This window comes from Aulonocara sp. 'chitande type north' Nkhata Bay, linkage group LG4 (genome assembly GCF_057382095.1).
Source record: "Aulonocara sp. 'chitande type north' Nkhata Bay isolate Kocher_YH1m ecotype deep benthic linkage group LG4, A_spYH_male_GT1.1, whole genome shotgun sequence".
Classification (NCBI taxonomy): Eukaryota; Metazoa; Chordata; class Actinopteri; order Cichliformes; family Cichlidae; genus Aulonocara; species Aulonocara sp. 'chitande type north' Nkhata Bay.
In genome coordinates this window covers 19,556,721-19,700,899 of record NC_141347.1, presented here as the reverse complement: position 1 = coordinate 19,700,899, position 144,179 = coordinate 19,556,721, and the positions used below count along the sequence as shown (strand labels likewise).

Below are 144,179 nucleotides of genomic sequence, written 5' to 3'. Positions count from 1 at the left end.
GATCATAGACATACCAAACCTTATTGTTGGAACTATGAGACTGTTAACATGCTGATGCTGATGGTAACGCTTTTAGTTAGAAAGAGTGAATACGACTGCCTTAAGAGGCAGTAGGTGGTGGTGACAAAAGATACATGACTTTTGTGATGAATGCCTTAGTGGCGTGTTTGGCACAAGAAAGGAAGCAAGCAAGCAAGAGACAGTGATCCAAGCAAAGAGCAAAAGTGTGGAACGAGAGAGGAACAATGCAGGGTTTAGTGACAGGTCAAAAGGCAAAAACTAAAAGCAAGAGAAGAGAATATGTAGGTACATAAAAGGGGCAAGTTGTGAAGAATAACAAAGCAAAGAGGGAAAAGGGAAAAGAAGGGGGAGGAGGCTCCTCTGGGGTGTAATTAAGGCCCTGAATCCTGTTTGCCATTGACCAAGAGCTTGCAAGAGATATGGGGAGTGATGTGCATGTGAAGATGCAGTGGGAAAGAAGAGAGCAGGAGGAAAGGGAGTATAAGCTGGGTGAAAATTAAGATGAATATTAAGATGAGGACAAGCGTTGTTGCTATAGGGGGGAAATGAGAAGAAGAAAACTGCAAATTTGTTTCAGCTTTAAAAAAACACAGAAAGAAGATACTTGGTGTCTTGATGGTGCAAGAGCGGTTCTAATAACTGTTTGGCTCCTGTAGTTTTAATTATTTTCTAATAGTCATTAATCCAGAGCTGCTACAGCAAGAGCGTTGTGCTGTTTTCCCCCAAGTAACTTTAAAACCGCAGCAAGTCTTTCATCCATCCCAGGGAGTAAGGGAACGATTCATCTAAATTTTTAACATTGTTGAAGGCAAGATGAATAAAAGGATTTACTAATCTATGTGCAAGCTCACACTTAATTCCTCAGCAATCAACATCACATTTGAACTAAGTTTCATCAAAAAGAAAGACAAAAAAATCAGAGAACATATACACAAGAGCTTCAAGCAGATTCACCTGTTTCATACAAACCAGTGTCAAAACCTCAGTGTGGATGGAGCTTATTAAAATATAGCAGAGTGGAAATGAGATTTGCAAAATGACATGCATGCCTTTGAAAGTGACATGCCTTTGACACAACTTCTCTCGGGATTTTCTCCCACAGGACAGAAAAGCAAAGCCTGAAAAGCATTTACGCTCTAACATGCAATACTGATCCTATTACATTTGACTTGCGCTGTGCACACAAGTAATGGGACAGGCCTAACAAACGCTGTTAATTGTTAAATATTTGCCCACAGAGCGACGTGCATGAGGTTACAGATTACTAATACAAACAGCGCTGAAGCTGAGGTGTCGGTGTAAAACGACGATTCTGATAGTATGTGCGCTTGTGATTTTACTCGGATCTCTGAAAACGTAACGGATGATGGCAATTCACCGCCAGTTCAACAAGATGACTTGAAGCGTGAAGATGATTTGAAAAAAGTCAACGTAATTGACGCTGACAGTCGTAGGAGGACTGTGTGTTGGGTGCTGTTTCCTATCCGAAAGGAGGTTTGGTGCTGCGAGCGGCTGGCTACATTGGGTCGCTGCTGATGCCGATCTCCCCCGGGTGCAGTGGTGAGTCAGGTTCCCTGTCGCAATGCATTCTCTACAACACAGACATGCTCTGGGGAGTCCATGACTGATCCCTCTGCCCTTCAGTGCACTGTGTGTGTGTGTGTGTGTGTGTGTGTGTGTGTGTGTGTGTGTGTGACTGTATGTCTTAGAGTGGGATAGGCCAGAGTGTACAAATTGTATATCTCTTTTATAACTAAGAAAGACTTTAGTGCTCCTTTTAGATATGAATCATCTTGACCCAGCAGGCAAACCACAAACACACTTCTTAAATTCAAGATGAGCACAACATGTGCCTTTAGACTGTAACAGTATTGCTTGGACAGTTAGCATATTGCAGCTCTGCAAACTGCAGCAAAAGAAAAGTACCCATTAAGTGTTCTGCTGCTCCTATAAAGTGATATTTGCTGCCTATACATGATCAAATCAGATCAGCCTCCCTCTTATAGGTATGTGATGATTTCTTTTTTTATATGCATTCTGCTCATATGCATAATGGCTTCGTCACATCTATGACAAAGATTGAAGGTGCATGCTGTCCTCCTTCTGCCAAGGACACCACACAGGAGGTGATGGATGTAGCTCTGAATTTCAATCAGCTCACCTGTTTTAGAAAAAAAGAACTGTCAGTGACAAAAGTGACCTCTGCTAACAAACACCCAATATCATTAGTCTATTGTCTTAACAGCCACTGTTAAAACTACAATAACAAAACCAATTCTCCAATCTTACCCACTGAATGGCTTTGGAAAATGTAAAGGGGGCAATAAATTGGCCAAAATGAACGTGGGCTGTATGTGGCCCACAATGTAAAAGGAGTTTTTACAACCCTAGCATAGTCCATAACATAATGTTATAAAATCTTACTATTACCACTCAGAAATAGTAACGTCTTCCTGCTCAGTGATGTCTAACCAGCACTGTGAGAGAGACAGTACTAACCCCTCTATCTTCACGCCTCTGAATTGTTTAGGAATGTACTTGCATTACATTAATTATTTTATCCATTAATGCAACATTTTTTTTATTGATACATTATTTTATCAATGCACAAACTAAATTTAATGTAACATGTATTAGTGTAACAAACATACACATCTAAACTATCATCTGATCATGTGATGCATCACCAGCAAGCATTAGATGATGCATGCTGCAGTGCAATGCTGCCTGATCTTTACCTGCATCTTGTTCTCTGTGTGGTTTAGTGCTTTAACCCTGTGCAGCTTTAATTTGATACAATACTCGATTTCTGTATTGAATACAGACGAGCAATGAAAAAAAGATTAACTGCTTAAAGCTGTATTCAAATGCTTTTTCTCTTCCATGGGTTGGTGTAATATAATTATCACCACAGTATCTGAGTGATATTAAACTCATTCAAATGGTCCATGTCAGCATTTTTATTGCATGACTCTTTGCAGATGAAGATTGTAATTGGACTGTTACCTCAGGTTATAAGAAGTCCCACATGCATGAAATTTCACAGTGATTTAATTTGTGAATGGGACAGTCCTTGTGGCCATTTACTTTGTTATGGTAGATTTAACATGAGCATATTTGTTCAGGCAATATTTTATAGTAAAATCCAACTGAGGTTTGTTGTATTCAAATTAAATATTAATCATTAAGTAAAATGTGCTTGGTATAAACTCAGAGTATAACAATAAAGTAAATTTCATTTGACCAAATCTCATTAAATGTAGCATGTTTACATTTTGTACCTAAACAAAATTACATGTAAAATTGTTAAAGTCAGGTTGTTAAAGTTTTTCATCATTATTTGTTTAGGTCATCATTTGGATTAACCAGTCTCAGAATTATTGACAAAGGGCATTTCCTGTTGCAAATATGCAGTAGATTACAAATAGATATCCTTAGAATGAGGACAGGCTCACTGACCAGTGGCGAAACCTTGCTAAAAAAACACAAAAAATGCAATGGCTCAGGAATACAGTTTGTTGCGCCATCCACACATGCGAGTTAAAACCATGTTCTTCTCTGGGCCACAACTCATTTAAAATGGGCTGAGCCAAAATAGGAAGTTGTTCTGTGTTCTGTGTTGGCAACTTCGACATGTGGACAGAGACTATCAATAAGTACTCTCATCTGCAGACGAGACATTGGAGGGGTTATGAGAAGTTATCATTCAAAAGATCTGAATGACCATGACAAGTTTAACATGAGTGTCCATGTGTGCTTAACTCTCCTTAATATCTCATTTCAGTTACCTCAACAATTGTTTCTGCTCAAAGGCAACCCTGGCCTTATCATAATTTTTATAATGATCACTATCGGTCATCTCTGTCAGAATTCGTACTACTACATATTAAATATTAGTATCATTTGGCTGTTTACATTCTATGTCTTTTAGCAGTTAAATTGACAGTTTGATAAATAAAACAGCGAGAAAAAGGGAGCATTGAATATTTGTGTGTCAGTGCCTATTTGTGCATCTATCTCAGATCCTCTTAGGCTTCCATCTAATTACAGTGAAAAGGAGTTGAAACCTTTACAATGCCCCTTGAATAGTTGGAGTCATCATAATCATGTCAGGCTTCTTTCTTCCCTCCGTTATGCTCGCTCTTTCCTCCACTCCACTCCCCTTCCCTCTCTTTTTCGACTGGTGTTTTTGCAGCAGTAAGGTAATCACAGTCTGCGTACACACACGCTAGAGGTCTCTCATGGAGAAATAGAGCACATTCAACATTTATGAGGGCACTCTGAGAGGTTATTCCTCCTTGAAATTTTAATGTTTTTTCCCTGGTAGCACCCTGAGAACATATATACATATCTCACTTCAACCTGAGGGCAGGTGAAAGGTGCTTTGAGAATATGCTTTGCGACACGCTGTCCCTTAATCTGATGCTGGGACTCGAGAGCCCAAACCACTGCAGATTGACAAAACATGCAAATACATAAAACACAAGCAAATTTGGAAAACATCCTCAATTTGACAACACAGTATACAGGTGCTGCGCTTTGGGAAAGAAAGCTCTGAAGGCAGAAACAACGTAAAAAAAGCACTAGAATAAAAACAACAGTCCAGGGGATAGTTCTATAGTAAAATGGTTGCTGAATCAAAAAGTTACAGAAATCTGTCAGTCAGATTTTCCAAAATATCAATGTTTTCTGTGTTTGCCACATTTTGTTTTCTCAATTTCCATCAGATTTGGACATTTTTTTGCTTGATTTTTCATTTAGTTGAGTATTTAGCTTTCAGAGCCACTGTAACCACATATTTCTGGCACTGACTAATCTTTGGTGTCTTTACAGTGATGGACCTCGTGCCCAGATTGGCCAGGTTTAAAGTTTAAAAGATTTCAAATTTCATATCTAACTTGAAGTAGTAGAACTACAAAATTAGCCCAAATCAGAATTGTTGTTGTTTTGTTTTTTTGTTTTTTTAACTTTTAAAATACACAGAATTGACTTTTGGTTTTTGAGTTTGTTTTAGAGAACAGTGTCGAGTGAATATTAAAGTATGATAAGAATACGGATAAAATAATGAAATAAATTCATTCATTCAAACAATAACATAACAATTAAATTCAGTAAGATCTCTGTGAATGCTTCTTTATCCCACTTTGTTATTCCTGATTCATCTTTTATTTATAATACCATGTTTTAGAAAAGAAAATGCATATGAAGGACATTGTTTACAAAAGCTGTCATAAAAATTGTGCTATTTTTTGGTGATTTTGTGGACGTGCAGCAGAACAAATGCCTTTTTAATGAACACCTTCATGTCCCACTAGAGGGCAAAAAGATCTGCAGCCGTGACAGGCTGTCAGTTGGGGTCCGTAGCGTGATGAGCTCCAAGTGGAGCATGACAGGCCTGGCAGTAGGCTGATGGTGCACAGCCTTCTGGGAAGGTCAGTTCTACAGGCAGGGGGAGAGAAGTAAAGGTTAGTCATAATGCAACAGGAAGCATTAGGGTTAGGGAGAGAGGTTTAAGCAGCTCATGGAATGCAAATCTAGAGGACAGTGTAAAAATCCAGCATTGTAGTAAGATTATCCATCCATCCATCCATTCACTTCCGCTTATCCTTTTCAGGGTCGCGGGGGGCGCTGGAGCCTATCCCAGCTGTCATAGGGCGAGAGGCGGGGTACACCCTGGACAGGTCGCCAGTCTGTCGCAAGGCTAACACACAGGGACAAACAACCATTCGCACTCACATTCATTTGCACATTCACACCTAGTGACAATTTGGGTTATCCAATTAACCTATCCCCACAAGCTGCATGTCTTTGGACGGTGGGAGGAAGCCGGAGTACCCGGAGGGAACCCACGGAGACACGGGGAGAACATGCAAACTCCACACAGAAAGACCCCGGCCTGATGTTGGAATTGAACTCAGGACCTTCTTGCTGTGCGGCAACAGTGCTAACCACCGTGCCACCGTGCTGCCCATAGTAGTAGTAGTAGTAAGATTAGTCAAGCCAAAACAGCACGGGTAAACAACACAATAAACTAATGTTACTGTGACAAAATGTGCATATATGAGGCTGCAGGTGTTTATTGTTTATTTATAAGATGTTAAAAGGTCTGGTGTCTGATAAATGGTCACTTTATACTCATTTGAGTGCTCAAAGCTATATCTTCCTACAAATCGTATTCACCCAAACACACAGACGCTCATTCATAAAGTAGATTGAGGGCAACTCTGGCAGACTGGAGGAGTCAGAAATGAATCCACCGACCTTCCAACTGGTAGACACCACAGTCAACCACTTGTACCAGTATGGGTAGTTAGCATCACACTGTAATGTAAAGCATTTCAGATCTGTTTGACTTCCATTAAAGGAGCATTTTTACATACATGTGATAAAAAAATCTTTCTGTACTTGCACACTGCTGAGAATATTCCATCCATCTTCATCCGCTTTGTCCGGGGCCGGGTCGCGGGGGCAGCAGCCTAAGCAAAGAGGCCCAGACCTCCCTCTCCCCAGCCACCTCCTCCAGCTTATCCGGGGGAATACCAAGGCGTTCCCAGGCCAGCCGAGAGATATAATCTCTCCAGCGTGTCCTGGGTCTGCCCCGGGGCCTCCTCCCGGTGGGACATGCCTGGAACACCTCACCCAGGAGGCGCCCAGGGGGCATCCTTGTCAGATGCCCGAACCACCTCAGCTGGCTCCTTTCGATGTGGAGCAGCAGCTGCTCTACTCTGAGCCCCTCCCGGATGGCTGAACTTCTCACCCTATCTCTAAGGGAGAGGCCAGCCACCCTTCGGAGGAAGCTCATTTCTGCCGCTTGTATCCGCCATCTCGTTCTTTCGGTCACTACCCACAGCTCGTGGCCATAGGTGAGGGTAGGGACGTAGATCGACCAGTAAATTGAGAGCTTCGCTTTTACACTCAGCTCCCTCTTCACCACGACGGACCGGTGCAGCGTCCGCATTACTGCAGCTGCAGCCCCAATCCGTCTGTCGATCTCCGGCTCCCTTCTCCCATCACTCGCGAACAAGATACTTGAACTCCTCCACTTGGGGCAGGAACTCATCCCCGACCCGGAGTGGGCACTCCACCCTTTTCCGGCTGAGAACCATGGCCTCAGATTTGGAGGTGCTGATCCTCATTCCCGCTGCTTCACACTCGGCTGCGAACCGTTCCAGTGCGAGCTGGAGGTCCTCACCCGATGAAGCCAACAGAACCACATCATCTGCAAAAATCAGAGATGAGATTCTGAGGCCACCAAAGCGAAAGCCCTCCGCCACTTGGCTGCGCCTAGAAATCCTGTCCATAAAAATTATGAACAGAACCGGAGACAAAGGGCAGCCCTGGCGGAGCCCATCACCCACCAGGAACGAGTCCGACTTATTGCCGGCAATGCGAACCAAGCTCTTGCAACGGTTGTATAGGGATCGAATGGCCCGTAGCAATGGGCCAGACACCCCATATTCCCGCAACACCTCCCACAGGACACGGTCGAATGCCTTCTCCAAGTCCACAAAACACATGTAGACTGGTTGGGCAAACTCCCATGCACCCTCAAGTATCCTGGAGAGGATAAAGAGCTGGTCCAGTGTTCCGCGACCAGGACGAAAACCGCATTGTTCCTCCTGTATCTGAGGTTCGACTAACGGACGAACTCTCCTTTCCAGCACCCTGGCATAGACTTTCCCAGGGAGGCTGAGGAGTGTGATCCCCCTGTAGTTGGAACACACCCTCCGGTCCCCTTTCTTAAAGATGGGGACCACCACCCCGGTCTGCCAGTCCACAGGTACTGCCCCTGATCTCCACGCAACATTGCAGAGGCGTGTCAACCAGGACAGCCCTACAACGTCCAGAGCCTTCAGGAACTCAGGGCGGACCTCATCAACACCAGGGGCTCTGCCACCAAGGAGTTGTTTAACTGCCTCAGTGACCTCGCCCCCGGAAATTGGCGGGTCATTCCCCTCATCCCCAGACTCTGCTTCCTCCTCGGAAGACGTGTCAGTGGGATTAAGGAGGTCCTCGAAGTATTCCTTCCACCGCTCGACAATTTTCTCAGTCCACATCAGCAGCGCTCCGCCAGCACTATACACAGTGCAGGTAGAGCACCGCTTTCCCCTCCTGAGACGTCTGACGGTTTGCCAGAATCTCTTCGAGGCAGTCCGAAAGTCTTTTTCCATGGCCTCTCCGAACTCCTCCCACACCCGAGTTTTTGCTTCAGCCACTGCCCGAGCCGCATTCCGCTTGGCCTGTCGATACCTGTCGGCTGCCTCCGGAGTCCCACAGGCTAACCAAGCCCGATAGGACTCCTTCTTCAGCCTGGTGGCTCCCTTCACCTCTGGTGTCCACCATTTGGTTCGGGGATTACCACCACGGCAGGCACCAACCACCTTGCGGCCGCAGCTCAATGCAGCAGCTTCGGCAATGGAGACGCTGAACATGGTCCATTCGGACTCAATGTCCCCAGTCTCCCTCGGAATGCTGTTGAAGCTCTGCCGGAGGTGTGCGTTGAAGATCTCGCGGACTGGGGCCTCTGCTAGACGTTCCCAGCACACCCTCACTACGCGTTTAGGTGCACCAGGTCTGTCCAGCGTCCTCCCCCGCCACCTGATCCAACTCACCACCAGGTGGTGATCAGTTGACAGCTCAGCCCCTCTCTTTACCCGAGTGTCCAGAACATATGGTCGCAGGTCTGCTGATACGATTACAAAATCGATCATCGACCTACGGCCTAGAGTGTCCTGGTGCCACGTGCACTTATGGGCACTCTTATGTTCGAACAGGGCGTTCGTTATGGCCAAACTGTGATTAGCACAGAAGTCCAATAACAGAGCACCGCTCAGGTTCAGATCAGGGAGGCCGTTCCTCCCAATCACGCCCCTCCAGGTCTCGCTGTCGTTACCCACGTGAGCATTGAAGTCTCCCAGCAGGACAACAGAGTCTCCAGGTGGAGCACCCTCCAGCACCCCCCCCAGGGACTCTAAGAAGGCTGGGTACTCTGAACTGCCACTCGGCGCATAAGCGCAGATGACAGTCAGGACCCGTTCCCCGACCCTAAGGCGCAGGGAACAAACCCTCTCGTCCACCGGGAAAAACCCCAACGTACCGGCAGCAAGCCGAGGGGATATTAGGATACCCACCCCAGCCCGCCGCCTCTCACCAGGGGCAACTCCAGACTGAGACAGAGTCCAGCCCCTCTCCAGGAGACTGGTTCCAGAGCCCAAGCCATGTGTAGAGGTGAGCCCGACTATATCTAGCCGGTACCTCTCAACCTCGCGCACTAACTCAGGCTCCTTCCCCACCTGAGAATATTTTTTTTAATTTTTTTATTTTAAACCAATTTCTGTGTAGAAATGTGACTAAAAATGTAAAACACAGCAAATGGAACAGCATCATTGTAAAAACCAACTTGGCTCCCAATAATATGAAAAGTAAACTGCATAATACAAGACACATACAAGGTCATAAGGGCTTCAGTTGACTGCAACTGGAATTCTTTTTTACGTTCTTAAAGACATTTCATCTCTCATCCAAACTGCGTATTCAAGGTCGGACAGCTGATGGGAAGTCTGTGGTATTGAACCTGTAGTGACATTGTGACCTTGTGCGCAGCCCTGAGATTCTTTCCGATGCTCCCCTTCCCTCAGACATTCCACATTCTGTTCAGTTTAAAGTGAGGACCAGAAATATATGATGCTAGATGCTAAACATGCAGGGTGAGATTTCACACGGAAGCTTTGGCTCTACATACTTCAAATATTTCAAATAAATCAACTGTCCTGTTTAAAAAAAGATTTTAAAAAAGACATACTTCGTTTCAGGGTGATGTTCAGAGCAATTAAACCTTAGTAAATCTAAGTAAATTATGACAGATTGCATGACTCATTTACTCTCCTCCACAAATTCTGTGCTCTGAAAGGGAAACTCCTACAGTCACATCTGCAGTAAGGCCAGCTGCAACATAACTGTGTCACAAAATAGACAGCATCAGCATCAAAAGAGGCTTTTGTTCAGATGTGAACCAATAATAAATCTGACTCTGTGTTTTCCCATTTCCAGTAAATTAAGCAACATTCTGTGAAGTTACTGTTCAACAAAGAAGGAACAAATAACAATCAAACCAGCCTGCTATTTAAGCTCATTGTGACTCAAATCACGACTTATATTAATGATAACTTCATTTTAAATAATGCTGATAAAAGAAAAAAAAATCCTTAACCCTCTCGAGGCAGGCGTTGCTGATTTGCAACAGTTAAAAACTAACAACCTGATTACCCCACATACATATTTTATGAGTTTATTTTGCTCAGAAGTACCACTGCAGGACTTGGTTGTGAATTAGCAACAAAAAGTTCAATTTGAGCCTGAGAGGGTTAAATATTCACAAAGTGATGGCTGGATTTAACTTCTCCATTGATTCTTTCCTGCATTCTCCCCATTAGTTTCCATAAGAGTTGAATCCAGATTATTAGTTAAACTAATTTATTTTGGTGAGTGATTGGTTTACTTCATGAATAGTAATCTGAACTTTCTACTAACTTGGCTCAAATGGGCATTATACCAGGTTTCCAGCAACAAAGCAGTGGGTGGTTCAGTTAATGTTATACTTGTTTATAGTTTTTATGTTTTTATGTGTATCAATGAATTATTTCTGTGTTTTGCCAAATTTAACAAAACCTGTGTTGAACGCTGTGAAAACATTCTGCAAAGAGCAAATGGACTGAAAGACTTTATATAAAAACAAGGTTATTGCTTTTAAATGTATCTGCACGAGTATAGACATAGGCTGTTATCACATCACAAATCAGAAAGTGGGCACAATTTAAGTCTGTGACTGTGAGATGCAAACACACATTTCTCAGGAAAAGGCAATAAAACTGACTGCTCAAAATAGAATTACCCATGCACAAACACAGTTCTGATACTAGCTACAGACATTAATTCTTCAGTTTTTAAGTACCTCATAGAATTCATCTTTCTGCACAGCCACCATTCAGTATTGGTATACACATTGTTGTGCTGTGACGTACATTTACATTTCACAGCAGCTTGAAATGACACTAGTGGCCTGGAGAATTGAAATTGAGAGTTTACAGCCAATGCTCCCTGCACAGTACATGTCTGTTATGACACTGATTCTAGTGTAATTTGGGTATCAAACTGTGTCTTCATCTGTCTGCCAGACTGTGATGTTGACTGGTTCTGTCAGGGTCCCTGTGCCTACCCGGTCGGCTCAGTACGGCTACATATGTTTTGTATTCCTTTTTTTATTTTTTTCCTGCTCTCTCCTTTCCCCTCTTTCCCTCCTCCCTCTGCCTGGGCGGAGCTCACCTGCGGGCTCCTGCCCTTGGCCCACGCACCTGTGGCTCATCACGAGTGATCCAGCCCCTTTATAAGACGGCAGCCCTGTGTTTCTCGTCGCTGGACCGTTGCCGACCCTCGTCAGTGTAACCCCAGCTCAATGACTTCAGAAGTGTTTCATAGCGATTTACCTAACTACCCATTCGTGTCTCTGTGTACAGATTCCCTGGACCTACCCCTGTGTTACCCGAGTGAGTGGAGTGTGAGGAGGAGTGGACGGAGAGTGTGCGAGTGTGAAGAGGAGTGGACGGAGAGTGTGCGTGTCTTTCCCGTTCGTGTGTGGACCCCCGGAGCCCGGCTTTCCCCTCACTTTTGTAAATAATCACCTGGTGCATCATAATAAAGACTCTTGTGCTTTCAAGACCTAGAGCCTGCGCGTGAGTCCGTTCAGTCCCGTTGTGACAGAACGGTCCAGCCACAATGGACTCAGCAGGCTCGGCGTCACCCGCCCCAGCCCCGGTCTCGTTGGATGAGCTGTTGCAGCGACACGAGCATATGTTGATGCGGCTCAGTGGAGACGTTGCCGCTTTGTCTCTGGCTCTCGCCCAGCGGACCCCGTTGACTGACTCTCCGCCCCCGCCAGCCTCTCCGGCAGACGAACCCATCCCGGGCGCGAGCGCGGCCCAAACTACACCTGTGGTCGTCGGGCATCAGCCTCCCTCTCCTGAACTGTTTCATGGTGAGTTGGATAAGTGTGCAGGATTTCTCACACAACTCACTTATTTTTTTCGTCAGCAAATTCACTGGTACCCTGGTGATGGAGATAAGATTTCCTTCTTTGTGCAACTGTTACGTGATCGCGCTCTACAGTGGGCCCAGGCAGTGCTACGATCCCACCCCGACATCTCCTACCCCGAGTTTTTGTCTAAGTTTAAGAGCGTTTTTGACAAAGGATCCGAGGCTGCCGCCGCCGCTCAACGCCTGTTAAATCTTAAACAAGGTAGACGCAGGATGTCGGATTATTCTGTCAATTTCTGGGTTTTGGCTGAGCAAACAGGGTGGGGGCAGGAGGCGCTAAAGAGTGCCTTGCTTAATAACATCTGTGATGAATTAAAAGGCGAACTAATAATGCATGACCTGCCTGCCTCTCTTGACTCTCTAATGACTCTGTGCATTAAGTTAGATGATCGCCTTCAGGCTCGCAGAGACCTCCGGGGGTGGGCCTTTCAGGAGCCACGGGCGCTCTTGGGCCCACCAGCGGGGGAATGGAGGGCTAAACCCAGTGCTGCCCACAGTGGCGAGCTAAGCGAGGAAGGCGAGCAGCCCATGCAGCTGGGTCGCTCACGGCTAACACCCGCGGAACGTCAGCAACGCATGGTCTCTGGTGAGTGCCTGTACTGCGGCCGTAAGGGCCACTTCATTGCCACCTGTCCATCTCGACCAAAAGGGGGCGCCCGCCCGTAGTTAAGGGAGTACTGGTGGGCGACCTGTCTAGTAAAAGCTCCCTTCCGCGCTTAATGTTACCGGCCAAGTTAACAGTTCACACAAAAACCCATTCTGTGATGGCGTTAATTGACTCTGGCGCGGAACAGAGCTTTATCGATTCAGCCCTCGCGGAAAAATTAGGGGTTGGGTCTGACCCTCTACCTCATCGTTTACATGTCACCGCCTTATCTGGGCAGCGGCTGCCTGATATAACCCATGTCTCAGAGCCCGTGTCACTCACACTCTCCGGCAACCACACCGAGGTTCTAAGCCTATTCGTGTTTAAAGCTCCTCAAACACCGCTTGTCTTAGGTCACCCCTGGTTGCGACAGCATAACCCTCATATCGACTGGAAATCTGAATGCGTGGTGGGCTGGGGAGTGGATTGTCACATGAATTGCCTCCGGGCTGCAACTCCGCCCTCCGCGTCTCCTCCAAATAACCTGTCTGAGCCTCCGGATCTCACCTCTGTTCCACCTGTGTATCACGACTTGGCTGAAGTTTTTCGTAAAGATCATGCACAATCGTTACCACCTCATCGGCCGTATGACTGCGCCATTGATCTTCTCCCAGGTGCCACACTCCCCACCTGTCGCCTTTATAGTCTCTCCCAACCTGAGAGAGCGTCTATGGAGAAATACATCACGGACTCACTGGCAGCAGGCATAATCCGGCCGTCCTCTTCCCCTGTGGCAGCCGGCTTCTTCTTTGTAGAAAAGAAGGACAAGTCTCTCCGGCCTTGCATTGATTACCGCGGCCTTAATAACATTACGGTTAAGAACAAATACCCCCTACCGCTCCTTTCCTCGGCTTTTGAACTTCTGCACGAGACAACGATCTTCAGTAAATTAGACCTCCGCAATGCCTACCATCTAGTTCGGATCAGGGAAGGCGACGAATGGAAAACAGCTTTTAACACCCATCTGGGGCATTTTGAGTACCTGGTGATGCCCTTTGGGCTGACTAACGCCCCAGCAGTTTTCCAGGCCCTCGTGAATGACGTCCTCCGGGACTTTATCAATCGGTGCGCATTTGTCTACTTGGATGATATCCTTATCTTCTCTAAAACAGTGGCGGAGCACGAGACACACGTCAGACAGATTCTGCAGCGTTTGCTGGAAAACAGACTGTTTGTGAAAAGCGAAAAGTGTGACTTTCACGTGGACTCCATGGCCTTTCTCGGATACATAATAGAGCGGGGTGATCTGAAACCCGACCCGGCGAAGGTCCAAACAGTGCTTACCTGGCCCGAACCCCCAAACCGTCGACAGCTCCAGCGCTTTTTAGGCTTTGCCAACTTCTACCGCCGCTTCATCCGAGATTTCAGTAAACTCGCTCTGCCTTTAACCAGACTCACTTCTCCTAAAGTGTCTTTTCAGTGGGACCAATCCGTGCAGGAGGCCTTCCTACGTCTCAAAGAACGGTTCGCTACAGCACCTATCCTCTGCCAACCCGACCTCCAGCAACAGTTCGTCGTTGAAGTGGACGCATCGGATTCCGGGGTCGGGGCGGTGTTGTCCCAACGGAGGGAGGGTAAGCTCCACCCATGTGCCTTTTTCTCTCACCGTCTCTCCCCAGCAGAGCGCAATTATGATGTTGGAGACCGGGAACTTCTGGCTATCAAGTTAGCACTGGAGGAATGGAGACATTGGCTAGAGGGAGCCACTCAACCATTCATCGTGTGGACAGACCACAGAAACCTTGAGTATCTCCGAGCCGCAAAGCGACTCAATCCCCGGCAAGTGAGGTGGGCTCTCTTTTTCACGAGATTCAACTTTTCAATTACGTACAGGCCCGGGAGCCGCAATGTGAAGCCAGACGCCCTCTCCCGACTGTATGACTCCTCTGAAGCGGAACCCGAGCCAGGTCCGATTCTTCCTGCCTCCTGCTCCATCGGCACGGTGACCTGGGAAATCGAATCTCAGATTAAAGAAGCTCAGAAAACAGAACCAGATCCCGGGACCGGGCCCCCAGGTCAGTTGTTTGTGCCCTCCTCTGTTCGTTCTCAGGTACTGCAATGGGCACACGCCGCCCGGTTCACCTGTCACCCGGGAGTACACCGCACCATACGATTCCTCCAGCGTTACTTCTGGTGGCCCACTTTGGCTCGGGATGCACGGGAATACGTCGCCGCCTGCACGACCTGCGCCCGTAACAAGTCGTCCAACCAACCTCCCTCCGGTTTGCTACAACCGCTGCCCACTCCGGGACGGCCTTGGTCCCACATAGCCTTGGATTTCGTCATTACCGGCTTCAAAAGGTAACACAGTCATTCTAACCGTTGTGGACAGGTTTTCTAAAGCTGTCCATTTCGTTGCCTTGCCCAAGCTGCCTACGGCCCTGGAAACCGCTCACCTCCTCACCACGCATGTATTCCGCCTCCATGGAATTCCGGAGGACATTGTGTCAGACCGTGGCCCCCAGTTCACTTCACAGGTCTGGAGGGAGTTTTGCTCCGCCCTCGGCGCTAAGGTTAGTCTGTCCTCTGGCTTCCACCCTCAGACCAACGGGCAGGCTGAGCGGGCGAACCAAGAACTGGAGGCTGCTCTGCGGTGTGTGGTGTCCACAAATCAAACGACCTGGAGTGACCAGCTGCCATGGATTGAGTACGCCCACAATTGCCTGACTTCCTCAGCCACTGGAGTTTCACCTTTTGAGGAGTCATTAGGATTTCAGCCTCCGCTCTTTCCGGCCGTTGAGGGTGACCTCTCTGTGCCATCCGTCCAACACCACCTGCGTAGATGTCGCCGGGTGTGGAGAGCCACCCGAGCTGCCCTCCTCCGGACGACGGCACGTAACAAACAGCTCGCAGACCGCCATCGGACACCGGCTCCTGAGTATGCGGTCGGACAAAAGGTATGGCTGTCCACCCGCTATGTGCCCCTCCGGGCGGAGTCCAAGAAACTGTCTCCTACTTTTATTGGGCCATTCGAAATCGGTGCGCTTGTGAACCCTGTGTCTGTTCGGTTGAACCTTCCGCGCAACATGCGTGTCCACGACGTTTTCCATGTCTCCCAGATTAAGCCCGTGCTCTCCAGTCCTTTGTGCCCTCCTTCCGGGCCCCCGCCTCCCGCCCGGATCGTTGATGGGCTGCCGGCGTATGGGGTCTCCCGCATTATGGACTCTCGGCGCCGGGGGCGGGGGGTCCAGTATTTGGTCGATTGGGAGGGCTACGGGCCGGAGGAGCGCTCCTGGGTGCCTCGCTCGGCTGTTTTGTGTCGGCGCCTGCTCCGTGACTTCCATCGCCGGCACCCTGGTAAGCCCGGTGGGTCGCCGGGTGGCTCCCGTTGAGGGGGGGGTACTGTCAGGGTCCCTGTGCCTACCCGGTCGGCTCAGTACGGCTACATATGTTTTGTATTCCTTTTTTTATTTTTTTCCTGCTCTCTCCTTTCCCCTCTTTCCCTCCTCCCTCTGCCTGGGCGGAGCTCACCTGCGGGCTCCTGCCCTTGGCCCACGCACCTGTGGCTCATCACGAGTGATCCAGCCCCTTTATAAGACGGCAGCCCTGTGTTTCTCGTCGCTGGACCGTTGCCGACCCTCGTCAGTGTAACCCCAGCTCAATGACTTCAGAAGTGTTTCATAGCGATTTACCTAACTACCCATTCGTGTCTCTGTGTACAGATTCCCTGGACCTACCCCTGTGTTACCCGAGTGAGTGGAGTGTGAGGAGGAGTGGACGGAGAGTGTGCGAGTGTGAAGAGGAGTGGACGGAGAGTGTGCGTGTCTTTCCCGTTCGTGTGTGGACCCCCGGAGCCCGGCTTTCCCCTCACTTTTGTAAATAATCACCTGGTGCATCATAATAAAGACTCTTGTGCTTTCAAGACCTAGAGCCTGCGCGTGAGTCCGTTCAGTCCCGTTGTGACAGGTTCTTGTTCTGAGAGGTTGCTGTGGTCTGCTCTCAGGTCCACCAATGACTTGGTGTTGGTATTGTGTAAGAACTTTTTCTCCCAAATGTTTTTCCAGTATTCTTGAGTCTCAGACTGGGTGGATCTGCCCATACTATTTTTTTTCCTGTAGCTGAGATTACACCTGGAATGTATCTTTGAGGAACAGATCATTTATTCTCCTGGTGTCTGCTTCTCTGGTATATCTCTTCAGCCTAGTGGCCAAAGCGGTGCACCTTTGTTTGGCAGTTTCTAGAGCCTCAGTTATGGACCTGTCACTCATGATGCCTTTCTTCACCTCTTTTGGCCAACTGCCATCCTTCAGGGCTTCCCTCCACACATATCAACCTCTTGGGTTATGCTATGGTGCTCTATCATAGGCCTGGGAGTTTGAGGGTTCTGTGCAGTACCTTAGCTGTTCCATGGACAGCACTCTTCTGGACAGACACCTCGGATGCGGTGTCTGGAATTTGCTGGAGCCACTTTTTTAGTTCCAGGGTTACAGCTCTAGATGCTTCTGTTACCACTGGGACCACTTTATCTTCCATATTTGATTCAGTTTTTCCTTCAGCCCCTATCTATTTTCTTGAGCTCCTCCTTCCTGATAATGTTGTCCACTGAAATTGGTACATCCATTAAAACTACAGTCTTCTGCACCTAGTCAGTCACTACTGTGTCTGCTTGGTTGGTCAGCAGCTGTCTGGAGTCCAAAGTCCCGCAAGACCTTAAACACCAGTGGGACTTGGGAACTTCTACTCTGTATGCAGCACAGAGGTTCCTGGACACTATCCCAACCTCTTGATTGTTTCTTTCAGTGTATGCAGTCCTGGCTTGCATATTATATCCTGTTACTGTGTATTGGCTAGTCTCCTGGGCACCTTTGCACAGTCTGCAACTTGGGTGCTGTCAGCTGTGGTCAGTCCTGCCTTTATGGACTAGTGCTTAGAGCCTGTTCTTGTGCTGCCCAGATCAGAGCCTCTGTGGTGTCCTTTCAGCCAGCCTTCTCTAGCCACTGGTAGGGTTTCTTGATGTCAACCAGTTAGATAGCATATGCAGACACTCCGTGATAGTTCCTTTTCGTTGTGTCATATCACTTTCTTTTTTCAGCTGCACTTCCAAGTTATATCGGAGGCCCATCTCCCGGTGTATTTACGGATTTTCCACATTTCATCCTGGTCTGTTACTCAGTAATCTTCACCTTCCCTGTTTCCATTGCTCATAGAGCTTCAGATTTCTGGACTCTTGGTGGAGACCACCATCCAATGTGATGAGTGTTCATGTCTTAACATCAAATGGTGCCTATGTCTTTTGGCAATGGAAATAATACGAGAGGGCTAAGCATCAGCTCCTGGTTGATAAAGCAGTATACCAGGCAGTATGCAGGTGGATTAATCTGAACACTACAAGAAAGCCTATAACCCAATGCATAGACCTGGAATCTGGAATGCTTGACATGCTCTAAGGCTAATAGTGTACTAATAACATCCATCAGGAACTCTATGGGACTGGGACACTGGAGGCCAAATAGGCTGTCGCACAAGTTACCAAGAGGTGCAGGATATATCAAGGTTATGCACTGTCTGCGCTGCTGTTCTTCATAAACCTCAAATCCCTAAGCCATGTCATCCTTAAGAGCAGATACAGAAAAAGATTCATTAGTGGAGTAACCATCAGCCACCTCCATGGACATAGATGACATCAACCTGTATGTTAGGAGTCCGTAAGACATCACCTGACTGATCCATCTTACCACAATATACAGCAAGGACATTGGGATGTCATTCCAACTGGATAATTGTTGCTGAATGGTTGCAAAGAGGGGGACAGTGATCCAGATTGAAGGGGTTGAGCTACCAGAAGACAGTATAGTGGATATACAGGGCAGCTACAAGTACATGGGTATTCCACAGGCCCGTGGGATCGATGATAAACATGTATGAAGGTCAGCACCAGCCAAATGACATAATGTACAGGGTGGGCCATTTATATGGATACACTGTAATAAAATGGGAATGGTTGGTGATATTAAAGTCCTGTTTGTGGCACATTAGTATATGTGAGGGGGCAAACTCCTCAAGATGGGTGGTGACCAGAGATGGGCAGTAACGCGTTACTTGTATCTTCACACCATAGACAATTGCCTTCAGATGACCCCAAAGATAAAAGTCTAAGGGGATCAGATCGGGAGACCTTGGGGGCCACTCAACTAGCCCACTGCGTTACTTGTAACGCGTTACTGTAATCTGATTACTTTTTTCAGGTAACGAGTAAAGTAAGGGATTACTATTGCAAAAATGGTAATTAGATTACGTTAGGAACGCTGCGTTACTGCGTTACTAAAACCGTGATTTTTTTGCGAGAATGTCTCATGACAGTGACGTAAGCGAGTGTGACGTTTGTGACAACAGCTGTGTGCAGATCAACAATGGATCATATGAGTGCGGGAGACAGTATGAGCGTGCAGCATTTAAAGCGTGGAAGTACTGACCTTACTTTGAGTTTGATTCCATAAAAAGTGACAAAAACATTAGTGTCCGTTGTGCGTGGGAAGAAAACTTCTTTTTACAGCGAAAAAAAACCCCTAAACTTCCAAGCAAGCACCGAGTGCGCTATGACGTAATGGGAAACTCACAGAGAAACTGGCGGATTCTTCCACTGACCGCTGCGGCACACCTGCACCAGGGTAAACCGCCTACGCGACTCCTGCTTTACAGGTGAAAATAGAACAACAGGACCCCTAGTCTTTGATATTATTTATTTCCTGCTGTGTTTTACTTGCATCTATTTGAAAGAGTGAGTGTAAACACACACAAAAAAAATATTTTATGTGCTGGAATGTGCAGAAAATAAGTTTAAATGTAAACAAATTTCTTCCAGTCAGAGAATGTTGCATATAATTAAATTTTTGCTTGATGCATAAAGTTAAAAGGTTAAAACTAATAAAACAAGTTTTAAAAAGAGACTTTTCCATTTGATTACATTTTGTATGATGGATTATGCAGAAAAAGTAGAATTGGGCTGAAAGATCTATCGCTTCATCACCTCTTCAGGTTGTAAATCGTGTTTTTAAAAAGTAAATAAGTAATTAATTACTTTTGAAAATAAGTAATCAGTAAAGTAACGGGATTACTTTTTAAGGGAAGTAATCAGTAATTAGTTACTGATTACTTTTTTCAAGTAACTTGACCAACACTGGTGGTGACCATGGTGGCCATTTAGAAGTCGGCCATCTTGGATACAACTTTTGTTTTTTCAATAGGAAGAGGGCCATGTGACAAATCAAATTTATTGGTAATGTCACAAGAAAAACAATGGTGTACTTGGTTTCAACGTAACATTATTCTTTCATGAGTTACTTACACGTTTCTGACCACTCATAAAATGTGTTCAATGTGCTGCCCATTGTGTTGGATTGTCAATGCAACCCTCTTCTCCCACTCTTCACACACTGATAGCAACACGGCAGGAGAAATGCCAGCACAGACATCCAGTATCCATAATTTCAGGTGCTGCACATCTCGTATCTTCACACCATAGACAATTGCCTTCAGATGACCCCAAAGATAAAGGTCTAAGGGGATCAGATCGGGAGACCTTGCGGGCCACTCAACTAGCCCACGACGACCAATCCACTTTCCAGCAAACTGTTCATCTAGGAATGCTCGGACCTGGCACCCATAATGTGGTGGTGCACCATCTTGCTGGAAAAAGTCAGGGAATGTGCCAGCTTCAGTGCATAAAGAAGGAAACACATCATCATGTAGCAATTTCAAATATCCAGTGGCCTTGAGGTCTCCATTGATGAAGAATGGACCCACTATCGTTGTACCCCATATACCACACCAAACCATCACTTTTGTTGTTCCAACAGTCTTGGAGGGATCCATCCAATGTGAGTTAGTGTCAGACCAATAGCAGTGGTTTTGTTTGTTAACTTCACCATTCACATAAAAGTTGGCCTCATCACTGAACAAAATCTTCTGCGTGAACTGAGGGACCTGTTCCAATTTTTGTTTTGCCCATTCTGCAAATTCTGTGCGCTGATCTGGGTCATCCTCGTTGAGATGCTGCAGTAGCTGGAGTTTGTAAGGGTGCCATTTGTGAGTAGCTAATATCTGCCAAAGGGATGTTCGACTAATGCCACTCTCCAGTGACATGCGGCGAGTGCTACACTGTGGGCTCTTGCTGAATGAAGCTAGGACAGCCACTGATATTTCTTCATTAGTAACAGTTTTCTTGTGTCCACATTTTGGCAAATCCAACACTGAAAGAATAAAGCTACGTTGAAACCAAGCACACCATTGCTTTTCTTGTGACATTACCAATAAGTTTGATGTGTCACATGGCCCTCTTCCTATTGAAAAAACAAAAGTTGTATACAAGATGGCCGACTTCTAAATGGCCACCATGGTCACCACCCATCTTGAGGAGTTTGCCCCCTCACATATACTAATGTGCCACAAACAGGACTTTAATATCACCAACCATTCCCATTTTATTATGGTGTATCCATATAAATGGCCCACTCTGTATTAGTAATTTAAAGTACAAAGATTCTGTCATGATCCTGGGTCCTTTTGACCCAGCATTTTGTGTTTTCTCCTCGATTTTGGTTCTGTTCTTCCTTTGTTTAGTGTTTACTCTGTTCTGCCCGTGTGTTCCTGTTTTATTGTGAAGGTCTGCGTCTTATGTGAGTGTTTTCAGTTTGCCTCCCTAGTCTCGTTATGTTAATCACTCCCAGCTGTGTTTCCCACCTGTGTGTAATCTCCCTGTGTTCTCTGAGTGTATTTAAGTTGTATTTTCTGTCTTAGTAATTGCTGGTTCGTCTGTGTTGTTTCCCCTTGGTCTCCCTGCGTCTTCCCGTATGTATTTCTCCGGACCTCCCTGCATCCTCATTCTGGTTTGTCTTCTTAGTTTACCCAGTTTAGGTCTCCAGTTTCATGTTTTGTCGCCACCGCTGTTTGTACTTACCCACCACTGTAAATAAACACTCACCTGCACCAGAGCTGCTGCCTTTTTGGTCCTTTCCTACAATCCCACACGGCTTGCCTCGGCAATCCGTGACAGTACGAACCAGCCACCATGGACCCTGCAGCAGTAAATCCGTCCGAGGAGCTCCGGGACGACGTTACATATAACGTGGAGATTCTCCTCGGGCTGTGGCTTGAAAACCCTCCAGAGGAGCTTCGCCGCGCCGTGGAAAGTCGGCTACAACGGCTCTTTTCCGGCCTGCCATGGCTTCTAACTTCGCTTCCTCCGACCATGCAGACTTTTTTCCGGCTCACACCGCACCTTCTCTCAGCCACTCCTGCCTCGCTGCCCGACTCGCCGGATGTGGTCTTGCCCGGCCCGTCGGTGCCATCTGTGGGGAAGAAACGCCGATCGCGCCGCGGGCGCGCCACCCCACAGCCGGACGTTCGGACTTCTAATTCGCTGGCTGTGGTGAGTGAGGACTCCGTGTCTTTTCCAGACGTTGTGACTGTTCATTCGGGGGCTGTGTCTTGTGTGGCGGATGTCAACGCGAGCTGCTTATCGCCTGTGCAGCTACCAGCAGCCCAGTTAGCCGCCCCGCAGACACACTCTGCTCAGCCAGCTCGGTTAGCTCCCCCGCAGCTACTCCCAGTTCAGTTAGCTCCCTCGCAGCCACCCTCAGTTCAGTTAGCTCCCTCGCAGCCACCCTCAGTTCAGTTAGCTCCCTCGCAGCCACCCTCAGTTCAGTTAGCTCCCCCGCAGCTACTCCCAGCTCAGTTAGCTCCCCCGCAGCTACTCCCAGCTCAGTTAGCTCCCCCGCAGCTACTCCCAGCTCAGTTAGCTCCCCCGCAGCTACTCCCAGCTCAGTTAGCTCCCCCGCAGTCCTTCACAGCTCAGTTTCCAGCGTCCCCCTCAGCTCAGTTTCCAGCGTCCCCCTCAGTTCAGTTTCCAGTAGCTCCAGTGCCGCCTGTAGCGCAGGCCCCAGTAGCTCCAGTGCCGCCTGTAGCGCAGGCCCCAGTAGCTCCAGTGCCGCCTGTAGCGCAGGCCCCAGTAGCTCCAGTGCCGCCTGTAGCGCAGTCCCCGATAGCAGTACGGTCCGCTGGTCAGCTTAACATTCAGCCAGGAGTCTCAAATCTCTCTGGCTCTGCATCAGCTCCTGCTGGGAGCTCGGATGAGCTCATCCAGGACTCCGCGGCTCCCACGCCGCCATCTACCTCGTCAGCTGGAGGGTCCGAGGGGCCCGTTCAGCCTCCTGTCTCCGCTGGAGGGTCCGAGGGGCCCGTTCAGCCTCCTTCCTCGTCAGCTGGAGGGCCCGAGGAGCCCGTCCAGCCACCTTCTGCTACGCCTGGTCCAGCCTGTGCTTCGTCAGCTGCAGCTCCAGCCTGTGCTTCGTCAGCTGCAGCTCCAGCCTGTGCTTCGTCAGCTGCAGCTCCAGCCTGTGCTTCGTCAGCTGCAGCTCCAGCCTGTGCTTCGTCAGCTGCAGCTCCAGCCTGTGCTTCGTCTGCTGCAGCCTCAGAGCCTTCGTCTGCTGCAGCCTCAGAGCCTTCGTCTGCTGCAGCCTCAGAGCCTTCGTCTGCTGCAGCCTCAGCCTGTGCTTCGCCTGGTCCTGTGCCCACCGGGCCTCGGCCAGTACGCCTGACACTGGAGAGCCGCCGCCGCTGCCTTCCGCGCGGCCGGCCCCCGGACCGCCATCGCCTGAGTGGCCGCCGTTGCCTTCCGCACGGCCGGCCCCCGGACCGCCATCGCCTGAGTGGCCGCCGTTGCCTTCCGCACGGCCGGCCCCCGGACCTTCTTCGCCTGAGTGGCCGCCGTTGCCTTCCGCACGGCCGGCCCCCGGACCGCCATCGCCTGAGTGGCCGCCGTTGCCTTCCGCACGGCCGGCACCCTGAACTGTTTGGACTCCTGTGCTGTCGGCCCCCTGGCCGGCCCCCTGGTCTTTTCTGTTTTGGACTCGGTTTTCCTGTGCTTTGGTGTGCTTTTCTTTTGGTTTTGGACTTGTGTTTTGTTTTTCTTTTTGTCTTCTGGCCTTCTGGTGCTCCTGTTTTGTTTTGCCTCGAGCCCTCCGTCCTGGACCCCCTCCGCCCGCCCTGGTCGGGTTGTTTTCTGGTTTTTTTTTTTTGTTTTGTTTTTGGGCTGTCGGGAGCCAGCCCTTGAGGGGGGGGTTCTGTCATGATCCTGGGTCCTTTTGACCCAGCATTTTGTGTTTTCTCTTCGATTTTGGTTCTGTTCTTCCTTTGTTTAGTGTTTACTCTGTTCTGCCCGTGTGTTCCTGTTTTATTGTGAAGGTCTGCGTCTTATGTGAGTGTTTTCAGTTTGCCTCCCTAGTCTCGTTATGTTAATCACTCCCAGCTGTGTTTCCCACCTGTGTGTAATCTCCCTGTGTTCTCTGAGTGTATTTAAGTTGTATTTTCTGTCTTAGTAATTGCTGGTTCGTCTGTGTTGTTTCCCCTTGGTCTCCCTGCGTCTTCCCGTATGTATTTCTCCGGACCTCCCTACATCCTCATTCTGGTTTGTCTTCTTAGTTTACCCAGTTTAGGTCTCCAGTTTCATGTTTTGTCGCCACCGCTGTTTGTACTTACCCACCACTGTAAATAAACACTCACCTGCACCAGAGCTGCTGCCTTTTTGGTCCTTTCCTACAATCCCACACGGCTTGCCTCGGCAATCCGTGACAGATACAGCTTGGACATAAAGCTTTTGTAAGATAAAAGTAATAGTCAATACAATTTTAACAATAACAGTAATCTTTTAAAAATATAATAAAGTTTGAAACTAAATCAGCAACAGATCAAGAAAATCGGAAGGCACTGGAGAGCTGAAGAGCTTCCCCTCTGAAATAAATAATTTTTTAGTTGGTTTAGACTTGTTACTCAGTGCCTCCTGGGTGGTGTCTGCATGCTGAAAACATGAAAAATGATGAATGGAAAAAGGAGGAAAGCAACAAGGCGTGAAGCCAGAAGAGTTTGAGAAAAAGTTATGTAGATCCCATTGCTGTAGCAGCAGATAATTTGGTCCCACTGCCTCTTCCACAGGCTCAGGTTGGTAAAGAAGAAGGTTCTGTGTATAGCTTGCTAGTCCAGCTCAGTGGTCTAGTTTTGTCACATGGCACATCTTTACATCTGATTATAGTGGGGCTTCAATAACAAAAAAAAAAAAAAAAAAATTTTAAGGTAAGGTTTGATGTGTTTTTAAAAAATTGGTTCTATTTATGTATAAAAGAAATTCAGAAATATGTATTACTGTTTGTATCATTTATCAACATGAGAGAAAGAGCAACTGCAGAGGTGAAGATTAGGATTATGTACATATAAAGAAAAAGAACATATACGTATTTCAGTACCACAGTGTCTCAGATGTATTTTGAAAAACTGAAATATTTTGAAAAATTATTAGGTGTTATCTGATGTCTTGATCATCAGCCCTTCCACTAATCTCTAATAACTAATATGCATTCTGATATGCGGCTTATGTGTGAGCAACCAGGAATCATGGCAGACAAAGAATTGCCATTAAAACCTCAAAGAGAATACATGTGAAGGTTTAGTAACACAGTAACAAACTGTCACGGACCCAGCTCTGGAGGACTCGGGGTCCGTGAGCAGTTTTGACTGTTGATGTTGTTGTTGTTGTTATTATTGTTATTATTATTATTTTGGTGATGTGTGTGTTTTTCTGCACTGTGCTGTGTTAGTCTGTGTCCCACTCATATGTATAGGCTGGGTATGGGTGTGTGTGGCTGGAGGATGGAGCTCAGCCACCTGCAGGCCTGAGGGGTGTGGCCCTGCGGAAGGACTGGCCACACCTGAAGTTCATGCCACACCTGTTGGTGATCAGGGCCCTGTTTCAGGAAGCCGGTTTAGTGGAAAAACTGAGTAAGTATACCCTGAGTTAACGAAAACTCTGGGTTTTCGGTTTCACAAAGCGAGTTCAGCTGAAGCCTGAGTGAGTCACTATGACGACACACGCCGTGAAGCTAACCTGCCCCCTAGCAGGTTTACTACAACTAACCCTGACTGTCTCCGCCCCTTTGTCGGAAACCTGACAGTAGGAAGTGTCGGACATGGCGTGTCCCTTCCTTGAAGAGCCAGTAGATCGTGAAGCCCAAATTCTCCGCAGAGCTCTCCGCCGGGAGAGAGTGATCAGAGCGCGTTTGGACATTTTATCATTTCCTGATGATTTTCTGTGCGAACGTTACCGTTTCTCAGCACAATCTATAAGTTATTTGAATAACATCCTCAGGCCATATATTACGCATGTGACACATCGCGGACATGCTCTCAGTTCTGTACATATTATTTGTATTGCACTTCGTTTTTTTGCAAATGGGAGCTTTCTGTATAATATTGGTGACGCTGAGCACGTTTCCAAGGCTACCGTCTGTCGGGCAGTCAGGAATGTTACAGTTGCACTGAAACATCTCCTGTACTCGTTTGTGGTGTTCCCCGGTCATAGACCCACAAGATTTATCAAAGAGGGATGCCACAAAATTGCAGGTATCAGGATGAACAAAACTTAATTTATGATGTGGTGATACTTGGACTACTACTTAAATTTTACATTTATTTTCAGGGTTCCCAGGCGTGATTGGCTGTATAGATGGCACTCACATTCCAATCATTGCTCCTTCAGTAAATGAAGGAGACTATGTGAACAGGAAGTCTTTCCACAGCATTAATGTACAGGTACATAGTTCCCTGTAGCATTTCAAACTAACAAATTATTTCATTATAGTAATGGATGCTAATTTGTGTTCTCTGCACTGTGAAGATCATATGTGATGCTGCCAACATTATCACAAATGTGGAAGCCAAGTGGCCAGGCTCTGTCCATGACTCACAAATATTCCGTGAATGTACACTGAGCACAAAATTTGGACATGGTGAGTTGAGAATACTTTAAAATATATAAAGACCAATTGCTTCAGAAGTGTATCCTTCTGTCTTAGGAGAGTTCACTGGCTACTTGCTTGGTGATAGGGGGTATCCATGTTTACCCTATTTGCTTACCCCTTACCCTGACCCTGAACCGGGCCCACAGCAGCAATATAATCTGGCTAATTGCAGGACAAGAGCCAGAATTGAAATGACTATCGGAATGCTTAAGGCCCGGTTCCAGTGCCTGCAAAGACTCAGGGTCACCCCAGAAAGGGCATGTGACATTATTGTGGCATGTGTGATTCTTCACAACATTGCCACAATTAGAGGAGAACACTGTCCTTCTGAACCAAACATCAGCAGTGATCCAAACCATGAACATCCTGACCCTCCCACGGACATACAAGATGGAAGTGCAGTCAGAGACACCATATGTCACAATCATTTCTTTTGACCCATCACCTCAACATGTTGAAAGAAGAATAAACAGATTTTTTGTTCAACTGGCTTTATTGGTCGCCTGTATTTCCTGTACACAAAGTATTACAAGATGTAAACCTCATAAAGTGTCTCTGTTGCTTCCTCCTCTGTAACAGCTGTCAATGTTTCTTCATTATTTTCCTGCAGTAAAGAAATAAACAACATTGCTGTTCTACTGTACACTCATATAATCTGTGGAGTATTACTCACAACTGCATGTTGGTCTGGCTCAACAGGAGGCTGCACCAGATGCAGTACACCACCACCATCAACTGATAGAATATGAGGTTTATACAGGTCACTTATAACTTACAAGGGACCAAATGGCAATTAACAAACATACCAATCACCTTACACTTCATTGTCATTATGCTCTCAAAGACAACCAAGACTGAGGGAAGGCAAAATCAGTAGGAAAATAACTTCACTACAAAATAATCCATTATGGTAAAGAGTTTATCAAATGAATGAGTAGCACTGCAAAGGTGACTGTGAAGAAAGGATGTATGCACATCATGTATTATTTTGGATTTACCCCCTATGTAGGCACTTGTGTCTTGCGGGGTTATTGACTCAGAGGATGTCCCCGCAGAGATGCCTTCGGCCACAGGGCGCCCACTGTTCTGGCTGAGGGCCAACTGCTCAGCCTCTGTGAGTGGTGGTGGTGGAGGACCCCCACCTGTTTTTCGGGCCTCCGCTTTTTTTCTGTTGGCTATAACGGGCCACATTTGAGCATACAGAGTAAGCAAATATGTACTTGTAATGTGCTCAGATAATTTCAATAAGTGCTTACAGAAAGAAAATTAATGTAGCCTCTAACTGCAATTGATTTACATGGGACAAACAGACCAAGCACTATGGCTCATAATACAATTACACCTTACCTGTTTGGACTATATTTTTATATTTCATTTTTACTTGCTGCCAGGAACGTTTGGGGCCTGTTGGGTTGCACCTGCGCTCACATCACGTCACAAAATAAAATGTATAAAATAACAAATAAAATAACATATGATAAAATAACGTGTTAAATGGGTGGAAATCCCTAGATCAATGTTTAAATTAACACTCACGCATTGACTCTGTCGGCTATATTTTGCCATGCATGCTCCCTGTCTTTCGCAGCTGTGGCTGTGTTACTTTTTTCCGCGGAATTTGCGTGTTATCGGCATATGCTGCCATCAGAATTTCGGCCTCAAGCGCTGTAAAATACATTGACCACGCCTTCTTTCCCTCCGTCTCCATGGTGACTCGCTTAATCTGTGCTCCGCTTATCAGGGCTTTATGTATCCTCGTCCGCGCGCTTCACTTGGGGTTAAAGCAACTCCGCGTTGATTGAACTAATTGTTATCAGCCTTTCTGAAACGGAATATTCCGAGTTGGACAGTTCGGGGTTACTCAACCCTGAGTATCGTTTTTCACTCTGAGTTTTCTAAACCGGCTTCCTGAAACAGGGCCCAAGGCTCGTCGGGGGAGCTACTTAGGAGAGAGTTGGAGCTCCCACCGGCGCGGGATCATTGAGTTATCTTACCAAGTCAATGTGTGTTAGCTTAGGTCTGTGCTGTGCGTATATGCCCGCCGAGGGTTAGTGTTGACGGCTGCGTCTCTGGTTTCCCTGCAGGAGGAGGAGTGGTCCAGAGAGGCAGCACGCACGGGGGTGCGGAAACACAACAGCGGGGAGCACGAGCACAGATATCGGAGGGAAGCACGCACACGGGGTTCGAGGGAGCAACGGGTAGTTATTGTATTTACAGCCTTTTCACTGTAAATAATGAGCACTGTTTGCATCGCAGAGTCTGCGTTTTGGGTCCTCCTTTCCCCACATCCCCACGGTCTGCCAGCCAGACCGTGACACAAACACTGTATACCAGGGGTCGGCAACCCTAGGCACGGGGTTAACCCAAGGGTTAACTGATGGCACGGCCATAGCTGTGTTTTATTTATTTATTTATTTATTTTTGTAATGGTATAAACAATGAAAGGTGTTGGATTGGCCAGATGCTGGCCGGTGTGTAAAGACAACTCAGTTGTTTGGTGGTGGCATCGCGGAGCTTCCACAGATTCAGTTAAATTAGCAAGTGGTGGAGGCCAGCAGGTGGATGAGGGAGATCGGAGGCAGGACGAGGAGAGACCCGAGGCGGCCGCCGGTCCGAGTGTCAGGTGAACTGAACTTCAGGTAAAACGTTATGACCTGCAGTCTCTCTGGGTCAGATATAAACCAAGTTTAGGTGTAGTTTATTTTCGTTGTCCTGACTTTTTACAGCCAGTTACAATAACTCGTACTGCGTACTAGCTAGCATGATGGAGTTTCTATACAGCTGGGTGGGTGGTTTGATGTTACTGATGTTGAAATTTATTTAATTCATAAGGTTAGTTAGTAGAGTTGCCAACCGTCCCGTAAAAAGACGGAATCCTTCCGCATTCAGAGAAATTATTACGCGTTTCGTGTTGAGCTGAGAGGGGACGCAGTTTGTCCCGGACTTCAGCTAGAATGAAAAAAGACACAAAGGTGGAGTTATGCTTTGTCTTTGCTGCACAGCTGCCTCTTCTTCTCTCATTCTTTCCCCTCCCTCTCCTGTTGCTATTTTAATCATGAAACTAATCAATGATCGGCTTTTCTCTCTTGTTTGTTTATCGCCCACTTTGCGCCAGAAAGAGGAAACCGCCGGATGTCGCGCTAAACAACAGCAGTACATTTAAGCTTGATCAGCTGTTGTTAGAATTTTTTTAATATTACTTTCTATTATCAGCTGATGTTTGCTGGAGCCGCAGCTGTAAAAGCTGTTGGTCATGATATCGGTTTGTATATCTGGTGAGAGGGAAACATGAAGATGAAACCAGGAGATGTCCTTACTGAATCATCAGAGCTGAACAGGTGATGGAGAAACAGGTTTACCCTTTAGGTGACATGAATGAGTTGAAGGGAAGTTATGAAATGTTTCTGAGGGACAAATAACACCAGGATCCTTTTCTAAGTAGCTGACAGCTGGTAACTGTTCAGGGGTGGATCTAGCAAAGTTTTGCCACGGGGGCCAAGTGAGGCATTAACAGGGAGAGGGGGGCACAAAGAAATGCTTTCTTATTTTCATTTAAAATGTCTGGCTGTTATTAAATAATTATCTGAAGCTTACAACCAAAGTTTTTATCTGATGTAAAATGTATAGAAATCATACATATACCAACAAGACTGTACATCACTGTCACAACAGCGTTTGTTTTCATTCAAAGGCTTTATGGCTTTAATACCTGGTGGGCCGGTCTCTAGTCAAAATGCCCGGGCTGTTTTTTTCCCCCCAGTCCAGCCCTGGGCACGACACGCAGTGAATTAATCTGAGAGGGTGCATTAAAAAATAAATGGCCGCGCCAGCGGTGCACATCACAAATCAGCTCGCATAGACACATTAGTTGTGCCTCTTCTTAATAAAAGTATCTTAGCTAACAACCCCAACTAACAGATTCAACTTGTAATTGGATAAAAATAACTTAGCTTGCTGGTGAGAGCGACGTTGTTAGCTTTCCACATTCTGACACTTCAAAAGCTTCAGGAGGTTTCCACTCAGGACAGCATCAGCACCACGGAGATACACGGATACATCCGTAGACTCGAGGCACAATGCGTTTTTGGAACTTCCAGGCGTATGGACCAATGTTTTATTTTCTGATCAAACCAGAAATCTTTAATGAACAGCTGGATTGAGTTAATGCCAGTTAATGCAACATCGAAGCAGCTGGAATCCACAGCTTTGCGTGTTCATGGAGTTTGCATTTTCACCTACTGGACATCACTACCTGACAAGTTTAACTGTCTTCAGAACATTGCAGAGGCCTTATTGACAGTATTTGGCTCTAATATCTGTGTGAGCATATTTTCTCTCACATGAGTCCTCAGGTAGCCGTCTGAATGCTGGACACTCGGAGACCTGTGTCTCTGAGTGGGAGACCAGAGATCACATTAACAGGTGTGTCTCTGTATTAACAGACATGCCATATTGGCTTGGTTTATTTTTCTTATCATTGTTGTGAGGAGACCATAAATAGCATTTGTATTTTCTGTTGTACAGTCCATTTGCTGTTATGGAGTTCTTGTTATGGATAAAAAGTGTCTTCTTTTGTTTCAAAATAGCTGATAACTATTCGCTGATAGCTGCCAACATCTGCGAACAAATATAATTCTATAAAGTGGTTCTATATAGTGTGTAACTGTTCATATAGAGCGTTATTAAATTTATTGCTAATGCAATCATATGGCACACTGACCTCTGAGGAAATTTTAAATGGCACTCGCCATCAGAAAGGTTGCCTACCCCTGCTGTATACACACAGTTATCACACAATGTTAGCCCAAGGAGTTTCTTCAAAACAATAAACCTCTATTTTAATGGTGTGACATACTATAGTCTACCAAATGTGATGAGGAATAAGCATTACTATTCTCTTGTGAGTGAATTAATTTAACATATTACACATTAAAATGTTTCATTAATATGATTTAATGAGTCCTAAGAATATTCATTAAAGGCTAAATAATAAAGTTCCAAAGGAAAAGCTCATGTAGGTATTCTGACTGTCTTTAGCAACAGCATCTTCACCTGTATTTCACTTGTATTATAAACTGGGTGAGGGAATCCCCTCTGTGCTCATTTATTTGGTATCTCTGCTGGAGACAAAGGGTATCTTCTCCATTTAGTGATTTTCAGTACTGCCACTTGAAACAGTCAATAGTGTAAACGGCAATGAACTCAGAAATGGATTTTGTGCTCCTGTGAAACTACAGTTCACACCGTTTGGATGGGATAATCCTTGTCCCTGGAAAAATCTGCATTTTATCCAAGCACATGCTAAATAAAAGAAATATGAAACAGATTCAGAGCAGTAAATGGTCATATTTTACAAAGCCTACACCTTTTTTTGTGTAAAAATATTTCACATCTGAGTTCTCTCAAAGCTTCAATCATCCGTTTTGTTTGTGTAGCTTTTCCTTCCACAGTTTTCCCTACCAATCAACTTTCCATTAATATCCTTTGCTAAAAGCCAGCTCCCTAAGCAAACTTTCTGTGACTTCCTCGCCTCATGGGGTGTGTTATGTCATCTGGGTGTAATCAAGTGAACAGTGTTTCCCCTTTTTGTGGTTGCGTGTAACATACAGTGATGAACAGCCATTTACTTGGACTCAAAATGAAACAATGCTATAATCTGATATTCTATATTTCCCATTCTTCATGCTCTTTGCACCAGAATCATTAAAATTTAAACACAAAAGGCTTGAACTCAACTTTATGAATGAACATAGTGTAGAAAAACAAATTTTAGACTTTTTATTTAAATTACGAAAAAAGTAAAGTTTTTCACTATATTACCACTGAACTTGTACAGTAAAATGCTCTACAAAGTTGCAACTTATTTCAGGATGTTGAACAGGAGTCATTCACTGGGGCTATTTGTTACTTTTCTTCAAAGAACCTTGATATGCTAGGCATCTCTGAAGAAATATGACTCTCACTTTTTGTTGTATTTCAGCTGATGACACAGCTTCTGTAATGGGTGGACATGGAGAATACAGACATGCAGGCACATCCTTACGCAAACCTATCAGGCCTTTATGCTGTAAAACATATTATGGAAGTGAGTCATTTTCAGATGTCTAGACCCTCTGTACTTAGTTCTTCAGAAAGTCCAAAAGTCTGCTGTTCATGTCACTAAATGGAAGAGGGGCCGCTTCCTTTTCTGTGTGAAGATTCGCAAAAATGTGGGAAGGCAAAAAGGGGAGAGAAATCTATCAACTTAATATTTTTTTTAGTCTAAGAAGAAGCTGTCTACTTATAGTTCAGTAGAGCTGAAAGGCTGTTCGGATTCAAACTTATATTATTAAAGTTTATTTATTGGTTTAATTGACTGACTGAATGTTGCAGCTTTGCATATTAATTTCTGATTTTATCCTAAAATTGCAAATCTCTGATGTGATTTCTGCTGAAGCCACTCTCTGAGTTTGGATGTCACTGCCCCAGGTGTTCTGGACCAATGTCGCCTCCACCCTCCTCTCTCAGGCCTTGGTATTTTTAGAGCTTCTCGTGTTTCTTCTTCCTGATTTTCTATCTCTTCATATAGCTACATCTATCACTATGATCTGGGCTCTCCTTTCAGCTGCAGGCAAACCTTTACAGATCCACAATAGAAAACATCCCCTGTCTCCGAATGACAGTTTGGGATAGCAGCTGCACAAAACGAGACAGAAAGGACTTGGGTAGTAAGAACAAGACAGGTGACTGAAGAAATCCTCTCCCAGATGTAGTGGCCATGTCCATAAGAAGGCCAGCTGCATTGCTGCAGACTTCCCTCTCCTGGGTAATAAATTTTTTTTGCCCCTTTGCCTTGCCTGAAGGTATATAGACCCATAAAAACAAGACTAAGGGACCATAAAAACAAGACCATGCACCCGCCTTTAAGCTGAGGACTGCAGCACAGAATTTTGTTATGTATAATGACCATATATAATCTTTGAATACACCGGGGTAAGTGACCTTGGATGTATCTGGTAACTATTTGCTTTTTGGCTGGAAAGTATGAATCTCCAAGGGCAACCATGATCCGCCTCAGCTGCGCTGCTGGGTCTGGACGAGCCACTAATCACAAATGAAAGAACTCCTTTTCCTGTGCTTTGTGGGTTACTGCAGAAGTATCTGCAGGAACTTTTCCACAAAAGTAGCCTCACTTTGCTCAGAGAAGAGCTTGTTTGGTCCCGCATCTGCGTAAAAGTTTAAACAGGTAAACCACTCTGCACTGCTTTGCACATTCATCCTCCAGGCTATAGTGTTCACTCATCTACTCACATACCCTCTTTAATGACGATACTTACTTTCACACATGATGGCTTTTCAAAAATTAGTTTTATGTTAATTTCATGTTTTTCTTTAAAATAGATTGGTACCTTGTGAAAGCTGCTGAGCTTTTCAAGAACATGTAAACACTTGTAAAAAACCTGGGTGTTCACAAGCTTTTTTCTGGTGGTATTTCTTTACCTCCTCACATAATGATATCACAGACTTTAATAACAACATTCAGAGATTTAAATACAACAGGTTCTACTTGTTATTTTATGAGTTGAAGACATGGGTAACTGTCTGTTATTTTATTAAATTTGTTTAAGAATTACTAAAAAAACGTTTTGAGACAGTTTGAGTAATTTTTTGTAGTTCACTGGCATTATTAGCAGAGTCTCATAAATTTCATTGGATGTACTTGCAATTTTTTTTTTCTTTAACAACTATAATGAATAGTGCCAGCTGTAGTATTGGTGCTTTGTTTTCTTTGATACAGCATCAAGGGATACCACCTGTTTGTGAAGGGTCTCATAGGTACATTTATATGCTTGCCTTTGGTAATCGCCTCTGTGTGCAAAGCCGTGACAAGAACACCTGCTCTGCTGGATAAACATACACAAGGATTCAAGCAAAGCTCCAGGTTATGTGCATGTTGGTGATTACTTAGGGGCTGGTGTTCATAAGCTGTGTTTCTGTAGAGGCTTAGCTGAGTTCTAACTTTTGCATACTTGAGTTAAAAACTATGAATCTCTAACACATGTTTGTGTGTTTTTTTATATGTTAATATTCTGTGGCTACAGTAAAATATGTGTTTTGCCACTGCAAAACACATGCCAAATGTCCTTGGGCAAGATACTAACCCCATGTTTGCCTACTGGTGGTGGTCAGAGGGCCCGGTGGCGCCAGTGTCCGGCAGCCTCGCCTCTGTCAGTGCGCCCCAGGGCAGCTGTGGCTACAATGTAGCTTGCCATCGCCAGTGTGTGTGAATGGGTGAATGACTGAATGTAGTGTGAAGCGCTTTGGGGTCCTTAGGAACTAGAAAAGTGCTATACAAATGCAGGCCATTTACCATTACTCATCAGTTCAGTTTAATTCAAACTTTTAATTAAGTTTCACTGATTTTAATGAACGATTAAGTCATCGTTTATCCTTTTATTTCTTTTTTTCAATTCTGTATTTTTTTGTTTTTCAGGGCCATGCTGCTTTGCATTGTCTTGCTTAAGTAAGCAAGGTCTACCCTGAAATACTAATGAGAATGAGTGCCAGAACATGTTGCTCTGAATCATCACCCTCATCCCCACAATCTGTTTTCCCTACAAAAGTTGGGTCAAAAGTTGGGTCAAAAGTCCTTGAAATATTCTTTCCACTGCCCAGCTATATTCTCAGTTACCGCTTTCACCTCCTGAATTGCTTGAAGACGTCTTTCTCACCCGAATGGTTCCTTTAACCTCCAATGTCCACTTTTTGGTTTGGGGATTAGCACTGCAACAGGCACAAACCATTGTTCCTGTTGTGCAGAAACTGACTATTCTACATTTGCCATCAAGGTGCAGAATACGGGCCATTCTGACTCTGCTCCCTTGGAACCCTTCTGAAATTCTGCAGGAGGTCAGAATGCAAGATCTCATGTTTAACAGTAGAGATGCTCTAATCCAGGAGTTACAGTTACAGCCTTCATAAACCCAGTGGTTTATTCTCAGATGAATTAGGAACAATTCCTCATTTATTACAGAACCCTGAATACCTAAATTGTGTTTCAATTTAATACTTTGAAGAAACCGTCAAGATATTGTGGGAATATTGTGGGATAAGTATTGTCAGAATATGGCTTTTTATTATTATTAAGCAATTAAGACTGCTGGCACACTTCCATTTAAAAATCATTTATTGACTCTAGGTAGTATTTAAAAAATATTTTGATTAGTTAGCCTACAGTATTTTACCTGAAAACAAGTACAAAATACAACTCCCCCTGTATAATTTAGAAAAACGGAGTATAGCAAATGTTTGTTTAGACTGACGCAGCTACAACTGGATGTGTCAAGGTTTGAGAAAATCATGTTTGGTGTTAACAAAATGTAAAGAATACACTGATATTTAATGATTATTTGCATATGTGCTCCACTGACCATTGAACAGTTCTGCATATTGGATTTAATGTTTCTAGTGCATCCAATCGAGAAATACTGCAATAAAGTTATTCGACTGGTCTTTAGTTGATCTGCCCAGCTTTGGAATTCAGCTGCTTTGAATAGTCAATGATTTCCAATATCAAAGCAGATTTTAGTAAAATAAAGATCTAATGCTGAAAAAGATTTAGCAGACATATTATATCATCAGGCTGACTACTGAAAAGAAAGCTTTGAATATGTCAAAGAAATTCTATGAAAGTCTTGCTACCAAACGGATAAGGATTACGAATAAGAACACCAGTGCAATAGTTCACACTGTGAATAGCAGTCAGCTCTTGTGGAAATATGAAAATATACACATATACGCACACATTTACACACCTGAAATAATCATCGACGTTATGAACAAATACATCTAAAAAAAACATTCGTTGCATGCCATTCATGTTCAGCCAGAATGAATTAAACATCAGGCAGAATCCTGAATGCTCACTGTACATTAAAAATGCAGAGGATCTTTCTAACAGGTATTAATGAGCCTGATTGGCAGAATGAGCCATGTGAGTGAATGCTCATTTGGGCCATGTTGTTTGGATGCCTCTGCTCTGTGAAGCGCTACCTGGATCGCACAATTAATATCTTTGTAGCATTATTGTCAGCAGAAGCAGGATGATTACCCCCCGAGAATAGACATCTAATTGTCAATATAGTGGATCACCATAAAACTGAAGCTGCTGTTCTCTTTTCTAATTGCAAGACAGAAAAAAATAGCAGGGCAACATGTGGGAGACCCTGGGAAGCGCTTCAGATTTATTCCACTGATGATCACTGGTCATTACTTCAATAATATTTAATCCTTACTAAGCCTCATGGTTGTCTCAGATCACACTTCATCGAGTATGAGGTACGATCAAAAGGTTCTGAGAATAAGTTCATAAAAATTGAAAGCCTTACTTATAAATTTACTAATAAAAGTCAATAAAAATCCACTGCTACGCAGCTAATATTTTTAGATCTCTCCCTGGAAGGCCTGTTTTTACTACTGTGTTCTGCACCACAAACTTGCAGTAAATCTCTCTTTCAAACCGGCTTAAATTTCATATGAAGAGCATCATCACTGTTGATGAGAGATGGGGCTCTGGCTATGGATATGATGAGCAATTTTAACCAGGTTTCAGATGAAGAGTCCACAGTTTCCAAGACCGATGGCTGTGCGTCATGTGAGGAGTAAGTCCAGGAGCATGCGCATCATGTTTTGAATATTCATTGTGTTGTACAGTGTGAACTGGTACCCCAGGTTGAGACTGTCAACACTGTTCTGCTGTAATGTCCTGACAACTTTCTTCTGAATATCAGCGTGTCATCTATTACCAGGTCAGAGCACACTATTAAAGCAGGAATTTTCTGGTCACATCAGTGCAATAATTTCTCACTGCAGGCTCACTCATTAGATTTGCCTCCCCACAACTTCATCCACTTCTGAAAATGAAAATCAATTTGAAGGATCACCATTTTCACACACTGAAGGAGACACAGCAGCCAGGGATCCATAACAGGCCTTCTACACAGAGATTTTAATCTTAGTAGCTGCACTCTCTTTAAAGACAAGAACTTAAATATAAAGGTGGTCACACCATATACTGGCTTTCAAGCTTGTTAGAATGGTAAAATTCTGTCTTATATTCTTATACAGAATAAGATTATATTCTGTATGTGCATGCATTAATGCATGTTTTGACAAACTGAGTTCCTGGCGCAATATAAAGTTGCAGTATGAATGTTTTCATCTAACCTCCATCACTCTGCTTGTTTATGTGCTTGGTTAGGCAACTTGATCTTGTCTGCTCCTGACCTGTGTCCTGCACAGTCCTCTACGTATGTTTCAGTTCACTTATGGAAGAGCTATTTCATTCATATTTCTGTTTCAGAGGAAAAGACTTGATGAGTAAAAGACCATGCCTATGACCATGTAAATATAATATGACGGAATGGCCAATATTTACTAATTAGCAGTATATACTAAAGGCAGTTACTTTCTGGAGCTATTTTTTTTAATGTATTGAATACAGTATATAATGTAAATAAAAAAATAAATGGATACAGCCACTTAAAATTGCCAGCTGCTTGGTGACAGCCTCTATACAGATCTGTGGTAGATCTGTGCTGAATTCCCGCCTGCTCCTTGGCTGTGATGAGATTCTCAGTCACTAATGTTGACACCACAGTCCTGACTAGTAACGGCCCTAAGCAGCATGTAATTATATACAAACAGCATGTTACACTGAACCGCTGTTTTGTCTGCTCATTGCTGTAGTACAATAATAATAATAATAATAATAATAATAATAATAATAATAATAATAATAATAATAATAAAGGGAAAAAAGGAAGGTGAAGAAAATAGGAGAAAATATTATAAAAGAAGCACAAGGAGAGCACAAATAAAAAAGTACGATGTATCACCAACTGCTGCACCTGCACCACCAAAGTCAGATGCCTCAAGTGCCCAAGAATTGTAACCTTGTAGAGCCCCTCCCCCAAAGGAAATAGTCAGCAAGAAAATGACCAATGTGGGAGTGTTTACCTGCTCTTTACTGTGTTGGCACATGGTAATGATGAGCGTATCAGTGGAGGAAATATTCCCTTACATTTAGTTACAGTACTTTTCCAAAGATGACGAGTTTAATGAAACACATTCCCCACTCCTGTGTAATCCATTATTAAATGTAAATGATATTAATAAATAATCAGACAAAAGAGGTTATTTTAGGGGGCACTATTAAATGTCAGAACAAGATCCAGAGTTTGAGTGAAGTGGTGGGTGGACTCAGCCAATTGAGTCTAATAGTAGATTAAATGCCATGTTGAGGCTGTCATTTCCAGTATTTATATGGATGTTAAGATCACCCACAATAATAATTTTATGTGAAATGAATACTAAATCATTTAAAAAGTCTGAGAAATGAGATAGAGACTCTGAATAAGGGCCAGGTGGAGTAAGCAACAGCAAATAAAATAGTTTTTTGAGTTTTCCTGCTAGGGTGGAAAAGGCTAAGAGTCAGGCTTCTAAATGAATGAAAACTCTGTCTGGGTCTATGGTTGATTAATAAGCTGGACTGGAAGATTGCTGCCAGTCATCCTCCTCGGCCTGCACTTTGGGAAATCTGATAGTTTGTATTTACTAACCATCCTGCTGTAACCAGGTTTCTGTAAGGCAGACTAAATCAACATGTTTAAATCAATTATTAAATTATACACTAACAGGGACTTAAAAGAGAGAGACCTAATGTTTAATAAATCACATTTAACTGATTTTTACTCTTTGGTGCAGCTGAGGGTAGCTGCTATATTGTTCTTTATATTTAAATTGTGTTTTTAAATTGGCCCTGCGACAGACTGGCGACCTGTCCAGGGTGTACCCTGCCTCTCGCCCTATGACAGCTGGGATAGGCTCCAGCGCCCCCCGCGACCCTGAAAAGGATAAGCGGAAGCGAATGGATGGATGGATGGATGGATGGATGGATTGTGTTTTTCTGATTTTTGGCTTGGTCTGGGAGAAGACAGTTTCACTGGGGATGGGGTGCTAATAGGAGGAGAGAAGCTGTAGAGAGGCTTACATGCAAAACTGGCTGCATGCAAACCCAGTGAGGGAGCAAGTAATCTATTATTCACCATAATTTCCTGTATGCCTGTGTTTCTTGCTAGAAACATATGGAAATCATAATTCAGATCAAGGACAGACAGATGAAGTAGAATTAATATGTTTTGATTTTGGTGATAAATCTTCCATTAGGCATTGCCTGAAACAGTTTGTAGTATAGTATAGAGCAGATGTGCTGTGGATAACTTTGGATCATGTGGAATTCACCATTTTTAAGACATGACCAATTTGCAGGATTTAATAAAGTTAAACAAAGAAATTTGTTTGTCGCCCATCTGTTTGCAACAGTTTCTGCAAAATCTCAAATTACATTCAGTGATACCTCAGTGACTTATAGACATTATACATATTATATTATATCTCAGTAATGCGACTCTGGCGCTTCACATTACATCTAGACAGACAGACAGACAGACAGACAGACAGATAGATAGATAGATAGATAGATAGATAGATAGATAGATAGATAGATAGATAGATAGATAGATAGATAGATAGATAGATAGATAGATAGATAGATAGATAGATAGATAGATAGATAGATAGATAGATAGATAGATAGATAGATAGATAGATAGATAGATAGATAGATAGATAGATTGATTTACCACAATTACCACTGGGACCACTGTTGCCTTCATCCTCCACATCTTCTCAAGTTCTTATCTGAGCACTTGGTATTTCTTCACCTTCTCGTGTTCCTTCTTACTGATGCTGCTATCACTCGGTATCGCTATGTCTATCACTACGGCTATATTCTTCTGCTTGTTTGTTTCACCACTTTGACTTGGCTTGGTCATTCTCGACCACCCTGTCTCCCATTTTGACCAGACCATACTCGTCACAGATGTTTCTGTATACTATGCTGGCTGAACCCCCCCCCCACTGGGATCATGTCATGTTTTGGCTTTAAATTAGATTTAACACAGATTCAATAAACTGACAGCAGTTTTAAAGCATTTATTAAAAGGCTTGAGTTAAGTGAGAACAGGCGAGTGACTTGGAGAGTGGTCTTGCAATAGGAAGGCTACCGGGAACACTGCCAGAGACGGAGTTAAGCGCAGCCAAGGCGAGTTCAAAAGGATTTTGTAATTGTTGTGATCAGTTTCAATGGCCTCACTTGTTTGTTTCCTGAACAGGAGTTTTGGAGGGGTAACTGGCAGGCAGGCAGAAATCCAAAGCAGCTGGGTGAGTGGCATTGGAGAGTGAGTGGTGATGCAGAGTGAGCTGGCAGGTGAGCTTCTAGTAAATACTTCCTTTTGAATATATGTGGGGGAAAAGCTTGAGACAGAATGTCTGGCCATGATTGCAGAATTCCTAAGGAACACATGGATCCAGGAAAAAGGTTTTATAGTACTGATTTTTGTACAGGCAAATAAGAGGCAGACAGGGAAAAAGAGTTAACAGATGAAGACCACAAAAGCTAGCAGTTATTATGGAGAACCTGATTGCCACAATATGGATATTAATGACTTGACAGAGTTACAGCAGAACCATCCAGATGCAGGAAAGGCAGCCGAGAGGAAGAAACTTTGCCAAAGGACAGGCCAGTCAGGATGTGCCAACCCTCAACACCACCTAAGACTTACAATGAGAGGGACAAAAAGAGACACTAAACGTAAGCCAGGCTGGACCATAACAAACATATGTAATTTTAATTATATTGTGACACTGGGCACAATTCTCACATTGGTCATTTCCATTTGTGAGAGAGTTTAGTGCAACTGGTCAAATTGGTGCTGCACAACCAATCAAAAATGATAATGACTTTGGAATAAAAATAAAAAGGAGGTAAAAAAGGACTGCACTTTGTTTAACTGCTGAATACAAGAAAAGACCATGTAAGGAGCGATAAACTAAAGAGAGATATGAAAGGATTAAGGGATGGGAAGGTTTAAAGAAGTGAAAAGAGGGTGGAAAGGAGGGATGATGAGACATTCAAATGAGGGTTAATAGTTTTATAATCGCACAGGGTGATTCCTGACATGCTTTTAATGTAGGAGCTTGGATGACACACAATATTCAGGGTAATTACATGGTGCCATGGAAGGCTTTTAAATCCTTACCAGCAGAAGCTCGTGCTGTGCTATACTTGTTTGTCAGATAGAAAGAACATCGCAGCCTGATACTGTTCATCAAATCGCTGCCGCAAAGAAGGTGTAGCAAAGATTTTAAGAGCTGCATTACTTCAGACAGATTATTTCCGGCATTAATCAAGATATTTTATTTAAGAGATTAAATTGGCCGCCAGCTTTTCTCAGAAATCTGCCATACAAACTGCGTACAACAAATGAAACAAGTGCATTTGTATGCATTTGTGTCTTATAAATCATTCTAATAATACTCTAGGACTTTAAGTGCACTGAAGAAATTCTAGACAACATAACAAACAAATTCTGTATGTGTTGATTAGTTTCAGAAATGTCCTTCCCACAGTCAGATAAGAGGTGTTGTGTCAGTCATTATCTTACTGTAACGTTGAGAAACTGACAAACTTTCACACCCGTTTAACACTATAATTTGCCAACTGTGTGGAGGTGAGAGAGAAGCCAGGCATTGCATTTGTCATGGACAACACACTGTAACACTATCAGTGTCGCTTTACACACTGATTGTTAAATGGCGAAGCCCCTTCGCCGTCTGTAAGCGAAACACTGGATTTTTCACATAGTCAGAAAAATGTATATCTAAAACTAGGCAAGAAGACAGAAGGGATCACGTTGTGATGTTGATAGCAGAGTTCCTGTCGAAGGTTCAGACATTTGCATCCTCAGCTAGGTTACACCCTTAAGCGGTTACTTTTAACCACCACGTGTCTTTTGAAGTTGCTTGAATTACACTTTTGGGGAAAAGCAGGGGCGATTTTAGGCCATTTTGGGGGGTGCTGAAGGACCCCCAAAATGAATCAAAGCACCCCCAAAGATTTCTTACTTTTTTTGACAATATTTGCTGTTTGTGTGACACACTACTAAAAATATAAAAAACATACAGTACTTGGTTGAGATGGAACATTTTAACAACAAAAGTATAGATACCCCCCCCCCCCCCCCAATGGTTTGTTCCAGCTCACCTCTCCCCTGCTCTGGCTCTAGCACTGTTGCTGCCAGAGCAGTGGTGGCCGAGACGCAGCAGAGCAGAGGTGTAAGTGCCTGGCTTAAAACAGGAAATGTTTACTGCATTTAACCTTCAGTTACTCTTTATGTAGTTAGGTAGGAGTCAGACCATGTTTCTTTTTAGCTGAAAAACATTACACCCAGGTAACCTGCAGTGTTGAAAACGTGTTTTGCGACAATGTTTGCGACCCTACAATCCGTCCTACTGTGTAGTAAAATCAGCAACATTTGACTGTCCTGTTGCTCCCATTGAAATTTATACAGCCTATTTAAAATCTAAAACTTAAAATTGTCCGTAGCCTGGTGTTGTTACCACTGTCCTGTTTGAAATGGAATGAGAGAAGCTGCTTATTTTGTCACATGTGCATGTGCCGATATTGAACCCAGGAGCAACATTCAGGTAAGTGTAAGAACAAATGATCTCAATATTTATATATTTTATTAGATGTTCATGTGGTTTGGTTATTTGCCTTTTGGTTGAAAGTAGACTGAGAGAGGACTTTTTTTATTAGTGATCTTAATAATATGTTTTTTAATGAATGTAATTTTTTCATCCAATTGAATACAATCTATTTGTGTATGATTATCAGTCCAAAGAGGGAGAGAGGAAAGAGGGGAACATGAGGAGAAAGTGCAAGGTCAGGAAGAACCAGGTAAGAAAACAGACAAGGAACAGTGACAGGCAAAACAGAAACCGTTTAACTGCTTGAGAGAGTTGACTACCAAAAGTATTTGCCAACTTCAAGGTGGGGCGACACAGGTTAGAATGAAAGGAATAAATCTGCAGAGCCATAGTACAGGGTGGGCCATTTATATGGATGCACTGTAATAAAATGGGAATGGTTGGTGATATTAAAGTCCTGTTTGTGGTAAATTAATATTTGTGAGGGGGCAAACTCCTTAAGATGGGTGGTGACCATGGTGGCCATTTAGAAGTCGGCCATCTTGGATACAACTTTTGTTTTTTCAATAGGAAGAGGGCCATGTGACACATCAAACTTATTGGTAATGTCACAAGAAAAGCAATGGTGTGCTTGGTTTCGACGTAGCTTTATTCTTTCAGTGTTGGATTTGCCAAAATGTGGACGCAAGAAAACTGTTACTAATGAAGAAATATCAGTGGCTGTCCTAGCTTCATTCAGCAAGAGCCCACAGCGTAGCACTCGCCGCATGTCACTGGAGAGTGGCATTAGTCGAACATCCCTTTGGCAGATATTAGCTACTCACAAATGGCACCCTTACAAACTCAAGCTACTGCAGCATCTCAACGAGGATGACCCAGATCAGCGCACAGAATTTGCAGAATGGGCAAAACAAAAATTGGAACAGGTCCCTCAGTTCACGCAGAAGATTTTGTTCAGTGATGAGGCCAACTTTTATGTGAATGGTGAAGTTAACAAACAAAACCACTGCTATTGGTCTGACACTAACCCACATTGGATGGATCCCTCCAAGACTGCTGGAACAACAAAAGTGATGGTTTGGTGTGGTATATGGGGTACAACGATAGTGGGTCCGTTCTTCATCAATGGAGACCTCAAGGCCACTGGATATTTGAAATTGCTACATGATGATGTGTTTCCTTCTTTATGCACTGAAGCTGGCACGTTCCCTGACTTTTTCCAGCAAGATGGTGCACCACCACATTATGGGTGCCAGGTCCGAGTATTCCTAGATGAACAGTTTGCTGGAAAGTGGATTGGTCGTCGTGGGCCAGTTGAATGCCCCCCAAGGTCTCCCGATCTGATCCCCTTAGACCTTTATCTTTGGGGTCATCTGAAGGCAATTGTCTATGGTGTGAAGATACGAGATGTGCAGCACCTGAAACTACGGATACTGGATGTCTGTGCTGGCATTTCTCCTGCCGTGTTGCTATCAGTGTGTGAAGAGTGGGAGAAGAGGGTTGCATTGACAATCCAACACAATGGGCAGCACATTGAACACATTTTATAAGTGGTCAGAAACTTGTAAATAACTCATGAAAGAATAATGTTACGTTGAAATCAAGCACACCATTGTTTTTCTTGTGACATTACCAATAAGTTTGATGTGTCACATGGCCCTCTTCCTATTGAAAAAACAAAAGTTGTATCCAAGATGGCCGACTTCTAAATGGCCACCATGGTCACCACCCATCTTGAGGAGTTTGCCCCCTCACATATAGTAATTTACCACAAACAGGACTTTAATATCACCAACCATTCCCATTTTATTACAGTGCATCCATATAAATGGCCCACCCTGTAGTATCTGCAGTAAAGATATTTTCATACATTGTACCATAGGCAAAGTTGCCTCCATTTATATATATTTTTTCAATAATGTGTACATTTCAAGGACTCTATTTTTGGAGTGTATTTTCATATATCTGTATTATATTATAAATACACATTAAAAGTGAATCTCTGTCCAAAAAATGCACTCAGTTTACTTCTTACTCACTATGATCACCATTCATCATTTTCCCCCAGTAAAGTAATTAAGGTTAGGATGTGTGTGTGTGTTTTTTAAATTCCAATCCATTCTTCTTTAGCAACATTTAAATAACCTTGATCAGATTTGATGGTTTTGTTACAGACTTTAAAAAAGTGTTTTGCTTTTCTTTCACAGATGTGGGGATTAAATTGTGTTAAAATGTACAAAACAATGATGTCATGTTTTGTGACGAGGACCCAGGCATTTAAGGATGCAGGGACTGACAGAGACAGGGAAGAAGTCTCATCGTGACGAGTAAAGTTTATCTTGCCTGGCTGAGCAGCTCTGGGTGCTCAGCACCCCCAAAGCTCTGATCCTAGAATCACCCCTGGAGAAAAGCCTCTTTTAAGTCCAGGGTTGCTGACATAGACGGTAACCGTGGTTGCAAGGACCCTGCAAGGGTTCCTTAGTTAGCTGTCACCAACCGCAACTGGAAGATTTCTCTGCGCTGGCCATCTCGACTAAAATAACTCTCCTAAAACATGAAGATAGACGTGTGTTGATAAGCAAACCTAATCTGCAGTCTCCTCGTGCTGATTTTAAGCATTTTTCCTTCACATGTTTTATTGCATTGCACCTTTTTTTACTCACACCAGAAAGCAAAATAAATAAATGCATAAATAAATAAATAAATAAAAGATAAAAAGAAAAGAAAATGCTCCTTTCATCTCCTGAGAGAAATCTTTGTTGCAAATTACATATCAAATCTAACTTTGGGACTGGATGTTTGGTAATGGCGCTACACTAAAATAGCCTATCTATATTCAACTTTTTTGAAGGAAGCAACCATTTATGAGTCAAAATACAGGAATGTTCCCAGGGAGAATGGAGATGATTCATTATTAATAGGATGCTTTCCCCTCCTGGCTTTTTTTTTTGCTTGTTTTCTCTGGATACACTTCATGTCTTCTTTACATGTGCAATGCATAAAAGTTTTAATGGCAGTTGAACTGTTTCAGCAGGGGGTCTTTGCACGGTGAGAGCTGGTTTTAGTTCTCAAAGCTCGGACTATCAGATTCTTATGCTTAGTCTTCCTGTAAAAACCAAGCCCGATTCTCACAGGTTTTCATAAATGTGACCTGAATAACTGCTCTTGGTTGCTGTGCTGTTATGCAGTAAATGCAGCTTTCTACTGCTTTGAGCTTCTCAGAATGGCAGCCAATCAATGAACAGCCTTATTCAGTCCAGGCAGGACTGACAAATCAATGCGTTTTGGACTGTGTGATACTAATTATTTGAAGCATTCACGCTTTCTTTTCTGTACTTATTTAAATACAGTAGATGTGGTCACTGTAATTGACCAGGCATTAAATTGGCCTTAAAGAAAACATTTAAGAGATTGTTTATGCTAAGTACAGCCATATTGATCATTTTCTGATAAACTTTGGTTTTTGGGAAAACGGGGTGGACTCCACTGCCCAGATACCTCTGCAGCTGACACAGTCTTTTAAGTTACTCTAGTCAGTTTAGTCTGTTTATGTAATTATCCTTTGATTAATGTTAATGCAATACTGTGCTAAGGTTTTAATCCATCCCTCATTTCTTTATACTTTGCTTCCAGTTAGCCAGATTTTTTTGCTATTGGGCAATTGATTGTCACTTTCTGAAGATCTTTTAAAATTTTCCTTTGGATGTTTGTTATTATGATTTCAGAGGAAATGTTTTTAACTGTTAATCCACTTAACACTGACCTATGAATCATTCAAACTTAAGATAGGGCACCTAAGTGAAGGTGTTGTGTCTAGCAACACCTCAGAATGGTGTGCAGTGCGGTTAGCGTAAATTGGTAAAGTGGAGGACAAAAGAAGAAGCAGTAAGTCTAACAAACTATCTACAGCAGACAACACTAACTAAAACTTATGTACATAAGAAAGAGGGAGAAAAATCCAGCCAAGAATTGACCTCAGAGAAACATCTAAGCCTTCAGCTATAGCTTAATTAGAAAAGCTCTCAGTCAAAAGGACATTCTTAAGCAATGGAAATAGGGAGAAAAGGCTGAGGTTGGCCAAATTACATAAGAGCTGTAAATTACAAGAACCTACGTTTCATAACATTTAGTGCCACCGATCCTTTTTTTTTTCCTGCATGAGGAGGCTTCTCCAGTTTCATGTGTATCCATAGACAGACAGAGAGAGAAAACATGTGAGGTTAAAGGAGATACAGTAACACTTTCATTTTCTCATCACTACAGGCTGCAGAGTTCTCACAAAACTTTGGAGGTTATCTTTGTTCTCTTTTGTGCTGCGTGCTTGGATAATCTGCTTTTTCAGATCTTTACTTACTTTGTGTCTGTCTTCGCAGAATCCCCCTCTACCCCCCACCCCTCCAATCCTGTGGTGATAAAGAGCTTAACATGGATGGTTCAGGGTTATGGATATTTAGAAGTATGAGATACTTTTATGGCTGCAGATTTTGGTTTAAAAAAATCCACAGCAGGGAGGTTGAGGCAACAATGAAGAGGCTGAAGTGTTGGAGTAAGAATGTGAAAAAATGGAAAGGGATGTTGTGGAAGACGGGTAGGAGAACGGTTTTCACTGATAATAGTTAGGTATTGTTAAAATAACTGCATTAAAATCGTAATAATAAATGAATAATTTAACTCTGGTTAAATAGTAAATGTGTCTTCAACCTCCAAAGTGATCTTTAGATTGCTCCAATACATAAATAAATAAATAAATAAATGAACACTTTGAAAACACATCAGATGTCAATGGAAAAAAAAACCTGTTGGCTATATACTAATATGGACTGGGTAATGTGTTAGGGATTAAAGCATGCCACATCATTTGATGGCACTCCCCGAGAATCAAAGTGAAAAAATTATGTGGCAGGCTAGTTCCTCTAGCCCAAGTTTCACTGCAACATGTCAAAATGGAACTCAGTAGTTTGCATTGCAGTCAGGGTGCCGTTCCCTAGTCTGTAGTCTTTGTGTCCCTCTATTGAAATGCCTCTCTAGACCTTCATTTACTCACTTTAAGCTAGTCATGCTGAATGATGTTACAGGCATATCATGTTCTCCACATCTTCTCCAGACCCGTTCGTGTCTGTCACATGTACCCAGGTTGACCTTGGGCACATGTGTGAACACCACAGGGTGCCAGTGATGACAAAAGCCAGTTGGGTCCCACAGTGCCAAGCAGTGAACATAGGGCCTATTAGAAAATGTTGACTAAAAGCTGTTCCCTTAATTTTTTAAGCTGAGTATTATGAATGGTAAAACATTGGTTTTGGCCTTAGTGTGTTGCATTTGCATTGCATTTAAGTGTTCTCCTTGCTCTTGTGTGGGTTTGCATGTTAGTTTAACTGGTCATAGGTATGGATGTGAGAGTGTGTCATTACAAAAAAACAGAAAAAAAAGGAAACAAAGAAAAAAAAAAGAGAGTGTGTCATTGCACCGTAATGGATTGGTGACCTATTCAGCATATGTTGCACCTTTCAAAATATATCAGCTGGAATAGGCCCCACTGAAGTACTCTTCAGTGGTACTCTGATTGTAAATACTCTTGTACTCACTTGCTGCTACACTATCTGAACAATATACATTAAACAACAATATCTATAGACAGTTTTACACGGCTTGTGTTTGCAAAAACTACATCTAATATTATGTTTCACAATAAATAGGTAATGAGGCTAATATTTATCAAACATCCTGCTATAATTCTTGTTGCTGTTAATATTTTTGCTATCCTCCTTCAAATACTGGATCCTATTTAGGCTATAAACTGTGAAGATGAATTTAAAAAAAAATAATTGTGCCACACTGGTAAGTAGTGGGAGGTGGTGCACAAGAACCAGAGGCTGTTTGCAGAAACCAGGCAGTGGCCAGTCAGAAATGGCCTTTCATCACCTCTAAAAGTTTGTTTCAGACAGTGAATGAACCAAGTCTGCATCAATCCCCAGTATAAAAAATGAGGGTTTTATAGTGTGAATCACTATAATTAGTGATTCACACTATATTAAGTAGTTTTCAGGAACAGATTTCTTGAAGGACATTCAAAGCTCCTCTGTGGATCTTTGATGCTTTTTGTTCCTCTGTCTGTTAAGATAATCCCACACTGCTTCAGTAATTTTGAGGTCCAGGCTCTGAAGAGACCAATCCATGACTGATAGTCTCCCCCTGTCCGTTTTTCTATCCAGATGTGCTTCTACTGCAGTGAGCTCGTTGTCATACTGATAAATGAACCCTTTGTCAATTACAGTTTCCAGGTATAATTGACAAATCTAACCGGACTTTTCTGTGTTCATAATTCCATCATTTTTGACAAGATCTTCTAAACCACTGACTGAAATGCCAGAGCCTCCACGTTTTTACAGATGGCTTTAGACACTAAGTGTTGTACCTTTCTCCTGATTTCATACAACTGAATCACTGAACTCAGTGTGATTTGAACCAGAAATGTTACACTTGTATGCCTCACTGTATTCATTCATAAGACCTGTTCACACTGATTTTCATACCAGTTCTTATGTCATTTGGAATACCACAGTCACGAGTGGCAAAGAAAAACTTGGAGGACTATTGCTCAAGATCACTTTGAAAATTTCTTTGAAGTTGTAGCTCTTTGGAAGTAAAATATCACGAAATGAGCGTTGACTCAAGACCTTTTCACAGTACTGCAATCCTTAAGATTAGCACAGAGAATAAATAACTCCTCTGTGTTCCAAACCCAGCATTTTAAATGCTACTAGCAAACTCCCAAATCCCTGTCATTTTCTGCCTTCAGGCTCAGAAACCTCTCTGGCCGTTTTTCTCATTAAATTTGTATCCTCACCTAAGTGTTGACTCACATTGGACTTAAAAATCCAACTCTCAATGGAACAGTGACTGAGGCGGACATTTTTGTTGTTTTCATGAGTCATCAGCTTTCAATTTTTTCAACACTTTGAGTGCTTATGTGTGCCAGTGGGTCCTCTAAACAAAGGACTCCACTTTTAATGGAGAGTACAAGAGGCTACTGGTGTGTATTGGTAGGGGAAATGATTTGTATTTAAAGAAAAAAATATAATAATAAAGCTACAGAAGAATGTTACGCAATCAGTGTAACCATGAGGTAATTCAGCGAATTAAAGAGATCTCTCACAAGTGTTTCTTTTTAAATTACAAATTTATTGCAAATATAGAAATAGATCTTTTGTACAGAAATTGCAAAGGGAAATGTTAATATCAGCAACAAATATTTAAAGAAAGCGGAAAGCCAAGATTTGCTGCCATCAGTCAAAAAAATTCCAACCACAGGAAGTGGATCCTGCTGTGGCCATTTTCAACTCTTCATTTTAGACAAAGACCTCCTGATGCTGTCAGCTAGGCAAGACTCACATTTCGACATAAATTTTACACACATTTCCAAACAGGAACTAAAACCATATGATAATTGTGAGAATTTGCCTTAGACCTTGGCCTTACAGAAATCACACAGATGGTGGTCGCGCCTCAGCTCAGTAATTAAACTACATATTACATAGTTGTGACCACAAATACTGACACTTTTAGGGGGCTTTTCATGCTGCTTTACACTTATTTTCAGCTGGTACAACCTGCAAGAAAGCCAAATGCTTCTAATTTTTCTTTTGAGAGTTTAAAAAAATGAATGAAAAATGCTTCTGTAAAAAACAAAAAATATTTTATATACAGTAAACGAAAATAAAACATCACCATAACAAATGAAAAGCAATGATTTAAGGACTGAAAAATTACTGTACATCAGAAACCTGCACTGTACTTTTCTAAAACATGGCTTTATTGGTCACAGTGTGCATGTGGAATGTGATATTGGTGCTCAGCAGAATTTCAATAATTGATCAGCAATTTTGATATTGCTAGTCGTCTTTTTCAATAGTAATTTCTATATATGGGTTCTTTCTCATTTCTCTCTAACACTAGATGTTTCGAAATTGTGTTTACTTGACGGCAAATATGAACAATTAATGCTTTTGTTGCTGTAAGGCAAGAATGGCACTATTAGCATTTGAACAGTCCACATTTATTTCCTCAGTGATTTGAGGAGGGCCCTTGATTCTGTGGACAACGGGCCATTTTTGCTGTAGAGTTTTCAATCTCTGGCACTGACAAGGCCAATCATTCTGGATTGGGGATTATTATAGCACTGGGCTGTGTGACGCAGCCTCTGCTGTTTGTGAGTACAGAAAACATTTCCACTGATCCTAATCATTGGCTCCAAGTACTGAACAGCATTTGGTCTCACCACATTGCAACCTTTTTTGCAATTTTCACAGCTTTTGGATCAGGGGTTAGAGAAATGGGAGCTCTGAGTTACAGATTACCCTCCAGTACCAATATAGAACTGATCTGATTACAGTGCCATTTCACCCAATTAAAACCAATCTCTATAAATTGGCTACCCAACATAGCCTGGGCCCTTTTGAAAAGCAGAGGACCCAACTTAGTCCTGGGTTAATGCATTCAATGTTCTCTGTGTAATTGACACAAGCAGCCCTCTTAAAGTTTTGGCAAAGACTGGGCCACAAAATGGGCAATGAATATCTCTGCGGGAGGCGCTCAGCGTTATCGCTGCAGAAAGTAAACATGGCTATGATTTATGGCTTGCTGCCATGCACAAACCCTATAGCAATAACTAACATAGCAGGAGAGCCACAGTGAGTGTTACTAACATGTTACAGGATGGGTAAGAAAATAAAATGCACCAGAGTCTTTGTGGTTTTCTTTTCTAAGCGTGCGCTCTGTTTTTTAAGTGCTGCAGAAGAATAAGTACAAGAACCTCAGTTTCAGTTTCAGCTCCTATAATGGCACAGCTATGTCTTTTCTTTGATTCAACTTCAGACCACCTGTTTTGCACATTCAAGAAGTTTTCCAGCAGAAGAACTACTTAATTAAATAGTCTATTATTCAAGGATGATGATAAATGGCTGATTTACAACTGGCCGGATACAGGGTGAATTTAATAAACTAGTTGGATAGAAAGCCAGCAGGCTCTCAGACCAGAGCAGGAGGAATGAAAATCATTCATTTGCCTAACAGCAAGGGGGCTGAGGCTGAGGGAGAAGCTGCTGAGGCTGCATTAATTTGCCAGTGAATGCTAACTGAATGATTGAGATTAGGTTAAGAATATCCACAGTGTGCTTGCGTCACTACAAAAAGAAAAAAGAAAAAAAGGAAAACATTTTTTTTTTTTTTTTGCCATGGCTGACAGACAGAGTATGATCGGGTAACTCTCAAGCTTGAAAGATAACTTTGCATGGAGAAGAAAGAAGAAGAACCGAGAGCAGATGGATGTAAACAACCAGCAGCTTATTATATATTTACCCTCTTTTTATACACCTGTTGCTAAAGATTAGCATATCTGCAGAGGTAACTGTCAGTACACTTTATAATACAACCACCCAAATGAAAACCAGTAGGCAAGAATCAAAAATGTAAGTATAACATCACCATTGTTTTAGAAAAAAAAAACTAAGGCTAAAACCTAGATGTTCAAATCAAAGGTACTTGACAATATTTGAGCCCCTACAGTTTTTGTTTTCGATGTACGTCCACTTATTGTACACAACAATATATTTTGTCTCTCAAAAAATACAGGGAATCATGCAAATATAACAACTTTTTCTTTTATGTAGTACACTATGTTAAGTTTTCTCTGTTCTTAAACCTTTATAACATAAATCATCGCAAGTACTAAAAGTCAGTCTCTTTGTCCCCAATAATTTCCCAATAACCTCCCCCCTACACCAAGAAAAAACAAACAAACAAACAAAAAAGAAACTAAAAAAAGAAAAGAAGACAACTAAACTGAAAAATAGGTACACATAGACATATCAATAGATCAGGCTGAGTTATAAAAAACATCCATAGAAGCATTTTTAACCTTACTATATTTTTTTTCTTTTATCTAGTGTACAAAATTCACAGATATTTCACAGATTCTATTAGTCCTTTGTCCCTCTTTGGAAACTGGGTCCGATCAGCCCATTTGGGCTTACTGTTATAGGATAGAAATAGGATTTTCAAATGCTCTTCTGCTCAGAAACCACATTAGGGGTAACTTGTACATTCAGGTGAAGGATAGTAGTTGTCACTGAATGCTTTCAGCTTACAGATTTTTACAGTTAGATTTTCCAGAGAGCTTGGCAGATGGAAAGGAAGGGCTGGCGGTTCTCAGCCTGTCAGTGCTGTGTGAAGAGTGAGCAAAGCCAGGTTTCGTTTGTTTTTGCCGAATTCCTTTCACCGTTTTACGAAAATACAATTTCACATTAGGCTAACACACACACACACACACACATACACTTCAGCTCTCATCCAGCCTAGTGCCTTATTCTTTCAGGACCGTGTCTATTACCTGCCTTTCAAGAAAATACTCATTTAAGTTTGATCTCACTGTGACCCATCCTGACTCATGTGTTTCCTGGTGAGGGAAGGTAAAAGGAGAAGAAAGGGGAGGCAGAAAATGCTTAATAAACACACATAATAAACAAGTTGAAAAATTCAGTTTGATGATGGTCTTATGACACCATGTATTATTAAACATATAACTGTATTGCTAAACTTACTCAATATTTATCATTCAGTGTTGTGATTAGGTAATGATTGTTATATCTTATACATATAGATATCCTCTATATTATTTTACAGTAGGAATGTATAAATGATGATGATTGCCAATTATGACAACCAATAGAGTGCATCAAGGATTAATTGTCTGGGTATAAAATTCAATTTTATGCAGTTCTCAAACAAAATTATTTATTCATTATTATTATTACCATTGATCATTGAATGAGACTAAGACATAAGGCATCAGAACTGAACCTAATTCAAGCCTGACTTGGAGAAAGTGCAAATCATAAAAGCCAGACTCTAAGAAAAGGTTCAAACATTAATAGTACACTGCATGGTTTTCTCATGTCTGACTTGCCGGTTGCTTTGAGACAAACAACATCGATGGAACTACAAAAACAACCATCCATCTCCAAGTGAGTCACCCTCCAGGGTTTCAGTGAGGACATGGGCAGGGAAGGAAGATTTTTTTGCTTCATGTTTTTTTTTTCCTTACTCTGTGAGACAAACAAAAAAAGTAAAATCTCATTGCTAATGTTCTGAAAAATATTTAAAGTTTTGTCTCAATTTTGAATGAATAACCTAAAGGATTCTTTGACCAAATGGTTAGTCTCTATTGCATTGAATTGAAATCCTATGTATTTTATGGATTGAATTTGATAGACTACCATTCAATGTAGAGATCATGCCACAGTTGTCCTGAATTAACAGTACTGCCAATCACTAAAATCATTTTTTATGTTTCTGCAATGGTTAATCCACTAGTATGCAGAAGCTCTTTAAGTGAAATTATATTTTAATGCTTGTATTTTAGCATTTCGTAATTACAATATTGTTCTTATCCATGAATTTTCAAATGTACTGTTTTACAAAAAAGTAGAAAAAACACTAACAAACATTTTTTATTTTGTTATTGAGACATCAAATTGCTTTACTTTCCTGAAAATGAAAAAAAATAGTTTTAGTGGTTGATGGTGCAGCTGATCAATTCGTAACTTCCCAGAGAAGTCCAGCATGTTGCCTCAAATTTGGACATTTATGATTTGCAAAATAAAGACCAATATATATTTTTAGTTTGAAACAAATTTTGACAGATTTCTAAAATATTTGTTTTCTTGTTTTCTTGACAGGTGGTCTAATCAATTTGTTAAGTATCTAATAAGTTTAAAACACCATCTGGTGCGTTTCAAACAAAAATAGATGGCAGACATTTATTTGAGAGGGCAAAAGTGGTTGCTCACCTTCTTCTGTTCACAATCATGCTCAATATTATCTGTGGCTGTTTTTTTGTGTTTTCTGAAAGCAAGTTTTACTGTCTCACGATTCAAATTTAAATGTTAATTTTAATTATGCGTTTTAACTACATTTTTGGTAAAATGTAGTTTGTATTTTGGCAACAACTTAAAATTAACTGTAATGGTAAAACTCTGCTCAACTATAATAATAACAGTCATTTGAGGTTTAGTGAAGCTACTCAGAAATCATTAGAAATGTTGGCACTTCTCTCAAATGCAGTGAAAACTGAGATCTAAGCAAATGTTTCAAAATTGAGCAGAAGAGCACTTGACAACAGAAAGTTTATCTCCTGAAAATCACTGATGTATTAAAAGTGTTAAATAAAACAGAAAATGTATAGGGGAAAAGTCAGTGACAACATTGATAAAATCAAATTACTTATATAGTTTTCAGTGCCAAGCCACATAAGTTGAATGCTCAGCTGAGGTCTTTTTATACATCTAAATGCAAATAGGATTGGGTTTTGCCATATTGGGCAAGCTATTCAGCTTGCTTGCAAGCCACTTTGCAACCTCACAGACTTTCTATCATTGATGTCTGTACTGTTCTGCCATGTTCTCTGGTCTTGCTGCCACCAGCTTTTCATGAATTCATGTGGAAAGGCACGGAAAACCCAGCACATAGCCCTATCACCAAATACAACTTCCTGCACACAATACTAAGAGCTACAGTGGTCCTTTTCACTGAACAGTAATGTCAAATGTTATTTTGTCAGGTAGATTAACAAAAACGGCAACTGAAATGAAAACCGTCCTGATATTCCTTAACATATGTTGCTTATGCTTAACCTTGCTGTCTATTTCTGTAAACTTATTATGGCAGATGAAGAATGCACCAAGTTCTTTCTGTAGGATTAGATACTCTTAGTACATACAAGTAAACAAACTGGTAAAACTAAGTCAGTTACAGTAACATGTTACTTAGAAAAAAGCAGAAAAGACTTCCAGGACTGTATTATATGTTCATCACACGGTGCTTCATTGTAAAAACAAGGCAGATGAGGTGGTGCATCCCCGATACACTGTTGCTAAAAGATTACAGTGGACCCAGACGCACACAGCTATGCACTGATCCAACGATTATGACCTCTGAATCTGACTCTATCCAAACATCTTGATAAACAAGAAGAAAAGAGAGGAAGAAGGAAATACAAAGATCAGTGTGGAAATACATTATAGTTTGCATATCATTCCTGTTCAACCTGCAGTTTTTTTAATAGAATCAATCCACTACTAAAAAGCAACATCACAAAGAAAAAAGAACAGAAAAGCAGCAGTGTTGGTACACGGTGCACCCCTCCTCCAAGTTCTGCCTGCAACAAACCTCATTTAATGAAACGGAGCAGGTCGTGTTCGGTACCCTGCTCACATCACACCTACTGTGTACATCATTGAACCTGTGGGAGCAGGGAAGGTGGTGGGAGGCGGACCAAGCGAACACTACTTGCAATATACAAGTGAGCGTAAGAAGAAAGAAAATATATACCTGACAGTAAACTTGTCATTAAAACTTACTGAAGGTAGCCGTGAACAAAGATATGGAGCGGTAACCGCTGATTTAGTTTTCACATTTTTAGGGTATTGTGTCTCTGATTGTGTATGTTAGCTGATGATATGAAAATTTAACTGTTACACAGCACTTAAGGTAAGCAGGATGCCTTTTTGAGTCCCACGAAACAAAGGTGTCATTATTACAAGCAAGTCATTTCGGTAGAAAATTCAAGAAAAGGCCCGATAATCCTGTTTATGATTAGAGATTATGGGATGGCTGAGTTAGCAAGGGGAGAAAGATACACTGGACATGTTTGACATCTCTACACTTACACATGCCGTTAATAATCTAGTTCAGACTCAGACAACCAGCCACGGGGCGAAATATTGACGAATATTAATTTTAATTAGTTGGGGAATATACAATATAATCGAACAAGGCATGCCAACACCTGCTTACAATGACCACTGTGTACCACACAGCCACACACACACAATCATGAGGCATAGAGTGCAAGCAGACATGCCTGTAACAAGATTTTTTTGTTTGTTTTTGTGGGTTTTTTTGTTTTTTTAATTATCAGTTATATACAACAGTAACATTAATTCCCAGAAAAGAACAGATACATTGGCAGTAATTAGAAGTGTCCTTTCCCTCTCTGCCTCAATGAGTTTTAATGTAAGAGAAAGGATTTGGAATGTACGGTCGTGCTAACACTAAATGATGAAAATAGATTTCCCCATAACCTGCCTGCTTGTCTACTTACATTCACTGTGGCTGCGGAAAAGGATTTGTAACCTGGGTTGAACCCTTCATTTCTTTTTTTGGCCTCTGCCATATATGGATCACACGTCTTGTGATATGATTAAAGTGATATCTATCGCTTTAATCAACCTATGTGTTACATGGTAAAGTTCCCTCATTGTACACCACATCCTACACCGTCAGGTAAGTAGTATTTAAGGGGATGTTAATGTGTCCTCTGTATTGCTTCAGACAAACACCATAATTCAGATCATTGCTCAGCGAAGTACGATTTAGGTCAGTGAGGATATTTTAGGGAACACGTTCTTTACTCATTAAACAATGCAAGATTGTTACTCGGAAGGATGCGGGTTTTAGATATCACCCTGGGTCAACACACCTGAATCAAATGATTAGTTCATCACCAGGCCTCTGAAGAACTTCAAGACATGTTAAAGCGGTCATTTAACCATTTAAATCAGCTGTGTTGGATCATCTAAAACCTGCAGGACACCGGCCCTTGAGCGTTCCCGCACCCTTGCTTTAGACGCATCCATGGCACTGTTTCCGGCCAATGTCCCAGTCTATCTTTTTCCTATGATTTTCCTAGAACCCACTTCACTATATTTTATCTTCATATGTTCATTTCTTTACAATTATTCCTTTTTTTAGTGTGCCAGATGCTTTTTGAAATGCAAATACCTCGGCCTCAAGAAGGATCTAAGAGAATAAAGTCAGAGCCTGAATTTGACATCTCTGTTCACTAATCTGCATGTTGTCAGTTGTACCACAGCACAGATCACACCCTATCAGATTCACCATTACTTAGAACGTCTAAATAATCCCAGGTGGAATGCTAAAAACGTATGCAGCACCCAATAAAAAAAAACAACTCAAAACATCTTGGATCACACTAAGCAGAAAATGAAGGGAATCAGCATTTACTCTGTGACAACCCACAGATGAAAACATGGCACTGTTAAAGATGGTCCTTTGCATCACAAAATGTGATCAGTCAAATAGAGTACTAAATTACACAGTTGGCATTTGCTCCCTGTACTATAAATGAAACCCACAAACACTGAATAAGAATGAACCATAGAAGTTGCTACAATGATGTGTAAAAAAAAAAATGACTCAGATCCCAGGCACAGTTTTGCAGTCCTTGCTCTTAGCGCAATATTTATACACCTAGCATGCCAAAAGGAGAAAAAAAAACCTAAAGGCAAAATTTTGTCCTACATTTTTCTCCCTATGAAGTAAAACTGATTTCTCTGGCCCAGGGGTGCATCAGTAAAAGCAGTATCTGAACTCTATATCCTCCAGTGGTTAACTCTGGCCCCCAGTCACAGCTTTTGCTGTGCTGACACACCCTTCCAGTAATCAAGAATGTCATGCAGGTCCTCGCCTTTAGCAAACTGCACCTTTTTTCGAAGGGCATTTCCAGCGGTCACATAACAGGACTCATCACGTGGGCCTTTCCTGTAGGGACGAAAACGCTCCCAGATCCGCAGTGAGCTCTCTGAGCAGTACTCGGGGCTGGAGGAGTAGCCTGAGTAACTGGAATGATGGCGGGCAGGCGAAAGCTGGGAGTAAGAAGCTGCGTCCCTGCGGGACCGTGTCAGGGGCTTTAGGAATGAAACTCTTTGGGCTGGGGAACCCTGGTGGGAGCCTTCATAGTAGAGAGCGGGGACAGAGTGGCGGTGCTCCGAGCAGTGGTAGTCCTGCTGCACCTCCAACTGCTGCTGCTGCTGCTTCTGCTGCTGTTGATGTTGTATCTGTTGCTGCTGATGGTAATGGTGGGATTTTTGGTTGTCCTGATGTTGGGCACCAACACCACCACTGTCGCAACCACCACCACTCCCTCCACCACAGCTCCCACTTCCCACTAAAGGGAGTCTCTCCAGGGGCTCCCCACAGCCCACAGGACTGGCCCGGTCTGGGTACTGCTGCTGCTGTTGATTACAGGCATCTGGGCTCCTTGGCTCAGGGACATCCAGGCTGTACACCCTGGCTCCTCCGCGCTCCCTGTCTCGACCCATGGAGCCACAAGATGTGGTACTGCACTGTTTCTTGACAGAATTTACAATAACGACAGCTGCATCTGCACTCATTTGCCGCTGAATGGGACGTACAGCATTGGCCGGAGGAGGGGGCCTGTAGGGGGGAGTGACAACAAATCCCCCACCACTGATTCCAGGGCGCTCAGAGAGAGGGGCATTCAAGGCAGGGAGTGGAGGTGGAGGGGGAACTTTGTTGGGAGCGATGACCTGGCATGTCTCTGTCATCCCTTGAGAGAGTGGGATTAGGCCACGTGTTAGGGAGGACGTGCTGGTGGGCGGTGGGGAGGTGGGATTGGAGGAAGAAGGGTTTGTAGAGGCCCCTGAAGCAGCAACTGCAGCTGCATCCAGTTTCAGGGCATCAATGCAATTGTTAATGATCTGATTAACCTTGTCCACCTCCATGGCAATAGTTGAGATCTCAGATGCAGAACCATGCCCATCATCATCCGAGTCATCGCCAATATCAGTTCCATCATCGTCCCTCAAGTCTTCTCCCCTCATCACTCCATGCATACCATCTCCCATCCGCTCCACCCCTGCCCCTCCAGTTCTGATATCCATATAGTTCCCTTTGTTTGTAGCCATGGCCTCCGAAAAGGCAGTGGCCATCTTTTCCACTTGTGGGATAGAAGAAAGTCTTGAGGAAGTGGTGTTGGCTGAGTGGAGCATTCCCGAGCTTGAGGATGTCGACATGGGAAGTTTCCCTCCATGGTGATGCTGATACTGGTGATGTTCTCTGGACTGTTCCTGGAGTTTGTGGACTGCTGATGGATCATTTGCTACTGCTGCTGCCACCTCTGGTCCATAGCGCATTTCTAGTATAGTTTTCTTGACACAGATAGATTTCCTCTTCTCATCATGCATCCGTTTTTTACGAAGACAATAGTAGACAAGGCCTAAAATGATTAGCATGCCAAAAAGGCAGCCCACAATAGTCATTATATAGTGAGTAGTGGTGGAAGGTGTGGGGAGCATATCATCTTGACTTTGCCCCCGAGTGGAAAACTGGAGGCAGGTGTGGTTGTAACGTTGAGAGTTGCGGATGGATACCACACAGAAGGTGTAATTACTGCGTGGTTTTAGTTTGTTAAGGGTGATCATCTCCTTCTTGTTCTTCAAGTTCATGACATCAGACACAAATGTGTTGTTGTATTGTGTTAGAATATACATTTTACTGAAGGGCTTTGGAATCTTCACAAGGAGAGATGCTGATGACAAAGAGACATGATGGAGCTTTATGCTGGGACTGAAGCTGTCTTCAGTAGACGAGGAAGAGGTTGTAGGCTGGTGGTATGGTCCTATACCACCAAACATCTCTGGTCCGATCCCAGAAGGACCATCTAAATCTGGCGGTAGAGAGGTCATTCCTGGAATCATTACACCGTCTCGGCAGTGATGGTACAAAATGTTTTTAGCATTCCGACCAGAATGTCCAGCTGCAATAGGACTCAGTAAAGGATAGCCAAACATCTCCCGCGGCGTCTCGCATAGGAGGCGGTCATAAGTATGTGAGACATTGTTGAAGAACTCCAACCAGGTTAGAAAACTATAAAGATCGCAGCCACAATGGAATGGATTTGCTGCCAGTTCACAAACCATAAGCCGACTAAGAACTGTGAAAGTGGATGGGTCAATGCGGGCAAGTTTGTTGGATGACAGGTCAATGCTGCTCAGGCTCGGGCACTCCCAGAATGCATTGCTGGCAACAACCTCAATCAGGTTGTGCTGCAGGAACAGGCACTGCATACGGCCGAGCCCTCTCAGCATACCCTCAGTCAAATTTGTCAGTTTGTTGTAACCCAACTGAAGAACCTGAGAAAAACAAGAGCATTTTTAAAATGATGTATTTTTAAGCTGGGGTCCCAAACAAATTACCAAATAACTGTGATGCTGTAGCATATTCTACAATTTGCATAACAATTCTAAAATATGTCTGTAATAACTAAGCCACCAGTATATGCTTTAATAAAAATGATATTTTAAATGTAAACACATTATTATCTTTTTTTGACTAAGATATGAAATTACAGTTATTTACTTGCTTTCCTAAATAGAAAAATTTGTTTCAGCAGTTGAATATTGTTCTTGAATAAGAACGAAGACTAGAGCTCAATTTTGGGCATCAAAACATGAGGTCACTTTGTTATTTGCCTAATAAATACTGTAAGAGTATAATTAGTAATTAATTAGTAGTATAATTTGTAGCTGTAAAAAAATCCTTAAAATCCTTAAAAATTTAGTACTAAATATAGTCTGCTTGAATAAGGTACAACAAACAATTAATACAACCTAAATCCTATGCATGCACTTGTCAATTTGAAAATGTTATGGTCAAATTAAGATCTAATGCACAGGTGTCAAACCTCGAGGGCCAGTGTCCTGAAACTTTTACATGTGTCCCTGCTGCAACACACCTGATAGAATTTAGTAGGTCATTAGCAAGACTATACAGAACTTGCCTGCATGCTGAGGTAGCAATTTAGCCATTTGATTCATGTTACAGAAGCTCAAGAGTGAATGAACATGTTGCAATAAAAGTAGATTTTAGAAGTAGATTTTTTTTAAACTTACACTTTTATTTAAATGTACTTAAGTAGGGTTACGGTTAGGGGTTGACACCTCAGCATGCAGTCAAGTCTTGCTAAAAGACTTGACTGCATGCTGAGGTCCTACAAATTTTATTAGGGTGTGTTGCAGCAGGGACACATGTAAAACTTTCAGAATACAGGACCTCACGGACTGGAGTTCGACACCCGTGATCTAATGCATCGTGTGCATTTAACACCCATCTTCTTGTTACCTGTAAATTGGCCTGTCCTGCAAAGGCTCCATCCTCAATGTAGTTGATTTCATTCTTGGTGAGGTTGAGGTCAGTCAAGTTGGTAAATCGATACATGGAACTGAAGAGCACGGCTTTCAGCTTGTTCTCATTCAATCTCAAGTCATGCACTGTGTTGTTGATGTGCTGGGGGATAGTCTCATATGGAGGCTGATTCTGGCTACATATAGCTAGCCACACATAGCCTTTGTCCCCCTCAATGAGCCAGCAGTCCCCATTAGCCGTGTTAGGGAAATAAGAGAAAAATAGGAGGGAAGGAAGAATAAGAAGGAAAGCGGAGGTGGTAGAAGCACCCTGCATTATTCCAATATAAATCAAAGGGAAAAAATGAAACTATAATCAGGGAAATAGAGGGAAATGGGAAAGAAAGGTGTGTTTACAGGTAAAGGAAAGCAACAAAAGCTGCTGGTAGGGTTTCCAAAGAGGAGATGGGTCTGGGTTGGGAGCGGTAAAAGGGGAGAAGCCTTCACGATACCAGTCTCTGCTTCATGGGGATTAGCAGGGGACCCATGTTATGTCATATTTTGTTGGATAAAAGTTTGAGGTAACACAGTTTGTCTTCAGTTTTAGTTGTGACAGAGCCAAATAGATAAACCTTTGGAATGATCAGTGGGATCTGTAAATGAGAAGAGAAAAAGGAGAAACATTAGAAAAGGAACATTTCTGAATGATAGACATGATGAAAACAAAACTATTTGGTTTTGGTTTATTTTGGCTTTTTTTTTTTTAAACAAATGTTGCTTGGAAGGGTTGTCAAAGAACACATGCTTAACAAAGAATGGAGGCTTTATTTGTGGACTTTAAAAGATTGAACTGAATTCAAACTTCACTAAATTCCTAATGTGGGCATCACAAAATCAGTCTGCTTTCAACTGGGCTTGTTCCAAGTTTTTTTTTCTTGTGCTGGCTTTTCTTTCTTATATATGTATTATATATTCATGCTGCACTCAAATGATGTTCTCTTAGCCAACTGCCTCTGCACTTAGTCATTACCTGCTGCTCCCCTCCCCAATTCATGAGGCTATGAGGTCATCAAGCTTTGGCTGATACCTACACTATGTGAACCTGCCAGTCTTTGTTGAGTCCTGAGAGGGCCTGTTTCAAACATGAAGTACAGCATTAATCATCCAAATGCTGACAGCACATTGTCTTCACAGACATTCCTTGTTATGACACTATCCTGCCAAAACCTAAGCTCTCTAACCCATCTGCATGTCATTTGAATAGCAGTCAAGCGTTTACATAAGGAGAGGATTAGCCGCCTGTTGCATCATGACAGACATTGTCCTCTTGCCGGCTCAGCAGCTGGGAAAAACATACTTACAATTACACATACGTTGCATATGCACACTAAAATGGACACGGAAAAATGTGGATGAGTACATGTGCACCCCGAAGCACATAGATGCCCTCATATAACAGCTCGCATGTATGCACACAGGATATCTAAAGGCAAACAAGTCAGGACAGATTCTGTACAGCGTTGAACGGTACAGTTTGTCTTTGTACTTGCCATTCTCTCTAAAAATCATCTCACATTCCCTCAGTTTTATATTCTCTTGATTCCCATCATCGTTTCATGAAAACAACAAGGAAAATCTCTCCCTGCTCCTCTGAGAAACAGACCAAATTTATTTCTTATGCTCTAAATTCTGCTTCTTTCTAAATCCGGCAAAGAATTGAACTCATTACAATTTATTCTGGTCCATGCTCCCCAGAGGTGTGAGCAGAATCAGGTCCATCTTCTCTTTTAATCTACTTATTACTGCAGAGAATGGTAACCCTGCAGTTCTTTGCATAATACTGCATTATCATGTATCTGATGACCTCGGGTACCTGTTAGGTATCTGGTCTTAAGATTTTATGGAGACACGGCACAAAGAAGACATTAAACATGTACTGGATAATGGATAAGACAAATAGATATGAAGACTAAATGTATGTTGTCTGTTTACAATTAATGCATTTAGTTCTGAATACTCAATTTATCAAATGTATACACAAGATTGTTGGTGAGGAGATTCAAATAAGTGCTTGACTTTCTGGCAAACTACAGAACAGTAAACATAACAAGAATATTACATTATTTTACTTGAACAGTGACTGAATGTGCAACATTTTTATGCCAGACTGGTCCAAAAGTCAGTTGTGAGAAACACCCAGGTATAAATAAATGCTCCTAAACTTAATTGATAATGTAAAATGAATAATCTCTTTTTTTATGTTTGATGATATCATTCCCGATGGCGGTTCAGTGCTTAGCACTGTCACGTCACTGCTCGATGGTACTAGGTTTGAACTGGCTGGGTTCTTGCTGTGTGGATTTTCTCCGTGTAACTGCATGAAGTTCTCTCCAGGTAGTCTGGCTTCCTCTCACAATCCAAAGGCATGCATGTTAAGTTAAATGGTAATTCAAAATTGCATCGGTAACCTGTTCAGAGTGTACCCCACCTCTCACCCTATGACAGCTGGAATAGGCTCAGACCCCCTACGACCCTGAACTGGATAAAAGGAATAAAATGAATGGATGGATAGATGGAACCTTAAATCACTGAATGGGTCCTTTACACTCACACCTACACATAACATTTGTATACCTTATAAGCAATATATTGCAGTCTTCTTTTCATCTCTTTACATTCTGTCTAGTGGCACAAATATATTCTCTGTTGAACTCATGAGCACGCACTGGGACACTCCCTTGCAACTGAGTGTCTTGCTCTTCGTCTGAGGTTTATCCCCTCCACAGGAGACGTGATCTCATTTGGCGCTCCACATACTGAAACCCAGAGGGTTCATACAAGAGAGGCAGGAAACACAGTACGTCTGCATGTGTGTGGTATGGGATATGATTACATAATTAGGAATACGGGACACGCAGAACACCTGTCTCAAAGGGAAAATGCATGACTCATATCATCGATCCATTTGTAACTATAAAAATGTAGGACACGGGATTCAACTTTTTTTTCTGCCAGTATTGCACACTGGTGTTGTACATTGTAAACTTTGCTTCCGCGACAAATATAAGAGCATACTTTTTAGATTTTGGTCTATATTAAGCATGCATTTTATTACAGACCAAATTCAAATGAAGCTCAGCAGAGGGGTTTGTTACTTTGATAAGCTATACACATTACACCGCACAGTATTAATAGCACTGGAAACTGACAGAATCAGTTTCTTGCTTCTTTTCATGAAAGCTATCTTTGACCTGCATATGTGCTCTTAGTAGGTCATGGCATCAGAAAAGTTCAAAGCTAGAAACTAAAAAGTGAACAGGTAGCTGTAAGCTTTTACCTCAAATATGTCTGGAAGCACAAACACCTCAGCCATAAACTGCTTAAATAAAAAAGAATAAAACATTATTTAGGTTTTGCACAATTAAAGCAATCCAAGATTTTAAACAAAGCAAATCTGAGCAATGTGTGAGCTGAAATTAGACACTTTAGATTTAGATTAAAAATGTGGATAAAGTGGCTACCTTAGCTTAAAGAATCCCAACACTATTAAACACAACTAAATGCTGTCTTTACTGAATATTGCATGCTGTGTAATCACATTTACTGGGAGGTATCCTCTTTAAGACAATGTAATTTTCTCTGCATCGTTTCAAGTGAAAAACCTGGATTTAGAAAAGCTCATATTTAATCATAGTCTGAAAACAAAAACAAAAGAAATATTTCAACTTCATAGAATTTCTAAAACCTTAAGGTTATAATGAGCTCGAACCCTTATAATGTTACACACTAAAAGGATAGAGTTCATAGAAAAAAGTGCTTGTATGAATGGGTGAATGAGGCAAATTGTATAAAGTGCTTTGAGTGCTCAGACAGAGTAGAAAAGTGCTATATAGGAACCGTTCCATTTACTATTCCATTACCATTTATCTCAGTGGCAGGTGTCACCAGGACAAAATTTTGCCGTAATGAGACACACACACATGCACACATGAACAACGTTAAGATGCTGTTGCCACACTGCTGCAGCTGGTGATAAATGGAAGGATCGGGGAAGCTTTTATTCTTTTATGCTTTCGTTTAAACCTTTGTGACAGACAAAGTGTCCATAACACAAAACCAGAATCCATCAAACAAACAAAATAGACTCCAACTCCAAACTTTTGGGGAATTTCATATTTAGTTGTTATTGATTGCCTACTTTGTAAATCTTTGTAATATATGTAATATATGTATTTATTATATATAATTCTTCGATCTTGTATGGTGCCTACACATACATACACAAACACACTATCACATTTCACCAGCACCCTTGCTTCTAGAACACATCTGGGTTACTTGGTGCAAAAGCTTATTGTCACGGTCCCCGTGTCTCTCTGGTTGGCCCACGCTGGCTACAGGTTTTGTTGTTGTTGTTTTTTTAGTTTTTTGTCTCTCCTCCTCCTCTCTGCCTGGGTGGAGCTCATTACGGGCTCTCACTCTTGGCCCACGCACCCCTGTGGATGGTGTCCACCTGCAGCTGATCTGGCTGATTTCCCCAGCTGCTATTTAAGGCAGTGGCACAGAGCAGCTCACCGCTGGAACGTCGAACCACCTGAGTTCGTGCTCGTGGCATATTCAAAGAAGAATCGCTTACACGTGTTTTATGTTGTGGAACTAACCTTTGACCTTCTGTCTGTAGATTCTGGACCGAATCACCGGACCTGTCCAAGTGGGGCAGTGTGTGAAGTGTTAGAGCGAGTGCGGCTGAAGAGGAGTGCGTGTGTGCGGAGGAGCGGTGGCGGTGACTGAGTGGAAGAGGAAGCGTGTGTGTGGATTCCCCCCCCCTTCTCTCCCTGGAGCCCTGGACCCCCTCCCAACTCACTGTACATATATTTTGCACTAAGGTGATCCCTATTGTAAATAAATCCCCTTTTGTTTCCTTGAAAGAACTGTCTGCGCGTGGGTCCGTTCAGTAGCCATGACAGAACGTTCCAGCCAGAATATGGACCCAGCAGACCTTGACCCAGTCCAGCGAGCCCTTGCGTCACAGGAGACGGTGCTGGTCCGCCACGAGGCGATGTTCTCACACCTGCTTGGCCAGATTGCGTCCCTCACCCAGGCAGTGGCTCGGCTTACACCGCTGGAAGGAACGCCCTCGGCGGCTCACCCCGCCCCGCAAGGCGCCGAAGCCCAAGCTGTGGAGCCGGCAGCAGCTGAAGTAACAGCCCCCTCTGCTCTGGAGCCAGGCACCGCAGGACTCCGTCTACCTGCCCCTGAGCCCTTCTCTGGTGAGCTGTCAAAGTGTGCAGGATTTTTGACGCAGTGCTCTTTGGTTTTCCGCCAACAGAGACGTTTGTTTGAAGATGATGGAGCAAGAATCGCATTCTTTGTACAGCTGTTACGTGACCGCGCGCTGCTGTGGGCACAGGCAGCGCTTAAAGCCAATCCAGACATAACCTATGCTGTTTTTCTCTCGAAATTTAAAAATGTTTTTGAGAAGGGATCCGGCGCCGAAGCAGCAGCTCATCGGTTGCTGAACCTGAAGCAGGGGAAGCGGAGTATGGCAGACTACTCCATTGACTTCCAGATTCTGGCTGAGGAGACCGGCTGGGGTGAGGATGCATTATGTTGTACCCTGCTAAATAACCTTTGTGAGGAGTTAAAAGATGAATTAGCCATGCGGGAATTGCCCTCCTCGCTAGATGCTTTAATGAGTTTGTGTGTGAAAGTAGACGGCCGCCTGCGTGCACGACGGAGTTCCCGGCTCCACCCCTTTCATGAGCCTTCGGGGCGGCCCAAGACGGTGCCCGGAGGAGCCCAGGCAGAGCTCCGTGAGCTCCGTGAGGAGTTGGACCAGGAGGAACCCATGCAGTTGGGGCACTCCCGGGTTAGCGCCACTGAGCGCCATCGCCGTTTGGTTTCGGGTGAGTGCTTGTTTTGTGGCAAGACAGGCCATTTCGTGGCAACCTGCCCGTTGCGATCAAAAGGGCGCGCCCGCCAGTAAAGGCAGGAATACTGGTGGGCGGGCTCTCTCAAGATTCTCCTCCACGTCTTCTGCTGCCAGCCAAGATAACTAAGCAAACCATGACACACTCTCTCTCCGCTTTAATAGACTCTGGCGCCGAACAAAACTTCATTGACTCACACCTCGCCAAACGCTTAAACTTGGTCTCCGACCCGTTGCCACACCCCCTTCGTGTTTCTGCTTTGTCGGGGCAGCGCCTACCAGACATCACTCATGTTACGGAGCCGGTTACCCTCACGTTATCTGGCAATCATTCTGAGACAATCAGCCTTTTTGTGTTTCAGGCTCCGCACGCCCCCCTGGTTTTGGGCCACCCCTGGTTGCAGCAACACAATCCGCGCACAAATTGGAAGAGGGGGTGCGTGTCTGGGTGGGGGGAGGAGTGTCATATGAATTGTCTTAGATCAGCCCCTCCCCTCGCCTCTACTGTCGAACCGCCCCCGGCTTTGGAACCACCGGACCTCTCCTCTGTGCCGCCAGTTTATCACGACTTGGCCGAGGTGTTTTGCAAAGACAGGGCGAGGTCGTTACCCCCCCACCGGCCGTACGACTGCGCCATTGAATTGCTTCCTGGGGCTCCGTTACCTACGAGCCGCTTGTACAGCATCTCGCGGCCTGAGCGGGAAGCAATGGAGACTTACATCTCAGAATCCTTGGCTGCTGGCATAATATGCCCTTCCTCGTCCCCGGTAGGGGCTGGTTTTTTCTTTGTTGAGAAGAAGGACAAATCGCTACGTCCTTGCATTGATTACCGGGGGCTGAACAAAATTACAGTCAGGAATAAATATCCTCTCCCGCTTCTCTCATCTGCATTCGAACTCCTTCACGGGGCCACCATGTTCAGCAAACTGGACCTCCGAAATGCATATCACCTGGTCAGACTCCGAGACGGCGATGAGTGGAAAACTGCTTTTAACACACACCTCGGTCATTTCGAGTACCTGGTGATGCCTTTCGGGCTAACCAACGCCCCAGCCATCTTCCAAGCGTTGGTTAACGACGTGCTCCGTGATTTCCTAGATCGGTTCGTTTTCGTCTATCTGGACGACATCCTGATTTTCTCTAAGACTGAAACCGAACATGTAACCCATGTAAAACAGGTCCTGCAGCGGCTGCTGGAGAACAGACTCTTTGTAAAGGGGGAGAAATGTGAATTCCACATTCAAACAGTGGCGTTCCTGGGTTACATAATTGACCAGGTTAACCTCAAACCGGATCCGGCCAAGATCAAAGCTGTTGTGGAATGGCCGGAACCAACTGATCGCCGTCAGCTTCAGCAGTTCCTCGGCTTTGCCAACTTTTATCGCCGGTTCATTAGGGACTTCAGTAAAATCGCTCTGCCTTTGACCCGCTTAACCTCTCCTAAGTTCTCTTTTCAGTGGGATCAGGCGGCCCAAAAGGCCTTCACACAGCTCAAGGACCGATTCACCACCGCACCCATCCTGGCTCAGCCTGACTTGCGACTCCAATTCATTGTGGAGGTGGATGCCTCCGACTCGGGGGTCGGCGCGGTGCTCTCACAACAGTGAGAGGGTAAGCTACGGCCCTGTGCCTTCTTCTCTCGCCGCCTCTCCCCAGCCGAACGCAACTATGACGTGGGAGACCGGGAGCTCTTGGCTATAAAACTGGCCTTGGAGGAATGGAGGCACTGGTTGGAGGGCACGGCTCAGCCATTCATTGTATGGACGGACCACAAAAACCTGGCTTACCTGCAAACAGCAAAACGTCTCAACGCTCGACAGGCCAGGTGGGCTCTTTTTTTCACCCGTTTCAACTTTTCAATCTCTTACAGACCGGGCTCGCGGAATGTGAAGCCGGATGCCCTATCACGGCAGTTCTCGGTGCCTGAGGAGAGGCAGGACCCTGAGCCCATCCTGCCAGCGACTTGTGCCGTTGGTACAATAACATGGGAAATCGAGTCGGCCATTCGTGAGGCTCAGCGGGCTGAACCAGATCCAGGAGGAGGACCAGCGGGGCGGCTCTTTGTTCCATCGGCCACTCGGTCTCAGGTACTGCATTGGGCTCACACTGCCCGCTTCACATGTCACCCAGGAATACACAGAATGATCACCTTCCTTCAGCGCTACTTCTGGTGGCCCACATTATCACGAGACGTTCGGGAGTACGTCTCTGCCTGTTCAACCTGCGCCTGCAACAAGCTGGGACATCAACCTCCGGCCGGCTTGCTGCTACCTTTACCCACACCGTCTCGGCCGTGGTCCCATATCGCGGTGGATTTTGTTACCGGCCTCCCACAGTCAGCAGGTAACACCACTATAATGACTATTGTTGACCGCTTTTCAAAGGCTGCGCATTTTGTTGCACTCCCCAAGCTCCCGACGGCCCTGGAGACGGCTCGGCATCTCACGCATCATGTGTTCCGCCTCCATGGCATCCCGGAGGACGTGGTCTCGGATCGTGGGCCGCAATTCACCTCTCGTGTGTGGAAGGAGTTCTGCTCGGCGCTAGGAGCCAAGGTCAGTCTCTCCTCTGGTTACCACCCACAGAGCAACGGACAAACTGAGCGCACTAACCAGGAGCTGGAGACCGCTCTGCGCTGCATAGTTGCTTCCAACCAAACCATCTGGAGCGACCAACTGCCCTGGGTGGAATATGCCCACAACAGCCTGACGTCTTCAGCTACAGGGCAATCTCCGTTTGAGGCCTCCCTGGGGTATCAGCCTCCTCTGTTCCCTGCTCTGGAAGGTGAGCACTTTGTCCCTTCGGTCCAGTTTCACCTTCGTAGGTGTCGCCGGGTTTGGAGGGCCACCCGTGCGGCCTTGCTGCGCACGAAAGAACGCTACAAACGTCTGGCTGACCGCCGCCGCACTCACGCTCCTGAGTACACCATCGGTCAAAAGGTTTGGTTGTCCACACGCTTCGTTCCTGTTCATGCCGAATCGAAGAAGCTCACCTCAACCTTCATCGGGCCTTTTGAAATTGCTGCTTTGATAAACCCTGTTTCTGTTCGCCTTAAGTTGCCGCGCAACATGAAGATACACAATGTCTTCCATGTGTCTCAGATTAAGCCGTGTCTCTCCAGTCCATTGTGCCCTCCTTCCAGGCCCCCTCCGCCCGCTCGGGTCATTGGTGGCCTCCCTGCCTACACGATCTCCCGCATCATGGACTCTCGCCGTCGCGGGAGGGGTCTTCACTATCTGGTGGTCTGGGAGGGTTATGGCCTTGAGGAACGTTGCTGGGTTCCCCGCTCCGCTGTGTTGGATCCCGGGATGGTTGCCGACTTTCATCGCCTTCATCCGGATAAGCCTGGTGGGTCGCCGGGAGGCTCCCGTTAAGGGGGGGGTACTGTCACGGTCCCCGTGTCTCTCTGGTTGGCCCACGCTGGCTACAGGTTTTGTTGTTGTTAGTTTTAGTTTTTTGTCTCTCCTCCTCCTCTCTGCCTGGGTGGAGCTCATTACGGGCTCTCACTCTTGGCCCACGCACCCCTGTGGATGGTGTCCACCTGCGGCTGATCTGGCTGATTTCCCCAGCTGCTATTTAAGGCAGTGGCACAGAGCAGCTCACCGCTGGAACGTCGAACCACCTGAGTTCGTGCTCGCGGCATATTCAAAGAAGAATCGCTTACACGTGTTTTATGTTGTGGAACTAACCTTTGACCTTCTGTCTGTAGATTCTGGACCGAATCACCGGACCTGTCCAAGTGGGGCAGTGTGTGGAGTGTTGGAGCGAGTGCGGCTGAAGAGGAGTGCGTGTGTGCGGAGGAGCGGTGGCGGTGACTGAGTGGAAGAGGAAGCGTATGTGTGGATTCCCCCCCCTTCTTCTCTCCCTGGAGCCCTGGACCCCCTCCCAACTCACTGTACATATATTTTGCACTAAGGTGATCCCTATTGTAAATAAAGTAGCCATGACGCTTATATTGATACTTGTGATTGCCATGGAAACACATTTATGACGGACAGTGGCAATTAAGTTCAATGTTGAGAAAATAAGATGTCGTTGGCATTTGCATCAAATCACTGTGTGTTCTGCCTTGTTAATCATAATGATGTAACTCTCCTGCCTCAATTCTAACAACACCCAGTGAACATTGGCTTTGACAGGTGTTAGACTTGGAGAGGGTCCATGTCTATTCTGCGCTATCACCGACATTACTCGTGGACACAGGTCACCGTCATTCCAAACGTAAATATATTTGCTGGGACTCGTTGTGCTTCTGGCTGCATATGCTGCTGTCATTTTCAATTGTGTCACCTGTGAATTATACGCGCTCATTGAGTTGACGTGTTAAAACAAAGAGACCTTTATTCGTAACAAAGTGCTGGGCAAATCTGAACTCCACATCGTGCTCACCGTCCATGTGTAATTAGCATTTGATTTACGCAGTCAGCTGCTCATTACACAATCAGCAAATGAACCTGTGACCTCTAGTTGCTTTCTGAGAGCTAAGAAGAGCGCTACAGATTTAACTGGGACCAAATATGAAATTGGGGCGATGGTGACTCAGCCTGAGCGGCTATCACTGCGATGTCTTGTCGGGAGGATGATTCAAATAAGGTCTGACACTCATTGGACAAAAATCTGTTGAAGTTGTAGCAGTTGCTAATCTGTGCCAATACACCATGCTCTATTATTTTGGCAGGTACTAAAAATTCAGGCTCCCAGCAGCTTATTTTCTAAGCCTTTCTGACTGACTGTCTTTGGTTTATACAAACTATGATTATCTACACCAAACACAGCTATTCTCACAGTGGTGTTTGATGAGATCACAACACAGTGAAGAACATAAGCAGAATAGATCCTACTACACTGTAAAATGTAATTTTCCGTTACATGTTTGTTTGTTTGTTTTTTAACCTCTATGATGAAAACCTTTTGTGAAGGCATGATGGGCTTGGTAGTTTTAACAAACACCGGTTTGAGTAATACTGCCATGAGTCAGAATACATTAAATAACCATAAACTAAAGTGATGTGATCTGAACTATCAACTCAAGTGGTGCTTTTAAGCAAAGGAAGCCAAAAAGATTTTTAAAAAATTAACTGCACTCAATAGTCATGCAAATCTTTTAGTATGGACAAAGTTATCTACACCAATCTATTCTTATTCCAGTGTTGTAACTGTTATGCAAAGATTGCTCAATAGGTCATTTAGCAGATGACTCAATTCCTTTTTTATATATCAGAAGAAGAATACTGTCAATTAGCTTTATGTAAACCACACACACACATATCCACAAACTTTGACCTTCATTTTCATTGAGTTAATCCCTGTTATTCAGAATCTCTTACAACGACATGATCAAGTAAACTCTTTTTCAGCCCTTCAGGCGCAGATTTAGTGGCAAGTGCCAAAAACTACAGTGCCTCAACTGCTCCCTTGAGTCTGGCTCCAAAAGCATGTTAATTTCTGTTCATCCCCAATGTTAAAATTCCAAACTGTACAGGATTTCATAGCTTATATTCTCTGCAAACTGCACAGTGGTGATCATTTGTATACATCTATTTAAGGTTTAGAGTTTGCATGATAGGGACACTGCAATAAGATGCCTATACTGGCGAAAGTAGATCTGTTGTTGGTGCCTTTTGGCACATCTGCAATGCAATTTTCAAATTTGCTACCAATAATATGACTTGAGGAGTGGCATATGTGCTAATAGATGCTCAGGAAGTTTATGCTACAGTTTTGAGGAGTGAAATATTCAAGCAAGCATTGTCTGTGCAATACATGCAATCAGTGCAGCTTGGTAAACACGCTTCCTAATGTGGTCACACCTAGTTACAAAAAGTTAAGATGGCAATGGAAATTGCTGAAAGTGTGTGTGTGTGTGTTAGTCCCAAACGTCCTACATTTGCAAACTGTTTATCATAATCTACTCTCTAGATTCTTTGTAGTCCTCCTTGCGTTTGTCGTTCTCAGTTTAGTTTTATAGATCCTTTTTAGTTTTCTGTTGCTTCTCTTACTCAGCTTCATTCTGTCTTTCAACTCCTCTAATCCCCTGCAAGCTTTTGTATTTGTTCTTGTCTCACAATTTCCTTCAATTTTTTTTCTGTCCTCGCTTCTCCCTGTATCAGTCTTCTTCTCTGATGCTACGCTTCCCTCTCGTCCAGGCGTGCTCCCTGGAGTACAGTCAGTGCAGTGTAGAAAGGTTGAGGCTGTGAGCAAAACTTTTTCCTCTCCACTTCACACGGGGCTTATGGATGAGACAAACACAACTACAGACGGAGCAGGCTCCTCAGAGAGCTTCCCAGTGTGTATGCGGAACAGATGATTTCTCAGTGGTCATAACAGGAACTTACTAAAAGCAGTATTGCTACTTCGTTAAATACAGTTGAAGCAAAATGTTGCCTGTTCATGGGTTTTAAAGCTGGATGGATTATTGTTTAGATAATCTCCCATGCTTTGAGAAGCTATTTGTTGCTCAAGCAGGACAGAAAAATGTAGAAAGATATAAATAAATTTGAAAGGCAGAAAGAAGAAGAGAGAAAAGACAGCCAAGACAGGACCTATGAGAAGGTGTGTTTGATCTGTGGTTCTTCCACAAACTTCTTATTCACCACCAAAAAGAACAATGACAATGTCGTGGATGTTGAAACACCCCTGATGATCATGATTCAGATACAAAAAACCCAATATTTGAGAGTAAGCAGCACATGCACAAAGAAAGAAATGAAAGTGATAGCGGTGAAGGAGTGTTTCAAACTACCTCTCTCAGGTTTGATCTATAATTCATATTTTATCATTGTGCACTCCTTGAGATCTGTCCAACTTCTCTCTCTTCTTTTTTTAAAGTGCCTCACTCTTCTCTGTCCTTTCTGACCTTCTCTATGTTTTTGTGTCTATATCTGTTTGCCAGTGTGTGATGTTTAGACCGTTGTCATCTGTGGCTTCTCATGCATGACATCATATCCATTTCTTGGATGCCTCAAAGGGAAGAAGAAGTGATGCAGTGGAGCGTGACAGACGGGCCCAAAGGTCTAGGGCTAAATGGAGCAGAGCACCTACGGCCTCCAACTGACCGCTACATCACTACTACTAACATGCTTTCTTTTCTGTGCCCCAAATGACCGGACTGAGGGCCAGGAGACACGGCTCCGTGGAGTAACGTGGGCCTGTAAGGTAATGGAGTGATCAGGGATTTTCTAGTAGTATGATAAGGCTAGATTCCAAACAAGGTCTGGGTTAAATTTAGAGATGAAATTGAAGCATGCTGATGGAAAACATGGAAAGAAGAGCGATTTCACCCTTACATACTATAAGGTCAAATTTGACCCATTTTGCAGTAGCAAATATATTCTAAATATCATTCATTTAGCCCGGAGTTTGATCAGTTTTAATACTAAAGTGAACTAAAATACTTATACTAGGAGGTACAGGTGCTAGAAATGTAAGGTGTTATGGATCAAATTAGATTGTTATCTATTCAGATGAGTTTTAGCTCTGAAATATAAATTAATAATTATTCCTCCATTTCCTAATGTCAGACAAGCTATTCATACTGTTATTTTCACTTTATGGAAATGACTTGCCTAATGTGTGCACAAATGTGGACACGATTATGTATGCTGATGATACGGTAATTTTTACACAAGCCAAAACTGCTGTTGATGCAGCCCATCAGCTTTCATTGGCATCACATGATTTACAAAAATGGCTGAATGACTCATGCCTGTGCCTTAATGTTAAAAAGACTGTATCAATGTTTTTTAGTAAACCTAAAACAACCGTGGCTGCAGTAAAAATTTTCTTGGGTGCACAAGAATTAATTAATGTTGAGGAATTTAAGTATTTGGGAGTGCTACTAGACTCTAAATTATCCTTTAAAAAACACGTTAAAAAAGTAGTGAAAACTTTAAATGTTAATATACAGAACTTTAGACATATCCGCACATCATTAACAGACACAGCAGCCATTACATTCCTGCACTCAATGATACTGGCTCATATTGAATTCTGCATTACAAATTGGTCCTATAGGAGCTTTGCTGCTATTGGGCCAATTGAAGTATGCTACAAAAGAGCATTGAAAGTATTTTTCATGTCACCGTTGTCAAATTTTAGATAAATACAAGTTTCTAAATTTTACTAATTTCAAATTATTTAAATCTGCCTGTCTAATATACAAAGTTATACATGGTCTGGCGCCTCCACCAATGAGTGATTTTATTAAACAAAAGTCTAGCAGTGTTGCCGGGTCACAACTGGCTCGAGCCACTGTTAGAGGTGATTGTGAACTGGCATTCAGGCGGACCACCTGAATGCAGAATGCTTTGTCATATCAGGGAGTGAGCTTCTGGAATAGTCTTCCACTGTCAGTGAGGGAAAGTACAAGTCTCCCCATCTTTAAGAGTCACTTAAAAGGGCGGCTGAGGGACACACAAACATGTGATCATGTTTAATAATCATGATTTATATTGGACGTGAAAAAGAGTTAGTGTATTACAAAAAGGGAAACAGCTATTAGTGTAATGGGTCAGTGTAATATCTGGACATTCAGGGCATGTGCAATACTGGGGTTTGTGCAATATAATTGATGTGTTTCCGTTATTGTTATCTATATTGTCCTCTGTGTCCACTCTTCTTGTCATGGTTATAATCTGGCTTATTTACATTTGTTAAAATGTTCATTAATATGTATTGCCCCTCTTTCTAAATAAAATAAAATAAATAAAATAAAGTAAGCGTAAAATAGCAACAGATAAGTGTAAAAACAACGGAGAAGATCAAATCGCGGAGATAACTCTGTGATTCACTGAAACTTCAGAGATTGCAACCTAAGCAATAACAGTGTACAGGAAACAATAAAAATATTCTCTATCTACGTATGTATGTGTCAGCAAAAGTGGATTATAGTACGTAAAGGTCTATTAAGGGTTCCTGCCAGCTCTCAAGCCTCTTAAATGTTAGGGGAAAAATTGCAAATTGTACAAACAACATTGAAGTGTGTTATTGAGAAACACCCACATGTAGAAAATAAGCATTCCCTAATGGACTAGAGATCCACCGATAACAGAATACATATCATCAGCTACTCCTTCTAGTCCTCCGTTGCCTCAGAGGCTCCATCTGCCTCATGTCTAAAATTAGGGCTGGGTATCGTCACTGATTTCTAGAATCGATTCGATTCCGATTCACAAGGTCCCAAATCGATTTGATCCACAATTCGATTCGGGGAAATTTTGCCTCAGACAGTCAGAAATATTATAATTCAGATCATGCATCAGTACATTTCCATATTTTTATATCTATAAAAAGAAAGCTGACACTTGCGAGACTTTATCAAAGGTGTGAGCGTCACAGCAGATGCCTTTGTGTCAAAGTAATCCGTGTTCCTGCTCTCATTTACTGTTTTAGCTGTTTGGTGGTTGTTGAAATTTAGTGCGGTTTAACCTGAGATTCACGTTTCGGGCAAAATAAATTTATATTAAAAAATCGATTCAGGATTTTAATGAATCGATATCACGTAATCCAAGCTAGAATCGATTTTAATCAATAAATCGATAATCAAAACCCACCCCTATCTAAAATGTTCAGACACGAGCAGCCTGTGAGAAATGTTCTGATATAAGGTCACAGAAATAGTCACAGGATCAAAATAAAACATTCAGTATGTATCTACAGCAACCAAAGCAAAGACACTGTAACCAAAGACACGATTTATTTTAGATATCCAAAAACAGCTCATCTATACTATATGTACCAATCGTTGCAATTTATGCGGTTGAACTGAGTAAACACTCGTATAGATAATTTTAAAAGACAGCTCAAATGACTAATTAACTTATATAGACAATGACCTGACATATTTTTTTCAGAAATTTGGATAAGGACCTAATGAGTAGGAGTCAAAATTTTCTAAAGCACACACACACACACACACACCAAAATCAGCTGCCTGGTAAAGAGGGTGGTACTCAAATTACAGCTCAAGATATCTGATTGTGGCTAATGAAAATGACTAATAAATAAAATAAAACTGCAATTAGAAAGGATTTATTTCACTCAGGAAGCATAGGTAATTTCAATCTTGTCTGTGGTGATGACTAATTTTATTCCGATACAAGTTCAAATTGTGTGTGATTTCCTCTTTCCTGGTATTAATGATGTAAAAAATAAAATCCATCTGTTTTATATTAGTTTGTTGGCTCTCTCATGATTTAAACAAAACATCATCCACTGGTCTGTCACTACTGGTGACAAGAATGGTAATTACTCCTCCCATTGGGTCATCCACAGATGGGGTAAGCTAACATTTCATTATTCAGTTTAACCTCCTAAGACCCAAACTCTTCCATGGCATGTGTTTTTAATTTCTCTTTGATACTTGGGCTGATTGGGACCTGATAAATGTAAAAACAAAGAATTACCAGATTATTTTTTTTACCTGATTTTTGTTTCTAAGAAAAATGATAGCCACATTGAGGATATTCCTTTCAAATTTCGATAGAACAGTGGCAGTATAATGTCCCCGTAAGTGGATATCAGGCCCTTGTAGAGCAAAATTAAGTATTTTGGTCTAAATAACCCAAAATGTGATGTCCACATATGTGGACGTCAGGTCCTAGGAGGTTAAATAAGAGGAGCATGTGTGATACAAGGCCGGGGTTATAGTGAGATTTTGCAGGTGGGGAAACCCTAACATTAGGTGTCAGTGCTGCCTGGGAAAAATAATTACTTAGAAATACGTCACATAATCATTTTATTCTGAGCTCTGGCAGATTTTTCCTCATGTACAAACTGCAATCAGCTGTATTATATTTAATGGATTTAGTCAGCTAAATTCTTTAAGATATAAGATGATGTTACATGAATTATATGGCTGATTTCCAATCACTCGACAAAATGAAACTAGAATAAAAGGTAGACTTCACTGAGTGCCACCCACTGTACTGGTATGCTGAAATGTAGTAGGATAGAAAAAAACAAAAAATTTGTCATCACTGGCATAGTTTTAACACATTGTTTAGCTAGTTGTAGCAGCATGGTAGTTTGAAATTAGCATAGATTAAACAACTCACAAATTTACCTAACAGGCAACTCACATATTCATATAATTCCAATTTCAGCAGTATCAGGACTAATCAAAAATTTGTTTCTAAGTCAGAAATCAGAAATCTTTGTGTAAATATATAAAAGATAGTTTTGCAATTTCACCTGCAAGGTCAGGCTGTCATACATGGAGCTAATTACGGTCTTATTCTTTCTTTTGCCCCATCCAGGATGTAATGTAGAAAAAAAACAACAAAGTTGCAGTTTGAAAGCGAATAAATGTCAAAATGACTGAGTTCTGTAATGTGTTCTGCAGCATCTCAGACATCGGGATCTAACCTGTGATTGATGCAGTGAATGAGGGTCAGGTAATGTCTGTTCTTTTCACATAGGACTGTGGCCCCTGTTTATCAGCCCATAACAACAGCTGCACCATCACTTGCATAGTCAACAAACCGCAAGCGCAATTTCTTCAAAGATAAACTTTCTAACTGTAGGATGTTGCCCACAGCTGCCCTGGTGCATAGATGCAATTTAACAAGTTGAAAGAAAGAGCTGGAGTACTCAGCTTTGTGGCAAATTCTGATGTCAATGATCAGTCAAGTGTTTGGCACACAGTAGGAATATTTCCAGGATTCTTTGTGAAACTCTCCCGATGCTCTGGATCCACTTCATTTCAGTTTTATTTAGTTAATGATGGTTTTTACTCTGAAACAGTGGTGCTTAGAAACTTAATGAAAAGTTAAAATGGAACGGGATCCAGTCATCGTCCCCCGAAGCAGTGTAATCTCTGTTGTCACGCATCGCAAGTGCTGAAATTAAAAGTCAGTTTCTAATTTTATTGTTGTTTGTGCTGTAAACTGTTTCAAGTTGCCGCACTAAAAAGTTGGGAATACATTTTTATATCGCCATTGGGGATGAAAAATAATTAAGGAACATGGAGACCAGGAGAAGGGGGGAAGCTCCCCTCAAGATCTCCTGGCAAATCACATCCTGGTTTAAAAAAACTGTAAAATGAAAGAGAACATAATGTACAAGATTTAAATTTAACCTGCTGATCAATGCTTACCTTTGAAAATAATCCTGCATCCTCCTCTTATGTCTCTTTCTTAAATCTTTTGCCATCTATCAGAACCACACATTAATGTTTTATTCTCTCTCTGGGAAATACAGCAGACACATTTTGTGACAGACTGTAGAGAAACACTTTGTATTTTTCGTAATATTTGTTTGTTCAGAAATTATGTCATAATTTAAAAAATGCTCCTCTTTTCATGCTCGCTCCTGTTCTGCAGCTTGCTCTGTGCTTAAGTGCCCCAACCTCAACTTTACATCAGCACAATGAACGCTTCACAGGGAAGAGCAAGGAAAAAGGAAATGCTGAAGATGTAAGTGGACGGTGGAACATTTTTATTTTCTTATTACTGAGGAAGTATTTCTATATTACTGGAAGCAACTCCAAGCTGTGGCACATGAAAAATTAACTCATTCAACAGTAATATGCATTTACTTGCCCATCAGAATGAATCACAGAGTTCAGGTACCTTCAATTGTTCATTAATTGAAGGTACCTGAACTCTGTTCCCAATTATTCTGATTTACTTTAACCCTGATACAAGGATACCATTCATACAGCAGATTTGATCAGATAATATCCATAACTTACCCTAATGCTGGCAATGATCAAAACTAACTTGAATGTCTTTCCACGGCCACATAATTTTAGTCACTGTGTCTTCGGCCAAAGCAAAGACGATTCTTGTTTGGTGTAAGCAGAAGTACATACTCAGCATCGTGCAGATGACATACCACTAAAGTGCAATTCCAGTGACAAAGACAACAGGCAAAATGGATTTGTGTGAATGGAGTAGACATAGAGCATGCTGTGTGATTTCCATCTAGGCCAAAGAGCTTTGAATTTTTTATACCTCTTGCAATTTGTGGCAGAACAGGCATGAAAAGTGTATTTTTCCCACCAGCGGGTTGACAATAACATGTTTGGTGTTTGCATACAAAACGCAATGGACATGAGGTATGGAGGTATGAAGTCAGCTCTTGTGACTGGATTACCCAAGACAGATCTCAATGCCGGTAAGATCATAGCCTTAGTCTGCTGATTTTGGAGGTCTTTCATTTACAGAGACTTTATAGATTCAGATTTATATGCGTCATCTCAAAAGAAGAAACACCTCAAATTTACTATAAGAAAAACACAAACACACGTGCATGCGTAAACAGCAGGGGATGCGTGAGTTAAATTACAGTTTCTAACTTTCTAACGCTCAAACTGCTAAAGTACATTGGCTTTTTGATCGCAGAGGAGCAAAAGAACTAGCAATACGCCAAGCATGTCAGAGTAGAGGCAGAGAGACAAAGACTCAGATATAGGAGCCAGACAGAAATATATAAAGTTCAAACTCAAAGCCTTTTATTAGAAGAAGATGAGTAATAGAAATGACGAGAATGAAATGGAGACCACAGGAAAGACTTATTTATGTATAGAAAAAAGGGGAATTGATAATAAGCGCTGGGCAACGAGTGGATGGATAGAGATTTACAGGTTATGATGTAACAATCAATAAACTGAATGAATGAATTATGGTGCTACCAGTGAATCAGCAGTAACATGTATACTGTGCTAGGCTGGCTGGATGGATGGATGGAGTGAGGGAGACTAGTTTTCCATAATTCTAGGATTAAAATCTAGGACTCTAGGAAGTGTTATTAAGCCATAAAGTTACACTGCACTGTTTGTACATCAAATTGAGTCGATGGGTATACAGGAAAAATGTTTTACTGGAAATGTTTGACTAGAACACCCCATGAGGATACGCTTGTCATAGGTTTCAAAAGTCTTTTCCCCAACAGTCTACACTATTGGTATGGTTAATGGATCGCAACTCTAACTTGGAATGTTGAGATCTATGTGCATCCCTGTAGGTAAAAACATAATTCTGCAGCTGGCAGATCTAAGTTTTATTTTTTATGAAAAATAAAACTTGCTTTTTAATGACATCTCCTTTCCTAATGTGCCACTTTACGTTATGTGTTGATTTAATAAGGTCTGTCGGCTGAAAATGTCGCACTTACAAATAGAGTTTCGGAAAATTGGATGCCCTTAGCGAGCAATGAAACTGGATGAGTACATACACGAAGTGGCACACTCTGGTGTCTGTTAATGTGATATGTGAGATAAGAGGCACAAACAAATTTTATCCCCAGTGACTCTCTCCGATCACTCTGGCATAGTTTAGTCAGGGACAGGATTATGTGAAGGAACGAAACACAGCCTGCGAATGGTTAAAGTTATAGATAGAGCGGAAAAGGCTTCGGTCTGAAATAATCCATGCAACAACGAGGATTCTGCTGGGAACACTAATCTCCAGGAATAATAAGCACATTAGCTGTGGTAAGCAGAAATCAGACATTGCTGCAAACAGATAACGAATCTTAACAAAATCAACAATATTAGAAAACCATAACACAATAAGGAAGAAGAGGTTGGGCTGATGCAGGTGTCGGTATGAGACAAATGAATGCGAAATGACCCAAAAACCTAACCCAAAATTACTCTAAATTCAATTACAGGTACACGGAAGCATCCTTTAACAGTCATACAGCTTATTATATCCAGTGCTGCTTGGGCAATTACTACTTTATAAATTGTCAAACCACATTTCCTTGCTGCTATGTGAATATTACTGCAAAAACCACGAAGTAAGCAACAGACTACCACAGTATGCTCATTAATGTGTAAACATAAAAGGAGAAGCATGGCTGGTGGAGTTAAAACGCAAACGCTTTCACAATCCTGATCAAAATAGGAAAAGAAAAAGAGCAATGCAAATAAAATAAGAGCGAATAGCCATGTTTTACAGAATAACGGAGCTTGACATTGCTCTACAAAAATATACATGTGTTACTTCTAAGAGCAATAACAAACTGGTGAGATGTTATGAAGCCTCTCTAATGAAGCCTTCATTTTTATGTTTAACTGTTGTTTTAAATAATTTATTTTTCAATACCACAGCAGTTAAATATCTAATGGCACAGTGGAGGGGCAAAACGGCTTTACTGTAAGTCACTGTATGAGTTTTAACCATCTCTAAGGCTGCCTGAGGGACACTGAGAACACAAAGCAGTTACTTTCATCAAATATTGTATTTGACATTGCTGTGAACAGCACTTTGTCTCATTTGTCTCCATTAATGGTAAACTTGACAGGCTCAGTAACAACAAAGTTTTAGCAGTTTTGGTTTTACAGAAAAAAAGAGAAAAAATAATGCCCCATTTTCTCACTTTAATCTCTTGAGGAGCTGGCTTCGTTACTGAGATAAAAGGAGACTAGAGGGATAGCAGTTTCACATCTCTATGGCAAATACAAGGATACTGATTTCAGTGGTTAGCCCATAAAATTCACTTATTAATTAATTACTAGTGAGCAAGAGCCATCATTTGTCCTTCTGGCCCATATGGAAGAATAAAAGGAAGTTTAATATTTGCATCTACAATTTCTAGATACTTCAATAATCTCTTCCATACACTTCAGCACTTTAAGTTTTCCTACAGAAAATTAAAGCAGATAGAAAACATATATAAATAAATGTGTTAAAACGTGTTACAATTGTCTTGTCAGAACCACGGACATGCAGATGAGCATCTCTGATTACCTAACACATTTGACCTTGAAGCAGATGGGCTACAGCAGCAGAAGATTGCACTGGGTGCTGCTCCTGTCAGCTAAGAACATGAAACCAAGGCTACAATTCATCACTTTGGACAATAGAAAATTGGAAAAACATTGTCTGGTCTGATGAGTCTCAATTTCCGCTGTGACATTTGGAAGACAGGGTCAGATTTTGATGCAAACAGCACAAAAGCATGGTTCCATCCTGCTTTTTATCAGCGATTGAAGTTGGTGGTGGCATAATGGCACGGGGGATATTTTGGCACACATTGGGCCCCATTGTACCACTCAGTATTTTTTTTGTAATGTGCTGTTGCTGACTGTGCTCATCCCTTTATAACTTAGAATATCTGTCATCTATAAAACAAATCATTTAGGTGTCCCGTATAAACAATAATAAACCTCCTTGGTCATTTGTGTAACTTGAGGAAAATGTTGTTTTAGAGATTGTTTCACTGGTGTTACTATAAAATGGATAGAAAAATGTTTTGTCAAGAATGGGAATATAATAAAATAATACTAGATGAGGAAACAAATAAGCACATTTCACAAGCTGTCACTGTGTTCCTTCCAGAAGTTCTGAATTTGGTAAATATTAAGAGCGTTACGGGACAGCCCAGTACTTCACTCACACTATTATACATTTCCACTACTCTGGATTCAAAACCAGGAAACAAAAAAACATTCTCTCTAATATGAGCCAAATTTCATTGCTGGTGAGCAAACAAATATTTTGAAACATTTATTTTACTGCTTTAACTTGCCAACCACTACTCTACCGAGTACTAGAGGTGAACAATATATTATTCCCTGTGTATATCGATTCATTTCATCAGCAGTGAGTCAGCAGTGAATCCAGGCAATGAGTCATAGTTAATATTAACGGAGATGGCAATGACTGTCTCGGGGCCCCAGATGGATGGCTTCTCTTACAGCCTGAGGGACAGCATTGTATATACAGACTGCAGCATGGTCACTAAAATCCATGGTTATAACACTGGTTAGAAGAACTGAAGTGCACACACTAACACGTGACTTTATTTCAGATACTCACATTTTTACCAGCCTCAAAAGCATAGTTAGTATGATAGTAAGGTCTTTACCTGATAATATAAAGCGCCTCGAGGCAACTGTTGCTGTGATTTATCGCAATATAAATACAACTGAACTGAGCTTCTGAGTCTGTGTATGCGTGTATACCACAAAGACAGTTTTGAGGACTTTGATCAGCCAAATTGCCACAGACTCAAAACCACACAAGTTACAGCAGCAACAACTTTACAGTAGCGCAGTCGAGATCAAAATTAAGGTTCAGTTCACAAGATTTTTTAAAGCCAAACTGAAGAATACTGAGTAAACAATGCTGGAAGAAAACATTCATCCTGTTCATATTTCTCGGCAAATCTGGCCCCTAAACCCTGACGTCCTGTTCAGTAATAATGTGGTAATAGTGGGATAACAAAATGGAAACAGAAAGGTAATAATATGAAAATTTGCACATTATTACTACTTAGTTACCAAAGTAATACACAAGTAATATAAGTGTAGCAACAATGGTTACAGCTGAGTAATTTTACACTGAAATTCATTTAATTGGACCAAAAACACAGGGTAATAATATGGAAACAAGGCTATGTTAATGAAGAAAACCAGTTATTAATAGTAGTATAATACCTTGACAACAACATGATAAACTGCTAGCAAGAAGAAGATAATGTATGAATTTTCTTTTTTTCTTAACTTGCAAATTTCCATATTAATATCTTTGTTTCCACCTTGTCACCCCATTATTACCACATTATTACCAAGCTGTAATAGAAAGTTGTATGTGTTTGTGCCTCTGCTAACATTCCTACTTCCCAGTTCAGACATTCAGATATGTGGCCTTCCTCCTACATATCATTACTGGAATGCGTGCTGAAGTGTGTACGTGGGTCACGTAGTATAGGAATAAGTGGCAGCGATGATGATTTAGTTGGAGGGCTTGATAAACCTAATGTGAGGGGCTATATTTTACAGAAATAGCGTAATTAATGTATGACAGTGTATAAATAATTAATATATTTAAATGTTCCTGATCCTGTCGTTTCCTTCGTAACAGGGTGCACGTGTGCTTTTCTCAAAGCAAACCGTTATATGCTTCAACAAGATTAAATTGGCAGCATTGCAACCAAAGAGTGTGTATGTATGTGGGGGCGTGTTTACATTGCTTTTATTTTTTTTTCCACATGCAAATGCTTTTATTGTGCGCTTGGATAATTATAGCGTGTTTCCCTCGACTAGGAAGCCACGATTACAGTATATGTGTCCATGTATATATGTGCAATTTTACATGCACAGATTGTGAACGAGCCTGTATTCTCACATGAATCCAAATTGCAATTGTTGTGTTTGGGGGTGATACTAACAAACCTTCTGCACTGCTAAACTAGGCCACTGCCTTGCTGCTGGCAAAAGAGAGAGAGCGCGGCAGAGAAGAAGCAGACAGAATCAGATGGAGGGAAGAAAAATGAGGTAATGAAGAAATTACATAATAGTGTTAAATACCACAGAGGTGCACTTCATGTCACTGTGAACCATAAATTGCTAGTATTATCACATCACGTCAGACAAAAAAAAAGCAGGTAGTTCAGAAACATTCACTGTATAACATTTGGCTTTGCCGAGAAGAAAACAATGACATGAGTGGTACTATCTTTGTGCTTGTAAGCTGCTCAAAGTTAAGACCATCGGCTCAGTGTCTAAGAATCTGAAATGTAATGATCTTAATTCAAAGAGGCCTAAAAGACTATAATGCTCATCCGCGGTATATTGTTTCATCTTAGTAGTGCAGATTGAACTAAAAGTCTTCTTTATCATGTGAACCCAAGTACCAATTAAAAGAATTGTGCTCTGAGACTGTGGACTTACAAGCCCAACAAAAAAAACTCTCACGACATATTCTCATACAAAACTTTTGGTTCCTGCTGCAATGTTAGAGTAGCACAGATGGTACGCAAAAAATGTCCATTATTGGCTTTGATGGGGCTTCAGTCCCTGACAGCGCTTCCTGTCAGCCTTGTTGATAACAAGGACAGCAGAGGGACAACCTAATCCTTAATATTTTAATATTTGCTTTGGTTGCACTCATGAAACACCAAATTTCCTAATGTAGTATTACTAGGTACCACTGTGAGATACCCGGTGGGATGTTAATGACTCATGTTTGTTGGATGGTAGCAGGCTGTTTTCTTTTTCACTGCTGAATGATAAATGGTGGTGGTAGACAAATATGAATCAGCAGTATATAAAAAAAAAGTGACTTACTGTAAAGAAAGTAGGTTAGACATAGATAGATAGATAGATAGATAGATAGATAGATAGATAGATAGATAGATAGATAGATAGATAGATAGATAGATAGATAGATAGATAGATAGAACAAATTGGAACTGGTTGTAAACTAGAACTGGAAAAGCATTCATGATCTCTAGTGTTATTAAGCTGTAGCTCTTAGGGTCAGCACATGCAAACATTTATCCATTTTCTAAATCAGGGAGGAGGGGTTAGACCCTATCGCATGGGGGCAAAAGGTGAGGTACATCCTAGATGACACCAACTTGTAATTTAACAAGCAGGTTAAAGGGTGCCAGAGTACCCAGAGAGAAGACACACAGGCATAATGAGCCAGTAGATTCAAACCCAGAACCTTCATGCTGGGCGGTAAGAGTCCTAGCTGCTGCTCCACCATGCTGTCAAGATGCAATAATAACTTTTCGCAGAAGTATTTACTGATAGGAAAGGAGGCAGAGATGTGACGGATGTTGCAAGACATGCAGAAAGGAAAAAAAAGTGGAGGCATGGGAAAGGGAAGATGCATGAGAGCAGAGGAACAGGGTTGATAGAGAGAACAAAGAGCACCAGATTTAAAATGAACTGAGACACATCACATTATGAAACTCTCCCTGGCCAGTTAAATCTCAGCAACAAGGAATGTGTCACAGAGAAAGAGAGAGGCGAAGAATTACAATGTGTTCAAAAACATGGACAGTGAAAAAGAACCCCCTTTTCTGGGGTCAAGAACATCAAGCAAGAGACTGAGATAATAAAAGAGAAATAGAAAAAAGATCACATTAGAGGAAAAAAAGAAAGATATACAAGCAACAGACACCAGAGTAGAAAGAGTGGTGAGGTTATTACACAATTACGTCAAAAGAAAGAGACATAAGAGGGAGCTCTGGGTTACCCCACTGGATCTTTTTATTTACTTACAAAAAACTCCTCTTTCATAAATTGAATCTTGGTTTACACAAACCGAGGGGGCAAAGGAGACAAGGAAAAAGCTACAGAAAGACAAAGTAATGAAAAACAAATGGTTGAATGGGACGACTCGGCTTGAAAAGATAAAGACATGCCAAAGCACACTCTTGATTCACCATGAAAGCTTCTTTTAACTGGCTTTTGTGTTCACCTAAAGGTGGGAGGATGCAATGTGTGAAATGAGACACAAACAACACTTAGATATAAGGCAGTAGGATAGTTCTAACTACAACGAGTACTGTGGTGTGTTAACACGAACACAAAAAGATTTGAAGACAGTACACACTTCAACACCCTCTGCCAGGTTATTAACTGGCACTTTGTGCTCCAGCAGAGTACAGAAGCACTGCATAACAACTGGTCTATTTGCACACAGCATCACAATTATTTTAGAAAAACCTAAAATTGCCAGCGTTTATATTATTAGCCCCCTGAAAATCTGACCTTTATATTGAACTGCAGCACAAACCACTTCTCTGCAATGACGTGCTTTAATTTTGAAAGCTCAAAGCTTGTAAAATCAAGTTAGAATTGAGGGTTATCTTCTAATTTCAACACAGTGGAGATGGAAATATATAAAGTTATAACAGCACCGTCTCTACAGTGAAACACAGTAGTGGGAGTATCATACTCTGGGGATGCTTTAGTGCATCTGGAACTGGGAATCTTGTCAAGATGGAAGGAACCATGAAGAAAGAAGGATATGTGAAGATTTTGAAAGACAGCAACAGCTTTGTCTCCCAACACAACAACAATCCAAAACATGGTGAAGAACTACTTCCAATGTAGTTTTTGTTTTTTTTGTGAACTACTTGCACTTAGGAAATACATATTTTTTCAAGTGAAATTTTCACGAGGTTCAATAATGAGGGACAGTGATGACAGTAAAAGTCAACCCAGTGTTGATGGGGGTGGTCGAAGGTGCAGATGAAGCACCCTCATGGGATGCAAGTGCTGCAAGAAAAAAAAAATGCTACGCCATATGCTAAAACTGTTATTGAGAGGCAAGCTGTGAAGCTTAATAGTCGCCCATTTCCTCCATTTCTTTTATATCTTCTTCCTTCTTTTTGTGCCACGGGAGTCCATGACAGCTCCTAGAAGTGTAAAGTAAGGAGTCGTGAAACTGACAGAAAGTAGCTGCCTTATTATCGAGTACCTGGGTGCCACTAATGTCTTAAGAGGTGCTTTTATGACACTGACTTTTGAATCATTTGCTTGATTTAAAAAATAACAAAGACATGATTTGGACTTCTTGGATACTCAATAACTTAATACTCATACTTAATAACCCTGCAATACAATATATATTATACAGTTGGTACAATGGGTACCCCTTTGACATGTTACCAATTTCATCTTTCAAGTGAGGAATCTTTTCCAAAACCAGATGCCCCACTTGCTATTTCTCCTGGTGTCCCTGAATCACAACCCCCTACAGTGAAATGCATTATCTCACACTAGGGGTTTTAACTAACTGTGACTCCCTCCAATTAGCTTTTTTTTTTTAACGCTAGAAGATTTGTCAACTACAATTGCAGTGCTGAGAAGACTAGACTGGAAAGAGACCACGATTAAATGTACTTGCGCCTCTGCATGCATCAGTGCTCTTTAAGCACCTGTCGCCCCTCCCTCTCCCAACAAGCAGCACCGCTTCATTTGCTCTTCCATGTTACGAGCTGAACATTTTCATGCATTCAATGTGGACAGCCTTAGCTTCAACCAGACAGTACTTGACAGTTTTAATCATGTCTTTATTCAGCGCATGTCAAGAAAACGCCTGAATTCTTTCGTTCACGCTTAGATTGAGAACACAAAGTGTGTAGCCCTGAGGTGTTTGCCATTTTTCAAAATTGCCTAACACAGATACATCATATGGTCACACCCAGAAACTCTCCCTACTCCCATATTTGGTGTCACTTTTCGCTGCTAAGTTAATTAGAGGTAATTACAATGAACCAATTTTGTATCTTAAATATTAATGCTGAGGAAATTTGATCCCAGGGTAGGAAATGAGTTTAAGATAGATAGATAGATAGATAGATAGATAGATAGATAGATAGATAGATAGATAGATAGATAGATAGATAGATAGATAGATAGATAGATAGATAGATAGATAGATAGATAGATACACAGCCCTTACATGTCTTTCCATGTCTCACAGATATCTTTTACACTTAAATCATACAACTGCTATGCAAAAAAGGGTGTTAAATGAAAACTAAAAAAGATGAAGGGATGTATTTAATTTATAGATGTAACAAGGGTTGATTTACTTAAATTATTATTTTTTAATTATATAAGGCTATAATATTATATAGGTAAATATCCTATTTCCTTGCGACAACACATTTGCAAAGAAGTGTGGATCAACAAAATGAAAAAGCTGATAAAATCATATAGAAAAAAAACTACTTGATGCTATTGATGCTAAAGGTTGTTCTACAAGTTATTAAATCAGTGGTTGTACTTCGTTCTTCACAGGACTCTTTAACTCTAGAATAAAACAAAAAAATATGCACACACATAAACTTAGGTCTAACATTTCAGAGTTCCCTGTTCGTGTTTGCATTTCTTGCTCTAAACCTGTGTTTTACCACAAGTGTCGCAACCAAGCTTAATGGCTGAGACATCGCCAACATTTGTAAATCAACATATTATGAATTCTACTAAGCCAAAACATCCAGTAACCTAACTAGCGATTTTTGAGCCTATTATTTATGCATCAAGTAGGTATTAATTTAGTGATTTACTTAATGAAAAATAGATGCAGAGTTTTGTTTTTTGTGTTTTTTTCAAATGAAGTTGGCGTTTAGTTGCACTCCACACCATGAGTGTCTTGGTTTGACAACCATTAGAGGCTCTGCACCAGCCTTAACACTTAGCTGCAGAGGCAGTAGATATTCCAGCTTGTAGCTTGTAATAAATCAAGCGTTATAGTCAGTAATGGGGGTGGTTAAGCTCTTCACTGCAGCAGTTTTTATTTTTATTTTTTTTCTTTATAAATGCCTTTCTTGAAATGAACAATCGTCCCCATAAAGTAAATGACTTGCTGGATTTGTAGACAATGCTGCCCTGCTGACTGTTTCTTTCGTACCCTGTGCTTAACTCAAATATGAACTATGGCGTGCAGCTTTGCAGAGGAAGAAGAAGGTGGATGCTGTAGCATGTAAGCATGTAAAGCTTGGTTTTGTTTGTTTGCTGTAATTATTGTGATGTCTCTGTTTTCTTGTAAAGAATGTCACAAGACTTGGCTTTAATCAAGTCTAATGTGGTTCTGTAATTACAGCTCAAGCCTGACACATATTTGCGTTACATCAAAATAAATATTTTGTGCACAAAAAAACCCACCTCCTCACTCGCCATGCATGCAGAAATACGTGCACACAGATACAACTGGAATTTAAATAGAAGAGTATGCTTCGGGGCTCAAACAGTAACACCAGATGTGAGTGGATGTGATAATGAACACACGGCTGCTTAGCTGGAAACATTCAGTTCACAAGATCAGATGAGATTCCAAGCTGTCAAAAGAATGTGAGCCAAATATGTTTAAAAAAAAAAAGAAGCATATACATAGCATTAGAAGCAGATTTGATATGAGCGATATGAGCGATGGATGCTTAGCAGATCTGATACATCCAAATTTGACAAATCCATGAAAATGTGGCTGTGCATTCAAAAAAACTGAGGGATTTTCACAGAAACATGAAATGATAATCCATCTTCTCCTGTTTATCCAATTCAGGGTCACAGAGGTGGATGGAGGGGTGCAAGGTTCTTCCTGGAATGTTAGTCAGTCTGTCAGAGAAACACACAACGATTCACATCTACAGCCAATTTAGAATCACCAGTTAAGCTAACATGCATGTCTTTGGACTGTGGAAGAAAACCAGAATACCCAGCATGAACCCACACTGACACAGGAAGAACATGCAAACTCCACATGGAAAAGTCTCAGCTAGGGCTGCTCAATTAATCGAATTTTAATCACGATTACGATCTGGGCTTTCAACGATCATTAAAAATGACTGAGCCGATTATTAGCCCCTCCCTAATTTATCCGCGACACCTTAAAGGCCGGTCCGTGAAAATATTGTCGGGCATAAACCGGTCCGTGGCGCAAAAAAGGTTGGAGACCGCTGATTAAGAGGACCCGAGGGAAGCTCGGAAAGCTAAGCAGAAGTTATTTGGAGAGTGACTGCCGTTGGTTGAAAAGAGAGTTTAAAAAAAAAAACTTCAGTGGTGTTGCACACTATTTTATATTATTTTTTAAAGTCATTGTTAACCCTTTAAAGCCGGTCAGAGCAGCACGCTCCGTTTTGCGTAACTATTTTTAAATCCCTGTAGAACCTGAACCGTGTAAGCTAGCGCAATAATTTGTTTTGCATATGAAACCGGAGGAGTTGTACTTACATCTGATGCCATCAGCTTGTCCTCGGTCACGGTTTCGTTCCACATATAGCTTTGCAAAAATTGCATAAAAAGCGCTTGCAGGAACAAAAACATAATATTCCAGAAACACGCTTTGCCGTTCCTATCAGCTGTTCGTAACACTTCCCACAGTGAAATGATGCACATGCTGTTTTCTTTGCAAATCTGCATCATAGGATTGTTTTTTGTTTTTCCTGCAGTATATAAAAATTGCTGTATCTCCAAAATAAAACTATGAAGACACTCAAAATAAATTTCCTGTGGTGGGAAACTATTTTTTGCAACTTTATTGTATTTAAAGTTTTGAGGGATAAGCCTCTTAAATTTCTCCAAGTAGAAATATATGTAAACAAAACAAAAGCGATTTTCAATTTTTTTTGTAGTTTATTGCACTTTTTTGCAATTTATGTAATTACTATGGACTTAATGCATACATATTATTAAAATATGGGCTATAACAGTTGTATTGATGTATAGCAACTTGAAATGCTCCCACAAATGGCACTACAGCATGTAAAAAAAATAATATAAGCTCTGGTGGACTTGGTTCTATAGTAGGTCTTAAAGGGTTAAATAAATATCGTCAAATAATCGTGATCTCAATTTCAGTGAAAATAATCGTGATTATCATTTTTGCCATAATCGAGCAGCCCTAGTCTCAGCCTGGATTTGAACCAAGAATGTTTCTGCTGCAAAGCAACAATCACCACACTCCCGTGCTGCTTTTCCTCTCATATTCCAGTTTATTTCTTTACATTTGAATTTCTGTAACATCTGTAAAATAAGGCGAACCTAATTTTGGTCAACCAATTATAAGAAAACGTACAATATCTGTTTTGCATGCACCCAGCTTGCAAGTATCAAGTTCTGAGTTAAGTGGTACAGATTCTTTTGATTCTTGATTTCTATCTCTCACTCCATCATGTTTTTACTCACTCCTCCCTTCTAGCTGTCACACGGCTTTGCACTATTTTGCATTCACTTGCTACTGAATTTCTCTTCCATTCCCACCATACTTACAATTTGCCTGTTACTTGCGATTTCTTCTCACAATATCTGTCTTCAATCTTTACTAAAAGGGTGTTTGTAGAATCTTTTAATCACAAGAAAAAAAAATCGCTATAGCAACAACATACATCTAATTATCTAATACCACACATTTGGAGCTTATAAGCTGTTAAATATTTTAAAAGGTACGTTTTTATGATACATACAGGCTTGGACTGCCCATTGGGAGCACTGGCTGTGGCTCTTGTTTTTAGCTTGCTGTGAATAGCCCTACTTGGCAAATAGGGACACTTATGGATCTCTCTGTAAAAAAAACGCTAAGAAGAAAGGCAGGGGAAGCCAGAGGGAGAGACTGAAAAAATAAAAGCTTTATTTTTATTTGTTATGCGTCATTATTTATGAGTCCTTACTAAGATAACATGACAATGCAGTTTAAAAATAATCTTTTTTTCCACAGCAGGTCTTGGATTACTCATTTACACCCTGGCTGAGTCAGGTGGTTGTTGTGTTTGTGTCGCTCCCCACATGTCTTTCAACAGAAAAGTTGCCTTCTGGTGAACAAAGTATGCAACACTGATAGACATAATGATTAACTTTTTTCCTGTTTGTCCTTTAGTTAAAATTTTTTTCATTTACTGGCTGTTATAAATGCTTATATAGATATATTAGAAAATATTTAACATCGGTGAGGCCGATGTGTTGGCTGGGATCCAGCAGAAATTAAGAAATATATATATAAAACATTTATATTATATGCATAATAAATGTATAATATAATACAGCATATAACTAAAGCCCATTAAGGCAGCAAACAGATAATAATTGTAATAAAAATATTATTATATAGCAACGTTGCCTTAAATTTAACTTTCCAAAACTGCCACTGAAAAGATTTAAAGGATTTATATTTCTTTCCAATTGTCTTTTATCTTTCAGAAGACTTATCAGTCTCAGAAAAAAGGAGGAGGGTGAAAGAAAGCACGAGAAGAGATGTAACTGTACCGTATCCAAGTTGTGTACACCCACTCATTTAAAGTGGATGGAAGGCAGTTGAAAACCTGCCGTGTATCAGTAAGGTGATGAGGTCAAAAGTATACCGTAGGTGGGGGAGGAGGCAGAATTGAAGCTCTGAACGAAGTGTTGGATGAAGGGAAAAAAACAACAAGAAGAAGGAAAAAGGAATCGAAAGCAAATAGGGCGAAATAGCTTGTGATACAAAGGGGGGACAACTGCCAGAAGATAGAAAGAATGTGAGAAAGTGATAAAGAGAGGGAGAAACACAGAGGCAACAGGACTGACAGGGAGAGCAAGATGATACAGAAGAATGGTGAGGAAAGTAAACAGCTGTTTTGGGGTTTGTTTTTTTTTTTAGATGACACTCTAAGACAGATAACAAAAACAAGCCTCATTATAACTTCTATTGTCCCTAGGCTGCTTTAGAAATGTTCGAAGCCATCATTATGGGTTTTCGTGCTTTCCCCTGTCTCTGCCAACCTCTCTCTCACCTTTTTGACAGCTCGGTGAGGGTAAGACTATATTCCAATAATTATGCTGGCTTTTTCTTCTTTCTTTCTCTTTTCTAGCTGTCACCCTCCAGTAAGCCCCAGCAGGAGATCAGATTTTTAAAAAGCCCAAGTGGCTCTACCTATCTCTGAGTGGTAATCATGTCCAGCAATGGCTGATGGTGGACTGATTTACACAGTAACGGATGCAAGTAAACACACATCTATATATATTTATAGCTTGTTTTTTGTCCTCGTTCTGTCGTGGGCATCATTATTTCTTTATATGTGTACGTGGGCATATCTTCAACATATGGTGTGTGATCATACAGAAACAGAAGCTGGTTGGAAGAACAATGGCTTTGGTTGTTAGAACAATGGTTTCATAGACTGCTGGCTGCTACACTGCATTCTCACTTTTCTGTAAGCCAAACATGTCTCACTTTCATACACATAAATAGAAGTGAATATCACAACTTTAGCAAAAGTGCACAGTAATGATAAGAAGCTCATTTGGACACATTCATCTTGGTGAATAATTTCATATTTCAGATATATGTGTGCCTATAGGTTTTTCTCAGCGTTCCCTAAACTAGAAGTCATGTAAGTTATGGCATAGCGGGTAAATGAGGCCTAATATAGCATGAAGGTATAATTATCCTGAAGGTGGAGAACTTACTGGCTTGATTGCCACTTGGAAGGGCTGTAATTTCTGTTACAAATCACAACCAACTCCCATTCATTGCCATGCATAGCAGTGAAAACACTAAAAGTCAGTCAGTATGGTTTCAGAGAAGAGGTGGTGTAAATCTGCCATGAATATGACAAACTGAATAATGACTCCAAAATAAACATTCCCAAGGAGGAAAATGAACATTCAGAGCAACATTCAGGTGTGTCAATCAGTAGGGATGGGTATCGAAAACCGGTTCTTGTTGAGAACCAGTTCCCACTGTTTCCATTCCTTGGAATTGTTTGCCATTGTAGCAGGAGACTTTAATAAAGCAAACCTCAGACAACCTCAACTTCTACCAGCATGTCTTGTGTCCGATGAGGGGGGATCAAATTTTGGACCACTGCTACATGCCATACAAGCAGGGCTACAAAGCTGTCTCACACCTGGCTTTTGGGAAGTCTGACCACAACGCCATCTTCCTCATTCCCCAGTATAAACAAAACATATGGAGGGAAGAAGTAACCACAAGGGAGGTGAAACATTGGTCTGCCCAATCAGAAGCTACGGTTCAGGACGCACTCAACGACGTCGACTGGGACATGTTCAGAGCATGCGCAGTTGACATCAACGAGTTTACAGAAGTAGCAATATGCTTCGTCAATATGCTAGTGGAGGAGATTATCCCCACTGCGTGAGTCACCACATTCCCAAACCAGAAACCGTGGGTGGACAGATCGGCTCCAACACCATTGTGAAGTTTGCTGACGACACAGTGGTGTTGGGTGCCATCTCCAACAACGATGAGACGGCCTACATGGATGAAGTGAAGAATCTGGCATCATTGTGCCAGGACAACCATCTCCAGTTGAACGTTGGCAAGACCAAGGAGCTGGTGGTGGACTTCAGAAGGAGTCAGCACAGAGACTACAAGCCCATTATCATCAATGGAGCTCCAGTGGAGAGGATGTAGTCCTTCAAGTATCTCGGTGTCCACATCTCCTCAGACCTGACATGGTCTGCCCATATATAAAAGAAATAGTAAAAACGTATATGTGATTACTCATGAAAGTGGCCACTTTCAGGAGTAAATCATATAAGGATTACATGATTTACTCCTGAAAGTGGCCACTTTCTCATTACTTTCATACATTGTTTTAGTAAGTATCCAAAACATACAACTTTCATTATATAATTTTTCAAGGGATCTTATATGTGTTTTCACTCTTGTATGCTTTTCATACAAGTTTCACACAAGACAGATACAAACTTTATAAGATTTATATATATCTTTTCCATATGGGTGCCCACATTCAGGTCCAGACCAAAAAGGCTAGGCAGCGCCTGTACCACCTACGACAACTGAGGAAGTTCAGGGTCTCTCCAGAGATCCTCAGGATTTTCTATACAGGCGCTGTGGAGAGCATCCTCACACAGAACATCACATCCTGGTTTCAGAACAGCTGTGTTAAAGACTAAAAAGCTCTTCAGAGAGTGATCCGTACAACAGAACGCTGCTGCAGGATTGCTCTCCCCCCGCTTCAGGACACTTACACCAGGAGATGCTGGACTAGAGCAGCGCAGATACTGAAGGACATGTCCCATTGTCTATTCTTATTTAATTCACTAAATGTGCAGAATTCACCTGCTTGCTGCATACATGCCACTACTGCACATTCACCTGCTGGAAGCACCCATCGGAAGAGGATACACTGTGATCATAAAGGGAAGGACATGGTCGGCAACTTAAGCAGGCTGTGGCATTTAAACAATCCTCAGTTGGTACTATATTTATTACATATATATTGGGCCTTAAGTGACAGTGAGCCTATGTGTGAGTTGGATTGTCTTTGAAACAACCTTTACAGCTATTTACCAACTCATTCAGTATCTGCTAGGTGGCTAACAGATCACTCCTATTCTGGGCTACCTAGATAGTATAACCCTGACATGCTTCCCAGGTTTAAAATAACGCGGGGCTAAGTCTCAGACGACATACTGTTCCTCATTTGCTGCTCTAGTTTCATCTTCTTAGCACTGTATGTGTGCGCAGCGATAGGTGTATGTGTGCGTGCATCTTAATTGAGACTTCGCCACACACAAATGATGACCCAGTAAAAACTTCCTGTGACTAAAAATGACGGTATACCCAAATTTTTTTAGTGACACATTTGCTTACTGGAGGAGAAGGCTGCAGCACAGAGTGACATGAGAAACGGCACAGAAAAAAAAGGCTGAATAAAACACACCATTGCTTAGGAGATAAACTCCGACTCACTATGCTGTGTCTTAGTTCAGTTATTCCTGGAAGTTGCTACTTTTTGGGCAGTACTGAGCACATTAGTGCACCACTCCTTCATGAATTATTTGTTATAAAATTTTCATCCAGAGTATGTTAACAAGCTCATACAGTTCTCTTAGTGCAAGCAGGAGACTTGGTTGGTGTTTATTTCTTAAAAAATAACTGGATCAAAACAATAGAGGAAAATCCCAGAATCTACCGGGCCAGATAAAAATAGAATGTGTAGCAATACATCATTTAAGCTTCATATGCATGTCATTCACAGCAACAGTCATCACAAGACCCTATCATATAGGAGAGACTCTCTCAGCAATCAGACAATCCACTTGGCAACAGTGGGGAGGAAGAACCCCTGTTTAATAAGAAGAGATCTCTTGCAGGGAATAAAAAAAGGGACATAAAAGCACCAAGAACAGCAAACAGAATAAAACCCTACAGAAAACTACAGGACTGGATGAGAAGTGATAACTTCATAACATAATGTTCCAGGTCAGCCTGAGACTAGAGCATGGTAACTAATGGCTAACTCATTACTAGCTTTATCACAAAGCAAAGTTTTAAACCTCATCATAAAAGCCGAGATGACTTGTATATCTGTCTGTTCAGTGAGGGCTGATGCAGTACCCAGTACTCACTTTAAAACACATTCTTATTTTAAGATAGAAATAAAGGTTGTAGAGAGGCAACAGAACAAGCTCAATTAGCTTACAAGAACTATGGCTTGTTCACAGTCATCATTATGCAAATTTCAAAGCTACTACAACTGCTATTACTTATCCATGCAATCAGTATCCAGGGGCTCCTCTAATCAGCCACCTAGAAAAAACAGAATAATCCTGAGAAGGAGGCGAAGGCTATTAGAAGAAGATAGCACAGGGCTTCCAGGTGGTCCCATTTAGTAGTATAAGTAAGAAATTGCAGTTACCAGTATAACCGGAGGTCAAGATGAGGTCTTAAAGTCCAAGAAATCTTTCAGAGCAAACTGCTTGCTCTCAAAAACCAATGACGTAAAAAAAGGGAAATCTGTGGACAGCGCTGGGTTCAAGAACCTTGTAAAAGCTGGTCTGAACCATCCCGCAACTGCTCGTGAAAACCTTTTTATCAGTGTTCTGTATGAACGAGGAGTCATAGTGGACATAGTGTATATGGTGATTCACTTATCTCCAAGGGCACACCTACATCCATCCCACCACGTCCCTCTTACGCTGACAGGACTGAACATTAAAGATCGCAAAGACCTTACAATATCAAAGCACTCATAAAACATACATGGTACACAGTAAAAACACAGACACACAAATACAGTACTTTTTTAAGCTGTATCTGCCCATGAAAAAAAATGTAGCCAAAGAAAACCCCAAGCTGGTTACGGATGCATGAAATCTCCACGGCATGGTTCTCTGAATGATGTGAATGATATTTTCTTTGATGATATTTCTCTTTCTTCCTCTGCCTCAAACTCTCATTGTCATTTATCATACCCTTTTTGCTGAACGGCTGTTGTTGCTACTGGATCAAGTTTTTTCAAGCATACTGATCTGATTATAGTTGCTTCAAGATAGGTCAGCTTATGCAACATGTATGGCTCACTGCATATGGAGGATGTCTCTTCTACATTTTCTCCTACTGTGTCTTCCCACTCTCTAGGTTTGGTGGTCATACCTCTGGGAAATCATAAGCCTAAACTATGTTTGTTATTTTGCAGGCATTATTTTATAGAACAATACTTTATACATCCATCCATCCATTCTGAATTCTCTTTTCCCTCTTCCACCTATTTTGTAAATATTAATAATCATCTGTTTGGTGTCTGTGCTCAACTGTTAGACACTAAATTAATCTTGCTTGGTTATGAGAAACAGCAACCCCCTGCAGAGGTTACTGCAGGGGTTGCATAATTACTAGGAGTTCTTAGAAGAGCATCCATTAAATTGTGCATGCAAAAAAAAAAGAAAAAAAAGATTACACAATAATATACAATAGTATACAACCAAAAGCCATTTTTCTCGTATCCTGCAGAGATTAGGAACATTTCTCCTCGTCTGGTGGAGTGCACCACCATAATGTGAATGTCAGCATAGATTAGCATAAATGAAATAAGGCTCATGTAAACTCATTCTCTCCTTCTAGATAAATACTCAAAGCCTTGCCCTTGCTTTCTCAAATTTAAACGTTCTCCATTTCGATGCAACAGAAAAAAATATACTATAAGCCATAATGTCTATTTAAGGTTTGTCTTCTCCCATAATCTGTATGTCTCCTATTAGATCGGCTTCATTTAAAGATTGGCCCATCCATCAAAATGTCTCATGTCTTCTCTTCTTCTAATGGAGAGGATGCCTCAAGAAATATGTGAGCATATGCAACTGATACATGGGCCATTTTTGCAATGGCAGAGTTTACCTCATATGTTGTCAGAGAACACAAAGTACAGTTTTACGCGTGCACGTGCCTGTGTTTTCAGTGATGGATGCGCTGTAACACTACAGATTGTTGGCATGGCTATTGCTAGCGCTAGAGCTAGTGCTAGGTTCAGACAACACATCTATCGACACAAAAGCTGAAGACAGTCAGTATGAACATTTGCAGGAGTTTTAGGAACCAATTAGTAAAGATTCTCAGAAGGTCACTCATGTCGGCAGCTAATTAAAAAGTCAAAGTATATTTATTTTGTCAGTCTAAGCACCTACATGTATCTATAAACTGATGATAACAAGGAATTATTACCAAAAGAGCAAGACAATGAACCAGCAAAAGTCATTGCAAAGGTGTATTACATTAGTTTATAAAACACAACTCAATTTCCATAGGAAACGTATGGCTCAAAAAGAAATGTGCTGATCTATTGGTGCATTCCTACTGAAAATGATTACTAGAAACACTTCACTGATTTAACAGTTATTGCAAGTAAAAAGAAAATAGTGTATAAATAAATACATGTAAAAAGACTATCACTGTATAAAACTCTCACAACTTATTGAATGTCAGTTTATACTAGACAGACAGACAGACAGACAGATAGACAGATAGACAGATAGATAGATAGATGACAAAAATAAAACATTTCTTCACAATCGACTGTCTCCCGCACAGATGCAAAAAATGTTCAAAACTAAAATTGCATTTACAGCAATAATTGCAATTTCTACTCAGTTCTTTTTCTGTCACTGGCACTCTTACAAGCACAAGGTACTGATAATTACTTCAAGGCTTCAGCTTCATTAGCCAGCAGACCTGGCACCCAGATTAACACTTCAAAGAGCTGAGCTGAGAGAAAGAATGAAGGATGTTGGCAGCTATAAAAATATGAGGTACTGTTAAAAAGTTTTTCCTTTGCAAGAGAGAGATAGGACGAGTGAGAGAAGAACTTACATCGGGACGAGTCATGACTTGATATGTGAATTTTCTTTCCTTTTTTCACTTTATCAGGTTTGATCCCTCTCTTTAATTTGTTGTGGACTAGATTCTGTGTTGCTAGGCACATGTGTGCAACACACCTGTGTTAACTGCCTGTTCTGTTTTTGAGTGCACTGATGCAGGCATAAATGAGTTACATGAGGGAATGAAACAACACAGAAATATCTATGCATGCACAGGCAAAGCAAGGCAAACAGCTCATGAGCAATGCTGATCATCATTTAGCCTTTTTTCTGCGTGCCATACAGTGGGGCAAAAAAGTATTTAGTCAGCCACCGATTGTGCAAGTTCCCCCACTTAAAATGATGACAGAGGTCAGTAATTTGCACCAGAGGTACACTTCAACTGTGAGAGACAGAATGTGAAAAAAAAATCCATGAATTCACATGGTAGGATTTGTAAAGAATTTATTCGTAAATCAGGGTGGAAAATAAGTATTTGGTCACCTCAAACATGGAAAATCTCTGGCTCTCACAGACCTGTAACGTCTCCTGTAAGAAGCTTTTCTGTCCCCCACTCGTTACCTGTATGAATGGCACCTGTTTGAACTCATCATCTGTATAAAAGACACCTGTCCACAGCCTCAAACAGTCAGACTCCAAACTCCGCCATGGCCAAGACCAAAGAGCTTTCGAAGGACACCAGGAAAAGTATTGTAGACCTGCACCAGACTGGGAAGAGTGAATCTACAATAGGCAAGCAGCTTGGTGTGAAAAAATCAACTGTGGGAGCAATCATCAGAAAATGGAAGACATACAAGACCACTGATAATCTCCCTCGATCTGGGGCTCCACGCAAGATCTCATCCCGTGGGGTCAAAATGAACATGAGAACTGTGAGCAAAGATCCCAGAACCACACGGGGGGACCTGGTGAATGACCTGCAGAGAGCTGGGACCAAAGTAACAAAGGTCACCATCAGTAACACACTACAACGGCAGGGAATCAAATCCCGCAGTGCCAGACGTGTTCCGCTGCTGAAGCCAGTGCATGTCCAGGCCCGTCTGAAGTTTGCCAGAGAGCACATGGATGATACAGCAGAGGATTGGGAGAATGTCATGTGGTCAGATGAAACCAAAGTAGAACTTTTTGGTATAAACTCAACTCGTCGTGTTTGGAGGAAGAAGAATACTGAGTTGCATCCCAAGAACACCATACCTACTGTGAAGCATGGGGGTGGAAACATCATGCTATGGGGCTGTTTTTCTGCCAAGGGGACAGGACGACTGATCCGTGTTAAGGACAGAATGAATGGGGCCATGTATCGTGAGATTTTGAGCCAAAACCTCCTTCCATCAGTGAGAACTTTGAAGATGAAACGAGGCTGGGTCTTCCAACATGACAATGATCCAAAACACACCGCCCGGGCAACAAAGGAGTGGCTCCGTAAGAAGCATTTGAAAGTCCTGGAGTGGCCTAGCCAGTCTCCAGACCTCAACCCCATAGAAAATCTGTGGCGGGAGTTGAAAGTCCGTGTTGCTCGGCGACAGCCCCAAAACATCACTGCTCTCGAGAAGATCTGCATGGAGGAATGGGCCAAAATACCAGCTACTGTGTGTGCAAACCTGGTAAAGACCTATAGTAAACGTTTGACCTCTGTTATTGCCAACAAAGGTTATGTTACAAAGTATTGAGTTGTATTTTTGTTATTGACCAAATACTTATTTTCCACCCTGATTTACAGATAAATTCTTTACAAATCCTACCATGTGAATTCATGGATTTTTTTTTCACATTCTGTCTCTCACAGTTGAAGTGTACCTCTGGTGCAAATTACTGACCTCTGTCATCATTTTAGGTGGGGGAACTTGCACAATCGGTGGCTGACTAAATACTTTTTTGCCCCACTGTATATATTAAAAATATACAGGAAGCTGCACCAATGATGCAACCTAAAGAGAGCAGTATTATTGAATGGTAGATGCAGTACACTGAGAGTATACTGTCTACTACACTACTACGCAAGAAAAGAGTAGAAGAGGCCAGGACACAGTGAAAGGACTATAACTCCTACCAACTTATTTCATTTCTTTGTTTTATGTTATATGTAAATTTGGCAGGTTATATTAAACACAGCCAGTGTTTCAAATAATTTGGAACTTGGAAACTAAACTATGTTCTGCTTTCTAAGTATATATCAAAGTTCTCACATTACAGTCTATTTAAGCTGTATTTTAATCATACAAATAACCAAAGGTGCAGAAAGGAGAGACACTATAACATAATTTGGTGGCAGCAGAATAACATTTACATAATTACATTTCCTGACAGCAGATGTTTTCCACTTGCGTCACCTTATTAACACATTTTCCACACGTACCACTATGCAATTTCCATGTAAATACAGCGAAAAGTCTGTGCACCGTTACATCACACAATAAACAGAAGTGTGATATTTACTAAAAAGAGAGTCCTGTAATAATATTTATTGGGCCGTATGTTTGCTCTATCCATTCTCATGTACTGGATTAGAATCTGGATTGAGAATGTGCAGATGGATGGACAGAAGAAGAAGCTACTAATCAAAAAATATTAAATATGCTTCCTTGTCAGTTTACAATGTGCTTTTCGAACACACAACACAAGCAAAGGCGTATCTCCTCACTGGTGCTACACATCTGCTAGTTGTTATATCAAGTAAAAACAACCAGGCCGGTCAATAAAAACAACATTCACATTTCTCAGTACGAAATGATATAATTAATATTTACGCTGTTGTATAATTCACATAGCCCACTGTTATACTGCATAGACTGATGCCTGCTTAACCCGAATTAGTCAGCATAGCAATTACTAATAACAATTACATGCTTCTGGTTATTGCATGCACAAACTGTGCACCACTCCACTGTTAAAAGGTGATGCACAGACTATTGAGGCATATGCAGGCAGCTTTTCAGCTGCAGTGATTTTAATTTAATCCATCATTTCTGTAAATACTTTTGGCAAACGTAGCTAAATGTTAGCAACATTTTCTAGCTTCACAAGCTGTCTTTAAAAAAAACTGCTTGTGCCTTTATAAGAACAAGGTTGAGGTAAGTGTTGGATAAATATAATACTCGTATATGAGGACTTCTTGGGGCCATTTGTGTCAATTTTGTCTCAGTTCAATTCAATTCAATTTGAGCAAGCACATGGCAACAGTGGGAAGGAAAAACTCCCTTTTAACAGGAAGAAACCTCAGGCAGAACCAGAAAAAAAATAAAGAGTTACTTTCAGCTGGTCCCTTGTCACAAGTGGTTATGTCGCATGTTTGACTTGGCAGAGCTTTACACAGGATGCCTTTCCAGACGCAAACCAAGCTAGAACCTTTCACAGACCAAGTTAATGCATTTCTCACTACACTATGGAAGTATACACATCTAAATGTAAAAAATAAAAAGAGGCCAAAAGTATTTCACTGTTGTCGCGGTTCGAATTTTGAGGAAGAGACATACGACTGAAAGTCCATAGTGGGTCAACACAAATGATTTTATTAAAACACATTTATGTGGTGAAGATAGGGTCTGCAAAACATCAGGCTCCATCTCCTGCCTGACAATAGGTGGTTGTAATATTTATACTTATGATGACCAGTAACTCGCGTCACTAAAACAGAACAGTTCCTCTTTCAGTTCCTCCACCGCCTCCCAGATGCATCCTGTTATTACACTTTTCTAGACTTAAACAACACTTGCAATCAGTTTACCCAGACAGGCTATGTGTCTGTGTCGTTAATCTAAGTGCATGACCCCCCTCTACATCATCTGTTACCAGGCAAACTCCACAGCACAGGGCACACAGCCTTTATTTCCTTTCTTAAACAATCTTAGAAAATATATGTTAAATTGTATATATATAAGCAATCCTTCCAGCTTGAACTTTGCTCCACTGATCGGCCAGACATCGCGCTGCCCGTAGCTTCAAACCATTAATTAACTTAACCGAGCTTCAACCCTTTAATTATGCAATATGTGTATAACATGATTACAGTTGCACCTGCAATGAAAGATTATGTGCTTATACTAACACCTGAAATACAGACTTTAATATAACCTCACCAGTTTCAATAAATGTGTCAATGAAATGACAATAATGATAAATCATAAATGATACAACAGTAATAATAAGGATTATGAATAGATTATGAATGTAAAATAATATTTCATCTCGACACTGTGCAGCATAGCCTTGCAGGTCAGTGTATGCAGATAAGCAAATGCATCACTTAACACCCTTGACCGCATTCGGTGTGTTGCATGTGTGCATAGCAAAGTGTTGGTGGGCAAAAGTTGAAAAAGCTCAGAACTCATCAGTAAAACCTGTCACACACTCGATGAGACTCAAACTGCGAGGTAATTTAATGCTTCATTCCTTCAGCCCTTCACTGACAGCACCCATATACATGGACAAGACTCCAGACAGCACTGACACACATACACACACACACACACACACCCCAAATGTCTTTCAATTTATCTGTTTCAAACTGCTCTACACCCACAGATACACAATAACACATTCACACATGGCTTAGTTTTCTCACACGCACATAGCCAGACACAAACATACACAAAGTCTCAGGCTGCCACCCGATCGATAATCCCATTATAGCTGAAAAGGCTCTTTTATTTGTTCTGATTGAGTTTAGGGGGAGGAAAAGGCATGGCTCATAATTAAAGCAGGATTTGCTAGATTGATGGTTAAATGGGATGAAAGCGGAATTTAAACAGACAATTGCTGTCGCACATGTGAAAACGGTATGATAAAATATCCCTTCCCCAAAGACAAAGGCTCAAATTTGCCGTCCATCCGACTTCGCGAGCTGCATATTTACTCCTTCTCAAAGTGGCAAAGGTGTAGGTGTGAGTACAACGGAGCGGGTGAGGGCCACACCTCTCTCAGTGAAAACGAGGACTTGAACAAGAGTCATTATGTTGTATTTGCCTCCAAATAGAGTTTATGCAAATGCTCTTGGCCACAGTCCATCATAAGAGCCGTGAAAAGCATGCAGAGCTTACACATTTGTTCACAAATATGTCTGCAGGTGTGAACATGCCAAATCCCTGTTTATTAGGATATTCTCACACTATGTAAACATGCAGAAAAATAAAGTGAATGCCCCAAACACATTATATAAGAACTAATTTGCTCATACAGGGCAACTCTTAGAAAAATATGGTATAGTGTGCCCTTGTGAATCTGCTCCCTTTGGCTTTAACAACACCTTCATTAGTGGCAATTACTGCCCATGTATTACTGTTTTACTGCCCATGGAGTAAACAATAAAAACAGTGAAAACAGACCAACAATATCAGTTAAAGTTAAAATACTTCATGGACTTTAATTGCTTTCATAGTCAACTTACTTGGCAAAGAATTATTGCATTGCAAGCACAAAAATTTGCACTGTGCTGTAAGATGAACAGTAGAAGCCGCAAATGTTAAATCTTTTGAATATGAATCACTTCACCGATGTATTCCTAAGTGGCAGGTTCCTTGTAATCATTAGATTAGACTTCAGACTGAACTCATTATTTTGGGCTAAAACTACGGCGAGAAATCAAATGTCATAATAATGTGAAGCTGCAATATCCTGCAAAGCCCTTCACCCTTGACTATGTCTTTAAAACTTCAATCACTAGCACCTCCAACCGAGAAGACTTTATCATGAAGTTCCCAAGTTTGACACATTTTTTTTGTTTTACAGAAATTTGATGTTTCTCAATATTAACACAAAGTTGAAAGGCTTCGGAATGTAAGAAAGTCAGCTACCATGTGGCCAAATAAGTTAGTCATCAAAAGCAAGGAAACAAAAAGGAAAATCACTGGTTGCACAATGTATTTGAACCTCAAAACATTTGATCCTCTTTGATATACAGCCTACAGACAAAAATGATATACCTGAACACACAGAAATAATATTCTTCTGTTCCCTTCAAAGTGAGTATTCCCTAGTTTAGCAGAAACTAGAAACTTCTGTAGGCATTTTGCATGAATTTCAAACAGTCTGTGATGCTGGTTTGGTGATAGTTTTCATCTATAATTCCTGTGTTTCTTCCAGAGATTTCCCCATTTAAAACCCTCCCACAAGCTGGCTTTCAAATCTGGTCTTTGTCTATGTCAATCCTTGGTGGGTTTGATAGTGTTTTTAGAAGAACTTTTAGTGGTGAAGCTATAAACAAATTCTTTTTTTGGAGTCATAGTTCAGATGAATTTCTATCAACCTGAGGCTTCAAAAGCACAAAACACACACGTGTTCTATATTTTGTCAGCACATATAAACACATCTCTTTTAAAAATTGCCTTAAAAATCAAGCCAGTTCACTTTCTCCACAATATTAATGTGCCCATTATGAATTATAACCATGAGTGGCATTTCAGATGAGCACTGAGGATACAGGTCGTCAAACAAATCAGTGGGAAAACCAAAGAAGACAAAAGTCCTCTGTAACTGTAAAAAGCAACAATTTTAGGCATAATTTATTGGAGTATCTCACCTTTGTAGGTTTTCAAAAGGAATTAAATGTTCACTTCTGCAAATATGACAATTAAATGGTATGACGCTATATGGAAAAACCTGAAATGTTAATGATTTAGATCTTTGACTTGCAGGCATAAATCTTCCACAGTTTCACGGCAAGTAGGTCAGGAACTGAATTTGGCCTTGATATTTATGATTAGCACTTCCCCTTTAAATAGAGATTTGTATGCAAAAAGGGCACATTTCATCCTGCAAGCCAATTAGGTCGTTAAATATACAAGTAAGGCAGCAATGCTTGTCACTGTGTCCTGGGCAGCGCTATCAGTTATATTTTGCACCCACTATGGTTGATTTTTTTAAATCGAACACAAACAAATGTTTATTTATTTATTAATTTTAGGTGTGGCTTTCTTAAGATAAATATCCTCTTTTTTTACATTAAAATCTTAAGGGTTGTTTCTGGGTTTTCCTTTTTGTTTTAATCAATGAGCTCTTTTGCAATTTTTAAAAACATATCGGTAAATCTGCATTAAGGTAACACTAGGAATGATGTCTTTCTCAGATTAAACATTTTCAACTTTATTTGACTGATTCTAGATTGATTTGCAGATTTTTTGCAGTCCCTGCATACATCATTATTTTTTATTTAAGCGAGAAGTACCTGCTGCTGTGAATAAAGGGTTTCCTTGTGATGAGACAGGACTTCTAGCTCCAGCAGAGAGGCTTGAGCTCATAGTGACTGGTAGCGCATATAAAGGCACATATAAAGGCACTGCAGTCATGCTGAGAGCATGCGTATGCTGGAATCTATGTGGATGACACACAATCTTTGCTTGAAACCATGTCTGTCTTTGAGGAATAGGGGTCAACATTTGCAAATCCCACTGCACAAAAAAGGAATAAACTACCACTGTTTTTCTAGCAGCTATTGCTTTTCATTAATAATTCTTACAGGGTAGGTGACACTAGTATGCTGGTACTCAGAAAAAAGGGGTAACGTCTTTTGGGACACATTAGTACCATCCACCTCTTGAACAAATCTCTACTTCTGGGCCTCTAAGATATTAAAATTAGGGCCAAATAGATAGTTAATGAGTGAACTGAATGTTCACTCATGAATGAAACCAAAACAAATATTGGTATGAAAAAGTCAAAATCATTATACTGCTAACAGCCAGATTTACTAAGTTGCCCCAATTACAATAATGTGCAAACGGTAATGGCAAGTTCTGCGCGTATCTACTAACAATGTGTTAATTCCTAAACAATAGTGACCAGCAAGCTATTTCTGCCTAAGGACACCTTGTGGGTATCAATGTGACACCTGTCTAACAGAATTGCAGCATTTGACGCACTGAGAGGAGAACAGGTTGGGGCATTGTCACATTAATTTGATTATGCAATTCCTGCCAGAGCACAGGGATGCCAAAGAAGTCCAATGTTGTTTGAGCTTGTAAGCCATACAGTCAGAACATGTTATTTAAAGCAATCACTTAATGGGGGACAATGAATGCAACATTTCCCCCAGTTACTAACCCTTTCCATGAGACTATACTTATATCACTGGACGTCTCTATTGCTAAAAGTGAAAACAAAAATTCAGAACAATCTTGTGCCCTCGAATACGAATTCCCAAGCAGAAAGCTAAAGAAGGTCGGACTTATACATTGAACCCGTTCAAGAAACGTTATCTTAAAATCCGCAGCTGCACTACGCCTTTTTACTGTGGAACTGGTGCTTATTTTAAATAATTAGAAAATTAGGAAAAAACTAAACAGGCCTTTGTCTCCTTAAAAAGCCTTTTGGAAATACTTCAACATCAAGAAATGACGGTCTAACCAAAAACAAACACAAAGGTCATACTAAGAAAGTTAGAAGGAGAACAAAAGCCTCAAGGCATTCATTTTTAGCAGTGATTATGCAACTGGTGACAAACACTGTTGGGCTGGTAAAAAAAAGACCCAATAAAGACAGAGAACCTACTCTGTCTTATAATTTAATACTTACAGTATGTGGCCCACACACACATTATTGTTATGATCTGATTTTATCTTCCGTTGTTTTATGGATCCAAAGTCTCATTTTTATGTTAAACCCACTACATATGATGAGGCTGTAGCTCTAAGGGGAACTGGCAGGTTCACAACTGTAACTACAAACCTCCCCTTCTCTATCACAGTCAGGACAAATCACACAGCACTTTTCGTTTCACATAAAAGTTGAGGTCTTAAATCACTGTTGTATAAGGTAAGCATATCGCAGCTAATAACAACAGTCAAAACTTCACATAGCACATAATTCTAAAAGAGAGAGCTACGTTTCAGGTGTATTTCCTCACATCCTTGCTCCTGCATGGCCAATCAGTGTTTATGCAATAAGAGAAAGATAACATCCAATAACTACATCTCTGCTCGCCATGGTCAGTCTACATTATTCCATCACTTAGCTCTGATTAGTCGTAGGTCTATCCAAGGCACTTTACTCTGCATTCATTGGTAATGGCCGAAACTAAAACCTGATCTAAGAGGTTCAGACGCTCATCCATCTGCCATTGCCAAGCTATAAGGACTTTAAGCAGCGAAGAAAGGAAGAAAAAAGAAAGATCAATCCTAAACATCTGGCAGTCATTATGAGGAAGACTAAAGTCAAACTGAAGGACATTAATTGTGTTGAAATGCTCAGGTTTCAATTCTTTATTTTACAGATGCTTTGTGGGATGCAGTCTGTTAGCATCAGACAGTCACAAATAAAACAGAACTGAACGGCCTGTATTTACATATATCTTGTTATAAGGAAACACATCCCTCCTCTAATCCCCCGTTGCTCATGAGAAATAACATTTTGGCAAAAAAAGCCCAGAAAGTGTGACCATACACTGAAGCTGTTCCAGAAATGGTTGAAAGAACAAACACTGCATTTCTGGCTGATTTCCAGGAGCATACACTCAGCTCACTTTTTAACTACTTGAAGCTTAGAAGAAGGTACGCGACATCTACGCGCACACTTTGAGCAGAAATTGTCGCCTCTCATAATTACACATGTGAAAACATTGTTTGATTTGATTTTCTTTGGTTTGCTTCCAAAAACAAAAACTCAAATCTTTTAACAATGATGTATAACTGCTGTTTTCTTTTGTCTTTTCTTTTCTTTTCTTTTTGCGGCACTGTTGTCAGAAGCGCCGAGTCTCTTCCTGACAATAGTAATTAACTTAATGACATATGAGCACCATAAAATGGCGCGGATATGTCACTTCGTGAATAGAAAGGTGGTTGAACTGAGCGCCGTTACTCTGCATTACATCTGTCTCAAGAGTCTCAGGAATTTCACTAACATTAACACAGTCGGGAAGGGGTGATCGGAAAAGAAATAATTACAACAATTACTTCTTTGACTTTATCTGTGCCTGACATGTACATACACACAGTACACTCACGTATGCACATGCAGAATATAATAACTGTGGTAAGTGAAACACTGCCAATGTTAATTACAGTGTTGCCAGTAAAATAAGTGCAATAAAAGTGGAAAAAGATGGCATAATATATGCTTGTTAAGACACTAAAGAATGCTTTCGCCCTAATGCCAAGTTGTATGCCACACACAAACACACACACACGCACAGAAACACACAACTGGGCAGAAGCTTGTGACAGGTTGGCTTTATTTCTTAAGATTGCAGCATGTATGTAATTCACTATGTAGGCATATTTTCATATACATGTGACAAATGGTTTGAAAAATGAAAAGCAACGTCATCTTTATGATGTCTTTCTCTGCCTGAACACACTATGCTTAAGATAGATTTTTATCACCTACCTGTTTCCAGTATGTGTTGTCCACTCTTTAAGTGTTTATTTCAACACAAAGATGGAAAGCTCCTCTTCTTGATTTGCATTTATGAAGATCTTCTTACGCGCTTTGCTCTTCGTTCTGCGGATCCTCAGCAGTTCTGCCAGGATTTTTCTAGTGAAGACTCTTGACCTGGAGCTGCATTCAAAAGAAATACAAATAAAAAAACTGGGGTTAAACACGACTATCATCTCTAACAGCATTTTACAATAAAAAAAACCTCTTATTGCAAAATTCTTTACCTTTTTATAGCCATTTTTACATCACGCTCCTTAACAGGTGAATTAAAAGCAGAGTGCATTGCTGTTACTTCATTAAATTCATTGTGCACTGTCACTACTTCATTAATTTACTAATGATGTTTATTACAATTTATTCATTATGCTAAGTAAAGATGAATGCTGATATGAATCGCAATAAACTGCACAGGATTAAACAGATTGAAATGGCGTTATAAAGAAATATCTTCTGGTAAACTATATCCATCCTTAAAAAGAAAGATTGGAAAAATATACATAAACACTGGATCACTCAGCACTGATGGATTTTAAAATACATTTTAAAAGAAAGGGGTTGGCAACTATGATGATTAGACTTAATGTGAAACTCAAGTGAGACAGATAGAATAAGGTCATCTATCCATCCACCCATTTTCCACCATGTATCTGGGTGTGGTTTGTGATGTCAGCAGACCGCCCTCGACCTGATCACACTAGACCAAGGCTACGTCCACACGTACCCGGGTATTTTTGAAAACGCAGATTTTTCTATGCGTTTGCACCTTTCGTCCACACGTAAACTGCGTTTTTGGTCACTGAAAACGGAGATTTTTAAAAACTCCGGCCAGGGTGGATATTTTTGAAAACTCCATCTTTGCATTTAGGTGTGGACGAGAAAAACGCAGAAAACGCAGCCTCAAAGGTGTGCGCATTTTTTGACGTCACACTGTGCGCCACGTTATTGTTTCGGTGAAATGAATTTCTACAATACTGTTACTGTTAATTCTACTCTCTGCAGTGTTTAAATGCTTACATATAAACACACAGTTACTGTCCCTCCACACATACCACTCAGTTCTGCTTCTATGCCCCAGCTTTGTTTACTTTTTCCCACCGAGGCTTCTAGACTTCTGATTGGCCAACATTTCTGCACAGTTAGGAATATATATCGCCACCTGTTGCTTTGGCAAGTTCCTAGCAGCGTTTTCCTTCATTTCTGCCTTTACGTGTGGATGGGATTAATTTTTAAAACGAAAACGGAAAATCTCCGTTTTCAAAAATACCCGTGTACGTGTGGACGTAGCCCAAGACAGTGTGTCCTGGGTTTGCCCCGGGCCTCCTCCCATCATGATATGCCGAAAGCACATCACCATTTATAGAAAGTTCATCCACGATCTTATTCTTTTAGTCACTACCCAAACCTGAGGTGGGTGTCCAAGGTGAGGGTAGGAATGCAGACTGACCAGTAAACAAACATCTTCACTTTTATGCTGCACTTTCTATTCACCACAACATATCTCTCAATTTCACTTCTCACTCTGCCCTTACTTGTGAACAAGTTGCATAAACTCCTAAATTTGCAGCAGTAGGGCCCCCATTTTCCAGCTGAAAACCATTTCCTCAGACTTGGAGAGGATAATTCTCATCCCAGTTGATTCACACTAGGTGGAAAAATGAAGCCAACAGAATCACATCTACACATAGCAGAGATGTGTACCTGCTACCCTTGTACATGTACTTGGGCAAACTCCCAAACTCCCTCAAATATCCTTGAGATGATAAAGAACTGGTCCAGTGTTCCACAACCCTCAGGTTTCACTGTTATTGTCCAAGTGCATATAGATGTCCCCTGGCAGGACAATGGCAAGAAGGTGTGGCTGTGTGGTGCTCATTTCGTTGCATAGACTCAAACAACATACAGGACCAGTTCCCAAATCCAAAGGCACATGGGAAAAAAAAATTAAAATTCTGATCGTCCAGGGAAATCCCCAACATACAGAAACAGAGCTAGGGGCAATCCCAGATTGCAGTAGAGTCCAGCCTCTTTCTAGGAGACTTGTTCCAGAACATAAGCCATGTGTTGAAGTGAGCCAGACTATATCTAGCCAGAGAGGTGGCATTCCATATAGCAGGAGCCAGTTTTTACATCCAAGGATTGGAACGCCAGACAGTTGCTCATTTCACATTGCTCAAACCCCTATGACATATGGTGGGCCCATTGGAAGACTATGCACTGCTGAGCACGGCTAAGTCCTAGGCGTCAAGTGCCTGCTCTCAAGCCCCTACCCCAGGTATGAGTCAAGGGTGTGAGCCCTGTTAACCCTGGTAACTTAGTCCCCTAGTCTTGCCGTCTTAGTCTGGCTCTTCACTCATGATAAGTTTGCCTTGGGAGATCTTCCCAGGGGCAAAATGTCATGAACAAAATAGTAGCTCCTGGGATCACTCAAGCACACAAACCCTTCCATCATGAGGCTATGGAAAAAGTCAAAAGGAAAATGTCACTGCTCTATCGCACTCTCATTCTTTCACTATTTGTCTTCCTCTCCCTCTTTCTCTCCTATTGACCTTTGCTTACTATTTCAGCTGCTGTGGTTTACTCTAATTAGCATCACCAGGGCAGACAACTGGAGTGACAATAATGATGGCAATAATAGCTGATGGCTACAAGGTGGCAGATGGCTCCATCTGTAAGTATTACTATATATATATAATGAGATGCTACCTATCTTCTGTTTCAATCACAGTGCAGGACACCTGTCACAACATACCTCCAGTCATCAATACACAACACCTATCTATGAACAATTTGTGCAAATAACTGTCAGAGAAACTGACATACTTCTTTTCCTCTCTCCGAGGCCTCTCTCTTTGCTTCTGTGCCTTTCTTTATCTCTCTCTCCTTCACTCTCTCTCTCTCTCCCTTCGGCACTGTCACCCTTTCCCTGACAAACACAAGCACAGACATCCACACAGACAGTCTAAATCAGTTAGGGAGAGTCTGTGCTAGCTGCCCCACAGTGAGCAGAGCAGGGCATCTCATTTTTAGCAATAATACTCGACTGATCCTGTTTCTCCGTTTCAACTTGAATGGAGAAATATCACCAGATTAGACATGAACATTACTGGGCACAGTAAGTAGGGATGGGCATGAGATAAGGCAGGAGCTCATGCCTCATGAAAATGCATGCATGCTGAGGACAACACATCCTATTAGCTCTCACTCTGCACATGATATACTTGCAAGGGGCATGAGTGCAGTCACAGAGCAACAAACACATAAACACACGGACAACATTTTGACTTTAACAACTGGTGCAAATTTCTGAAGAGCAAGTCAGGAATGATTGAGGACAGAAATTATCATTATTTAATTAACAAGGAATTCCTAAACTATGGTGTGTCAAAGACTTTACAGAAGATAATGAGCTGGACTGGAAAGAAAAAGCTATGTTAATTAAGCAGCTCAGTGATGCAAACCTTTAAACTTAGTTGTATTTTATTGTTAGTTACTCTGTTTGTGTGCAGAGTATGGAGTCAATTCAATTCCTTCATCATTTTTTCATTATCTTCATTTATCTAAACTAAAGTAAGCACAAAAAGAGTGACAAATATTATGAAAGTAAGTGATCTCCTTCTGTTTCACAGATTATGTTTTGAGATGCTGCAACAGTATATAGACCCACGTTATCAGATTCTGATTTGTCTGTCACTAAGTAGCATTTCTATGAAAAGTGTTATTTATTTGATGTGCTAAAAAAATAAGGCCCAAAAAACACACTGGAAATGTCATGTTCTGTTTGCAATACTAAAACACAGATTACAACATTTTCCAAGTGGCACGCCAGATTTCTGCTTTCATGTCAAATATTATCCATATGTACTAAACCACTTCTGTTTTATGAACGACAACTTTTTCTAGTGAAACGCCCTCTAGTGAGACTTTCAGGTTACTGTCCAAGTTGTCAGAGACTAATAGCCATAAATGCCTGAAACTCTGAGTTTGTCTCTATGTTTGTAGAGGCAGAAATTGGTAGATGTTTACAATGTTTCTTCCCCCCCCCCCCCCCCCAGAGAATAACACTTTTCAGTTGTGCTTTCATTGAACAGCCTTCCATGTTGCAGTCAGTAACAACTTTAACTGTTAACCACAAAGCAAAGCATGAAGTAAAGTAAAGACACTTACAGAAAAAAGAAAGTTTCCACAGGACTCAATGCAATACTGTAAACAAGTAAATCTACACAGCAAATCCAGCATGTCCAAATTAACACTGTCGGATTTGATTTCAACACTGTTGAAGTGTCTATATGGGTCCACACCAGAGAGTGTTAATTTAACTCTTTTTGGAGAGTTGGTACGTTAACTCTGATTTAGTGTTAAACACCAAATCTGTCTGGAGTTGATAATTTAACACTTGGTGTTAAGAGTTTATATATTAACTCTCAAAAGAGTATTTTAGTTTAACTACGTAAGAGTTATCTTCTAATTCATTCTAAAAAGCGGGAATTTTACTGTTCTGAACTTCTAGAAATTTCTTTTGGAAATAAACATTTACTAAAAAGATGCAATGGTTTTTGAAAAACATTTATTCTGAACTGTGCACCACAATTTCAAAACATTTTCTGAAAGACGTAACAGTGTACATGTTCTCACTTTCATTAGAATTTTGTTTATCAAAAGGTCTGACATGGTAAATGCAAATAACAGCATTCTCATCACTTATTTCTTCAATACAATATGCATGTCCTTCATTCATCCCTTTGTGGAACTTCAACGCACTTCTGCTCTCCCCCATATTCCATCTTCACAAGCATATCCTGTGCGGAGATTGAATAAAAATTAGTTGACACTAATTAATGGCACAAATAATCCAGTAAACAATTGCAGCACAGTAAAAAAAAAAAAAAAAGGAATCCTCTTTGAGCCATTACTTGTGTAAAGTATTTTCCCAAAAGACAAAGACACAGGCAACAGGTAATACTGAACTAAATGTAAAACCTCAACCTTTTTAATTTTTACCTAAACCGTGTGCACAAAACTCTGGAGGGATCTAAATGCTAACGTAGAACCCAGTCAGGACGTCAGCTACTGCTGTTTGCTCGTGTTTTTATTTTTATTTTTATGGGCGATCGTTTTCAGGCTTCAAGTAGCACCATTATACCAACATTTCACATTCTAGACATTGTTTTAGGTGTATTTGACCAAAAGTTTGACTGAAAATTCACATGCAAGCTTTTTTTTCAAGGCTGTGGTATTTGCACGCAAACAATACCTTTCAGCTAGCTAAAACAGAATATTATGCTATCACCGAGCAACATGGCTAATGCCTTTCACACAGCTTTGTCTCAACTCCAAAGAGCCACAGAAGTAAAAGCTCATAATAATAATAATTGAAACAATCTTTGAAAAAATGACTTACCAAGCATGGCAAACAACTCAAATATGTAGAGCAAAATGTTCTGAAACGGCTTCACTTCAGCTTCGATTGGAGCCGTGCTGGGGGCGGAGTCTGTGAATTTACTCTGTTGGTGTCATAGCCCCTGTAGGAGTTCAGAGTTAAGAGGTCAAGAGTTAATGTTTCCATTGTAACACCTCCAGATTTGACAGAGAAACACTCATTTTTAACACTCGATTTTAACTACTATCATTTTACACCTCAGAGTTACATTAAAAGAATGTGACTCTGCTTAGAGTAAAATTAACTCTACTTTTGCAAGAAGACCATTAACACCAAAACATTTAACACTTTTGAATTTGCTGTGTACCCTTACTGCTTCCATAGCAATTAAGAGCGTGAGCGGCAACCAGGCGCTGCTAATCAAATGGATTGAATAATTGATCATGAGCAACTGTGAGCACCTCTATAAAAGCAGAAGGCTTAGCAGGAGCACTGAGCTGTGTTTTAGCACAATGCCAAGAAAGAAAGACATAAGGACTTAGACTTAGGGCATCAGTGGTCTTAGAGAAGCAAACGCTGCTTGTAATCTTGGAACCAATAAACAAATTTTCAAATAATTTTAAGTTTGTCATTCTAGGGCAAGAAAGGATAATCACAAATGGAAAAGATTCAATACGGTCTTTGAAACGTCCACGAAAATTTGCTCCAAAGTCAGGCCATGGTCAAAGAAACAGCAAAAACTAAATTAAAATCCAAGAGCTACATCTTAGTTAGTTAGTTAGTTAGTTGGTTAGCATATTAAACCAACCAACTTAAGTCCTTTTATAAAATTATAAAAGGACTGAAGAAATATGGCTCGTTTGTAAGGGTTGCCGGGTGAAAGCCTGTTTTCTTTAAAAAGAACATGGCAGCACAAATTAAGTTTGCAAAGTTGCATCTGAGCAAACCAAAACTTCTGGAGCTCCTTTGGAAAGCTGAGACCAAAGTGGATATGTTTGGCCTTAATGCAATGTTTTTCAGGTTTCACTGTTTAGAACTTCACTGATTGTAAAATGTTTTCCAACATATCAGGTTTATTGCACATGTTTTGATGCATAAATTGCAAATAAACATAGCACTATCTTGCCCTTGGTTTTCATCCAGGAAACACCTCAGCTGTGAGCGGGGAACCACTGTGAGCGGGGAACCACTGTTCACAGCGACACATCTCAGTGGTGCGACCTGCTCAGTCAGCCAGTGAAATGTGGCCTTGTGGTGATGCTGGTGACTTTTCCATCTTTGGCCTGTGGTAATAACTCTGTGTGTACTGTGATTGATCAACAGTGGAGTTTTTATTAGAAATGTAATTATCAATAAATGTAGTAAAAGTGAGTTTATCTATTGGTAGTGTTACTAAACCATTATAATTGAATGGGCGAAGTCTAACGCCTTCAAGTTCAAAATTCTTATAAAATAAGCAAAGACATTTAACCCAAATCCATTATTTTCATGTGAACAACAAATGATGTAATAGAGTTAGTGTAAACTAAGCATGTACTTGTCTCTCAGCATCAGTTATATATTTTGATGTATTTTCATTTATTAATTTACTTCAACAGGTTTGTACTGTCAATATGCTTACACACCAAATCTGGGATATTTTCTTTAGTGATTTGAGCCCGTTCCAAATGTTGTGAACAACTGGTGGTATTACCTTTGGTTCAGTTTTCGGCTTTCTTGTCTGTGTTGTGTGTACTAAAGCCAAAAATGTGCCAAAACAACAGACACGGCGTTTCTATTTGCTACAAGCTGCTGGAGTTGCACAGTCGCCTCAGGATTGGAGTTTTCCTTCACAATGTGGATTGGATAGTCATGTGACAATAAACATGGTAGTGCGTTTTAAAGGCACAGTACATAAAGTACAGGGTGGCTTGGTGGATGCAGCGTATTAATGACTTTAAAAACAAAAAAAATGAAACAATTAATTAATTCATTGCCCAGCTCTAATACTTAATACACATTACTGTGTCAAAAATATCATTTATACTAGTTCAGCGAGCTAGACACAAGGTCAGAAAGAGAATTGGAGCTATTTGGCTAAGATTACTGCAGAGTTGGCTCTTTTCCTTACATACCAGTGTCTCTTCTTGTCTCCCACCCATAATCACATCAAAGAAAAGCAGCTGCTGACACACTGAGAAGGTTGGAAATGAAGCCGTCCAAAGCACAGATGTAAACTAAACTATATTCATAGCTGTGTGCAGTCAGCATTTTTATAGCTCCCACTGCCTCTCATGGGTCCATGGGTGGGTTACACAAATGGGTTACAGAATCTGTGGGAGGCTATGTCTCTGTGTTTGCCCATGTGTTACTCAGTTCTTTGCATTAACAGTAATTAACCAGCAAGTAGACAAAGAGTATAACAATGATGATGGGAAAGGACCAATGAGGTGCCGGGGGATAAGAAGAGGGGGGAAAAGGAGTTTAGAAGTTAAGAGGTTAGGAGAATGAGACACAAACGGTAGCGAACGGTGGGGGGGAAGAGTAGTGATCAAAGGTGTGTGGTTGTTCTGGGTAAGTGCGGTGTAATATAAATACATTATATGGTGTGTTGTTGTGTCAAGATCATTTGAAATTGTTCTGTGTGTAAGAGATGGCAAATTAAATCACTTACAGTTGTCAAAGCAACTTTTTCGTGTTTTGGTTTTTTGGTTTGTTTTTATTTTTTAAAGTTGAAATAGAAGAAAATCATTTTATCTATCTATTTATTTCTTGTTTATTTCTTATTTTATTGTTTCTTGTTTGGTTTTCACCACTGAATTGCACGCTCATTTGAATGAGCTCAGGTGTCAGACTCATCCAATGCAGAATTTTCCATTTCCACCTGAGGCGCTTTCATGGAATGCTTTTGCTCATTGTCTGCATTATACTGAGAAGCTCTATCAAATATATCTACTGTAATTGGTTAAACCTGAGGAGAAAGAATCCATACAAATTGTAGAATTTATCCTAGTTCTAGTTTTTTTCTTTTCAAATCATTTATAAATACCAGAGGCCCAGTGTCACTGGAAACCGAGCATGCCATGCACTTTTTTTCTCAGATCTTACCGTTATGTTACATATATCTGCACACCCACATTTTGGTTCATCTTTGCATCATCTGTTGAAAGAATATAGTTTCACAGCTGGGGTGCACAGGAAGGACCCTGCAATTATCTATGACTGTTTCTTCACTGAACACTCAGGCCTTTTGTGTTCCTGAGATCACCAGTGCTTTCTTTCTCAGAATGTAAGAACTGGCCACATTTAATGTTCCCAATGTTCTCTCTATGATGGTTTATATTGTGTTGCAGTCTGAGTATGTTTCACTTGCATTAAGAGCTCCTTGCTTCCAAATTATACCCTTTGACTCATCTCCAATTGAGTTTGCTTGCAATGAAAATAAAATTGCCATTGACATCTCCAGACCTTTTAACCACTTCATTAATTAAGAAACAACAAAAGAATTTCCCACATCTCTCCGTGAAACAGCTTTCGAGTGAATTAGTCAGTTACATTTGATGTGAATTTATGCTGTAAGTCTGCTCTTCAATTGCTCTTCTTTATTTAAAATATGTTGAATTAAAATAGATTTGAATCCTTTGTTAATTAATTTTTGGGGTCTAACTTGCTCGTCACTGTTACGTGAGCATAAAGAAACTGTAAAGTGTTAACCAACCATAGCTGCTCCGAAGACTTCACATAAAGTTTCATCCATGAACTCTACAAAGGATTTAATGCTGTCTTTGTCTTTGACAAGGTTTCATTAATCTTATGAGTCAGCCGTTACAGTGAGTTATTTCTGTAAATGTTGCTGTTACAATACTTTGGTTTGTCTAAATTCAGACAAAAGTGTCGACCTCTCTATCACCATCTTAGCATAAAGACATGTCTTAATTAACTTGACACAGTGTCTTGATGATGTGAGATATGCCAGATTATGATCTATGTAATTTTTTGGTGGTTGCAAGCAATAAAAGAATGTCTAATTATGCTTGAAATTCATCCAAGTACTTTGCTGCATTTAAATGTGTAACACAGCCACCGAGCAGATAAATGAGAATACAATATTTTTATACAGAATAAATACAGTATGAGAGAGGTATGTGGTCTTCTGCTGCTGCTGCATGTGCTTCAAGGATCATTGTGCTTTCAGAGGTGCTCTTCCGCATGCCTTGGTTGTGATAAGTGGTTATTTGAATTATTTTTCCCTTCCTATCAGCTTGAAGCAGTCTGGCCATTCTACTCTGACCTTTTGCAGCAACCAGGCATTTTCTGGCAAAAGAACTGCTGCTCACAGCATAGTATTTCTTTTTTTGACATTCTCTGGTTTTGTGGGAAAATCCCAGCTCAGTTTGAACTTCAATAGGTCATCTTGATTGTGTCTACATGCCACTACCCTAAGCTGCTGTTGTGTCATTGGCTGATTACATATTTATACTAATGAGCCGTTGGACAGGTGTACCTAATGAAGTGGAAGCTGAATATGAAAACAACTATTTGACCTAAAAGTATCAAAATCTTCACTTTGCCAGTATTTAGGTCGTTTGCTGTTTGATGATAATAAGCACCCTGCAAGGCAAGAAATTGAGGCTGTAAACAAAGACTGGGTTCAGCATCGAATGACTCCCAACAAAGGTCATAAACTTGGGGGAAGCAGGTGAGCTAACTGAGCTGAAGGTGTGAAGGAGGCCACATCTGGTAAATGTGTCACAAATGGTTAGATAATGATGTGAAAGTCAGGCATAACTTTTAGCCTTCTTGTTTCAAGATTAATTATCCCACAGTGTACATACAACGTTTTAATGCAAAGTAAATGGGGGAAAAAGAAAAAAGAGAAATAAAACATGCATGAGTACCACATAGTATTTTTGCTGTAAGAACAGAATTATCAAAGAACATTTAATTTAATCATAACTACAAAAGCCCAGTAAATGAATACTGTTCCCACGTCTTCCTAGACTACACCACGAATGGGACTGACTGAGAATGAGAAAAGACTGAAACTAAGCTTCAAACAAACACTGTCTATCCTCACGTCCCACCCATCTGCGTGTTTGTCTGTCTTTCCTTCAAGGCACATGTGTCCTTAGTACTTCTGGGCAAAATCTGCCAAAGAGGCCTCTGACTGCAGAGCTAAAGGCAGGGGAGAAAAATGAGAGGAAAGGAGAGACAGAGTGATGAAAGGATGACAACGAGTGACATACTGTGTCAAAAGATTGAATAAAGCCTTGATATCAGAAAACACACTACTTCATTCTTTGCATGCCAATTACACACTCAGTACTTTTCGTACCTATAGAGATGTGTTGGATATTTTGCATGAGTGTTTTATTTCCCCTTCTGAGAATCTTGGGAACTCTAATATGCTGTATGTCATCCATGTCTATCAGCAGCTTATATGTATATGTGTACTGTATATATATATACAGTACACATATAGTTTGTCTGTAAAGCATTAGGAGTGTTGATCTGTGATATACTGAGGTCATAATTATAATTATTGTAAAAATAAATCAATTTATATATTTTTTTAAAAAGCACTCATTAAACCTGTCTAAGGTGGAAGAATGAATAAACTTATCCACCTGACTAGCCTTCACCCTTTTCCTAGGCCTTTTCCTGAGCTAGCCTCTAGCCTGCTATCCTGCTGCTTTTTCCAATTCCTCCTCCAGGCCAACCACCTGCCAGTCTGCTACACCAATGCCTCAAGTCTGCTACCCATGAATTTCCTACCTATATTCAGCATTAGACAAATCCTGATAGCTGCCTTTCTGGGAAACTAAGAAAACTCATAAGAGGGCCAGAAAAAAGCAATACTCCTTATTGGCTACTAGATCTACCCCTTGGAATCTCTCTAAATTCCAATTAGGCTTTGCAACAATATGCAAGATGTGTCCTATGCATGTGCTCTTTCTGTCCGAAGCTATTCACAATAAAACCCCTAAACATATACACAATACAATTACTCATCTTTGAGTAGTAGAGGTTACTCTTATTGATAATAAATAGTTGCAGTAGCATGTGGAATCAATTTACAGCAAAATGTAAGAAGAAAGAAAACCTTTTTTTTTTTTTTTAATTTTTAAACTAACTTAGTAGTATAATGTCAGCACATTTTTGCACCTGCATAGAATAATCAGATTTTTCATTACACATTGAGCAGTGTTGCAACCAAGCAGAAGTGCATTTCTCTATTTACTTTATATAGGAATCAGTTCTTCACACAACTCATTACATTACTTTGCAGCATTAGGATCACCTAACATGACCTACATTTCAACACAAATCTACTTTTAAGGAGTGTGTACAATCCACCAACAGCAAAACTGCTGAAAACCTGCCCAAAGAGCACCTGACATAAAAATGTGTTAACCGCAGCTCTGCTGTGCAAACTGAAATTGTATGTATCATATTTCTTTGGCCAGTGCTTGTATTGAGTTGATATTTTGTTTGCAACAGAGGATAGCTATTCCTGGTCACGTTCTTGTTTTTCATGCAACAATCAGACAAAGTGATGTGCATATGTCTACTCCTGAGCATATTTTGCTTGTTTTGCCATTTCTGTCATAGCTGATGTGCAGACTAATGTTTGGCAGTTGTTGAAAAGCAGCATTTGATGGCTAATGGCAGTATAGAAGAAACAAAGACAACTGAAAAATGTATGGGATACAAATAACGGCATAATTGTTTGATAAGTAACTGTAGTGTTATCACTGATAGTTTTCCACTTTACCAATAGCTGCGTCCACAGCATTATAGAAAAGTATGAGGTAAGGCAGGTAAGAATTATTAACTCAAATACATATGAAGTATCATGAAAACATCCTTTATTGATGAAAACTGGACTTAAGTTTAATTTAAGAAAGGTGGTTGGCATCAGTGTGAATTGTGACATTTTACAATCATGGATATTTTGCGTGGTTGCGATATATATTATGTAATATAATACTAAAAGACAAGGCTTTCAGACATATACACTGACTCACTCACTCTCTCAGGCAACTATAACAAACTGCAGGAACAGATATGTAGTCATTGTCATCATCAGCTCCAGCAGCTAGTGGATTTCTATCTGAATAAAAACAAAAACATTTAGATTTTAAGAAAAAAATCTATTTATGCTTCAGATCTTTGGTATCCAAATCATGAAGGTTTGCCTACTACTTCATAACTTTTATTATGTAAGCTGTTTAGAAAAGTATGAGACTGTATAAACGACATGACTGTGCCATGCATATAAACCATGGCACAGTACAGTGTCACATACACAACACACACACACACACACACGCGCACACGCACACACACACACACACACCTAAGCCTGGATTAAGTGTGAGCATTTGTGAAATGATTTGAAACCCTAGGAGAGCAAAGAGGATGCATATGCATTGTGTTTATGTGATGTGCATTTGGCTTAGCTTTGTGCACATTTTACAGCCTATGTCTGCTTGTATTCAGGGCCTGCAGTGCGTCTGTGTGGGTTTCTGTGACTACAGACCAGCAAAACAAAACAAAACAGCTTTAGACTCTGGAAAATGAAAAAGAAGAACAAAGGAACTTTCCCTGGCTTGTTTTAACTGAGGATGTACCGCAATCAATATTATTATTGACTAAAGGAAAGGTAGTGTTTGACTATTGATTACTTATTTCTGCATTAGTCCACAGCTGAAGACTCTCAGCCAGAAAACATAACTGTAAATCTGAAAGCATGTGAACATGAGTCTTTTTTATGAATGAAGGCACAAAGATATACAGTTGTTTTTTTTTTTTCATGTCTGGAAATCTGTAAGCTAAAAGCTAAAAGCTAAAAGCAGCCACAAGTACCTACAGGTTTTTGCAGGCTGCAGGTTAGTGGGGGATGATCTAATCTCTAATCCGCTGGAACAATTTAGAAGTGGTCTTCCCAGAATCATCAAAGGGTGATCCGTCCAAACAGAGCTTTTCGTGTTTCAGTATTTTTTTCATAAAATACAGTCACTTTGGAAGTTTTCCACAGCTTCCGACTCATCCGAAAATCAATTTAATTTGTTGTTTTTCTCACTAATCCACAAATAGTGCCCACAATGAAAATGCAAAAGCCAAGTTTTTCATGTAAATGTTTTTTTTTTTTAAAGGAAAAATCTCAGACTCTGCCTTCATGGAAATGATTATCATTAACAACAACTACCAGGAAAGGATTCGCTTCTGCTGGAGTTTTACTCCTGTTAAAAGCCAGTTTCTCCTTCCCACCGTTGCAAAGTGCTAGCTCATATGGGGTCTTTTGATTATTGGGTGTTTCTCCAGAATACTGTAGCTTATTTACCTTACAGTAGAAAGGACTTTGAGGTGACTGTTGTTGTGATTTGGAGCTGCATAATCAAACCTGAATTCACCCTTCTGTCTAAGCCCAGTGGAAGCGCATTAAGTGAGGCGCAAGACCAAATGCATTCTCAAGTTTTTCCACAGACTGCCAGTGCTGAGCTTTACTGCAACTTTTGTGCCATCTGAACTAGAGAACATTTGTCAAAAACATCCTGAACTAAGGCATGTGCCACATTGTGTCTGCTAACAGACTGTTTTTAAATCCATCAACATAGTAGTTCCTCAAAACATTGCCTATTTGCCAGATCGTGTTGATTTAAATTTCTTCCTCATCCCCAAAACAAATTTCATTTTGAACGGTTGTCATTTTGACATAGTGGAGGAAATCCAGTGCATGTCACAAATGGAAATCTGAAAGAACAGCAGCAATCCAAAGCACAGCAGAATTGCTGGGAACAGTTTATAATTACACAAGGATGCTACTTTAAAAGGGGATATCAGCCAAATTTAAATCATATAGGATTGATTTGAACTCTATTGCTGCCCTCATATTCAGGCCCTTGAATTGGGTTCTCTGCCACTGTGTTTTTATAGGTTTCCTCTTTTTTCATGACCATCCAGGAAGCTGAACTGAAATTTAGTTTTTAGATATAGCTAAGTATTTCTTTTCTTTTCTGAGTGGGGATTTATGATTCTTGTCTTGGTCTTAGAGACCCTGACGTCTACTTGCTACATTTTATATATATATATTGTTGCACATTTTGCTACAGTTTGCTATACAGTTTATATATTATATATATTATATATAATTTTTCATATATTATGCTCGTTCCATAATCTTGTTCCAGATTTCTGGTTGGGTTGTCCCCCCTAGACTTTTAGATGAGGGGTTGTAAGAGTAATGCAAACCAGAAACAGAGATAATTCATCTTCATCCTTTACTTTGAATGCCTGACCCTGCAACCAAATAAGTTTCAAAAATGCAGCTTTCACTTTGAAAGTGAAAGTCTCCATTGCACCGACCACATTTTCACTACTGCTCGGGAAGTACCTTTCTAATGTTTGCATATAGAACAGCATCTTTAATGCAAAAAAATATGTTTCCCCAGCAGGGTCTCCTACTGATCGCAAGGCCCATGAAACTGAGATCTTATGCAGATAAGGTTCAGTGAATTCAGTTAGGAACAGGTGTACTCCAATTAGTTTGTAGAAGCAGCAAGGCATACACATTTATAGCATATCTGTATTTAAAAAAAACTGCTTTTTGCTTTTTTAATGTCTTTAGACTGAAGGGCAAAAAGAATCAAGTCTAAATCATGACAAAATATAGAAGACCTAAACATGTTTTCAAACTTTATAAAAGCATTGCAAACTTACTGATTTGTCAGTGCTTGGCTTTTTCCATTAAATCAGCCATGAGGCCTCCAGCGTCTGTCTTCACCTTTTTCCCACAACAAAATGCAGCTTCAGTGAATCATAAAGCCCAATAAATGCCTCTTTTCTTTAGAAAATTGCTTAAAACAAAAATGCTCAACAGATGAAACAATTGCCACTGTATTCAGGTGTTCAGTGCTCTCTGGATGCCGTTTTGTTTTCAGTACCAGAATGCTCTTAACTTTTGCGTATGTAAGAGGAAAACAAATAACACATTTCACAAACTGGGTTCTAGACCAACTCTGTGACCAAGACATTGCAACAGTCAGCTTCTGTAGGCAAAAATCACACTAATTAGAATGCAAACAGATGCTTCAGTAGAACATGCCACCAAATACTCATCCAAATCAACAGTGCCTAGGCATGCACACAGGCACACACACACACAAGCAGGCTGACTAGAGATACAGTCTCTCTGTGAAACTGCAGTTGCAGAATGGGTGACAGAGCTAAAATATTTATACCCAGATCTTAGCAGTCAGTACTAACAGAGGAGGGAAGACGGGGGAAAGATGGATAACGACAGGGAAAGAGGAAGATATCCAAGAGAGGCAGGCTACAAGAAAAGGGGCGATGGAAAGTGTCGCTGTCTGTGGGTAAGAGGAAAAGCAGAGTGATAACAACAGAGAGAGAGAGAGAGAGATGAGTGTGCAGCACAGATGCCAAATGAATCTAGGGCAGTTCAGAAAAACAAGGCATTATTCCAAAATCCACTTGCTATGTGTGTGCAAGTATGTGCATGTAACTGTATTTCATTATTTGTGTGTACGTGTTTGTGTGTGTAATCTACAAGAAAATATGCTAAGCATCCATTCAAAGTCAAAGTAGCATACCAGAGGTTAAATATCAAGCAGAAATACCACAAGTTTCTCTTGCGATTAATCTCTGTGCTTTTATTCATCACCCTTGAACAATTGCACTGCTCTACACATCCCTCCCACTCTACTTTCTGCCTCCCCTTCTCACACACACACACACACTTCCACAGCAGGCAAGCGAGTTTTTTTTCCCGCTCCTTCATGAAACTCAAACGCCGAGGGATTTTGTATATATGAGCATGGGTGTGAGTTAAAAAGGGGGGGGGGGGGGGGGTTGGCACAAACCAAAGATGATGGCAGATGGCGTCCTTACTTAACACACATACAGTACACACAAACACTAAACACTAAGCAGATACAGTACATCTTCATGCCATGAAAAAAAGAGCACATGCATAACATTCATGGATCATAATAAGCGTCCATCCAGACATGCAAAAGCTTCATCAACCTTCTGTTGAGGTCTGTGCAGATATGGTGGAAAATTTAAAAAGAATCACCAATCACAGCATTTAAAATAGCTCCAATATACTTTTTTTCTCTGACACTGATTTTGATTGACACTTACAAGGTAAACAGTTTCATATTGTGTGCGCTTAACATATGAGTAAGTCCATTTTCTAAGACTCTAAAAATATTGCTCTTATGATTCACATCAGTAACAGCTGCATATTGGATGAGTCATGTCAAAACGCCTTCATCCTCTGGAGATTATTAAATTTAGAAAGCCTCCAAACACTTCATAAAGTTTAAACTAGTTGAACTAATTTCCATTCACTTTTGAAACACTGTGGACTTATTGGTCCAGATCACCACCTTACAGTAAATACACAGATCTGGAACCTTGACTCTTATATGATGATATGTTTTTTTTTCCCTCTCTCTGACCATTTCAGTCAGACAACTCACATTTGGAGTACTTACGTAAGGCAGAGAATAGAGTTCTGACCTCATCACTCCTGGCAGAAAACACTTGCGTAGAGGTATTGGGGAATGATGGGTAAAAATACCTCCAGTCAGTCTGCAGGTCTGCAGGTGGGTGACGTGGTAGTTGAAGCTGAGCAGGGGAAATGTGCACTGGCAGAGTGCAGGGAGAGACGGCAAAATTTGCAGCTTGAATAGTTTCGAAGCACGATGTCAAGAAGAAGGTTTATCGCGTGTGCAGCAGTGCAGCTCTGCTGATTGCTTGAACTTTGCCCCTTTAAATGCATTACCATTGCAATGCTGAAAATTTTTCTCACAGTGTAGCCAATTTGTGATGTTCTATTCTGAAGCGAGGCGTGACCGTCCATACACACATCAAAACACTCGCGCACGTGTTGCTTGAGTTTGTCACCAACACCTACCATCAGACAGACACGCATCAGTGCATCCTCCTCTTTGTGTGCGACAGCCATTCTCCGTCAGAATCATTTTGTCAGTGTCAGGTCATATTGCACCACTTTGTCACTCCAATTACAGTCATAAAGCTCAGAGTTGCAAATCTATTAATGCGAGAACCGAAATCAGACTGGCCCTGAAATAAAGGCTCATGTGAGTTTACTGAGCAGATGTGGAGCTGAGTCCTTACTTAAAAGTGCTTGTCAATTCCCACACTGTTTAAAGCCCGCTGGCTTTCAGCGGATCTGCATGTGGCTATGAAAGTAATGAGAAAAGAACGCCTATGCCTCTAGCTGATTCAGCTAAAATGACTTCAGCATTGTTTTTAAAGTCACACTGTAGCTGAGTTCAGGTAGCACATAACGGGTCTGTGCCACTCGGCAGCGTGGGACTTTACGCTCAGCACTGGGTTGAAAATACTTGGTGACAAGGATTTCTGCAGATTTTCCATCAACTCTTTCCTGAATTTATGGTTAGCTTGACAGGTATGAGATGTGCTTGAACCCTCCTGTGAGAGTTCCTGTCATTCAGCGGGTTAGGTGGTGTTGAAGAGCTGGTTCACCAGCTTCTCATTCCTCCCTGTTTTTTCCCGTTCTTCTTGCCCTTACTCCTCATACTGTAACATTCTTATTTCCCATCTCTACCTGTTACATGCATTGCTTTCCATCATTTCTCCCACTCCCTGGCACCGTTCTGTGTAAACCCTCTGTATTCCTTTCACGTCTCATCCTCCGACACAGGGAAACACAGATTTCCCCCCTATCAACACATTCCCGCCTAGTTGAAGTACAGCTAATGAAACTGACTCTAAATCTCTCAAATCTGTCACTGGATGTTACATTTCTGAAACCCCGTCACAGATTCACTGTCTACTATGTGTCTCAGTTTCTTGCCCAAGGGGACCTCCCACAGGTTCTGGGCAGTGAAGGAGTGACAGTTGTTGTGAAACATGACTGTTGTATTGATTGCACACAGCACCGCAACAGCTGGTAGGCTGAAAAGGGAGCACAGTGTGCTGTGGCCAAGAATTTTGATGTGGAGGAGTAAGCAAGTGTGGATGTTTCCCTGGGGTTATCCCTCTCAGGATCTTTGCATAATCTTTTCTGGTGGATCCAGACATTGATTTGGAGGGGCGTGGCTGGGAAAAAGGGACACTACGAGAGGTAAATCTGGTGGGGAGTAACAATTGTGGGCCAGTGAGCTGAGAAACCTGCTTTCCAGGAATATAAACTTTAGGTAAGTCCATTATGAGCACAGTGCTCAAAATGAACTGGCCCATAATGGACTGCAACTTAGTAAATCAACCCTGCATTTAGGAAGGCACGATACTGACATTTACATCTTTATTTACTGTAAAGGTTTACAGAAGTCTACAATTTTACAGTGTGGCAGATTTTTCATAGTCTCTATCTTCAGATAGAGAAGGTATGAATAGGAAAGGAAAAAAAATCATTTTTATATTATTATAATAGTTTATCAGTTAAAAAGCTAGTTGAAGACCCCGTTGTAAATATACAGTACTGTGCAAAAGTCTTGATCCAGCTCACCTTTTCATTTCTTTTTTGCTTCCAAGAGGCCAGACTTTTGTTGTAATTTTTAGATGGTCTTCAGTTAACCAGGCTTTCTGAAGGTCTTTCAAAGTTTGGTCCCCTGCAAGTTACTTAACACTGACCTATGATTAGAAAAGGTACCTAACTCAAAAGATTAATTACTGCTGTGTCTACACATGCCAGAAAACATTTAAATGCATTTTAAATTGTATCTTTAAGGCACTTATTACTAACTAGCTGAATCCATAAAAATGCCAATGATACCAAGGTTTGACAGGGATAAAATAATATTACTTCACCAACCAAGGGGATCCCCAAAGAGGTATTATCCAAAAACTTTGCATTTTTCAGAATGCCTTTGGGAAAAAACTGAAGAAACTGGACAAATGAAAGATAAAAGAAAAAGAGGCAAACCTAAAAATGTATCTACAGCAGATGAACAGTATCTGACAAGCCATCTCTTTAAGAAATAAAAACAAATCCTGCAAAGACCTCACACACGACCAAAGATGGTGCATCTGGCCCTTCAGTTGATTCATGCACTGTTCACTGAAGTGTCATCAAAAACTCAGGGGAATAGTGGCTGTCAACAAGTCATTATTAAGGAAGGGAAGCAGGGAAAGAAGGCTGAGATACGCTAAACTACACAAGAACCTGACTGAAAATCAGGGGCAACAGGTCTGATGGAGTAATGGATCCAAATTAATTTATTTTCTAACTCAAATCATCAGCAGTATGTATAGAAGAGGGCAGGAGAACGGTACCAAAGTGACTATCTACAGCCATCTGAAAGACATGGTGGAGTCATGGTTTGGTGCATTTGAGCCAGCACTGTTGGGGATCCTCGTGAAAGTCAGTGGAAGTATGAACCACAGAAAAGTATCATCAGGTGCTGATCCGCCATGCAGTACAAATTGGCAACAACTTCATTTTTCAGCATGACAACGATCCCAAAAACACTGCCAATGGAGTAAAAGTGTACCTGGGAAATACACAATGGAAAACTATCAGTCATGGACTGGCCTCCCCAGAACCTGGACCTCAACATCACTGAAGCAGAATGGGATCATGATCACACTGAACTGAACAAAAGACAGTCAGTATCCAAAGAAGAGCTTCTAATTTCCTTAAACAAGGCTGATAACTACTAGTGATCATATAAAATACTGACTTTTAAGCCCATTAGTCTCGGTCCCATATGTCTCCTTGTCATAGGAGGTTTCAGTCCTGTGTTTTAAATCCTACATTTCTTGTATACTGTTATCAATAAGGCTGAATTTGTATCTACAGCTTGGAGTCTAGAGTTGCAAAATGGCAACATCTCAACAAGTCGGCTGTGAGATGTAGCAGTAGTGATTTAGTAGCAAGGCAGCTAAGCAGTCAGTCACGCTCCCAGCCATCTGGGTTTATATCCCATCAGTAATCAGAAGTGCACACTATACATGTCGTCAGATATGTACAACATTTTTTATGCATTTAATCTCCACATTAGTTTGTGCTATTATACTGGCCATATGGAATAGAAAGAGAAAAAAGAATGTCCTTTCTCTCTGATAGCAAATATTGTGTTTTACATCTAGACTCCTTCACCAAACCACCATCGTTTGACCTGGATCCTAGGACAAGATGCCTAAATTAGGCTAGCTGAGCTCTAACTATCTTGGTCTCTAAGTGCTCTGAGGTTAAGACCATAAAATTGCACTAATGGCTCAAGTCATTAACTTTTCAATAACTACTGAAGCTCCCACCCATCTGGCACCAGTCCAGTCCTCCACTCACCTATCTTTCTTTCCTCCGTTTTATGCACAGTGAACTCTACAGTGTCAATTTATAGTGTTTTCATTCATAAAAACTGAAATCAAAGTTTTTGCTAGTATTATATTTGTCAGCTCTTGAGATCTAACCTAACAGTCAGCAGCACAGATTTTTTATGAGTAACACAGTTCAATAGCATCCTGATGAAGTGAAGATTATATTGCAGCAAGCCAAAGGCTTTTGGTTGGTAGGTGGTCATTATTTAGGTCTCCCAGGCACACCTCCCCTACTGATTTTCTCTCCCCCTTCTTCCTTGGTGCACCACTGATCTGTGATTGCAATTGATTGGAGACTGCTCATCATTCCTCCAGGGGCAACAAAAGGAATCATGGGACAAATGAATGCAGCAGGTAGAGAGAAAATTAAGAAATGTGTGGAAGGCAAACTGATACTATTAAGGGAAGATATGGGGCTCTCTATAGTTTGACATGTAGCTCTTATGTATTTTTTATTTATGCAAGTAGGTGACGACAGTGATTGAATGAGCCAAGGTAAAAAAGGCCAGTAAAGGCTTTCACTTTAGTGAAAGCTAATTTACTATATGGCATACGAAGGAACCCCCTGCTTAGGAAATTGACACGTGACAAATGAAAGGAAAATAATCACAATAACAAAATTATAGCAGGATTCTGGATCCTGATTCTGATAAATAATAGGGTTGGGAGAGAAAAAAGATTCAGTATTGTATTGCGATATTTTGTGAGACAATATTGTATTGATGAAGAGACACTAAATATGTGTGTTTTGTTAAAAAGTTAAAATTCTCTGGGAATAGTAGAAACAAGAGGCCTTATCTCACTTGATAGGAAGCAACCTTTCTGCAAACAGTCGCAGTCTGACTTGGACAGTCACCAATAGAGAGGCTGCAGAAGGTTTGCAAGTTCTATCTAATTTATAAATGCAGACAGATTGCCAACATATTGATATCAGTCTGAGTCTTTATGAATAAGCATAACTTGTGGGGACTTGACTTAGCTGACTACTAGCTGGTTGTATTCTGGATATATTCATATGGAACAGGGCAAGGTTGCTGAGTACAGATGTAATAGTTAAATGTGATTTTCTGTCCATGTAGACAGAAACACGCAATGTTCACTGATTCATCAGTTAACTGCTGTATTATCAGAAATATATTGCATATATTTGTGAACTTCACCCCATATAATGGCATACTGATGACTACTGACTTCGGTATTAGGGCAATAATTGATGAAGTGAGATAACTTTGGATAAAACAGATAATGTCAGAGTTAAACTTTAAGGATAATTTGCAGTTGAAAAAGGTGATAATTCACAATATATGTTATTGCAATTGTCACAAAATGTAAAATAAAAAATCATGAGTGAAGTATCGTGGTAATAATCGTATCTTGGGATATCTGATGATTCCCACCTCTCATATGTAATACATATATAATAAAATATAATAATGTATTCCCCAGCTTTGTGTTTTGGTGATGGTGTCGAGCATCATCGTTAGGCTATTTGTTAATTATGTGCAAGTAATTATGATTTAGGTGTAGCGAAAGCAGCAGTTAATGAGTCATAGTATTTTCATAGTCATCATACCATTTAGTGAACCACTGTGCCCTATGGATGGAGGCCCTATAATCCTGGAAGAGACCATTCTAGTCAGGATGTAGAAAAACAGGATGTCAGAGCAAGCCTCCACAAATTTGGTCCAATGCATTCATCTAAGTGGACCAAAACCATCAGCAAAATAACCCCACAGGCATAACAGAGCCAACGGGGGTCTCCTCACTGCCGGGTCAACCGTTTATGTTTTCTCTTTTAATTTGTCACCTGTCCAAGCCTGCCACTATAAGGAGAAACCAATGGCACCATTTCAGGAAGCATCCTCATTTGTTGATTATATGCATTCCCTCTTTCATTATCTAAGTGAACACAAGTCCTTCCTTTGTTATACTGTCTATTTACATGATGTATGCAGATCATTTTCAAAGACACACATGCACGCGTACACACGCACACACACGCACAACAGCTTGGACACCCACTACTGCATCAGTGTCTCCAGACACTGTCAATTAATTAGGGCTGCAACGATATGTCGACATAATCGATGACGTCGACTATAAAATTTCATCGACGCAGGATTTTATTGTATAGATGTGTTTGTCCTGTAAAAAGGCTTGAGCACCTCTCAGATGGCTGAAGTCACAACAGAGAGCATCTTTAGCATGGTTATCAGCAAGCGTCACTCCAGAGCACGTCCACTGCAATCGTGAATTCATGAACTGAATCATCTGAAAACTTCGGAAACTTTGTTAATTTGGACTGGAAACTAAAAATATTTTGATTTAATTGGAAGCTTGTTTTGAACGTACGGACAGAAGTCTTTTTCCAGTTCCTATTTGCACATTATTATTTGTTTAAATACTACTAGCGCTATAATGTGTATTGCCTAATACCTAATTCATATGTTTCCTGGGTCATTATTTTAATTTGCTGTGGGATGAGACAAAAGGGTGATATTCGCAGGTGGGCAGACTTGAGCAGGTGAGGTACTGGAGCCTAGAACAGGACGTTTCTCCACAGGACACGGAGATAATTAGAGTTATTGAAATAATCCCTGACTAATCGACTAATGAGCGAAAAATTGTTTGTTAGTCGACTACCCAAAAAATCTTTAGTTGCAGCCCTACAATTAATATAATCAAGTTAGTGATTACAACAAAAAAGATAAGTGTTGTTCACATTTGCTAACTGTTATCTCGTGCCTAGCAGCCTAAAAATGTGTGGGCGAAAGAATCTGTGCGGTCCATCGGTCAGTAGTCGGACACTGTTGCTGCTGCCGGCAGACTATCTCTCTCTCTGTGTCTCTCCCTCAATCGCTAACTCACACACGCGCGAGCACAGTGAAACTAAAGGCAGCTTAAGCCAAAGCCCTGACTGCAGGTAGAAGAACAGAGAGGTGTCTGTAGCGCAACAGAGTAGCTGGTCCATCCATTCACCCTCCAAAAAGAAAAAAAAAGAAAAAAAGAAAAACCCACAAGCTAGAGCACACGCGCGCGCGCACGCACAGTCAGTTTTATGCCCTGAGCGATTCCCTCCCTCGACACTAAATCCCCTCGCGCACATCTGTCCATGGCGCGTACTCTGCCCGGCCATCCTATCTCCGCAGAATCCAGCATAAATACCAGCCAAGCTTCATGTGACACTCTAAATCTACCGCCACAGATTTTAATCACTTCTAAAGCCAGTCGCGCAGGAATACCACCTTATGAACGACAACTGTACCAAAAAGAAAAGAAAAAAAACCCGAAGAAAATGCGCGCTAATACCCAGCAATAAAATTCTCCCGATTGCACGTACATATTTCTAAAACCTAACTTTGCTCCTCATCGCGGATAATTCAAACCACAAACAGGGAAAAGCGTGCTTCCATGACCTCATGAAATCTGCCATATGGGGCTTCTGTTGCACCAAGAGGACTCAACCTAGCAAAGCGTTGGGAGTCTGTGGTGCAGGTGCGTCCTCCCGTTGCCGTCGCGTGCATATATTTTATCATACCAGGTTGGGTTAAAATAAATAAATAATTAAAAAATATAAAAGATGAAAAGGGGCAATTTTTGTACAGTACCTTCACTCATTTTTCCTCCAAATCGTGCGTCGAGGGAACAAAAAGGGAGCTTTTTTTCCATCCAACGTCGCAGGCTCACCACCACGGCGGGAGTGGATAAGTGAGAGAGAGAGAGAGGGGGAGAGATAGAGAGGGAGGGAGGATGCATAGCCTAGACCTCTGCGTAGACTAATATAGTCCAACTGCAGTGGGCATCTACAACTGGCTTCATTTTCACTACAGTATAACCTACCTGCGGATTGGGTCACCACTTAACCTCTTTTAATTGCTGGTGTTTGGTGTTTAATATTCATAAAATCTTCAAGTCATCACACCTAGGATTATCCAGCGTTGATTGCCATAACTCTGCATGCACACACAGGAGGCTGACACAGACATGCAGTCACTGCATCAGTGATTCCTTCCACCTCACATTCAAGACGTGAATAGGCGCACAAGCAATCTGACTGCCCTCGTAAAACTTGATTGAACAGATGCAAAAAAAAAAGAAAGAAAGAAAGAAAGGAAAAAGAAACCAATGAAAGACCTTTTAATAAGTACAGTTTCTTGAAATATGTTAATTATTTACTCCTTCCAAAAACACAATAATGCTAAAAGCAGCATCTGACCCCAAGCACAATTCAATAATTTGCAGCATTTTTTTTCTAGGTTATGGTGAGGGGACAATAAAAAATGCATTGTTGTGTTCAAATGAGAGCCTACGTTTTTGACAGTTCCTCCTCCTCCTCTTCCTTCTCTTCCCTCTCATTTTAACCGCAAACACATTTGAAGCTCTAAGATGGAGTAGGATGGGAGCGATGAATTTTCCCAGCAGTTTGTGAATCAGGCTATTGCAGGAAAAATCTAGAGGTATGAGAAACCCCTGAGGATGTTCTGCCTGTGTGGACAGTGGGGAGGATGATTCTGTTTTTTTCACGGCAAGAAATATGTTGAAGGTGTAATCATACTCAATTAACACTCTTCCCCTCCTCATTTCACACTTCATTTTTTCCATCACAGAAGGCAGCACGCCCATACACATGCAAACACACATGTTTACCTCAGCTTATTAACTCACACACTCTCAATCTCTGTCTTTTTTTCTCTGCCAGCAGAGGACTATTAGCTCAAGAGAGTGCTGTGGCATTGAGACTTATTCATTTTTATTCATATCAGTAGGTCCACTGTTGAGCCAACGCAATGGTTTGTCGTAGCATGATGCACAACAAATTTAATTTCGCTGCATCTGCCTTCATATGTGGTGACCTCTTTAAATGTTTATGCTTGCATGCACAATAGGCTGTGTTGTACTGTCTACGCTAAAATGGACCTGTTCCAAAAATAATGGGGATTTCTTGCATCAAAAATCATCATGCAAAAGGTTTTTGTTTTGTTCTTGTTTTGTTTTCCAATACCCACACACATAAATCAGATATATGGTGACCCTGGTGAAATTCAATTCAATTCAATTCAGTTTTATTTATATAAAACCAAATCACAACAACAGTTTCCTTTACATCGCAAGGTAAAGAAGGTAAAGAAAGAAAACGACAAAACCCCAACTATCATATCACTATGAGCAAGCACTTGGACGACAATGGAATAGAAAAACTCCCTTTTAACAGGAAGAAACCTAAAGCAGAACCAGGGTCAGCGAGGGCGCGGCCCCATCAGGGAGCAACTTAAGAGGCTTTTGTGACATTTTTTCTACTTCTACTGTGTTTTATTCAGTTTCCAGTGTATTCTGTGTGCTTTTGCAGCATTTTTCTGTTTGCTGGTGTTTTCTTAAGTTGTAGTGTGTTTGACCTCTCTTACTTATCCCTTTTTTCCACACAAGTATCTAAGGAAATTCTCTAATATTCTTCTGTCGCCTGCATTTGTTCAGTTCTGGTCTACTATTAGCCAAGAATTTAGAACAGGAGTCAAAAAGTGTTTGTTGACCTACCTTCTTAGGTTATTAAGGTTTTTTTTTTTTATCTGTATCTACACATATCCAATAAAGATCCTCGAGCAAACTGGGTGAGCCGTAGACTATAATTAAACTGATGGAAAACCATGACTGAGGATAAATTTGACCAATATTGATGACAAAGTTATCGAAATGAAGTTATTTGCTTAAGTTAAAAAGTATTTACGTCACCGGTTTATGGAGTAACGTCATGTAATCATGAAAAAAAAAATCTACAGGAGTTTGTCTATCAGACATATTTGAACAGACTGGTTAGCCATTTAAAAGTTCACATGAAGCTAAAAAGATAGGTCATCTCTCAAAAGCATAATTTTGTCAGACTAGAAAATGTCGAGCTTCAGGCTAGAGCTTTTGCTCTCATGGGACCCAAAATTGCTGGCCTGCATGCTCGCATTCATAACTAACCTCAACCAGCTGTCTAGTCATAAATACTTCTTTCCTATATTCACTCTCACTTTGATGCATGCAAACGTTTTCCTAGCAGCCAAACAATTAATGACTCCTCTTTTATTACCAAATTACTGTCAGGACCTTTAATTCCTGATACTTCTTGTGATCACTATGTTGGAAAGAAATGGGGATGTTATTATATCACTAATAAGGTTCTGGGATTATGACACTGGCTACTCCAATAATGAATCAGTTGAAATCTTTCCAGATGGGTGCATCCATTTTCTGCTTGCTTTATTTATGTGTGTTTGGTGTTGCCTTGATTTTTGCAGGCTTTTATTTTGGAAAGTCAACAGCTGAATGTGTTTTTTGTTCCCAGCAATCATTTATATATCAACATGGTTAACTTTGAAACATTGTCAGCAAGCATTAGCTTCAGTTTAAGTATATTTTCTTATTTTTACTGCTATGCTAAATAGAAGATCATCTCTTTCATATGGTTATTTGCAGCATCTGCTGTTTTTTTTCCTTCAATATGATAATGTTTAACACTACAATTTATCCATGGCTTTGTCTGTAATTGTGCTTGCTGGGTGATAAATGGCTCGTGCACTTACCTCCTCCTGAATGGAATAATTTTATTGGCATTAAGGGCAGGTCTGATGCGAATGTAATCGTATGCCAGGTTTCTGTGCTGATGAGGTGACTCATTGTGCATACATCATAGTGTTTTCACACATTACATCAGGTTTTCTCAATAGGCAATCAAGATCATTAGACTGCCCTTCATTTTATGTCGTTATGACAGATCCGTGCTAATGTGCAACATAGGATTGACTGGCCAGTAGTTCCCACTATACATATCATGGAACAGAAATAGAAGATCAGGCCAGTATATCACATTGTAATATGGCCTTTCCACCTATGTCCTTATTCTTAAATTAAAGGGAGTGCCATAAAACCCAACACAACTCAAGAGTTGGGCCAATTCGAGCTGCCAGGGGCGAGTGGTGGGGCACACCCTAAACAGGTCACCAGTCTGTTCCAGGGATAACAGCTCTAACTGCATTGCTTTGGGAAGAAGCCAGAGTACCTGGAGAGATTCCTGGTGGATTCTAACCTATACGAGCAAACTATACAATCTGTAAAAAAAATAATTTTAAAAAAGTGTGTTGTACATGTTCGGTAAACCTACTTAAAGAATCAAGTAAGTCAGCAGAAGTAACCAAGGTTATTTACGAGGATTGTTGGAGTTTTCCTTTGATACTCTTTGTAGGAGCTTCAGTAAATGCCCACAAAAGGGCTGAATGATGTCTGCTGGAGCCTTGTCATTCATTCACTTACAAAGGCCAGCATTTCAAAGCTAGGCCTATAAATAGGGTTATTCCGAGATTTATGAAATGATAGATATAATTACAGGTATTCAGTGCATGCTCTACAAACAGAGTATGCAGGAGGCATGACACATGAGGTTTTGTACTATATAAATAAATATTGAAAGTTCTTTGGACAGTAAAACGATTAACCACCTTCTTTGTGGAGACCTTTAAAAGTGTCTCAAAGCACATTTAGAAAAACCCAGCAACAGTGATGTGAGAAAATTAGGACACCCTATGAAAGCCTGTATACTTTAAAATGTATTTGGACACATGGATATTTAATATAAATTTCAATGATACTGAGGGATCCAAATAACATAACTAAACAACTGAAAAATAAGAAAAACCTTTTTTAAAACTTTATGTGAAACATAATTTAAAAAGAATGCAAATTCGGGTGAGGAATAAATTAGGACAGCCCCACATGTCATCCCACTTAAAACGGTTAAAATCACACACAGTTGTATCTTGTCAGGTGCACATGATCAGTACATTGTTACCCAGCATTTTAAAGGAGACTTGCCCTATTTAAACCTCAGATTTAGTTTGGTGTGCTCCTGACTGTTGAAGTGTTGAAGTGAGCGCCATGGTGAGATCTAAAGAGCTGTCTGGTGCCCTCAGAAAGAAGATTGTGGCTGCTTATGAGTCTGGTAAGAGATTCAAAAAGATCTCAAAGGAATTTGACATCAGCCATTCCACCATCTCGAAAATTGTTTACAACTGGTGGACATTCAAAACAACTGCCACCACGCCCAGGTCTGGCTGTCCAAGCATATTCACCCCTAGAGCAGACCACAAATTGCTCAAAGAAGTCATCAAAAATCCTAAAATGTCATCACAGGAACTACAGCAGGCTCTGGCTAGTGTCGATGTTAAAGTGCATGACTCTACTATCAGAGACTACACAAGTTTGAGGTGTGCAAGGAGAAAATATTTGCTCTCTGAGAGAAACATTAAGGCCAGACATTAAGGCCAAGTGAAAGCCCTGATCTTAATCCCACTGAGATGCTGTTGGGTGACTTGACAGACTGTACATGCAAGAAAACCCTCAAACATCTCACAGCTGTAAGAATTATGCATTGAGGAGTGGCCCAAACTTGCTGTCGATGTCAGAGACTAGTAAAAGGTTACAAAAGGTGTCTCACTGAAGTTATATAAGCCAAAGGGGGCAACACTAGTTATTAAGGGGTAGGGTGTCCTAACTTTTTCCTCCATTAAAATACACATTTTTGTTCATATCTTTTTTTTTATGTGTATTTTTTTTTTTGTTTAATTGCAATTAAGTCACTTTCTTTTCCAGTAATACATGAAAACATGATTAGATATTGATATTTGAACATTTATTAATACAGAGCCGATTATTTTATGGGGTGTCCGAATTTTCTCACATGACTGTAAGTGTGTCAACACCAAGTGAATTTAAACCTACAGCTCAGGGACCAGATCAGGATTACAATCTTTATTTGGCAAGAGTCTTTATCCAGGTGATTGGTCCGACGAGTCGGGCCAGAACTGAACAGGGGATAGACGAATCAAAAAGACAAGCAAACCCTTTATTAACGACACAAAGAAACACAAGGCCGAGACTGTTGCAGCTGTGCAAAGATGAACTTGCAGAGGGAAGGGAAAAGTGAGATTAAATACACTGTAGAGGGAGGGTATACAAGAAACAAATGATAAAAGGGCACCGATGGTACAAAAAGCAAAGGAAAGCATGAAAACAAGAATAAAAAAAACATGGACCAGGAGAAGAGTTGAAGAATAACAAGTATAACATGACCATATGATGATAAACTATACCCATGTTTGCTTGTTGCATTGTTTTTTCTGAATTTTTACCAGTAGATTATATTATTTTAATATATTCAATTTCTCAGTCCGTTTGTTCAATTCCACCTATGTATTTCTATTAATGGAATTATTTGCCATAGGTCCTAAGTTAAAGCATCACATATATCATACCAGGGGCGTGGGACAGAAGAAGAAAGTCTCCTTTGCTGCATTCATCATCTGAATGGGCAACTTCTGATAATTCGAATTCATCAAGTGTTGGAGGTGGATATACCTGAGACAGCTGGGGCATGCTCTGCTTATGCAACACATGAAAAGAACAGCTGATACTGCTCCACTATCACAATGCTCCACCTGCTGATGTGACTGTCCAGCGCTTGGCTGGAAAATCCACTTGCAAAACCTTTGCTCTCTCTGTCACATGCCACAGCACAAGGCAAATGCTGTGCAGTGCCTGCAGTGTGTATTTAGCTTTAGTTGTTTCCATCCAACCACAGTAGAGTGTTTAGCGTGCATTGCCATCAATAAGTCAGACTTGTTCCCAGTGGCTGCTGGTCCCTGTCTGGGCTGCCCTTTGTCACAGACTTTGTTCATCACATTTCTAAGTACTGCAGCAGGTTAGGTGGTCTCAGGATCTGGTCTCTGCTTTTCTCAGATGGTGTGGTTCTGTTGACCTCCAGCTTTCACTGGGGCAGTTAGTTGCTGCCCCAAGTGTAGGTGTTCGGGTATCTTGGGGTCTTGTTGCCACTTAGGTGGTTTGAACAGATGAGGTATTTTGAGCATGTAAATGAGGCCTATTGGCAGACCCAGGATACGTCGAAGTGATTACATGTCCGGATGGCTTCGTTGTGTGTTTAGTTTTATTATTTTTGTAACTGAGTCAAAATAGCCCATTATAGTTGCATCGTGTAAATACAAATGAGGTTTAACTGAACTTACCAAAAACTGACACCAGAGTCAAAGGATGGTGAATAAGCTTTTAAGTCATAAAAATTGATACAATGTAATAATGTAATCTTTAAGCTTTAACATTGCATAGCTAATAATGCTTTGAGAAGAAATAAACCTTGTTATAGATATTATTCTGCTATTAAATGCTTTTTTTTAGAGTACCCAGGAAACTCAGTTATAGTCCATGTATGTTCAATATGTTGGCAGAATGAGAGTTTATACACTTGTGAATGTGCTCTTTCACATTTTACATTTCCTTGTCTAATTCATGTGTTTGTTGTTTGGGGGTCTACTTTGTTTTGCATTTGTATTAGTTTAGTAATGAAAAAAAATAACATAGAGCTTTAGCTGCACTTAGAAATCCGTGTCTCTCTCAGTCATGTTCCTATTATAGTGGATTAAAGAGGATTACATGCCATTCAAATGTCTGTTAAATAAAACATGCAGTAGGAAAAGTTTAGCACTGTCACATTAGCTGTCTCAGTTTGAACCCCTGCTCCGGCCACCTTTCTGGCACTTATGACCTTTGGCTGATGCCTTCATGTTTTGACAAACTCTGACACACACCCAGCAGTTCAGATTGCGGATTTGTTTACCAGACGTGGTATCTCAGCTGACTGGCCTCACGACTCGAGAGCTGCAAGTGTGTTTCCATGGTAACCATGTATAGTATTGAGAAGAGCAGCAAAGAGAGTGGAAGAGAAGCAGGGAAAGAGAGAGAATGAAGCAAACCCTGGGAACCATATCTTGTTATATTTATCCCTATTTTGTCAGTTATTCCAGCTGTGTGTTAAACATGATGCAGGATTGTCGTTTGCGGCATAAAAAAAATTAATAAATAAACAAACAGGCTTCTACTAATTTGTTAATAAGCATTTGCAGTAACTGAGTTAGTGAGTTCCAGCTGAAGCTGGAGCGTAAAATAAAAGCTTTTGGAATGAACGTCTAAAAACTGCAGGAAACATGACATACTGAGTTTTAGATGCTACAGAAATTTAGAAAAAATTAAAATTGGAACACCTGTCTAATGTCACAGTAATAGATATTTAAGCAGTTTGGTGCATTTGCAAAATGTGGAACTAACTTATCTTACATTTATGACAGTTATATTGTCTTAAAACCTTGTAAAGCATAGTAGTCTGCCATTTTGATATAATTCGCAGTGATTGAATCTGAATTCTCCTAGGATGATCTCTGAGCTGCAATATTTTTAGTAACATAAAGAGAAAAAAAACCCTATTTGTATTTCTCAGTTGTGCTGCAGGCTTGTGGAAAAACTGTCATATTTAATATTACATTAATTCAGTGTTTATCACATAGAAATGTTTATGCAGAGGGAAGAGGGGTTTAGAGTGTGAATGCAGGCCGTGTCATCAGTGGCCTCGTGCCTGGACAGAGATGAGGGCAGCATCACTAGATTCAAATGGGATCCAATCAGCAGTCAAGCAGACAGAACGCAGAGTTCCAGCTGATCCTGACTGACACTATGCATCATTAAACAGGAATCAGAAACAGGCATTTGAATGCATAAATTTTCAATGATATAGTCAAACGAGCATGCAAACAACATCACGCCAACAATTTTGAATATCAGCAGGCAAAATAAATATTTTTTTCTCTACGTATATTTACGTTGTGCCCCAAATATGATGCTCATTCAACCACCTTGTATGTCTGT

The 144,179-nt window shown here is 41.1% G+C and overlaps 1 protein-coding gene across 1 annotated transcript; it reads right to left on the bottom strand.

Moving 5' to 3' along the window:
• Window positions 1–50,305: 50,305 nt before the first annotated feature.
• elfn2b (extracellular leucine-rich repeat and fibronectin type III domain containing 2b) lies at window positions 50,306–136,294 on the bottom strand. The gene is made up of 4 exons (XM_086288943.1): window positions 136,043–136,294; window positions 111,689–111,859; window positions 62,134–62,788; window positions 50,306–61,145 (listed from the first exon to the last, which is right to left on the bottom strand). The coding sequence occupies exons 3-4, from the start codon at window positions 62,470–62,472 to the stop codon at window positions 58,617–58,619; spliced, it is 2,868 nt and encodes a 955-aa protein (XP_086145069.1). The 5' UTR covers window positions 62,473–62,788; window positions 111,689–111,859; window positions 136,043–136,294; the 3' UTR covers window positions 50,306–58,616.
• Between the last annotated feature and the right edge of the window lie 7,885 nt (window positions 136,295–144,179).

Coding starts and splice junctions, on each gene's coding strand:
- elfn2b (XM_086288943.1), bottom strand. CDS start 62,472: ATGCAGGGTGCTTCTACCACCTCCGCTTTCCTTCTTATTCTTCCTTCC. Junction 61,146..62,133: donor CAGGACAGGCCAATTTACAG/GTAACAAGAAGA, acceptor TGTTTTTCTCAG/GTTCTTCAGTTGGGTTACAA.